The following is a 140265-nucleotide window of genomic DNA, read 5'->3' as shown; positions in this document are numbered from 1 at the left end:
AGAACAGCAGAATCTGTGCTCGCTGCTCCAGAGGTCTGCCTTCCCCGCAGCCCTGTCCAGAGTCAGGGCCGTACCCACCGTCCAGTGGTGGAGAGATATCGAGGGTCGCCTCTGGGGACCCAGAGAGGAGCAGCAGAGTGGAGCTGGGGATCAAGACTGGAAGAGAGGTACAGCTCTGACCTATCACACCTCTGCTCCATCTGCACCAGACACTGCCTCAAACTCACAGACATCCACCTCCCTCCGTCTCCTGAGTGCTGGGATTAAAGGCTGCGCCACCACCACTTGGCCCTGGCCTGTGTCTTTCAAGAGATGGCCCCTGTTCATTCCCATGTTTCTCAACACAGTTCTGCACTTTTCTCTGTGGATCCCAGTTCTCTGTGCCTTCCTGGGCTGTGTTGAATGGTCTTACAATTTACCACAGAGGACAGCTATGCAGGGGGAGGGACATGGAATAGCCTCATGGAGAGATTCCACTTCTCTGGTCCCCTCTGCCAGCCACTTCTTTCCCACAGATAAACTTCAGGGAAGATGCACCGTAGGAACTTTCTGGGGCAATGCCCATCTCTTCTCATACTCCAGTCTGTTCCCCAGGCGAGGGGCGGATGGTTCAATCAGTAGAGGGCTTGATATGCAAGCATGGGGAATTGTCTCAACACAGGCACACACACAGGCACACACACAAAGACACATAGACAGATACATACACACACACACTGACACAGACAGAGACACACACACATACAGACACATGCTTGTGCACACATACATACACAGATGATAGATAGACACAAAGAGACTCACACACAACACACCCACATGTGTACACACTACAAGTACACACACACGCCTGTATGAGTGCACGCACACACAGATACGCAGAGATCCGGATGAGTATGCAAAGGTGTTTATTGAGTAGAAAAGATCTGTTCAGTTAAATGTGAAGGGAACCGGGGACAGTTTCATAAGGACAGGTTCTGACCGCAGCAGGGGCAGAGGAACAGGCTCTTCACCACTGTGAATGTGGAGCTGGTTCTAGAGCTAAAATATCCCATCCAAGTGAACCGGAACCACTGGGTAAGTACCGTTGTCTTGTGGAGTTCTGTTGTTACAAGCAACTCTGTAGAACATTGTTGCTTGTGACGTTTGGTATCGGCATTGTGTATAATGTGTTGCTGGAGTTGTGAGGTTACAGTAAGTTAAAGATACTTGAGCGGGACTATTATGACAATTTGTGTGTGTCCTATTTCTGCAGGGAGTATTTGGTCTGCCACACACACCGACAACAGCAGCAAAAGTTGTATGAAGAAAAGTATTTTTGTCCTTGCAGCGTCCTGTATAGTTGTTAACCCCCTGCATTGCTGCAGTACATTGGAGGCCGGACCTATTATTTACATGCTGGATTTCAAACCACTGGGAAGGGGTCAAACCCCGTGGGACCCGGACTGAGGCGACCATTATGACAAGTGGCAGCAGCAGCAGGAGACAAAGTCGGGGCTCCAGCAGCTTCGCACCCATGCTCCTGTGAGAACAGAGAGAAGTAACTACTCCCCATCCCGCTGAAGGCCCTCTGCTGGCACCACGGGCTCACAGTTCCCCTGCCCCTCCCATCCCAGCCTTAGAGTCGGGGGCTTACCCAGTCTATGTTGTGGCTCCCGTGAGAACACAATGCTGGTTGTCCTGGAAATCAAGCATAAATGAGAGTTCCACCTGGACACACATATATAGAGCAGCCCTGGGGGTGGAGCCGGCAGAGCCGGGGATGGAGCCTTCGCCACGCAGGACCACAGATTGACACATTGCCTCGTTGTGCAACCAGCCTTCTGTTTCGTCTCTTGACCAACCAACGGACACCCAAAGAGCAGTGCTGCTAGCTCTGTTGTAAGGAACCTAACTCCAAGTCATCTCGCATGGGACAGACTTGGAAGTCTGAATCTGAACTCTGGACAAATACCTCTGTGTCACCTGCTGATTGACTGCAGATTTTGTGACTGTGACTGTGTTACAGAGAGATCAAGGTTCCCAAATGCCTGGCTAGGAAAGCCAGATTCACAAGAGATATGCACATTTCTGTCTCTCAGTCTTAACATCGTATGATGGTGAGGTCTGGAGAAAAGTCTCAGCGGCTAAGAGCACGTGCTGTTCTTCCAGAGGACCTAAGTTTGGTCCCAGCACCTATGTTGGGTGAGTTACGACTGTCTGTAACTTCGTTTCCAGGGGGTCGGATGTCCTCTAATAGCTTCTGTGGGCATGCAAACACCCACAGATACACATAAATAAAAATAAATCTTAGGGACTGGTGTGATGGCTCAGAGCTTAGGGGCACCTCCAGCTCTTCCAGACACCTGTTCCAAAGAACTCAGGGTTGCCACCCAGAGCTCAGAGCTGCAGAAAACGCAAGCTCCAGGGCAATCTGACACCCTTTTTTTTTTTTTTTTGGCTTCTGTTAGTACCTGCACACATGTCACACATACTCACACACACGCACACACTCACACATAAGTTAAAGTTAACAAACTTTAAAAACTGTATTCAGAAATAATAACAAAAATTGTCCTAAGGGCATGATGCATAATATTTTTCTGATTGTTTCCTGCATAAGATTACTTTGGACATTTCCAGCTTCCCACATCTGCCTCCAGACTAGTACAAATTGCCTAGTTTTACACTGAGGACCTTCAAGAGAACACCTCTTTACCTAAGATCGTCTGGTATAAGCCCATGCTAGTGCACTGACCTTCCATGTGACTTTGAATGTGCTTGTCTTTACTCTGGGATTTGGACCTGGGATCTGTGCTCTCTAGATAAACGCTCTCCACTGAACTCCATCCCCAGTGATGCACAGATGAGAGTTTTGACTTCAGCAGAGTAAATACCCCTTGTTATCAAGTCCTCCCCTGCATTCCCGTCAATGGTACATTTCAGTTGTCATGAAGCACACCCAGAATTATACTCTAGTAGTAAATAGCTTTTTTGACTTGATAAAGTGATAAGATACACCAAGAAATACTTCCTCATTTGTCATAAAAACACAGTGAGTCTTTTGCTGTCCCCTCGATAGCTATCCCTCTGTGTAGATTTCACTGATGAGAGCAGGCGTCCACGACTTGGAATTTCTTCAACCTCGGTATACTGTTGCAGTGACCGCTCTTAACCTGCTGACTGACAGTGCCCAGGCTCAGCATAGTCTTGGACACAGCCGAGTGCAGGGACTGTGCAGGAAATGACAGTGCACAGCATGTATAACAGCGCCATAACAACCTGTGTTTTAGGGACTGATCTTTTGGGAGTGCTTAGGAAGTGTTGGGACAGGGTCTCACTCTGTAACCTAGAACTTTCTTGAAAACCCAGAATGGATTCAAAATTTTCACCCTTCTGACTCAGCCTCCCGAGTGCTGGGGTTGTAGACCTGCACACCCATGCCCAGTTTGTGAGCCAGATTGTAGGTATCTCTGAAAGACTCGTGGAGGAAATGCTGGCTTATGGCCTGCGGTGATGCTGGTGGGTAGTTAGGACCCCGTGGGCATGTCCTTGAAGGGATATTGGGACCCAGGTGCCCTTTTCTGCCCTCCTTTCTCCTCCATGACCCGGAGCAGCTTTGCTTTAGCACAGGCTTCTCACCAGCCGCAGACCCCCCAAGGAAGGGAGTCACTGACTATGGATTGCTGTCTTTGAAACTAGAAAACAAGCTCAATCTTTGCTCTTTCAGGCCATTTGTCTCAGGTGTCAATCAAGGAGGGGAAAGCTGATTTACACAGTGATGCAAGTTAATTTTACTGTGATTTATTTCTGAAAGTTAAAAGAGCATTCGGTGCATGGGGCTCTAAAATTATCTTCTTTGTGTTCTGTGGCCTCCTCCATATCTCCTCGGAAGGCTCTTGAAGGAAAGCAGATCCTGAACCTTTTGATGAGGTTTCTGGAATTGCAGGGAACCCAGAGGCAGGCAGGGTTCCGGGTTGGTTGTGTCTGGGAAGGGCCTTGAGTCTTCCTTGTACACTCAGGTATCTGCAGAGTGACTCCGTGCATATAACTTCCATGAGAGCCCTGTGCCACCTGTCAGTCCATGCTTGATGTGGGTGACTGGAACCATCTTGTTGGCTGTGGTCAAGTCTTCACGCTGGGAGCCACTGAAGGTATTTTTTTTTGTTTCTTCTCTAACTCCCTCCCTCTCTCTCTCCCTCCCTCCCTCCCTCCCTCCCTCCTTCCCTCTCTCTCTCTTCCACTCTCTCTCTCTCTCTTTCTTTTTTGTTTTTTTTGTTGAGACAGGGATTTTTTTTGTGTAGCCTTGGCTGTCCTGGAACTAGTTCTGTAGACCAGGTTGGCCTCGAACTCACAGAGATCCACCTGCCTCTGCCTCCTGAGTGCTGGGACTAAAGGCGTGCGCCACCACCACCCAGCACTGAAAGTGTCCTCATGGCACTCATCGAGGGGTGCCTGTCACACCCCATGTAGTGGTTACAGATGGAATGGATGGTGGGGTACTCTGGCCCCTGCCTGGCTGTCAGCTCCTTTGATTGGGATTTTAATTGAAATTACTATGAATCATCTATAGGTTAATATGAAAAAAATGTATATATGTTTTTACGTATCCAAGCACTTACATTCAACAGAGACAGAAGTGTTGGGGTCTAGACGGTCTGCAGCTGGTTTCTCAAGCACCGACCCAGAGGTCCCCTACTGAGGGAAAGCTGCAGGTGACAAGATCTAGATCCCAGGAGGACTGTCCTCCAAGGGCAGGGAAGTGCAGGAGGAACTCTGATGAGGGGAACACAGAGACTTTATGTTCAAGCTCTGTTTGTAGTGCAGTATCTCGTCGCTAGCTCAACAATATACAAACAGCAGTGGGGAAAAACAATTGCTGACTGTTGGGGAGACCCCAGAGCTTTGTGTCTCTGTCCACCAGTCCTTCTGATGCCCACAGCTGTGCCACTGAGGGCTAAAATGATGCAGAACTTTGTGTTCCTAGCACTCTTGTTTTCTAAACATCATGATTCTCCTCATAAACCCACCTTACAATTTCATTTACTGAGAGTATAGAGGACTCCATCCCTTAGCATAACTAACCCCATGATGGAAGTACCACCATTCAGGCCATAAAAGTCAGCATATAGATGTCACTACCTGCCAAAAATGAGGACAAAGACCTAATCCAATAAAGTCCATGCCTCTGGGAAAGTCTCTAAAAGTGTTGACCTGGCTTTTAGGCACTGTGGTTCTGTTTTTGGCTCACTGCTCTTGTTAACTGAAATATGTCAACATGGTTTTTGAGTTTGAAAGTTCAACCTGAGAAAGGCTCAGGGCTACAGTGGGATCCTGGCCGCTCAGTGTAGTCACCAGCCAGCTAAGAAAGATTTTCTTTGGCTTAAACCCATGTCTGGGCAATCTTCTTTGGTGAATACCCCACTAGAGCAAGCCCTTATATTTTGTTTTGTTTTTGTTTTTTTAACAAATGACGCTCTTTGAGTAACATTAAGAAGAACGCTCTGTTGGTCGTCACTTTCAGGGATCGGCACTGAAAAGCCGCTGCGGTCTCATGTCCTGGTCCTAAGGAAGCTCTGCTTTTCTGCTTTTCTCACTCTCGGAGAACATGTCTTTCTTTCCCTCATTTTTTTCTGAGACAGCATTTCCCTGTGTAGCACGCTGAGTGTCCTGAAACTCACTCTGTACACCAGGCTGGCCTCCAACTCAGAGATCCTCCTGCCCCCTCCTCCCAAGTGCTGGAATTGAAGCGTGTGTCACCGCTGCCTGGCTTGAGAATCTTTCTTTCTACTGGCAATAGATACCATGTGCTTTGCTCTGAAACTCATTTCTTTTTTGAAGTTACGGATCCTGGTTTCGCCTGGTGGAGGGTTCTGAGAAGTCCCCAGGGAGCTACTGGTGTGGACCTGTGTTCCTATTGCTGATAACACATCAGTTCAGTGGACACAGCAAAATGGAGACACCTCTGCTATAGACCTTGGATACTATCTGAAGACTTAGCTTTGGGTTGGCAGAAGCTAAGTGTCTGCTCATGTATTACAGAGGATTTACATAACAGTTACAAAAAACCATTAGGTCACACTGAGGTGTGAAAGAGAAGCTGTTAAGGGGGCTAAGGCTGGACCTGCAACTTCCTAACTCTGAAGTTCTAATCGGTCAGTCAGATTCTGTAGGTATTTTTCTTTCTGGGGAATTTCATTCACATGTAATTGTAAGAGCAAAAGTTAATCTGTAGGCCCCACCTGCCCAAAGACAAGGTAACTTCCTGGAATGCTGGGAGTTGTAGTTCTTGAGAAATAACAGCCACATATTTCATGCTCCTAAACAAATTTATTTGCCCCAACTACTCCAGATATACTTGATCACATGCAGGCAAGAAGTACGCAGGCAGGAAATACATCAAGATGTATGCTTGCTGTTGTGCCCAAATCCACGAAGTCCCCCAAAAGCCAACAAGGAAGCCGAGTCCTGTATGTAAAAGCAAAGAGCCTTTATTTTACACAAGTTTGCAAACTCGGTCTCTTCACATGTCCAATGTATTGGAATAAACAGAGAGCCCCGAGCTCAGTTAGAATGGGATTTTATAGTAGTAAAGTTGGGGGTGAGGGGTTTCTGAGGTTCAGGACCCCTGATTGGCTGACATTTGTCTAGAGGTGTTCTGGTGAGTGTATGCTGGCAGGTGATCCAACAGTTGGAATGTTAGGCATTCCTTTGGATGGTCTGTTTTTGGGTGGTTCCATGCTAGGTAATCTCAGTTTGTGGTTCTTCCGGCAACCAGGTATTGCTTCAGAGTAAACTACTGAGACTCAGGCCTCTGTTAAATTTATTAGTGGCTGAGTCCAACTCTGGCAGGTGATAATGGTTGGAAGTAAAGAGCTTCCTTTGGGTGATCTGTTCATATTTAGCTTATCATGGCTGGCTCCTACAGTTGCCCCTGATTGGACCTGATGGCAAATGCAATGAATTATGGATTTTCTGAATTTTTTTTTGTTGTTGTTGTTTTAGATAGGGTTTGCCTGTGTAACCCTGGCACTGATCAGATTGGCCTCAAACTCAGAGATCCGCCTTCCTCTGCTTCCTGAGTGCTGGGATTAAAGGCGTGCGTCGCTGCCACAGCCTCCACCACCACCACCTCCACCACCTCCTCCACCACCTCCACCTCCACCTCCACCTCCACCTCCACCACCACCTCCACCTCCACCTCCTCCACCACCACCTCCACCACCACCTCCACCACCTCCACCTCCACCTCCACCTCCACCTCCACCACCACCTCCACCTCCACCACCACCTCCACCACCTCCACCACCTCCTCCACCACCACCTCCACCTCCACCACCACCTCCACCACCTCCACCTCCACCTCCACCACCACCTCCACCACCACCTCCACCACCACCTCCACCACCACCTCCACCTCCACCACCACCTCCACCTCCTCCACCACCACCTCCACCACCACCTCCACTACCACCTCCACCTCCACCTCCACCTCCACCACCACCTCCACCACCACCTCCACCTCCACCTCCACCACCACCACCACCACCACCTCCACCACCACCTCCACCACCTCCACCACCACCTCCACCTCCACCACCTCCACCACCACCACCTCCACCTCCACCACCTCTACCTCCACCTCCACCACCACCTCCACCACCACCTCCTCCACCTCCACCACCACCTCCACCACCACCTCCACCTCCACCTCCACCACCACCTCCACCACCACCTCCACCTCCACCTCCACCACCACCACCACCACCTCCTCCACCTCCACCACCACCTCCACCACCACCTCCACCACCACCTCCACTACCACCTCCACCTCCACCTCCACCACCTCCACCACCACCACCACCACCTCCACCACCTCTACCTCCACCTCCACCACCACCTCCACCACCACCTCCACCACCACCACCACCTCCACCACCACCACCACCACCACCACCATCACCATCACCACCATCACTACCACCACCGCTACCACCACCACTGCTACCACCACCACCACCACCACCACCACCACCACCACCACCATGCCCCATACGAAAGTAATTTGTGGCCACTCACTAGGATCCCAGAGTGGACCTGAACAGAGTCTACCATGGTCAGGATTTAATTAAAGCTTGCTTTAAATTTGGCTCATAATTGTGGAACTGATCTTTCTGTAGAGAACCTCAGGATTAACAATAATTATTTTTTTTTCTCCTAGAAGTGTTTTATGTTGAGTGGAGAAAAGTGGGAGGAGTCCTGACTAGAACAGGACTATATTGCCTCCGGCGAGTGAACAATCGTTTAGGAAGCAGGATGCTAGGCAGCCACTCTGAGCTAGCTGGTGACTTCCAGGTTCCTTGCTTCATGAAGAACGAGGTTAATGGAGGGGAGTTTCAGATAGAAATGTTACTATAGGTGAGAACTTTAGAGATAAAAAAGCCAGCCAAGCTACCAAGTAGCAGGAGATTGTCCACAGAAAGGGTATTTTGCAGGAGGCCCTGGGCTCAATCCCTAGCACTTCAAATAAATAGATAAACAAACAAATAAATGTTTTATGCTGGTTTCGGGAACAAAATCATTCACCTAAATAATTCACCAACATATCCTCTTAGAATTTTCAAAATGCATAATTGTTAAAATCAAGCTAAGTTTGGCCTGAAGGGGCACCTGATACAAGTCCTTGCTTGGAGAGCAGAATCATGAGTTGACAGAAAGATTAACAACTGGTAGTGGGTGTGAACAAAAAAGCAAAATTGTAGCCAGTCCCAGGAACCAAAGGTTAAAGACAGATGGCCAACTGTGAAACTGTGTTCTAACTGGCAAACGAGCGCAGCCAGCTTTCTGCTCCCGCTTCTGCTTTCTGCACCTGATTCGCTGTCTGTGTGCCGACCACACGGCAGAACGGAGCTCTCCGTTGTCTTCCTAAGGATTCTAGACTAATAATAGTAGAAGCTGACAGAGAGGACAAAGCTACATTACTGTAAGTCTGTCTGTCAGCACAAGTATGTCCACGAGCGATGAAACTTTGCTGCTGCTTCTCCAGTTTCAGCTTCCTTTGTTGGCAGAGAGACCCGCTCTTGCCTACCCTCCCCCCGTCCCCACCCCATGTGGGCCACTGACTTCCTCAGCAACACTGAACAGATAATTCAGTATTTTCCTCCAGTTGGAAATGCCAACATTGTTGAAGATGGACAGAAAGTGGGAACATCCTGAACTGATGGGAGGGAAAGAGAAAGGTTGTTTTGTTGTGGCGGATAGAGACTAGCAAGCTAGGAAGGAAGCCTGCTTGAAATGAGCGCTTGAAATGAGCGGGAGAGCAACTCCTCACCATGGGGGCCGTGACAGGTCTTGAAGTCAGAGAGGACTCAGGAGCAAGAGAATGTCTTGTCAGAAACAGTATGGTTTTCCTGCTGGGTGCAGTAGTGTAACCTGCAATCCCAGCACTGGGGGTGGGGTGAAGGCAGGAGGATCAGGAGTTGAAGGGTAATCTCAGCAAGCCTGAGGTCTGAGCTCCATGAGATCTGCCCCACTCTCAAATCCTCTGGCTTCGTTCAGAGAAACAAGAGCACTGCACAGACCCACAACAGCACAAAACCTCAGAGGAACTTCACAACAAAGTGGGAAGCTGACCTTTTCAATTTTAGGAGACCTCCCTAATTTAAATGGCAAGTTTCACACCTAATTTGAGGCAGGCCACCCGCCTAGGAGCCAAGTACTGCGAAATACCACACATTTCTGTTTGAGATTGGAGGTGATGAACCACCATACATCAGGGTTCTCCTTAACTTTCTGTATTGGTTGTGTATGTGTGTGGGGGTAGGGGAGGAGGGGAGAGGGAGAGAGAAGGAAGAGGGAGGAGGGGAGGAAGAGAGGGAGAGCCAGTACACAGCTGTTTGCCCGGATGATGTCTCCAGGCTGCTAGATCTGTGCCTAAGAGTGGGCAGCGTCTTAACCCCACAGGCTTCTGACCTAACACATCTGGCTGGCTTATTCTGTTGACAAGAGTCAGAAAGCTTCCGGCACCCTCTATAGGGCCAAACTGCCCACAAGGACAGAGTTTCCCAAAGGACAAGTTGCCAAGGATGGTGATAAACTTACTTAGGACCTAAAGGATGCACAGCTCTAAGTTCTCAGCACTCCCCTGGTTCTCCTCAATCTCATTGGTTCCCATAAGAAGTGAAAAGTTTCTGTACCTAAACAAGCCCCTCCACCGACACAACAATACAAATCAGACCAAATTGAACCGAGTTAGAATTAGAAAAAGCCCAGATTTAATGGATACAGCGCTACTAGATACAGCCCTCCAGAGAGGGAACAGGACAGGAAGACTGGAAAACCACACGTCTGTTCTCTGGGGGGCAGTTTAAATACCCTGTGGGAGTGGCCTTAAGCATCTCTGGGGGTGGGGTCATCATTTGGCGGATTTTCTCAGGGGCAGAGTCTGAATTTAGGCAACTTCCAGGGGAGGGAGCTTCGGATGGAGGTTCCACCGGAACATTCCAGACTCTTTGAATATATGGATACCAGGGGCTGGGGAGAGGCTGCCACCCAAACAAGAAGCCCATCTCACAACTTTATTCATGGAGGAGAATTCTTGGACGTTTAACCCTATAAGATACTCTTTGAGAAACATTAAAAAGGGAAGCGGAATTTCTTAGTGACTTTCAGACAAGTGTCCTGCGAGCCACCGGGTCTTATCTGTTCCCACTGTAAAGACACCTCCTTGTGACTCTGTTAGAAGCCCACACTGTCTGGATGTGTTTCTCTCTCGGGAAGCACCTTCTAGTTTATACAGCCAACTTTGCTCCACGCGGACCGTTCCTGGAACCCTTAGCCCGCGGTGAAGCCCCAGCTCTTGGCCAGGTCTGAGTGGATTCCCAAGGGGAAGAGATCTCTTTAGGCTGTTGCGGGGGATGGTGCTGTGTCTCTGTCTCCATCTGCTGGTGACGTCACGTCACGTTTATGAAGCTATGGCTAAGTTAGTGTCCCTCTCCCATATTGAGTTTTCTGACAGCTGCCCTTCTCAAGTGTCAGGGGAAAAGAGCCGCAAAGGGTGACAAAGAAAGGAACCCACCTGGCCACCCTGCTGAGTGAAAGTACCCAGACGGAGGAAACAAGGGGAACCTTGTGAAAGTCACCTGGCAACTAGAACAGACAGTAACTTAAAAATAAGTCTGTGTGTGTGCGCGTGTGTGCGTGTGTGTGTATGCTCTCTCTCGCGCGCGTGAGTGGGTGGGTGTGTGGGGTGCGGGTGTTTTACTGCAAAAACGGCTGTGTGCCACCTGTGTGGTGCCCATAGAGGACAGAAGAGGGCGATAGATCCACCTGGAACTGGAGTTACTGTTAACTGTCACGTGGATGCGAATACTCAAATCTGGTTCCCGTGGAAGAGCAATCAGTGCTTTTGGGCGCTGAGCCATCTCTTCAACCTGAACAGATACTTTCTTACAAAGGCCCTGCCTCTGCAGAGACAGAGGCCCCCACACCATACAAATCCTTCTGCATCCAGCCTGGCGCAGCAAGAGAGCCAGACACTCCACCTCCCAGAACTTGCTGCGTTGGCCGGCAGGGGGCGCTCCGTCACTTGGCGCCAGCCGGCAGGGCGCCCAGAACTCGCCCTTGACACAGGTAGCGGTTTCCTGGTTATTGACAGAGGTCTGGAAGGTAATAGGTGGATAATGAACAACAACAACAACAACAACAACAAAATCTGAGAAGCATAAACATGGTCTAACTCCCGGAGAACAGATTTTTGAGCCTGTTCGAGCCACAGTGCGCTCAGACGCTTTAGTACTGAACTTTCTCCCTTCAAAATGTACAAAGGCAGTTGCAAGTGGAGTGTTTGTTGGGGTCACAAGCTTTATAGTTTGACTGCACCGAAAAGAGCTTTTCTGGAATCCAGCCTAAAGAAGATCCTCCCTGGAATGAAGCGGAACAGTCGGGAATGGGATGAACTGTTTCTACTCCTTCGTTCCCAGGTCAATTTATTCTCCCTATTGGGACATCGCATTGGGCAAACAGCCTACTAGGAAGTACGGTACCTTCTCTTCAGAGCATTGACCTAAGCTGCTGCTTCAGCTTCGGCTGTGCTTTGGAAGCCTCTTGCCATCTCCCTCTGCCGAAGTGATTTGCTCATTTTTCTATTCTGATATAATCTAGAACTTGGTTATTTCCTGTTTTAGCCTTCTGGTTTCTACCACAGATGGGTGGAGTAGTCACAGTAGAAGTTAGGGAAGCCCTTCTGAACTGTGATTGGTGGAGTGTTAGTTTGCCTAATTTTCCTGGTGATATGCCGCGGTGGTCTTCAGTTTTCAGTAGACCAGCAGGGCTGTTTGGCGACCTGCCCTGCGTTTGCATCTTACGTGTGCCGTTTATCTTTCCCGGACTAAGAGGTTTGTCTTCGTGCTATCTACAGATAAACCCACACGCGACTAAGGTTTGTCTTCGTGCTATCTACAGATACATGCACATGTGGGAGTCCCACTCTTTTGGTGCCGAAGATAAGATGATTCATTCCTTTAGTGTCCTTAGTGATTTTGGCGAGGAAAGTGGGCTTTCCTGGGCTACCTGGCAGTTGCAAGAGGAAGGGCTTTCTTAGTGAAAAAATACAGCTCAGAACCAATTTGGGAGGCACCCACTCGTTGGTTCTCTCTCACTTCAAGGTAGCCCAGGCTGGCCTGGAAGTCGCTGTGTAACCAAGGACAGCTGAGAATGACCTGGAACTTCAGAGTTTCTGGGGTTCGCCTCCTGAATCCTGGGGTGGCAGGCGTGGAGCATCAGAGCCAGGCCCGCATGATGCTGGAGAGCTAAGGAGGGGCCAGTGGAGCTGCATCCCTGAGCCGTGCTCCCGGTTATAGGATCCATAGTGTAGCCACACCATTATCATGGTCCCTGCTGGTGGCTAACAGGTGACATCCTCAGTCAAGAATTGCTTTGTAGATTTAGTCCCCAGTGTTTGAAACAATGTACTCCACCAATGTCCCTGGGGCAAGGTGTGTAACAGCAGAATATCCTACAATGTATACACGGCAGCACAGTGCTGGTCATGTTAAAGGTAACCGGAATGTAAGTTAAACATGTTAGTGATCTAAGATGATTTTTTCTTGTTGTTGTCTTCACACAGGATGAAAGGTTCACTATGTAACAGGCTCTCAAAACTTGGTAGCCCCCAGAACTTAGCACAACAGACTCCATGATGGAAGTGCCATCAGGCCAAGTCAGCATGAAGACAACACCTCTTCCCAAAACTAAAGCAAAGGCCTAATCCATCAAAGTTCATAGTTCTGGGAAAGTCTCTAAATGTTCCAACCTTGTTTTTTGGCTTCTGTTGTTTCTTTCACTTCTAACTAACTGTTCTTGTTAACTAAAGTAAGTCAAACCAGGACATGGTTTTAATGCTTAAAACCTGACCCTGAGAGAGGCTCAGGACTACACTGGGCTCCTGAACACCCAGTGTGGTCACAGGTGGGCTAACAAAGGCGTGACAAAAACGTTGTCCTAGTAGCCTTCTCTGGGGGATACCAGACAAAACAGCCTTCATTGCTGTGCCTGGGAAGTGACACCATGGGCAAGTGTGTACCCCCTTATTAATGGGAAAGTCGTGGATTGTGAGTGCGTATTCATTTGTTACCCCTTTCTATTTGGAAACTTTCAAATTGCCTTGCTTTATTACATCGTAGATGTCTGTTAGTGGGCTGTGTTTGTGTGATGTTTCCACTTCTTCTGGAACCCCGTGCTCTCCACCTGTTTCTAAACCCTGGCCTACTTCTTACCAAAGAATCTTTCTTCAGTTTGGACTTTATGTCTTTTAAATGTTTTGGAATCTCAGTATCTCTTAGGTTGCGTCTCTGAAAGTCATGTGAGATGTATGGTCAGTTTAAAATGAATTAATAAGCAATTCTATTTTTCCCTAGGGATTGAACACAGGCTTGAGACAATGTTTTCGCCACAGGGAGACAAATGCGATGCTGTACTTAATGGATTTCCATGTTTCTGAAGTGGTTCATTCTCAAGTTGGGCGTCCAGAAAAAGCACGAGGCTAGGAAAATCACTCCTCAGGGTTGAAGACTTGCTTGGATTGGCTGAAGTGCTGAAGAAAGGGTTGCCACAGATCTCAAACCACTTTCAAGGACTTGGGAGGACATTCTGGCCAAGACCTGTCTGAGAGACAGCTCAGAGGTTAAGAGCACTTGCTGCTCTTGCACAAACCCAGGTTCCCTTCCCAGCATTCCCACAGAGGTTCACACGCAGCTGGACCTCCAGCTCCAGAGCCTCTAACACCCTTTTCTGGACTCCAGGGCAACAGTCAGTCATGCACACAAGGCAGACATACAGGCAGGCATCACACTCATATGCAGAAAATGTGAAAACAATAAATACACCTTTTTTAAAAAAAGAAACTCTAAAGTTCAAGATTTCAAAATACAGGCAATACTGAGAGAAATATTTATTGTACACAATTAATGCAACATTTAATCAGTGGCTCAGTGCCAGGCTATTGCTGCAGATCAGCTACTGCTTTTTAAACAGATTAATTTTCATGCGTGTCTCTGTGTGTGTGTGTGTTTTGGCATGCAAGTGTTTGTAGTTGTTTGCCTGCCCTTCTGAAGTAAGTTTTCTTGAACCTGAGATACATATTCTCTCCACTCGACTGGAAACCAGCAAACCCAAGGGTCCTCCTGTCTCCCGGCTGCTCGGTGCAGAGACTACAGGTGTGCAGGAGACACCTGACTTGTTATTCGGGTGCTGGATGTGAACTCTGAACTCTGAACTCATGATTATGTACAGCAAGTGCTTTTGTTTGCTCCTTTTCAAGACAGGGTTTTTCTGTAGCTTTGGAGCCTGTCCTGGAACTTGCTCTGTAGACCAGAGCTGGCCTCAAACTCACAGAGATCCACCTGCCTCTGCCTTCCGAGTGCTGGGATTAAAGGTGTGCACCACCGCCCGGCTGCAGCAAGTGCCCTTAAATGCCTCCTGCCCAGCTAGGGCTTTAACAATTTCCATCTGCAAGTTTTTCTTCCTCATTTCTGTATGAGGAGGCTGCAGTCAGTGCAGAGACTGAGAGTCTCAAACTGAGAAAACGCATTCCAACGTCGCACTTTGGAGATGCTGGGATATGGGTGCATCAGTCCACTGATGGTGCAGCTGCCCAGGGTTTTCTGCTGGACTCCCGCTAGGCATTGTGCGTTACCACAGTGACCTGGGTCGTCAACAATTCTTCTCTTTCTCTCGGGGCTCAAAGAAACAGTGTAATTATGCTTCGCAGTGTTCACTTTGAAGACATCGTCCCAAAAACATTGTGCAAAAATACTCATTGTGTGAGTGTGTTTACAAAACTTAAGACCAGCACGCTCTTGAAGAAATGATCAAGAAACTCAACTGGTTTATTTCAAAGATGTGCTGACCTCACAATGGAAACCAGGATGTGCTGCATTGGGGAAGGGGTTTTGCTCTTGTTTCCACAGGAGAAGAAAAATTATGGATACCATCAAAATTAATAAAGATTCATTTTGAAAAGGAGAAACCTACAGAAACAGAGAAATGACAGCCCATCCACAGTGGTGACAGCCATGCAGGTGGTAAGGAAAGCCATATAGGGTTGGGACAGGATTCTGCTCTTATCTTTGTGGGAAAATTACACGTCATCAAAAATTCAAGAGACCCTGGATGTTTGAATGCTGACAGAATGAAAAAAAACTATCCACTAAGGAGCATCTAGACAATGGAATATGGATTATATATGAAGGTACTGGATACACTTACATTTAACACTCACACACACACACGTGTGCACACACATCTATCTATCTATCTATCTATCTATCTATCTATCTATCTATCTATCTATCTATTAATATATTATATATTTAGCTGGTTTTGGAGTTGGACAATGGCTCTGTACTTCTCTAAATCCAAGCTTGTGGTTAAAAAGAACATTCAGAGTTTCTGTCTCATATCAGGGGCTATATGGTATGGGACAGAAGGAAGACTTTAGGAAAAAATTTACTTTCTTCATTCCTATTTTGTCTATATCATATTCTTCATTGTACGTATGTTTATATGAATGATATTTAAGTTTTCCATGATGAACAATAGATTTTCCTACAGATCCTTTTTCTGCAGTAATCTTTGAAGTTTCCAGGAAGAAGATGGGGCCCCACAGCAAACACTCTACCTAGTTGAGATGACATCGTGATGCAGACAGTGCTACTATAAGACCGTTTTGGGTACCAGCTGCTGAAATGGTGCACCTTCTCATGTTCTGGCCAGAACTCCAAATGAGAACTTTGAAAAAAAAAAAAAAACCTATTGACTGATTGGAAATTGTTTGCAACTGTACTAGACAGTGATTTTGAAACTTAACCACCACTTAATTTTTGCAGGATCTCATCAAGAGAACATCGCCCCCATGACAGGGGGAAGCAATTCTAGAAGACGAGACCCCCCATCCCAAAAAAGTTTGTCCATAGGGTTGGGAACACTGTTTAGGGGCTGTTGAATATTACCTGACCTAGATAGAGGGTTGGGGTGAAAACTATGTTCAAAGAAAAGGGCGCGATAGTAATAGTGGGTAATAGAGTGAATACTTGTGAGCTATTATTCATGGATAATTTACATTGGTATAGTTTTTTTTATTCTTTTTTAATTAAAATTTCCACCTGCTCCCTGTTTCCCATTTCCCTCTCCCTCCTCCCACACATTGCCCCCTCCCCCCACTCCCCTCCCCCATCCCCACTCCTCTTCTCCTCCCCCCAGTCCATTCCCCCTCCCTCTCGATACTGAAGAGCAGTCCAAATTCCCTGCCCTACAGGAAGACCAAGGTCCTCCCACTTCCATCCAGGCCCAGGAAGGTGAGCATCCAAACAGGCTAAGCTCCCACAAAGCCAGTTCATGTATTAGGATCGAAACCTAGTGCCATTGTCCCTGGCTTCTCATCAGCCTTCATTGTCCGCCATGTTCAGAGAGTCCAGTTTCAACCCATGCTTATTCAGTCCCAGTCCAGCTGGCCTTGGAGAGCTCCCAATAGATCAGTTCCACTGTCACAGTGGGTGGGTGCACGCCTCATGGTCCTGATTTCCTTGCTCATGTTCTCCCTCCCTCTGCTCCTCATTTGGACCTTAAGAGCTCAGACCGTTGCTCCAAATTGGGTCTCTGTCTCTCTCTCGATCTATCGCCAGATGAAAGTTCCTGTGCCATTATCCTTGGCCTTTCGTCAGCTCTCATTGTCCGCCACATTCAGAGAGTCCGGTTTTATCCCATGTTTTTTCAGTAGCAGTCCAGCTGGCCTTGGTGAGCTCCCAATAGATTGGCCCCACTGTCTCAGTGGTTGGGTGCACCCCTCATGGTCCTGACTTCCTTGTTCATGTTCTCTCTCCTCCTGCTCCTCATTATAACCTTGGGAGCTCAGTCCGGTGCTCCAGTGTGGGTCTCTGGCTCTATCTCCATCCATCGCTAGATGAAGGTTCTATGGCGATATGCAAGATATTCATCAGTATGATTATAGGATAGGTTCATTTCAGGTTCCCTATCCTCAGGTGCCCCAATGAACTAACTGGGGACATTGCCCTGGGCATCTGGTAGCCATTCCAAGTTCAAGTCTCTTGCCAACCCTTAGGTGGCTCCCTTACCTAAGGAGGTATGAGTTTCCCTGCTCCCCTATCCAACCTTCCTTTATCCCCAATCACCCCGATTCCCCCAGTTCCCCTCATCTTCTCCTTCACACTTTTCTCTCCCCATCACCCCTCATCCCCATCCCACCCCACCCCCAAGATTCCAATTTTTTGCCCATCAGTCATGTCTATTTCCCATAGCTGGGAGGATATCTATATGTTTTTCCTTGGGTTTACCCTCTTGTTTAGCTTCTTTAGGATCACAAATTATAGACTCAGTGGCCCCTATCCATGGCTAGAAACCAATTATGAGTGAGTACATCCCGTGTTCTTCTTTTTGGGTCTGGGTTACCTCACTCAGGATCGTATTTTCTATTTCCATCCATTTGCATGCAAAATTCGAGAAGTCATTGTTTTTTACCGCAGAGTAGTACTCTAATGTGTATATATTCCACACTTTCTTCATCCATTCTTCCATTGAAGGGCATCTAGGTTGCTTCCAGGTTCTGGCTATTACAAACAATGCTGCTATGAACATAGTTGGACAAATGCTTTTGTCATATGATAGACATTGGTATAGTTTTTATATATTGATACAAGTTCAAATTATATTTGTTACTTTTGTTTACATTATTTGTACATATATGCGAAGTTATTTTGTCAGATTGTATAGATGCATGTTTCTACCTCGGTTTAGGACATTTTGTATATTGGTACAACTTTTAGGCTATATTTTCATATTACATTATATAGTACTCCTACCTCTGATCAAGATACAGGTATTAAGGTCAAGATACAGGTATTAGGTCAATAGCTGTTCATGTTTGTTGTAATACAGTCAGATCAATTAGGTTCTTTAGATACATAGAGATTGTATTCTGTCTAGATTGGTATTCTTCAACCACTTCATGACATTTAAATAATTTAGGTTCTGTTGACAAGAGACATGACTGCTTCTGACAGCACCAACCTATTCCCAAGAGAATGTGGAGCACCAAAGACACTACACTTGGAGCTTGTTTTCTTCTTGGCAAAACTGGCCTTTGGGCAAGGAACTCACAATGCCTCAACCACTAACAAGGTACATGGTATCCAGAAATGGATAAACAGAACTGTCAAATCTTGCCAAGACAGGGTAAAATGGTTTTGAAAAATTTCCTGCCTCTGAAAATGGTCTGTCAGTTACACTAGGTCTTAGCCAAAGTTGGTTGCTTCAACATTGCAAAATGAGACTTTGGGTGATTGCTCAGGTAGCTAATTGTCTGTCATATATTGCTCGCTTTGGAAGCTACTTGATTAGACTTCCTGTCTGCTCAAGTAATATTACCTTCCTTCTCAGGCCTTCGATAGGGTTGAAGATTAGATAGTCACAGTTACCGTCCTCTTATGATCTAGCCAAGCCTTTTCCTATACAAGACTTAGTCTCCTTAGGATAGAATGTTTATTAAAACATTTAGCATGTATTCCTTGCTTAATATTGTTTTTGCTGGTTGTAATTCTAATTATACTTGATATCTGTTGAGAGTGTATATAGTGTTTTTTTTTTTCCTCAATATCAGTCTGAACACACTGAACCTGATAGAAGAGAAAGTGGGAAGTACTCTACAACACATGGGCACAGGAGATCACTTCCTATGTATAACCCCAGCAACACAGACATTAAGGGCAACATTGAATAAATGGGACCTCCTGAGACTGAGAAGCTTCTATAAAGCAAAGGACACTGTCACTAAGACAAAAAGGGATCCCACTGACTGGGAGAAGATCTTCACCAACCCCGCAACTAACAAAGGTCTGATCTCCAAAATATATAAAGAACTCAAGAAACTAGACCGTAAAAGGCTAATCAACCCAATTATAAAATGGGGCACTGAAGTGAACAGAGAATTCTCAACAGAAGAAGTTCAAATGGCCAAAAGACACTTATGGTCATGCTCAACTTCCTTAGCGATCAGGGAAATGCAAATCGAGTGTATATAGTTTTGTATTGGGTTTGGAACTCTCTTATTTAAACAAAAAGGGGAAGTGCTGTGGGAGCACATTCTGCTCCTTCAGCCAATAGCCTTTAAGATGCCAGCCCACTGGGGTGTGGTCTCTTATACTTTAAAAAGCAGTGGGAACCGTGTGCTCTCTCTCTTGTTTCCTGCTCCCGTTCCGGCTGCTAGACTCTCTGTTTCCTGTTTGCAACAAGAGGACTGTTGTTTGAGATGGTGATCTGTAAGTTTTTCCCCTTAAATAAATAACCCTTTTTATTATCCCTAATTCTTAACTGGTGTGGGATTGTTTTGTGACTTCATCTGTGCATTTTCAAAATTAAAAATGTTTATTTAGGCTGCAGAGATGTATCAGTAGTTACAAATAGCTATGGCTCGTACAGAAGACCTGAGTTTGGTTGCCAGTACCCACACCACTAGCTAACAGCTGCCTGTTATTCCAGCTCTAGGGGATCTGACATCCTCTTCTGGCCTTGAGGGAAGCATGCGGTGCACAGACATGCAAGTAAAATACTCATACATACAAAACAAATAAGTGAGATTAAAAATGTGATTTACTTTTTGATTTTCCAATGTGTCTACACTGAATGTGTGTTGTTTCTCTAATTAAAAAATTAATACTCTCTAAACTGTGAACTTCTTAAGCCAGACATCCCGTGGTCTTTTATAGCTCTACGTGCCCCTTCTTCCTGAAACAATATCATATAGAATTTTGGGCTCCTCCAGTACTATTAGGAATTCCAAGGTTTTCTCAGAGGATTTTTTGCTTGTTTAATTGATGAAATCTACTTCTTTCTCCCCAGACTCTACCTTTAAATAGCAGCAATTTTCTCTTCATTGCTTTTGGATGGCTTCCTGGTAAATCCAACATCTAGGGAGCCTCTATTTTAGAATCAATATTTTCTACAAGAGCCAATATCATTAGCTCTTCCTTGGGTTTCTATTATTTCTTCTTGGGAAGAACAGTGAGCTGGAGAGACAGCTCAGTGGTTAAGAGCTCTGGTTGCTCTTCTGGGGACCCGAGCTCCATCCCCAGCACCCATGTGTGTGTGTTTTTTTTAAATATTTATTTATTTATTATGTATACAATATTCTGTCTGTGTGTATGCCCGAAGGCCAGAAGAGGGCACCAGACCTCTTTACAGATGGTTGTGAGCCACCATGTGGTTGATGGGAATTGAACTCAGGACCTTTGGAAGAGCAGGCAATGCTCTTAACCACTGAGCCATCTCTCCAGCCCCCCATGTGTGGTTTGAAATCATCTATACTTCAGTTCCGGAGTATCTGTTGCCTTTTTCTAGCCCCCGAGGGCACTGCATGTACTTGGTACACAGATATACATAGGTCACAACACCTACATGCATATAATAAAATCTTTAAAAAAAAAGAAAAGACACAGGCTGGCATTACTATCATGAGCTGTGTGTGATAATAGTGCTGGTGTCATGGAGAAACGTTTTAAGCTATGGGATTCATGGTGAACCACCAACGGGCAACTCAGGAAAGTAGGTACAGTAGTACCTAGGGACAAGGCAGTTTGTTAAGCAATTATGAACAAGTGAAAGACTGGAGGTTTTTCCCAAAATGCCTTGCTCCACCAGCTTCCTGACTGAATGATAAAGCCACACTTCTCCAAAAATTGGATGACGATTCCATTGTGGCTGTGAAAACGTGGGTGTGAGATGAGTCGCTTTTAAGCAAGGAGCTAAGCTGGCTTCCAGATACACACACTTTCACGGTGTGGGATGATGTGGGAGTGTCATATCAATCTGTTGATTTCATTGGTTAAGTAATAAAGAAACTGCTTGGCCCTCATAGGTTAAAACATAGGTGGGTGGAGTAAACAGAATAGAATGCTGGGAGGAAGAGGAAGTGAGCTCAGACTCAGCTCTGCTCTCTGGAGCAGACGCTATGCTCCCCTCGCCCCAGCAGACGCGATAAAGCTCCGACCCAGGATGGACGTAGGCTAGAATCTTCCCGGTAAGCACATCTTGGGGTGCTACACACATGAATAGAAATGGGCCAAGCAGTGTTTAAAAGAATACAATGCGTGTGTTGTTATTTTGGGTATAAAGCTAACCATGCGGGAGCCGGGCTGTGGGAAGAGGCCCGCAGCTCCCTACTACAGATGGCGCCCAGACATGGGGCACTGAATCTACAGAAAGCTTGAGAAAGCTTGGGAAAGAATAGAGTAAAACATATTTTCTTGGTAGCAACAATTTCTCGGGTCTGCTCTGCTTGCTAGAGGCAAGCAAGTGCTCTCATCTAAGAGAGGCTTCCTGACTCAGCTTCAGCTGCAAAATCCTGCAGCTCATTTAAGAGGTCCTGCCATGAAATACTTAAAACAGTGTTGGTGAAAAGCTGAAGGCATGCTTTTCGGTTTTCAGCCGTAGCAGGAAAAAAGTTGTGCTGTTTTAAAATGCTGGCTTTGTGGGCCATCCTACCAGGGCAAACTCTGACTCTGAGGCAGGAGGTCAGCTACAGAGAGAGCATTTGAGTGTTATAGCTTGTTTGCTGGCAAGGACCTTGAAACGCCATAGAGTTGTGGTGATAAACATGGCTACAGCCGGTACCTCAGCCATGAGGCTAGAAAGCTAAGGAATGGCTGGATCCAGCTGTCAAAGCCACGGCTTTCATCCTACTGATACTGCTTGGTAAATTAAAGACTCATGTGGTCAGAAAAAGAGAGATATACAGTAAAGAGAGATTCAAAGACAAAGAAAACTTTAAATGATTTACAGTGTGTTTAAAAATATATACAGGCTGAAAATTAAAGTTCTTAAAAGTAAAATAAGGAAGAAAGAGAGTAGTTGGGTGTGGTAGTACACACCTTTAATACCAACACTTTGGAGGCAGAGGGAGATTGACCTCTGAGACTTCAAGGTGTGGTAGCACACGCCTTTAATCCCACTGCCTGGGAGGCAGAGACAGACAGATCTCTGAGAGTTCAAGGACAGCCTGGTCTAAAGAGTTATTCCAGGACGAAGATATACAGAAAAAATAAAAGTAAAAGTAAAAGTAAACAAAATAGAGTTAAAATAAAGCTGCACAAAGATGGAAAATACACAGAGAATCTTGATACTATATGCTATTATGCTCTCTTTGAATTGTTTGAATGCTGAGGAAGGAGCAACAGATGCTAAAAGATATTTGTTTATAAATGCTGCTGAACTAATCCAAGATAAATATTTTCAAAATACCTTGACTTTAAAATTTGAATCTAAGGACATGATGCTTTGGAAAGGAGTTTCTTCTTTTGTTTTCACAGAGGATGAGATGCTGTGGATTTCTTCTATCACAATATGGTATGATGGACCACGTCCTCCTGAAGGGTTGCTGTGAACACCTTCAAAAAATTACTTCACTCAACTGCTGACTGAGAGGAACCTAGCAGACAGGTTATACCATGAAAGACTTGATTAACAGCGCCCCCATTCAGCAGGAAGCAGTTTGGAGAGAAAAAACTGCGCCCATGTTCCCATATATTGTTTATAAATGTTCTTTTACATTTAAAGGGGGTTATGATATAGGTATGAATAATTTGCATTGATATGGATTTTGCTTTAGTGATTTAGATTTAAGGTCAATTTTGTTATATGTATATGTATTTCTGATCTTGATTAAGGTATTGTGATTGTGTAGTTCATTTAAAAATGTAATATATGTAGGTTGTTAATGGATAATTATTAATAATAGTCAAGCTTGTAGTTATGTTAGATTTTCTAGATGTACATAGATATATTTTAGATAGGCATTCTTCATATCTTTCAAAGATTATAGAATATGGCATTTTAAATGTTTTAATAACTTAAGGTTTTTCATGACAATGAGACACGTCTGCTCCTGCCAGCACCAATCTACTTCAAGAAGAAAGAAGATGGGCATCGAAGAGGCACCTTATGGAGTTTGATAGCCATTTGGGCAAGAAACTGCTCTTGCCTGGACTATTGCATAAACTGGACACAAAGAACCCGCAGAGAGAGGACTGCTGAACTTGCCTAAAGGTGAGATGGTCTTTCGGGGTTTCTGATTTATGAAAGAGTCTGCGAGACATTCTGCAGGACACAGCAGATAGTGACTGAACTACCTTTGAAATTTCCTGCTTCATGGAAATGTCTGCTGGATACCATGGACCTGTAGGCCGAAGATGGATGCCCCATCGGTACAGAGAAACTTTGGGTGACTGTCCAGGCAGCGAGATGTCTCTGTCATTTCTAGAGTTTTGAAAATTGCTTACTTTTTGTTTGCTTAGGTAATATTGTATTCTTCTGGAGTCTTTGATGGAGTTGAAGAATAGATAGATAGTTATAGTTATAGTTTTCCATTGTTATGATAAAAGATAAAATAGATAAACTGTTTTGTCATATGTAATTTTGCTATGTTAAAGTTAAAGCCTTCCTTTTTTTGTTTAAACAGAAAAAGGGGAAGTGATGTGGGAGTGTCATATCAGTCTGTTGATTTCATTGGTTAAGTAATAAAGAAACTGCTTGGCCCTCATAGGTTAAAACATAGGTGGGTGGAGTAAACAGAATAGAATGCTGGGAGGAAGAGGAAGTGAGCTCAGACTCAGCTCTGCTCTCTGGAGCAGACGCTATGCTCCCCTCGCCCCAGCAAACGCGATAAAGCTCCGACCCAGGATGGACGTAGGCTAGAATCTTCCCGGTAAGCACATCTTTGGGTGCTACACACATGAATAGAAATGGGTCAAGCAGTGTTTAAAAGAATACAATGCGTGTGTTGTTATTTTGGGTATAAAGCTAACCATGCGGGAGCTGGGCTGTGGGAAGAGGCCCACAGCTCCCTACTACAGTGGGATAGTTGCACACTATGCGAAGGTGGATTGCTGTGATTGGTGCAATCAAAAGCTGAACAGCCAATAGCTAGGCAGAAGGTCTAGGCAGGACTTCCAGGCAGAGAGAGGAAGTAGGAGGGGGAATCTAGTGTGCAAGAGAAAGACTTGAGGAGACAGAGGAAGCAGGATGGGTGGTATGTGATAGTATGCAGATGAATAGAAATTAGTTAATTTATGAGCTAGTTAAAAACAAGCCTAAACTAAAGCCAAGCTTTCATAGTTAATAAGTCTTCATGTCATTATTTAGGAGCTGTTGGCAGGACAGAAAAGGACTCGCTACAGCTTTACCCCATGACACATAAAGAGTTGAGCTTTAAGAAGGTTAAAGGGCAGAAATACATAAGCTGTAGGGTATGCTTGTTATCCTAGAAGTTTCTCTAGTTTCCTTTGCTGAGTGGCAGCTTCAGTTTAATTAAGAAGTCCTCAGGAGAACGGTCTGTGTATATTCTCCTGTGTCCCCCAGTTTAATTGAGAGGTCCTCAGGAGAACGGTCTGTGTATATTCTCCTGTGTCCCCCAGTTTAATTGAGAGGTCCTCAGGAGAACGGTCCGTGTATATCTCCTGTATCTCCCAGAACTGGCCTTGTTTAGGACATGAGGTTGGGAAGGGGCTGGTTTCATGGTGATGAATGAATGTCTCTCCTTCAGTTTCAAAGAAGTGGGGAGTAGGGGTGGGGGTTTGGGGTTTGGAGTAAGGGCCATGCCTTCTGAGTAGTAACATTCCAGAGAGCCAGCCCTCTACCCATTGCTAAAGGCGGGAGTTGGGAATATGAAAATATGGGATGTTTCTATTTAATTTGGACAGATGCTGAAAGACCCTCACCCCGGGTATATCACCCAAACTGTTAGCATTTCCCACAGCGAGTTGGGTACCCGTACACCAATCACCGATTAAGAAAATGCCCCACAACTTACTTACATGTCATTGGATGAAGGCATTCTCACAACCAAGGTTTTTCTTCTGAAATAACTCTAATTTGTGTGAAACTGACAAAAGAACTAAGTAGAGCAGTTGGCTCTTCCAGAATTCCCCACATCAGCCTGCATCAGTCGGCATTTCGCCTTGGACTGGTCTCCAGGAGAGCCTCTCTTTGGTCAACCCAGTTAGTCCTGCCTTTCCTTTTTTCTGTTATTCTGTGCCTGGTCTCTGCATTTAACGCTCTACCCTAATTCGCGGGGGAGGACACAACAGGAGTCCGAAGTGAGTGAGGCATCCTGGGAAGGCGTTCCCAGGTGAGTGAGGCATCCTGGGAACCGGGTTCCGAAGTGAGCGAGGCATCCTGGGAACCCGTTCCGAAGTGAGTGAGGCATCCTGGGAATGCGTTTCCAAGTGAGTGAGGCATCCTGGGAATGCATTCCCAGGTGAGTGAGGCATCCTGGTAAGTCCTGCAGCCCTGAGGCATGATGGAGCATTTGATGCTGATTCACTCGGGTGTACAGCCGCTGTGGTTAGGGAAGCTTTAGGACGGCAATTTCAAAAGCCTTGAGAACCAGTTAGAATGTGGCGAGAATCCTCTCTCTCTCTCTCTCTCTCTCTCTCTCTCTCTCTCTCTCTCTCTCTCTCTCTCTCTCTCTCTCTCTCTCTCTCTCGTTAGGTTCACATCCCCCTCCTTTTAAGTAGGAATTTCCAAGTTCTTTGTGTTTTTAATTTTAATTATTTTCCAAGACAAGCTCTCATCTAACCCAGGCTGACCTGTAGACTGAGGGTGGCCTTGAACTCTTGATCCTGTATCCATCTCCTAAATGCAGGCATGCTGTCACACCCAAAGAGAGAGAACAGGAGAAGACAATTGAGGTGCGGAGGAGATGCCAACTAGACATGGAGAAAGTCACACATACAGAAAGAAAGAAAGGTAAAAAAAAAAAAACTACATGGCAAAACATAGATTAATAGCAGGTTAATTAAAATTATAAGCGCTAGTGGGACAAGCCTAAGCTAAGGCCGAACTTTCATAATTAATAGTACATTTCCATGCCACTATTTGGGAGCTGGCTGGTGGGACAGCAAAGACTCGCTGCAACCCTTGATGCCACCAGGTGCTTTAGAGCGGTCGTCTTAAACATATGGGTTGCAAGCCCTTTGAGGGTCACATACAGATATTATCATTATGATTCACAGGAAGGGAAGGAAGAAAAGAAAGGAGGAGGGGGGGGAGGGAGGACGCAGGGTCCGCTGAAATGCTCTGGTGAGGAGAAGGAATGGTTGCTGTGAGCTCAGTGTTAGGAAATCCATCCGCTGTACTGTTCCCAGATATCTGTGACACATCATGCAGGAGCGTGCACACCCCCTCAGGAAATTCTGCCTACTTCATTCCTCACTCCAGATGCTGGGGCCTTGGGACTGTTTCCCCCATAACCTCACGCACTTGAGAACTGCTCTTGAACCATTTATAACTTGCTCTGAGGCTGAGTATTCCGTACCTTTTCATACCTTCCCTCTGGCGTGGGTGTAACCCTTGTGACACACTGGGTAGGGCACTCAGTTTCAAGCAGAGTTTGTGAGGCCTGCAGGTCACAAGCTCCTTGCTAGATGCCAAGGGAGAGGTGGTATCATTTGCCTTCACAGCACAGCGACCTGGAGAAAGTTCTTCTTCAATTTGTTTCCCCAGGCTAAGCACAAAAACTTAGTTTCTCTTCACGGACTAAAGGCCTCTGTGCGTCTTTTGAAGTGATCATTGAAGCATTGGAAAGTGGCTGGGTCAAGCCCTCTCCAGAACTGATTGGAGAGCACACAACCCACACTCTGGCTCTGTGACCCTTCGATGACCTTCCCAGGCTTGTGACAGCTTGTTCCAGTCTCACAGACGGTGCACATACCCCTAATCATATCAAAGTATCCTTCTTAGTTCTCTGCTCTTGGCAAACACTGAAACCACTCCAACTAGTACCGTCTATTTTCAGCAAAGCCTTGAATCTCCTGAGATCACCCCTCACTTCCTCCCTTTCTGGGGACATTCCAGATGAAGGAACAGGAAAAAGTGAGGAGCATGGTTGTCACACAAAAGACCCACAGGAGGGTCTGCAGCAGCCTTCTGTGTGATCTGCTCTCGGATGAGTATCATAGGGAGTCTCCACCCAGGGTTCCTCCCTGTATGCTCGTATTTCAGGCCTCCATTTAAAAGCCAGCAACTCAGCTTTGGAACAGGTCCTGTGCCCTCTTGTTCCTGCATATTTAAAATCTTCTTTTTTTTTTATAGCCAGACTCTCTACAATAAAACCATAATTCTCTTGAAGGATGAAGTCATGATTTCTTTATCTTTGTACTACTACACCGTAGTTGATCTGTGATACCTTGTATAGAGGGCCTGTGAGTGCAAAGCTGGGAAGCAGACAGACACCTGGAGGCAGGCTCTGCCCGTTCAGAGGAGGATTAGGTCATGAGGCTGAAATGCCTGGGCAGCTGTTCTGGAAGGTTCTAAGTGTGTTGGTAATACCAGCAGTGGCCAGGGATTGGATGGCAGGGGAAAAACACTCTACACTGTGGGAACAGCGAAAAGTCACTCAGAAGAGCAGTCAAAAGGCAAATTCAGCTGCAACACCGATGCAATATTGTTCTGAATTTATTGTTTTGTTCTAATTTGTCAGTTGGCCCAACAAGGGTATATTATGGTATATTTCCCCTCTAAGTCAGGTCAGTGTCTCTTTAACCGGGACTATTTCCATAGTCTTTCGGTAAAGAAGGTTTTGTTTGTTTGTTTGTTTAAGACTTATTTTTATTTCATGTGTCTAGTTGTTTGGGCTGCATGTCCGGCAATGCTCACAGAAGACGGTGTTGGATACCCTGGAACCGGGGTCCTCTGGAAGAGTGGGCAGTGACCTTAACTGATGAGCCATCTTTGTATCCCATTGGCAAAGAAGTTTTAAAAAGGGAGACTTAGTTATTTATGGTGGGATATGCTCATAACCTCAGCACTTGGGAAGCAGAGGCTGGAGGATTGCTGTGAGTTTGAGACCAGCCTTAAGTTGGTTCACAGAGCAAGTTCTAGGTAAACCAGGACTACACAGTTGTTGCAAACCAAAGCAAACCAACAACCCCTCAGCCCTAAATGGGGCTTCTACATCTTCACCTCCAGTGCTGTGGAAAGTATAAGAACTGGAGGTGAGAAGAGACTGGGGAGCGGGAGAAGGTCACGGGGATAAACTTGGTCGCGAGCAATAAAAACGAAATGGAGAAACAAAACCACCCACCTATCTCACCAAAAGACGCTCCCCTCCCCTTTTAAGTAGCCTTTAAAAAAAGATTTATTGATTTTTATTTTATGTATATGAATATTTTACCTGCATGTACCTGGTACCCACACAGGCCAGACGAGGGCATCAGATCCCCTGGGACTGGAGTTACAGATGATTCTGAACTGCCGCGTGGATGCTGGAAACCGAACGTGGGTCGCTGCTTAACCTCCGTGCCCCCTCTCCAGCCTGGGCTCTTTGTTTTATTCAGTGGTTTTAGATTCAGTGCTAAACTGAGAAGAAAGTGCCGATACAGCTTTCCCCATATCAGCACACCCCACCGGAGTGGGACATTTGTTACAACTGATGGGCTTTTGGTGCCTTTGCCATCTAAGGCAGGGCTCACTCTCGGTGTGCCATGTGATTCTGGTGAATGTGTGACGCTGTCAATCATTGTATTGTTTGCAGCCAGCTCGCGGCTTTAGAAATCCTCCCTGTTTTCCTCCTTCTCCACAAGCTGATGTGTTTAATATTGCCTTAGTATTGCCTTTCCCCAGAACATCATAGAGTTGAAATTATACATCACTTTGCTTTTTCAGATGGGCTTTTTTTTCACTCAGTGATGTGCATTTAAAAATTCCATGTTTTCATAACTTGGTGGATCATTTTCATAACTTGGTGGGTCATTTTCATAACTTGATGGATCATTTTCATAACTTGGTGAATCATATCGTTTTATGCTGATGTCCCACAGTTAATTTCTTAAGAATATCTTGATTTCTTGCAAATGTCGACTGTTATAAATAAAGTAGCTTGTGTTGGCTAATCTTGACTGTCAACTTAATCAGATTGAGGAATACTGAAGAGATTAGTAAAAGGTGTCTGTGAGGGCATTTCCAGAAACTCTTAGGCTGAGGCTCTGACCTACTGGATGGAATACTCCCTGATGGACTCATAATCTGGTGGTGGGAAGGCAGAAGTGGAGGAGAAGGTGTGCTCTTGGGTCCTATAGCTTTTCCGACCCCATTCTGCTGTGATCTGCTTCCTGTCATTCATGAAGTCCTAGCCACCTCATCTACCTGCTCCTACTACTGTCTTTTGTTGACTGTGGGCCTAGAACCAACAGGGGCAAAGACTGTGGAGAGAGTCTCTGAAATCATGGGCAAAATAACTCTCCTCCCTTAGGGGTTGGCGTGGGCACTTTGGCCACTTGTGCAGACTGCAGCAAACACTTCCGTGCAGGTCCTATGCAGACGTAAGCCTGTAGACACACCTTCCACTTACCTGAGTGAACACCAAAGAGTTCCACTGCTTCATCACAGGGCAATGTGCTTGGTTTTGTAGGACACCTTTCTTTATTTTGTTTTTGTGGCAGGGTCTTGCTAAAAACCTCAGACTGGCCAGGAATGTGACATCCTTCTGCTGGGATTATAAACATGCACCATTATTCCCAGCATTTTTCATTCTCATTAACATACAGTAATAACCTGCCATGGTTACGGTGTGCTAATGTAACATGTGAGAACAGCATGCCCTGATCATGGGGGTGGGGGCACCATTTTCTGGAGCCTTTGAACTCTTCACTTCTAGTTCATCATATAATATTTTGTAGGTAATGTGAGCTGAGATCAGCTAACACTGGCCTGGAAGAGATGGCAGGGGCTTTCAAAGATTTTTTTTTTATCCTCTTTCCACTAAAAGGCTTCATTACATGGATGATTTAATGGTAACTTCTGAGGGTCTTACATATTTGGAAAGATATCCGAAAGCCATGTAGTTTTTAATTGATCATCTCAGTGTTAGGGGTGGGTTAACTCCTTATGAATTGCTGGCCAGAGATGCCCCAGATGCCTCCCCGCTAAACAATAAAAGCTATTACTCCTGCCTTGGTTGCATGCCAGAACCAGATGGTAAGATCTCATTGCTGAAGAGGCCACAGACTTTGGTTATAGGACATGGAGAAAGAAAAACTGGGACTGAGCTAGAAACTCCTTCCTGGCTGTTATTCACAGTGCCAGAGATGCTGTCTCTGCAGGCTGCCAATAGCCCCGCCCCCCGCTTAGCGTGGACGCTGAGTTCCACACTATCAGCCTAGCAGGTAAAAGGTGCCAACTGGTACAATACAGGCATGGACTGTTCCTGGAACGGCCAATAACTTTAGAAAAGCTTTTTATTTATTCTCTGTGACTTTTACATCATGCATCTTGATCCTATTCATCTTCCTGTCCCTTGGTATCTGCCCTCTGCCCTTGGAAGCTCCCCTGCAAAATAAAATCAAATTTAAGAAGAAAAAAAGAAAAGAAAAAGAAAAATCTCATGGTGGAGCTGTAGTGTGACACAGGGAGTCACTCTGTTTTCTTTTAGCCCATACTTAGTTTTTTGTCCCCAAGGGGAAAACATTTATCCCTGTGATAAACGGTCATGATAAAGGTCATGATAAAGGTCATGATAAAGGTTATTCTACCAAGGAAGAGGAAGAAGTAGCCTTAGATATAGCCATAGCATTTGCATCCTAGACTTGGGGAAGTTATAGTGGGGCATGGTCCCTGGAGAGACAATGTTGGCAATTGTTTTAAACCCTGGCTTGGAATGAGTAAGCCCAGAAGTGTTGGGCACTTGAGCGAGTATAACCCTGGGGCAGGCTGTGCTTAGTTGACCAGGGACAGCTGCCCAGAATATAGACTCCTTCAGATCAGAAACCATTGTTCAGGGCTATAATACCTCAACAGGAACCCACAGGCAGGCTATGATGACAGAAGCCCTTCTTGTATAGTGAGACAGTATTTAAAAACCAACAGCTGTGCTACAAACCTTTGAGGTGAAAATCCTGTCCCTTGTCAACAAGCTAGCTGAGGCCTTCAGGACATTTACTAATGCGGACCCTCTTTCCCTCAGGGCAAACACTTCTGAGGCAGCAAACCCCACGGACACAGCTTTTGAACACTGCAGTATTCCACAGCTGGCATCTGGAGAAGGACTAAGAGCAAAGCAAAGTAGACAGAGGGGTCAACCCCATGTCACGCGCACCTTCAGAACCGAGCGCCCAGAGGACTAGGCTGTCTGCTGCAGCTCCCGACTTCCAAATCTCTGCCAGTGAAGTTTTGATTCCCTGTCATGTGGAGGTTAAGAAAACCAATCTGCTTCTAGATACTGAGCCTCTGACTCAAACCTTACCTCCCTTTTCAGAAATCTTTCTGAAGAAGCAGAACAAACTCCATTTTGAGAAAGAACTCCATTTTACACAGGATCTAACTAGGGGGTGAACGCAGCCCAGCAAAGTCATAAACATTCTCAGGAAACTGTCTGCCCTGGCCAAAGTGACCCACCAGGGTGTCCAGACAATAGCTGCTTGCTTCAAACGTCCTTGTAGGTATCTGATTAGCTGCCCTTTTGAAATTCTTATCTGCTGACAGTCACTGTTTTGAAATCCCCCTATACCCCAACCAATGATTTTGAAAGTGGTATGCTTTTACCCAATCCCCAGATGCCAAGGCTTGTGCCACCCTGCTTGAAGTCTCCCTCACCCTAAGGCTGTTTCCCCCATGGGCCGCAGCGGTATGTTGGATTGCTGTTCAAGCTAGCTAGAATAAACAGATACACTCTGTGGTGATTCTGTTTGGGGATTCCACGTGAGGCAGGCATAACACTTTCCTCTTGATCCAGAATTACAGTGGAAGATGATCAGTCAGCTTGAGAAGTAGTTTGTTTGTTTATTTGTTTGCTTCCTTCCTTGCTTGCTTGCTGCCCTGGCCTGGAGCTCACTGGATAGACTAGACTGACCTTGAACTCAGAGATCTGCCTGCCTCTGCCTCCTGGGTGCTGGGATTAAAGACGAAGCCTGGTGAGGAGCCATCTTTTAATCAGGTGTTCTTTGATGCGCTTGTTTGTTGTTGGGAAGGACACTTACTGAGTTGCCTGTGCATATTAATCTTAAAAAGATGCCACTTCTGCCTGTTCTCCTTGAACTCCTGTTTCCAGTACTTCCCTTTGAGGGTCTCAAACACAAGACCAGAGTGCTGTCCATCCAGTTCCTTTTATATTTAACCTTGGAATTGCTGCTGATGCTGTACCTCTTCAGTAATCTATCGCACTGACCGAGAGCCCAGACACCTCGGCAAAGGCTATAACTGACATTCGTTGACAATTTCTTTGGTAGCAATTGCTTTTCAAAACACAAGGGCATTAGCTATGCAGCCCAAGGTGTCTGCTTGATGCTCAAAGCAAGTTGATGGGTCAACATGTCAGAAAAAATTCAAAACTGTTTAAATACGTTTAACCGATAGTCTCATCTCCAGAAGCAAGCTACACAATAGTGGCTGTCTTGGGTAATGCGTCATCATGTCTTTTCAGAGTCTTTCCCTGTCTGGGCCACTGGTTGGTGAAATCATGTTACTCTTGCTTGGACCTTGTTTATAAGCCTCCAGGTAGAATTTCTATCTTGGAGACTATAGCAGTTTCAGAAAAAACCTTGGCGCCAATATCTCAGCTAGTGCTGACAACACAGGAGATCCAGATTGCCCTCAACCAACAATTCACAGAACAGGAGGGTTTTCAGGTCCTTCAAATGGAAGTAGTCTTAGAAACCTGGCTGGATTTTTTGAGGCAGGGTCTCTCACGTAGCCCAAACTGGCCTTGAAATTGCTGCAGATCAGAGAATGACTTGAACTTTTGATCCCCCTGGCTTTACCTCCCAATACTGTGATTACAAGCATGTGCCACCACGCCCAGTTCAAGTGGTGCTAGGGATTGGACCCAGGGTCTGTGTATGCTGGGTGAGCACCCTATCAACTGAGTTACAGCTCCAGTCCAAAACCCGGGTTTTGTCAACTGCTTTGCTGCAGTAGGAATGGAAAATATTCCCTCCTTTTCCTAATTGTTCCTTGTCACGGCAGGAGATAGGATCAATCCAGCACGATTCACGCAGAGTCTGTGCTGACTGTGGTTTGTTATCGATTTCAGTTTATGTCTAAATAGTCAGTGTTGCCCTGGGACGGTGGCACACGGTTTTAATCCCAGCACTCACTCTGTGAGTTCCAGGCCAGCCTGGTCTACACAGTGAGACTGTCTCAAGCAAACAAGACTGAGCAGGAGTTAGTGTTAATGCTTATCCTGGAACTAGTGTGTTACTTCTCTTCTGCTTTCATTTGCTATAGCCCTCAGAGAGGCAAGCACCAGGTATCACCCCAGTTGTGTTACAGGCATCAAGTTCTTCTTGCTCACGCCCCTTTGTTCTGGACTGTCCTGATGATGCATTACCCAAGAGAGAAGGCTACTCACCTTCACAGTGAGTTTAAGACCTCTAGGGCTTCCTGTGACCTGTCTCAAAGGAAAAATCGTTCTCTGTTTACACTTCTCAACTGAGATATTTATAAATATGACTTTTCTATTTTTGCAAAATATTGTATGTTTATATACATTTGTAACTTCTAAGAGTTTTCATTTTTTTCGAGACAGTTGAAGCAAACTGCAGACACAATATCCTCCTACACACCACAGCCAGTATGCCTGACTCAAAATTTCATTCTCTTACTTTAGTGACCATTAGCCATCAAAATCAAGAAATTCAAGAGGGAAGATGATGGAGGACACGCAGGCCCTTTCTACGTCAATCTCTAGGGAATAAAGCAGGGGACACTGGGTGACGGTTATCAGGTAGGTAGTTGATGCCTCATAGCCAAGTAATACGGGGAAATCTGCAAAGCAGGAAATTCCAGCGCCCATTGGATCGGTGTGGGGAGCTCTCTGCTTCCAGGAAAGGGAAGCCATAGCTTACGACAGGGAAATCTGCACTGAACTTAGAGTAATGAACATTTTACACGATAGAGAGGCAGAGAGGAGATACCAGGGTGCCGTGGCAACACGGGCGGGAGTAGGAAAGACGCTGGGAGAACCCTCTCTGTCCAGCACCTACTTGAGTGTAGCAGGTGTTCTTGGGCCGCCAGCTCCCAAGTCATGACATGGAGACTTAGTGCTAATTACGGATGCCTGGCCTTCGCTTAGGCTTATCTCTAGCTAGCTGTTTAGACTTAAGTTAGCCCACTTCTATTAACCCAAGTGCTGCCCTAGGGCTCGTTGACCTCGGCTACGTACCGTCCATCCTGCTCGCTTCATGTCTGGCTGCCCGTGTCCTGGTTGGCTGTACCTCCCCGAGCTGTCTGGCTCCCCTTTTATCTTTGCCTGCCAGCCCTGCCTGTCTCTTTTCTGCCAGTCTATTGGTCATTCAGCTTTTTATTAGACCAATCAGCTGCCTTAGGTAGGCAAGGTGAAATAGCAACCATCTTTACATAGTTAAACAAATGCGTCATGAACAAAAACAATATACCTTTATATAATTAAACAAATATTTATTCCACAACATTGGAGTTCTTGTGAGAAACCATTTTAAAAGACCCCTGTTGAACTGGAATTAGACGTGAGCTCAGTTTCTCCACACACAGCACCTGGGGACCTGGACCAAGTGTCGGTCGCAGTATCAGACACCGAAGCCTCGCCAGTAGAGCCCCAAGGCTGTGAGGACGAGCCCTTGAGTCAAAAGTGTGCAGCAAGCAGTCACATGGATGAGTCAACCGGAATCCAAGGGAACTAAACACAAGTGACTGCAGGGACTGCACAGGGCTGGGGCCTGGGTCACGACCCGACCCGTGGTGGCAGGGCACACCTCACACAGGACCTCCATCCTGGAGCTGTAACACGCAACAGGGGTCTCCAGAAGCCCTGTGCAGAATGTGAAGACCATCAGTGATTTGACCTCAGCTCAGAGCCCAGGAGACACCCAGCCCAGGGAGCACGCTCGGCACCCTGCTCCAGCCAGCACTCTCTCCTCGTACATCCTCTGTCCTTTACTAACAAGGTCAGTAAACACACATTCACTCAGGTCAAATGTTCCCAACAGTGCCTGGAGGCCTGCTCAAAGGCTAGCCCTTACTAACGTGTCTTTGTCTGTTATTTCCTTGCCTTCTCACGACTTGCCCCCTTCCTTTGTCTTCTCACTTCAGGCTACCGCTGAAGTACAAGCACCATAGCTGAGAGGAAGAGCGGTGGAGGAAAACCTTGGGGCTGGCAGTGTAGCTCTGTGATAGGGGCTCACCTAGTATGCCCCAAACAGCAAACAGACACCCAAACAAACAAGAATAACTCCAAACCTAACACAAAAGTGACACCAAACATCTTCCTTTCAAACAATGTTTGAGAATAATCTTAGAGGTTGTCTCTGTTCGGTTTGTCTCTGAAGACAGCATAGCGTGGGGTAGCTGAAGGGTTGCACGGGCTTGCAGAAGACAATACTCAGGTACAGAGAGAACACGTGGCTTGCAGGTCACTACAGGACCCTCTGACAAAGGCCACATGAGCCAGTTTGGTCTATGTGGGACACCCTGTTCTGCTCTGCTGAGAAACCCAGAACCCTGCTGAGCTCTGCTTTCCTGCCTGGGGGATTAGAAATAAACACAGGAAGAAGAAAGAGACAGGGAAGGAAGGAAGGAGGGGCAGAGGGAGGGAGTGTGAGAGACATCAACCATTCGTCTTTCCACCAAACACTGTAAAATGTGTTGATGACAAGAAATTAAAAAAGAAAAAATGTTTTTGAATCTCCCTCAGCTTTAAAGACGTTAATGCAGATGTTCCCCATCCTCAAATCCAGTAAAACCTTTGTTTACCCAAAGGCCCAGCTGCATTCTCAGAACTTAAACAACAAAAGTTGCTGGCTCCTTCCTCTACCCTTCATTTCCTCTGTGCAGACGATGCTTTGAAAACCAGCGACAGGAGGATGATCTGCAGCTGCCTTCCTGTCCTGACAGTCACCACCTGGCTTAGAATAAAAATCAAGCGCACCCCTCAGCAAGAGCACAGTTCCCCCCTCAGCAAGAGCAGAGCTTCCCTCAGCAAGAGCAGAGTTCTGCCCCGTCCAGAAACTCCATTCAGAATGGTGGTTGGTCTCTCTTATTGTGACTGAAAATCTGTTTTGTTTTGTTTTTGCCTTTGGTTTTTCAAGACAGGGTTTGTCTGTGTAGCTTTGGAGCCTATCCTGGAACTTGCTCTGTAGACCAAGCTGGCCTTGAACTCACTTGAGTGCTGGAACTTGAGTCGTGTGCCACCACTGCCCGGCTCAAACCTATATTTTAACAGGAGGTGGGGGAGAGAGAGAAAGGTTTTGAGATTTGACTCAGACAGAAGAAGTAGATCACATAGCAGCAGCAAGGACTGGCCTTTTTAAAGAGGTGAGAATCACCATCAGGGAGGAAATGAGAAAATGAGTCCAACCGAGGTCCCACAGTAGGCCAAGTTAGTGGTTGATACGTGGGTTGCCGTGAGACCCGTCCTCCAAACTAGACAGGTTGAACTCTGCATAGACTCCCTCACGTCATGGTTTCTCCCTTGACGGTGTCTTCCATTCCTTTTGCAAGAAAAGAAGCCCCACTGAGTTCCCTGTCAACGCCCTAGTGCTGAATCCAAGGCCAGCAGGACTCGGAAGGTGTGGGCCTCAAGGTCGGCCAACCATCCTCACAGCCCAGCTTCCTGATGGAGCCACCACGTGGAGGCTCTTGGAAGCAAAGTGATATGCGGGCAGAAGCTGTCTTCCCAGGGGCTGTTTGCCTCCCTCCCTCCCTCCCTCCCTCCCTCCCTCCCTCCCTCCCTCCCTCCCTCCCCCCTCCCTCTCTTCCTACTTCCTTCTTTCTTTCCTTCCCCCTTCTGTGTTTTGCCTGCATGTATGTTTTCTGTGAAAGAGAGAGAAGCATTTCTTTATCTCCCAAAGCTCTCTGAGGAGACATGATGAGTCTGAGTGAGGCAGGAGGAATGAGGGGGACAGCACACTTGTAGGCAGGTCAGAAGCAAGGGGTGGATCCCAGAGGTCCTGACAGAAGCAGACAACCTACTTCAGCAACATGGAGGTTGTCATTCTTCTCGATTACTCCCATTTTAAAGGACTTCCCACGTCTCCTCTTGCCCCTCTCCACCCCTGCATGAGCTATGAGAAAAGGTGGTTGAGATGGCCAAGTCCTTGGCTGAGGTCAAGCAGGCACAGCCTACTTTCCAGATGGTTGCCCTGTGCCTGTGAGTCCAGCAGGTGCGGACAGCAGCCTGGTCTCCAGAACACACAGGACCTATCTCCTAGCCCCGCCTCTCACATGTCAGCTTTCTTCAGTCCCAAGGACAAGGCGCATTCACCACTTGTCCTTTCCCACTTTTATGGGTCCTAAGTTTTCCTAAATCGAGAACATATTATCCAGCATGCCAGAAGAAAAAGACGTGGCTCTCTGTTTCAACCTGGTTGTTCCCAGGTCTCTTTCACTCACCGTAGGGAAATTTTCCCCATCTACGCCCACATTTCCATCCAGAAAAGGTGGCAGTGATTCTGTCCCAAGCTGCACAGCCACCTCCAAAGATTTCCGTGTGAAAGAAGCCGTCTCTGAGAAAGCAGGATGGGGAGGTGCCGGCAGCCTGGAGCCACCTCGTATCTCTCCTGAGAAGCAACTAAATTCAAAATGTTAGACTCACTAAGGTTGAGAATTCCATGCACTGTACAACTAGACCTCCATGGAAACTAGAGATAAACCCAGGTTTCCTAAGGAAACAAACGCAGACGGGGGGAAGCTGGGGACTTTCCTGGAAATAACACCCATGCAACTAGATTGAATTTTAGTGACAAAGACAGGGGAATTTGGACAGAAAAGGGTTAAAAGGACAAGCACTGATCCTGGGCACTGCACATTTAAAAATATCAAGTTTCTGCATGAGACTGGATGGATGCTGCTGACAAATAGAAAATGTAACCCAGTCTAGAAATGTCGTGACTGTCTTACAAAACAAGCGCAGCACGCTAAAGACAAACATTGACCTCTGAACTCAAGTGATGAAATGTCTTCCCGCTGCACAGGAGGAGACTGGTGACCAAGGCAGCCCCAGAGCTAGACAGGCCTGGCAGCAGAGCAGAAACCAGCCTTTCACAGCCCTTGGAGCCTCCAGCCTGGGACTGAAGAAAGCTGACATGTGAGAGGCGGGGCTAAGAGATAGGTCCTGTGTGTTCTGGAGACCAGGCTGCTGTCCGCACCTGCTGGACTCACAGGCACAGGGCAACCATCTGGAAAGTAGGCTGTGCCTGCTTGACCTCAGCCAAGGACTTGGCCATCTCAACCACCTTTTCTTATAGCTCATGCAGGGGTGGAGAGGGGCAAGAGGAGACGTGGGAAGTCCTTTAAAACGGGAGTAATCGAGAAGAATGACAACCTCCATGTTGCTGAAGTAGGTTGTCTGCTTGTCAGAACCACTGGGATCCACCCCTTGCTTCTGACCTGCCTACAAGTGTGCTGTCCCCCTCATTCCTCCTGCCTCACTCAGACTCATCATGTCTCCTCGGAGAGCTTTGGGAGATACAGAAATGCTTCTCTCTTTCACAGAAAATGGCCAATCTATATTCTTCTCAGTGGATCAAGTCTGTCAATAGGACATAAGCATGCTATTCTACTCTTGGAAGGAAGAGTCAGAATGAAGATTCAGGTTGACTGTGCTGTAAACCATCTGAATTTTTGCAAAGAGAGAGTGAGAGAGGAGAGAGAAAAGGGGAGAGGGGAGGGTGTAGGGAGGGTACAGCAGACATGGGAAAGAACCTCAGAAAGGAGAAGCTGAGTCCTCAAGAGAAAGCCCAGCTTTGCTGAAGTTGTTGCCTTACCCCTCACATCCCTGCAATCCCCTCCCTTACTCCTCACACCCCTGTAATCCCCTCCCTTACCCCTCACACCCCAGCAATCCCTCCCTTACTCCTCACACCCCTGCAATCCCTCCCTTACTCCTCACACCCCTGCAATCCCTCCCTTACTCCTCACACCCCTGCAATCTCTCCCTTACTCCTCACACCCCTGCATTCCCTCCCTTACTCCTCACACCCCTGCATCCCCTCCCTTACTCCTCACACCCCTAGATGCCTTCCCTTTCTTTCTCCTTATACAACCCTAGATGCTTTAGACTCGTCAGTTCTTACACATAACTGGGAATCAGCTCTTGTATGTACCCCAAATTCTTTCACTGTTAGGACAGTGAGGGATGGAGGAGGAGCAGTGATTCTCAGTGCAGAGGGACTTTAAGATGGAGACGCCCCTCAACTCCTTGTGCCGTTGCTCAGGTTGTTCGGTCATCCTGATAGCGAACCGTATCGAAAAGTCTTCATCTTCCTGTGGTGTCATTCTCATCACAGGACAGTGTTTGCATAGACATATTTGGATTCTAGATAATGACTGCCGTCACCCAAACAAGACGAACCAATAGTCTTTCCGAGATGCTTCAGAATCAAAAGCCCCAGCCTCACTGGCCATCATGACCAGCACTAGAGATACAAATGGCTTTTTTTTTTTTAATTTGAGACAGGTTACATGTTGTTTGTTGCCATTGTTGGTCTCAAATTCATGATGTAACTAAAGTTGGCAAGTCTTCTCCTCCTGTCTCCCAATGCTAGTTATGGGCAAGCACCCCCTGCCTGGACAAACAGCTCTTCCTTTAAGGTTTGTTTATTATTCACCCATTTTTATGTGTCTGGGTGTTTTACCTGCATTTATGTTTGTACACCACATGTGTGCAGGGTCTTCAAGGCCACAAGAAGGTGCTGGATTTTGTGGGGCTGGCTACGGGCAGTGTGAGCTGCCATGAAGGTTTCGGGACTAGAACCCCAGCCTGGCCCTCTTGAGACCAGCAGTGTTACTGACTTCTGAGCACCCTTGTTTGTTTGTTTTTATCTGAGTACCACAAACAGTATCAGCAATGGCAAAGCCATGGCCCTCCAACCACGTGGAATTCTGAATCACTTCTTTGCTGTGAAACATGAATCTAAGGGTTGAGTGCTTGGAGAATTCACCTCCGTGTTTGTTCGTAATAAATCTGATCAAGGCTGTTCCAGTGACATTCAAGAGCAGTTTTTCTCTGATTTTTCTCAGACAAAATCTCCCAGGCTGAAAATCATGATGAGGATGTTTAGAACGATGTCATGGCAAAGGTGGCCTTAACCGTTAGTGACAGGATAGGTGTATTACATGTAGTATTTTGACATGTCTGCATGCCATAAGGTAGAGTCCAGTATTAGAGGTGAAATTTCTAAATGTATGCCCCCAAGAGGGAATAGCATGTTGTCTCCAAGCATTGTTGTGACTTGTTTGAGAAAAAAAAAAAGGAACCGTCTTTGTACAAAGGAGCTTATGGGTTCCTGCAGGCCTTGCAGAGTTTTGTCTGGACATTTATGCATAGTAAAGACAGTATAATTTTCTTTTAGGGGCTGTAAAAGTTGTAGCTTTTTGGAAAGAGAATTCTTCAAATTGTCCTGAAATAAACATACCACACTTAAAACATATTTGTGTTTCTCTGGAAGGCAGGAGCTGCAGTGGTGTCAGAAGGTGTCCAAAGGATGAATTCTTGGCCATGTTCCTCCTGTGCAGACTATGACAAAAAGTGCTTTGTCTGTTTGCACCAGTGTTGATTTAAGATTGTTCTATCAAGCCCATCTGAGTTTCATGGAGACATTTGCGTAACACAGAAGAGGAAACAGTTTTGTTTCTCAGTTGCTGCAGTAAATGTCAGATAAGCATACACAGAGAGAGAAAGAGAGAGAGAGAAAGAGAGGGGAGAGGGAGGGGAGAGAAGGAGAGAGAGAGAGTTCTACTTGACAGAGAGTTTGAGTATGGACCAGATCATCTTTGAGCACCAGGGACCTGAGTGAAGGGTTATGCACACACTGTCTGTGGCACAGTGTCCTGCTGGCCTGGCACAGAGGGAGAGCAAGCTACACCTGCTAGCCATGAACCCCCGCTGGACCACACCAGGCCTGGCTCAGGAGATGACACCCTAATCCATCTTTTGTGTTACAGGTACCTTTTGTTGCCCTGTGTGAATCTTGTCTGAGAGTTTCCCATGGATACAAAGCCTATGCAAAACTTGGTTGAGGAAACCAGAAAATTGTGGTACCTCATGAATCAGGTATTTGCACTTGACATTGTATTTTCTGGAGTTTCATTCAGTTGTTTTGTGATATGGAAATCTACTAGCGAAAGTGTAAACATAGGGAAAAATAAAAATGCCAAAGGGCTAAGGGAAAGTTCTTCAGTCCACCCCACTGAGGTAAGGACCCCTGTGGCTGCAAAGGCTAAATCCATTCTCCACAAGTGTCTATGAGTCTTCATTCCACCGACCTGCGTGAACCCACACACCCGAGGTGCATCACACACAACATTTTCCTTGCTTTTCAAAATCAGGGACTAAATGTGGCTATTTTATAGTGGCTTCTGATTATCTTCAGAGATTTATCCTCTCAAGGGCACATACACACAAACAGTAAAGATCATCATCGTTAGTCTCAGCAAGAGCAAGCACAGGTACACTGTGAGAAGCAAACAAAGGGGTTGGAGCTGAGTCAGCTACGTGGGAAAGGGGATGAGAAGATAAGAGCTGCCTTAACAGGGTTGGCCTTGTAGACTTTTCTCATCCTCAGCTGGCATCTCTGACTGTAAGAATTTCTCCTTCTATCCCAACACAGAATTTCCCGCCTGCTCTTGGGGAAGGTCAGATGCCTTTCTTTACTTGCTGGTTTTCAGGTGCCTTTAATTCACAGTAATGATGAGCATGACAGAGTGGTTTATTTGAGATGGTGTGTTCGAACTCCTTCAGAAATACCCACTTGATTCAGCTTGATAGCTGAACAGCTGCCTTTGAGCACCGGGGAGGATTTTAAGTGAAGGGTCTTATGTACTTTGTTCATCCTTGTCTCTTCAAACCAGGGCTAAATGTGGGTATTTTATAGTGACTTCTGATCACCTTCAGAGATTTACCCTCTGGAGTGCACAGACACACAAACAGTAAAGATCATCATTGCTAGACCTCAGGCAGTGCGTATATCCAGAAATGAGTTCAAGCTGGGCTATAGAAGGAGATAAAAGCCAACACTCTGAAGGCACTTGTGAAATAAGTTCTGTGTGCCGAAAGGAGTCACTTCCCTTGCCCCTGGCAGAAGGGCCATGTGGTTTTCCATTGACAAATACTTATGGCTGCACATCACAGCCCATGCTCCAGCAGAGGGGTTTCCCTCCACCCAGCCACTCTTCCTCCCTTTAGCACACTGTTCTCTACTGTTCTTTCTTGTGCTGATCGCTGCTGTCTCACTTCCCTAGTCCCAGCCATATCCTGTGTGTTTTGGGATTCTTCCAGATGTCTCTGTATATTTTCTCTGTCTTATCCATAAAAAAGAAACTTCCCCCAATAGAGTGACCATTACAGTGCTCTCTTTACTGTACCCTTTTAATACAATCATCATCATCATCATCATCATCAAAGCAGGCCAGATATGGTTGTGCATGGTTTAGTCTCAGCACTCAGAAACAGGCAGATGAATCTCTGGTCTACATAGTGAAATTCTATCTCAATGAACAAAACACACAAAGTCAGATAGATGTCAGGTTTTCACCCTCTTGTAGCTGGAGAAGTCACTCAGCACTTACGAACACTTTCTACTACAAAGGAGCCTAGTTTCCGGCATCTTCTCTCGTGCCCTCATGCACACTCACACATCACACGCGCACACAAACACACACTTTTAAAAAATGGGTATGGCTCAAAATCCAGAATGTCAGGTTCAATGGAAGCTCTACTCCCCCAGTTCTGGGACCCATTTCCCTCTACCAAAGAAGTAATTTCCTCATCACTGTCAGAAGGGACAAATGGCTATCTGTGTGCTTATTAGCGTATCAAAGTGCAAATTGACCTCCAGGGTCACTCAAGTGTATCAGTGCAAGCTGACCTCCAGGGTCACTCAAGTGTATCAGTGCAAGCTGACCTCCAGGGTCACTCAAGTGTATCAGTGCAAGCTGACCTCCAGGTCACTCGGCATCACAGCCACCTGTTCCCCTCGCCCCCCCACTACCCTACGTCTCCAGTTCGTGGCTCCACTTCCTTCTCATGTAACTGTGCCACTCTCTCTCTTCTGCCCTTTTTCTCAGTTGTCTCTGTCTCTTCCTCTCTCACCCACTCCTTCTGGCCCAGTTTGGTCTACTACTTCTTCTGGACTCTTGCTGATGCCTTTGGCTGTTCTCTCTCACACAGCTACCACCAAAACCTCCCCTCAACCAGACCTCGGAGCAGCCACGTCCTCAGTTTATAATACGGTGCTGAAATCCTCGGTTTATACATCTGGTGCCAAAAGAAGCCTGCTACCTGTGGAGAGTGACGATGCTCTCTGCCCTGGGACAAAAGTTCTTCCCCTTGGCTATCCCATCACCGAGCATCTTCCCCGCTCTCATTCCCCACCCACCAATGGGGAGGCAGATCTGAGTACTGGCCTAATTTGATTTTCTAATTTGAAAAATCTACTTTGCAACCAAATTAAGTCGTGTGTACTTCACTTTAGTCTGGTGATCCCTTGGCTTATGTAGGCAGAAGTGCATAAGCTACCAGAACACGAAAACCAGGCTCGTGCCTCATCAGATCTTCGTCATTCCCACTACAGCGGCTCCTAGAGCCTCATCAGATCTTCATCATTCCCACTACAGCGGCCCCTAGATCCTAGGGATGCTGACTTATTTGGGCAACACATGAAAAACAATCTTAAGTTTCTTTATTGAAGAAATTTTTCTTCTGGGACTGGGAGTGTAGTTGATAGTGTTTGCCTTGCACGCATGAAGCCCTGGTCTCCAGCTTTAGCCCCACGTGAATGAGGTGTGGTAGGGTCACTCAGAGGCTGAAGCAGGCATGCAAAAGTCCAAGGTCAGAATAGAAAGCAGGCTGCTTCCCTGCCCCAAAGAACTCAGTCCCAAAGTGAGGCTGGGTAGGGCTTTTAAAGCGTCCCATCGCACGACACCAGGTCCAGGCGAAGGGAATCATCTCCCACGCCTTGGTACTCCGAACTCTTTGATCTGTACACCTTAGAAGCCTTCGAAGAAACCTTTTGTTTACAGGCAGAACACGCCCGCCTAGGAGAGGAGGGGAGCTTGGTTAGCTTTATTTCTGCTCTGTAGGAACGGAATATTGAATATCCCAGATCATGGTGGAAGACAGCGGGAAGTGGCCAGAAGTGACAGAGCTTGCCCCCGGAAGTCTCTCCCTGCTCAGACAGTCTTCCCTCTCTTTTCCAAACCTCCTGTAACTATCTGGAAGATATTCCAAAGAAAGACAGTTGTGACCCTCTCATCGGCCACCAGACTGGTGAGACAATGGACCCTGTCTCAGTGAGGGCTCCTGCTGCTTCGGTGAAACACCAGGTCCACATCACAGTTCATCATGACAAGAAGTCAGGTCCGGAACTTAAGCAGGGCAGGGACCAGGAGACAGGAGCTGATGTGGAGGCCATGGAGGGGAGCTGCTTATTGGCTTGTGCATTGTTGGATCTGGGAGGGTCATGCAAACGATGGGGCCACAATCCAAAAAATCTATTAAACCAGAAGCAAACAGAAAAAGAAAAGAAATTACCGTGGGCACACAAAGCTTCTCAGCTATAGCTGTGACCACAGCCAGAGATCAGGCTTCCGTAGCTGTGGCCATGGGGGCTGGTTTGGGGCCTCGTCTTATCGCAAAACCAAGCGCCAGGTGTGGGTCAAAGAGCTTTTGTAGCCTTGAGGTCAGGCTTAAAGTCACATTACTTTGTAAGTTGTACAACTTCCGGTTATAGGACATTAGAGTGTTAACTTAGGATGTTTGCCGAAGCCTGTGGCTGACACAGATGCTTTTCATTGTCCCTGAAAGAATTCAAAGCAAAGAGTAGAGTCACGCAGGGGGATAGTGAAAGAAGCAGAGGGTCCCACAGAGGCAAAAGTAGAAGCTCACCTTTGTCCCCAGGGACTGCCTAGCTGCGAAGCTGGGAGGCAGGAGAGGCTGCCAGGGTGTCTACCCTCGAGGCTAACAGTGGCTGCCAGCTTATTTTTTTTCCTCCCAAAATGTATTTGGGCTTACAATTTTCTATATTCCTACATTCCTATTTCTAAAACCTTTATTTCTATGTTCTTATTCTTGGACTCTTCATTCACCATGGCTTGCTCAGCCTTCTTTCTTATAGAACCCGGACCGCCAGTTCAGGGGCTGGATCATTATAAACAAAATGCCCTCCAGTCTTCTCAACTGAGGTTCCCTCCTTTCAGATAACTCTAGCTATCTGTACAAACCCCAACAAATTAGAACTTTCCCAAGTTTTCCTCAGCTGCTGCCAAGGTGATTGGCTTTGAGGAAGCTAAAGCAGCTTTGGAGTGAGGCTCTCGTTCTTCCGGTGACTAGCACCATGCTGGCAGTCTGCACTGTTGTCGACATCTGGGAGCCGAGGTGATGGACGGGGAACAGCTGTGTCAACGTTGAACCTTTCTGGCCCAGATTGTTCGCAAAGGCCCTGTCCAGGATCAACATTGGAAGACTTACCTGCGGCATGGGGGCTGCTCGGCCCCTTCTACTGTTGCTGCCGTTGCTGAGAAGAAAGTGGAAGCAGAGAAGGAAGGAAGGAAGGAAGGAAGAAGAAGCGTGGGCTTTGGTCTTTTTAACTATGCCTCTTTTGTTAGCATGTTTAATAAAAAACTGAACCTGTTCAAACAAATGATGACAAGAAAAATAATCTCCCCAGCAGTCTCATGCTGGCAAAAGAGAATGTCGGGTGGGGTCGTGTGGTAGCCAGAGCGAGCGAGCGTTGTCTCCTTGAGAGAGATAACTTGTCAGGCCACCTTGCAGGACAGTGATAAGTCAGGGATGAGAGGGGCCGCACTTTGATCTGGACTGCTTATCTGTGGATACCTCTCGTCTTCCATGTAAGCCTAAAAAGTTTGTGTGAAGACCCTGTAGATGGACTTGGGGTCACCGGACTCCATTTATTCCTTTTCCCAATATGCCACATTGGCCACATTACCTTTCTCTGCTTTTTGCTATTGTTTGTCTCTTTGACTGATCTACTGAGGATGAGTGTCTGAGCCTGGCTTGGTGAGATTGCCACAACCTCCACCAACACCAGCCTCCTTACAGCTCTACCAACACCAGAACCCTTCACCTGCAGACAGCTTATTCCTTCTTTCTCCCCCAAGAAAAGCACTGTTGGGAGGCCTGGAATCCTGGCTACCATCAATCTGGCTCCATTCAGTATGGCGAGGGGCTTCCCTCTCGGTGATTCCCAGGATGGCTATGTGGCCTTTCAAATCTCCAGGTTGAAATTGGCACAAACACATGCTCACAGGTTACAAGGGCTCTGTGAAGGACTGCAAAGCGTGCGTGCCATTGTCCCAGTGGCTTGCCCTGCTGCCCCTTGGGAATCAGCACCTGAGGTTCAAACTGCGTTCTCTATTTCCTTGGCAGCCCTGGGGCTTTTCCCATCCAAGCTTACAATGCCCTTGTTTTTATCAGTCAGGTAAAATTAGCCAAGATTTACTTCTCCTGTTTTTCTTGGAAGCCAACCCCTTTGTAACCCATTTAAGCTCCACACCACAGGGACTGAGTGGCTGCAGAAACTAGCTTCCAATTTGTCCCGAACTTCAAACTCAAAGTTTAGGTAAGTGGCCCAGAGACTATTTCTGCGTTAACAGTTAGAACTGAGAGAGTTGAGGCCAGTCACTTTTGACTGATACCAATTCAGAAAAGCTGGACCAGGCAAAAAACTAGAGGGAATCAGGGGGAAGGCAGGGCATAGATAGGTGTAAGAACTAACTCATGGGGTGGGAAGGACAGAGTACCCAGGGTGGGGAAGGAAGTATGTGTCTCTAAAATACAACTCAATCCCTCAGGCCCTGGACCAAGTTCTCCTGTACTGTAAGGCTATCAACCACAGTCCTGGGTGTCAGGGTGACTCGGGAATACAATTTAGCTCACTACATATTCAGAAAGACCTTCTGACCAGCCATTTGAACACGTGTACAAATGTGTTCTATTTCAAATGTGTTTTATACAAAAGAAACTCCAGTATTCAGAATACTGCCAAGAATTTAGGTGACACAGCCCACCACCTAGAGAAAAGAATGACTTTTCTTCAGTAAGTAATGAAATAAAACAGTGTTGGTATTTGCATGATCTCTCAGAAAGGGTAATCTTCCAGGCTCACCCAAAGTGGCTGAGGTGAGGGGAGTGTCCTGGGGAGGCCAAGGTGGAGGCTGCAACTCTTCTGAGAGTGTTCTTTTCTCTCTTCCTTTTCTTGTCAAGGTCCTCAGAGCAGCAACGCTACAATGGCTCTGCAGAAGTCCCTCATCCTGCTCCCATTGCTTGTCCTGGTGTTTGGATGGGTCCAGTCTTCGCTGGGCAAGGAAACTTCTGCCCAGAAGTTTGAGCGGCAGCACATGGACTCAACCGGCTCCTCCAGCAGTGCCACCTACTGCAACCAGATGATGAAGCGCCGGAATATGACCCAGGGATACTGCAAGCCTGTAAACACCTTTGTGCACGAACCCCAGGCAGCTGTCCACGCTGTCTGCTCCCAGGAAAATGTCACCTGCAAGAACGGGAATTCTAACTGCTACAAGAGCCACTCCGCCCTGCACATCACTGACTGCCGTCTGAAGGGCAACTCCAAGTACCCCAATTGCGACTACCAGACCAATCAGCTGCAGAAGCACATCATCATAGCCTGCGAAGGGAACCCCTTTGTGCCGGTCCACTTCGATGCTTCTGTGTAGGGCTTCACCTAGGCCAAAGCAGTCAGATGTCCCTGTCTCCCCACCTCATCAAGCCAGTACCTGCCCCTCCCGTTCTCATTTTTTCCCAGAAAGAAATAGTCCCTGTTAGGGCTTCCACATGACCAAACGTGCTTTCCTCTGCTGCGCTGTGCTCCTGCATGGAACCAAGAAAGCAAGGTAGCCCTCGCCAGAATGTGTCCCTTCAACCTGGCACTTCCTTGACTTCAGAATCATGAAGCAAATAAAATTCTGCTCATTATATATTGCTCAGCCAGAGGTGGTTTTTTTTTTTTTTTTTGGGCAGTTCACAATGGACTAAGGACAGCAGGCAAGCCATCCCATGGGTCCAGACCTTCCCCACTCCTGGAAGCTTTAATCATATTACCAAAACTAGAATGTTCTGCCTCTCCTACGGAGTGTTCATCCTTCTCCTACTTTTCTATATAGTAGGTCTAACATCTGTCTCGGTACCCAGTAGCCAAGTCTGTTAGCCCCATGCCAATACAGTCTTGCCACATCTAGCTGAAGGAGGCCTTCTGCTAAGAGAGTAAAAAGAACATCGCTTTTGCTTCTGCCTTTTTGTGAACTTCCTCTAGTCATGGTTCACTCCACACTTTCTTTCTCGGTGTGAAGGAAAGGCAGCTCCTGCTCTTGCCTTTTCTCCTGCTTCCTTGGACTGATGCAGTCCTGATGGGGCGAGCGGAAGACGTGGGGGCTTCAGCCTCAGCAACTACTCTGGGAGTCAGAGTCCAATGATGCTTTTGGGAAACACTCGTGAAGGTGACACCGTCTTGGCCATGTGGGATTCTGAGTGGAAGCAGGGTGAAGGGTATTTCTGTAGTGCTGGCCACTTCTGGAACAAATGGAACAGTTGCTTTGCAGATCAGTCAACGATTTTAAACATATTTGTGTTTTCTTTTCTTTTCTTTTCTTTTTTTTAACCAATGATGGTTTTAAGCTTTTTTTGTTTTTGTTTTTTGTTTGTTTGTTTTTTGAGGCAGGGTTTCTCTGTGTATCACTGCCTGTCCTGGAGCTCACTCTGTAGACCAGGCTGGTCTTGAACTCAGAGATCCACCTGCCTGTGCCTCCCCAGTGCCAGGGTTGAAGATGTGTGCCACTGCTGACCCCCTGGTGGCTTTGAACTCTTGATCCTCCTTCTTCCACCTTGAGCCGTGTTGCCCTAGCTATTGCTGGAAGGAACTTCTTCTGTGATTATCTTCCCAATTCTTTTTCATTCCTGTGGGGGAGGGGCAATTTGGGACAGGGTTTCTTTGTGAAATGGTCCTGGCTGTCCTGGAACTCACTCTGTAGACCAGTCTGGCCTCAAACTCTCAGGAATAAGCCTGTCTCTGCCTCCTGAGTGCTGGGCTTAAAGGTTTGTGCCACCACCCCCAGCTCCTTGTCTTAAAGGAGAAAAAGCAGGGCTAGACAGAGTGATGGGTGAGTGGTTGAGAGCACTTACTGCCCTCCCAGAGGCCCCCAGTTTATTTCTCATCACCCACATGGCAGCTCACAACCACCTGTAACACCATTCCCAGGGGCTCTGGGGCTCTCTCCCGGCCTCTGAAGATATTTGCATGTATGTGGTACACATAAACTCATGTAGACACATACACATAATTAGACATATAAGAATTAAAGAGGTAGGCTTTATCTTTTAGAACAGTTTTATGTCACATGCTAATCTAGCCACGATCGTCTTCATAACTGAACAGAGAGCTTGCTCCTCTGAATGCATGGGGCACACTCTACTAGTGTGGAGGCTGTGTAGTGGCTGCGTGGGGGCTGTGTGGAGGCTGCGTGGGGGCTGCGTGGCGGCTGCGTGGCATATGTGTGGCAGATGTGTGGTGGTTGTGTGGCGGCTCGTGTCTCACTTCCTAGGGTTTCCTTACAAGTTGGGAAGGGCTTATTCTGAAAAGTCAGTTTCCTTCCTTTCATACCTGCCCTGCGTCTACAGTGTTAGAAAGTTTGAGCTGGCCCCAACTCAGCCAACTAAAGCTCCCTGTGCTCATGGTTCCCCGTGTGTACCACAGCTTCCTAACACAAGGGGATAGGTCTGTACAGTGGAGCATGGCCGTGTGCAGGCAGACATCCAGATCAGAAGGCAACCGGAAGTGGCTGTGACAGTGAGTGACCTTGTAGGCTGGCACAGTGGCACACCTACGCCCGACAGTGCCACTCCCTGTGAGTGTGGGGGCCAGTTAGATTCACTCTTCCACAACACCCTTTATTGTAGGCTAAATCGCGCTCTCTGAAAACTCACAGGCTGAAACCTTAGCCCGCAGAACCTCAGAATATGACTGAGTTTGGATAGAGCCTTTTAAAAAGGTGACTAGGTTACCCTCTCTGAGGAGTGCATGGGGGGTGGTGTGGGGATAGGTGGAGGGCTTGGGAGGAGGGGAGGGAGTGGGAATGGGGATTGGTATGTATAATGAAGAAAGGTAGTTTGTTTTCTTTTAAAATAATAAAAGAAATTAAATAAAAAAGTGATTAGGTTAGAAATAGTTGATGAACATAGATACAACCTGAAGGTTAGACACACAGCCAGGCACCTATCACATGCATGCAGGAAGGATAGATAGAAGTTGATCATTTGAAAGCCAAGGTGAGACCCCCCAGAAGAAATTAACCCTGCCAGCACTGTGACCTTGGATTTCCAGATTCTAGAATTGTGGAGCAACAATGTTATGATTCCCACTGCCTTGTTTTTGGAGCCCACAAGACTCTACAGTGAATGCACAGTGGACAGATTCATAAAGGGAGAGCCACGAGTATACACTTATTGGGTACCCATTTTGCAGAGCTGTGGGAAGACTTGTCTTTTCGAAAAGTCACTGTCCTATCTATAAAAACCTTGTGAAGCCATGATTCTTCCCTTCCCCAAACACCTCAGCAGTGTAACTTCTGCAGGGGCCATGGGATGACCTTGCTTCACTCCCCTACACCATGAGGCCTTGGAGCAATTACATTCCCTCTTTGTTCTAACAGTCAAATTTGCATAGAGACTATCCCACAAAACTACCTGCTAACAGGCCACATAGAACTATCTGTAGAAGACAGGCATGGAGAAGGAGGGTAGCCTGCCCCACCTTTGCTAACAAACAAATCCGTGCGTCCCCAAAACTAGTTATCACCAAAGAGATTGGATGAGGAGGATGGGGGATTCCAGGACTCAGCGATGGTTAGTAACTTTATCTGAGGGTTTGGGAACCTATGACCCTCCAGAGGTTCCACACGATGTTGCTGACCCTCCTTTACCCCAGAACATTAGCTCAGAAGACTGTATCTGGTAACTATTCCTCTCCCACATCAGATGGATGAATAGAAGATAAATCCAGAGAATTTTTTATTTAAATGTCCATGAAAACAAAAGTATTGGGGGGGGGGGAGACCTCTGCTTCATCTAACAGACTTATTTTATCTAGTTTTTTAAATTGAAAATAGATTTTAGCCGGGCGGTGGTGGCGCACGCCTTTAATCCCAGCACTTGGGAGGCAGAGGCAGGTGGATCTCTGTGAGTTCAAGACCAGCCTGGTCTACAAGAGTTAGTTCCAGGACAGGCTCCAAAGCTACAGAGAAACCCTGTCTCGAAAAACCAAAAAAAAAAAAAAAAAAAAAAAAAAAAAAAAAAAAAAAGATTTTAAATATATATTCTGATCATGGTTTTCCTTCCCCTATATATTCTCTAGGGAAAAAAAAAACAAATTAAAACAAAAACAAACAAACCACCTCATATTATCTAAGTTGGAAAAATCACTGTTGTCAAAATAGAAAAAAAATCAAAATCCAAGACACCAAAAAGACAGTGACAGTCAATAGTCATTGTCAACCTGGCAGGGCCTGGGCTCATCCCAAAAGGCCCTGGGCGTGTTTCTAGTTTGTGTTAGGTGAGGTGAGAGGCGTCCCACTGATGGCCAGTGACATCCACAGTCTGACCAGAAAGGTGAAGGCCAATGGTGCCCAGCGTTCTCCACCCTGCTTCCTGACTGCACACCCTGCACACCCAGTGTGGTCTCCTGCACTCGCTGCCATGCCTTCCTTGCGCCATAGGCTGTGCCCTCTGGAACTCTCCTGCATTCATTGCTTCTTATTAGGTACTGGGTCACAGCCACCAGAAAAGTGACGAGCACAGTAGGCGTACCTGTCGGCCATATTTGTAACCCCTATGCACAGGGACTCCTGACAAGGCTTGGCTGTGTTCTTCCCAGAGCTGGGAAAACAGAAGAGTGAGCAACGAGGCACCTGCAACCCCAGCACTTGCCAAGTGGATCACAAATTCAAGCCCAGTTCTAGCTCTATAGTGAGTTCTAGGCCACCCTGAGGTACAAGGAGGGGTACTGGGGAATGGGATCAAATTTAATCCAAAACAAACAGAAGAAATTAATAAAAATCAGCATCTAAATCAATGAAAGAAAACAAAACCCTATTTTTAAATGTATTTTATGATGTGCATAGGTGTGTTGCCTGCATGTGTGTATTTTATGTGCATAGGTGTGTTGCCTGCATGTGTGTTTGTGCACCATGGACACATCTGGCACACTTGGAGACCAGAAAGGGTGACAGATCCCTGGAGCTGGAGTTGCGGATGATTGCCATGCTTGTGCTGGGAATTAAACCTGGGTCCTCCAGAGCAGCCAGGGCTCTTCACCACTGAGCTGTCTCTCCGGCTCCAAACAATACGTTTAATAAAACTAAAGGCTCAGGGCTAGGAAGGAAGCTTAGTTGGGGGGCTGCTCTGCCCATTGAGGCCCATTGTTTCCAGCACAAGATGCCCTGCTTCCCACCTCCAGAGCCTGGCGGCGTCTACTTTAGGATTGCCTGCATTCCTAGGAGGGCCTTTACTCAAATCTTTCCCAGCACAACCAGTCCAGTCCAGATGTGTTTTCCCTACCACACAGCATGCTGGGGCTGTCCAGGGTCACCACAGAGGCTCAGAGGCACTGATTTCTCACACCAAGGGCTCTAGGGGGCCAGTCTGTATATAGACACCACGAAGCTGATATGGAAATCTGGAATAAACCAGCTAAACCAAGGCAGACAATGGATATCTGGGGGCTATAAAGCAATGCAAAACAGGGTGTGGTGATATTTTGTCTGTGCTCTAACAAATAAAGCTTGTCTGAAGATCGGAGGGTGAGGCTAGCCACTAGTTAACCATAGAGGCCAGGCAGTGGTGGTCCCAGAGCTTGGGATGTCATGCCTTCGACCCCAGCACTTGGGAGGTGGAGACAGAAATATAAGGTGGCTGAGGACAGGATCTCGGACCCATTCAGCCTGAGGACGACAGGATCTTGCCTGTTCGGTCTGAGGATTCGGTAGACTTAAGAAGTTTCTCTAGTGACTGGCTCCTTTTCTTCTCTGATCTTTCAGCATTTACCCTGATATCTGATTCTGGGCTTTTATTATTAAGACGAATTGGTATACATGGGTGTCTGGAGAACCTCAGAGTAAACAATGATGCTCTGTTACATAACTGTTTTTGACGGTGTGCCACCTTTGTGTGGTTGCAATGATAAAAAACACTATGATCAAATGCAATTTGGGAAGGAGAGGGTTTATTTTATTTATAGCTTGTAGTCACTTATCCAGGGAAGTCAGGGTAGGAACCTGCGGGCAGAAACTGATATGGCGCTCATGGATGGTGTTGTACACTGGCTTTCTCCTCACAGCTTACTCAGCCTGCCTGCTGATAACATCCAGGAAACCCAGCCAGGGGTGGCCTTGCCCACGGGGAGCTCAGCTCGTCCACATCAATTTTCAATCAAGCAAAAGCTTCAGGTCCATATAGTGCCACACAGCTTTGATGCCAGCATTTGGAAGGGAGAGGCAGGTAGATCTCTGTGGGACTGAGGCCAGCCTGGTTTACATAGAGAATTCCAGGGCAGACAGGACCACATAGAGACCCTATCTCAAAAAAAAAAAAAGTAGCATAAAATAAAGTAAAACAAAATAAAATTAAATCAAAAAACTCCACAGGCTTCCCATAGACTAGCCCGGTGGAGAGATGGCTCAGAGGTTAGGAGCACTGGCTGTTGGCTGCTCCTCCAGAGGTCCTGAGTTCAATGCCCGGAAACAACATGGTGGCTCACAACCATCTACAATGAAAGTTGGTGCCCTCTTCTGGTGTGTAGACATACATGCAGGCAGAACACTGTATACATAATAAATAAATTGATACATGATAAATAACACCTTTAAAAAAGTTTTACCCATTCTACAGAAAATAATTATTTTAAAAAAATTGCCAAGGTCCTGGTGTCTCTTCACAGCAACAGAACTAAGACTATGGTATAAATACGGCCTTCAGGTCAAAGGTCTGCATCTAGAGCGTCCACCTTCACCCGCGTGGCTGTGTGCATCTTTAGGTCTGCGTGCCTCCTGCCACGTGGCTTGTGAGCAGCCCGTGTGTGCCTGCGACCTCTAGCGCCTGCCTCCCTGGCGTTTCCTGACTTCAGGCTCCTGGTGTGGGAACACAACCCTCACAGGGAGGAAGGAAGAAGGGACTGAGTGAGCGTGGGACCACAGGAGTGGGATTGACTGTAATTGTTGAAGTTATTTTTAAATTTAATAAAAGGGTTGATAACCATCCCTGACTACAGAGTGGTGATGGATCCAGCCTGACCAAATCAGACCCTGTTAAACAAACAAATAAACCCCAAACCACCACCACCAAAACAAAACAAACAACAAACCAGCAAAATTTATTACATGAAAAAGAAAATGACTTTATTTCTATAAGCACAGCACAATGAAGCTTGACCCAAACAATTGCAGGATAAATTGTTCAGCTGCTCAGACCTTCTTTATCTATTTTCTATATTCCTCCCCAACAGAGGCAACCCCAGTGCAAAAAATAATCCTGTCTCTCCTTTTTGGGTGGGGGGCTGGTGAACTGCTCAATTCCTGAACCCCATCTTAACCCACGCTCCCTATTTCTTTTTGTCTTGACTCTGCTCTGACAGCTGAGGCTTTCTAATTCTCCAAGGCCTTCCTTTTTTCATAGGAACAAAAGAAACAGTGGAATGAAGCGTAAGAGAACCTGTGTCTAACAGAAGGAAAGTGTCCCGAGCCTTAGACAATGGCATCTAAGTGCACAGGGACCAGCTGGTAGGGGGGGTTCTTGGGGAGTTCACAGGCCACAATGAAGAACTTGAACTTCACAGCACCGCTGTAGCGGCAGTTGGGGAAGGTCCCTCCAGTGAGCGCGCAGTCCGTCATGTTGACAGGCCCCGCGCTCTGGTGGCAGTTATTCTGACTGTTCTTGCAGGTGATGTTGGGAGAGCCACAGGCGACAGTCACGTTCTGGAAGGAGTCGTGCAGAAAGGTGTTTTTCGGCTTACAGTGCCTGGTGTAATTGTTGACGACAGACATGGCTGTGTGACACTGCTGAGGACTTGTCTGGATGTGCTGAATCTCAAACCAGCGGGCCTTGGTGAGACCCTTAGGGTGAGCGCCGCTGAGGAGACACATGGGCTCCCACAGCCCCAGCAGCAACAGGAGAGAAAAGCTCCTGCGAAGATCTACCACCATGTTTTTCTGTGTAGGAAGAAGAAAGTTTGTGGTAAGAGAAGAAACAGTAAGAGCAAACCAGTTTGCTGTATTTTCTCTTCTTTTTAAGATTTCATAACTCTTAAAAACTAAAGAAAACCAGTTTCATAATTCTATGAAAACTCTGAAACCCAGTGAGGAAGACAGAAGACGAGTGTGCTCCCTAAGTGGCAGGCACATCTCCTCCTCCTCTCTGGCCTGTGTTCATACACACAGTACTTCCCTCCTTTCATGTTTAGCTTCCCTCTGCAAGCAGCAATTTCCCGGCCAGCTCCCCGCCTGACAGGGCCAGGAAGCATGAAGAGCCTCTCTTACCAGGTGGTTTTGCTGGGTTCCTCCTGAGAACACGGGTAGTTGATCGGTCCAAGGTTGCGAGCTTTTTTGCTTCAAGTCAGTCACAGCTGCAAAGGTGGGGCAAGAAGGGTTCTTAAGACCATGAAAGAGGAAGTTTAGATTTTGCAGAAGTCCTGTAGGACTTGGGCTCCACCTCCGAGTAAGCACTTCAGAGTTTTGATGTCAGTGAAGAGGAAGAATAAACTCAGCTCAATAAACAAGTCTGCTCAAAACTCAGTTTTAAGGACCTGATCATTTGGTAAGGGTTAGGACTTCCTTTTTGACTGGAGCTACACTGATTCTGAAGCTCTTTAATTTCAGTTTCTTAACAAAAAATATACTTTGTATATTTATAATAGTTGCCGTATACTTGGCAACATGAGTTCCTGCAAGTACATGAAAAATCACTTGTTTGTATATACGTCTCTAGGGCCAGATGCTAGGCCACTCACGTGTAGGAGCTTACAGTCTCCAAAGACAGGTAAATAAACAACCATGCATGAACCAATAGATGGCTACTCACACCCAAGGGAACAAGAGACACTCAACTGTCCAAGTTGAGCTGCGTTTTGAGTCAGGTGAACAGAGCGGGAAGGACCTTTAAAAGCAGAATTGTGTGTGAGGAGACCCGAAAGCGTGAAGAAGAGGAAGTGTAGGGCACTTGGATTTGAATCTCTTTCCTCTCACCCCTGACGTGAACGACAGGATCACTGCACCTCATCGTCTCAGGGAAGCCTTCCACTGGGACTCCCTGCCTCTGCCCTTATTTCTTTCTAATCAATTCTGCATTTTCCCAGATAAGTATTGTTACACTAGTACACTTTTATTCAGAGAAGTGTTTTTTGTTTGTTTGCCTGGGATTCAGCATCTTCCTGCTTCCCCCTCCTAAGTGCTGAGATGCAGGTGTGTGGATCTCTCTTTGATAACCACAGAGGGCTGTGGTTTGAGCGCTTCCCCACAGACCCGAGTGTCTGAACACTTCGGCCCCAGCCGGTGGGAGAGGTACGGAGCCCTTAGGAGGTAGAGATTTGCTAGAGGACGTGGGGCTGGAGGTTTTATACACAGCTCCACTTCTTGTTGGCTCTACGCCTCCTGACTGAAGAGTCCAAGAATAAGAATATAAAAACATAGAAATAAGAATATAGAGATACAATCGGCAGCAGCCTCTGAGCAGATCGGACTCCCTTTGTTCGCGCTCCTCGCTCGGCTCCTTCCGGCAACCATGTCTGACAAACCCGATATGGCTGAGATCGAGAAATTCGGTAAGTCGAAATTGAAGAAGACAGAAACGCAAGAGAAAAATCCTCTGCCTTCAAAAGAAACGATTGAACAGGAGAAGCAAGCTGGCGAATCGTAATGAGACGAGCGCCGCCAATCTGTACTGTACATTCCACAAGCATTGCCTTCTTATTTTACTTCTTTTAGCTGTTTAACTTTGTAAGATGCAAAGAGGTTGGATCAAGTTTAAATGACTGTGCTGCCCCTTTCACATCAGATTCAGAACTACTGACCAGGAAGGCCTCCCCTGCTTCTCCCACCCATCTGGCTGGCTGGCAGGGAGGGAAAAGAACTTGCATGTTGGCGAAGGAAAAAGTTGGGTGGGAGGCGGTGAAATATAGAGTAAAATTCAAGATGGTCCAAGGTGTCCTACAGGATGTAAACTGCAGTTTAATCAGAGTGCCATTTTTTTTGTTCAAATGATTTTAATTATTGGAATGCACAATTTTTTAATATGCAAATAAAAAGTTTTAAAACCTGAAAAAAAATAATATAGAGATAAAGAAATATAAGTTGTAAGCCCAGGAGAATGAGAGCTGTCAGCAGCTTTCTCAGCAGCTTAAGGACTAACTATTAACAGTGGGTTACTCCTCTTTGCAACCCATAGCTCTGTCTGCAAGACTGAAGCTGCCCTCTGCAAACTGAGGATCAGCTTTTAGATACCCCATCCCCAGCCACTCAAGGCCAGAAATTGACGTGAGCTAACTTTTAAATGATGGATATAGGTGACGTCTGACTTTGTGGTTTTCTATTGTCCCACACCCTTCCCTGCTGTGCGAAACTGGCCGTGTCAGGGGAGGTGCAGAGCCCTGGCAAACACTGTCAGGGAAGGCCAGGGAAGAACAGTGGACTAAATACAAACACTAGTTTAACTGAAAAACTCTGTTAATGGAAATTGCAAAGAAGGGCAATTTTTATCTGAGTTTTACCTTGAGATTGTAAAAAATCTTTTGTTATTGCCTAACGCTTGCTATAAAGGAGGAGTTCAGAAAGCGGCCTTTGCCACAGCCTTACAGATCCATCTCAGGCCGTGGTCTCAGCTAGCTGATAAGCTTTTTGTGCCCCATGGAGATTTATTTGGTTTATTAGACTTCGGTGATCTGTCCCCATCTTTGTGCGACCCCCGTGGACCCAACACTGACTGAGACGGTTGTAACTAGCCTGCTCCTGACCTTATGCCTCCCTGGCATACTGACTCAAGCTGTGGTGGACTTAAACTGCGAGCTACGGTAAACCATTCCTCCATTAAATGGATTCTCCCTGGGTAACCAATGACATCCGCAGCTGTAATTAATTCAAAGGTTGCTGTACAGCTAGGCATGGTGGCTCACTCCTGCCAATCTAGCGCTATGGATACTGACAAGAGCCAGCCCTGGTTACCTGGAACAGTGACTCAAAACAAAACAAACAAACAAGCAAACAAACAACAGTAACAGAAAGCGTGTTTTAAAATGCTTTAAAGAGACTGGAGATATGGCTCAGAGGTCAGGAGTGTGGACCTGCTCTGCTGAAGATGAGCTCAGTTCTTAACACCGAATCAGGAAGCTTCCAACCTCCTGTAACTCCCTCTCCAGGGAGAGCCTGACATCCTTGGCCTCTTTGGTCACCTGCAATCACATTCATGTATCTCCCAACCTCACACACACCTTTAAAAATAGCTTTGAAAATTAGCTTCTTCTTTGACAATGTCATAAACACACATACACACACACTACATTCTGATCACACGCATGCCCCCACCCCCTCTTTTTTAAACTTATAATTTATTTAATATCTAAATATGTGCAGTCAGACACACATGAACTTGTGCCGTGGTGAATGTGTGGAGATCAGGGATTGATTTGCAAGAGTTGGTTTCCCCTTCTACTTTGTAGCCCCCTGGAATTAACTCAGATAATCCTGGCTTGTTGGCAGGCTCCTTTATCTGTGGAACCACCTCACTAGTGTGTGTGCGTGTGTGTGTGTGCGCGCGTGTGTGTGTGCGCGTGTGTGTGCGTGCGTGCGTGCGTGTGTGCATGTGTGCGTGTGTGTGCATGTGTGCGTGCGTGTGTGCGTGTGTGTGTGCGTGTGTGCGTGCGTGTGTGCGTGCGTGTGTGTGCGTGTGTGTGCGTGTGTGTGTGTGTGCGTGTGTGCGTGCGTCTTATTCTCCTCACTCTCCCACCATTTTCTCCTTCCTACCACCATGCACCTTCATGTATTCAGGGCTGCTCATGTGGGCATGGCTATAAAGCTCTTTCTGCTGGAGTACAGCAACTCAAAAAGGCTGCATCACTGAAGACAGTGACTTCTCCAGAAAACCATCAATACAACGAACTCCCCTTGGAGGGGTCTCATGAGCCTCTCCCCTACCTATGACTGAAGTTTATGGTCTTAGTCTTGTGCAGTCCCTAGCAAGCAGCCATGGGTGTTGTGAACGTCTATAAGACAGCATTATAGGGCCGTCACCATCGTCATCGTCCAGCGGTTACATTCTTTCCTCCGCACTCTGTCTTGATGGTTTCTGAGCCCTGGAGAGGATGATACAGGCGGCCCTTCAAAGCTGAGCACTTAATATCCACCTGTTCTTCGCCCCTTGACCAACCATGAGTCCCCATAGATTGCCATTAGATAGGATTTTGTCTTTCTACAATTTATAAAATACTCTTTGCTCTGAGCATTCAGTGTCTCAGCTATGATATAACATGAAATGATACAATATGGGAATTGTGTTTTCTGGTTCTAGCTGGTGTTCTGTGTGTTTCTTCTATGTGGATGGGTATGCCTTTCCCCCTTGCTTTGGGAAATTTTCTTCTATGCATTATGGAAAGCATTTTCTACACCTTTGGTGCGAAAATCTTTCCCTTCTAGTCCCACTGTTCACGCTGCCCCAGAGGCTCCGTGTGTCCCTTCATACATGTCAGAAGCGGTGTGGTCGTGGAGAAGAGGTGAGAACAGGAGGTCTGTCTGAACTACATTGCTGTTCTTTAAATGTGTGGCATTTAGTTTGACTAAATGACCCAATTCTTTTACTCTGTCTTAAGCCTTGCTGTACTGTCTTCCCTATGATTCACTGAGTTGCTAACAGTTTGTTGTTCTTTTCTTAAATTGTTGCTGCTTTTTAAGCCACTGCGGTCCTCTCAGGAACTGAAGCTCACCTGCTCAGGTTGTGCAACAAGAGCCAGAGGCAGGAAGGGACTTCTGTTCCCTCAGGCACCGATATTTTCAAAGCTTCAAAGGGAACTTATCTAAATCTCTGTCCCTCTCAGAAATGCAAGATTCAAAGGCTGAGGTGAAATTCTGCTCCTCAGAGAGGCTGAATAGCAAGCGCTCACCTCCTCTCCTTGGTCTCTTCAGAACCATTCTGCTTCTCCTCATCCCTCCTTAAAAACCCTTCTCCACCTGACCTCCCTACCACTTCCTGTCAGCTGGTGCAGCTCATGACTGCAGGTGAATTTTATTTAATCAAACACATCTTTACATTATGAAACAAATGTTCCAGAGCATAAACAAGTAACACACCTTGAAATAATATCCTACAACAGAGTTTCCTGTCCCAGGGGTGCTGGAGATCATCAAGCTCGGTCTATGAGGCAGACGAAGAATTGAACATGAGGGAACGGCAAAAGGTTCATCCTCAGATAAAGTAATGGTAATAGCTTTACTGCAAACAGCTCCTTCAGGATGGAAGAGGCCTAGAGCCGGGAGTCCTCTAACTGGACTGTGAGTTGGGTGTTTCACAGGCTGTTTCCCCTAGGAGTCCTGTTTAGATACAGACCACACACCTCATCTTGTCTCCTCACAGACATCTAGGAACAGGGAGCCTGCTCTCACCTTCCCTGTCCTTGCTAGGACAGAGCGAGAGGGTCTAAAGATGGGGAACTGAGAGACTTGCCCTGAGAAGGGCTGGCTAGGACAGTTTACCCCAAAGTTGCATTCCCTTCAGCTACCTTGTCTTTATTCAAACTGACCAACTCCTAGATTAGGGAAGGAAGGGCCCTCAAAAGCTGATTTCAGATTCCTAAATCCTCCCTCTGCTTTGCCATGGGTCTCTGCCTCCATGTGCTTGTTGTGTGCTCCCCCGAGTTTCCTCACCCTGGTAAAAGCGTCTTCTCTGTTTGAGAATTCCTCTGCTCTTACTTGTTGCTCCAGAGATTCCCTCTCCCGCCTTTCCACTCTTCAAGTGTCAGAGAAAATGAACGTCATCAAGACAGTGGCAGGCCTGTGCTCCCGTCTCTCATCCACCGAAGCTCTCTTTGACTTAGTATTTTCATTTCATAATCATTTCTGTTTGGATTTTGTTCAGTGTTTTTGTCTCTTTACTGAATTATATTGTCATATCCCAAATGTGACTTCTTTATGTCATTCAGATAATCTGTCTTCTCTTAGAATTCGTTCAGGGGAAAGGAGCATGTTCTTGCAGAGGAGAGCCAGTCCTCAGTGAACAGTCCAAGAAGAAGAAAAAAATGTAGATTCCAAAAGTAAGACTTTAGAAATAAAGAAATATAAAGTTATAAGTCTAGGAGAAGGAGAACAGACTGTCGGCAGCTTTCTCAGCAGATCAAGGATCAGTCATCCACAGTGAGCTATTTTCTCAGATGCTTGGGAAGAAGCCTCCATCAGCTTAGGTCACTTCATTTTACAACTGGCTGTTCTATTTACAAGGCCAGTGCTTCTCCCTGCAATTGAGAGTAGTGTCCTGGCCATCCCTGATAAAAACGGATGTGAACTGAGTTAACCTTTAGGAGACAGAGATGCTGACCTCTGGGTTAGGCACTGTCTCTGTTATGGGAAACAGGCACCATCAAAGGGGAGACATGGGGCTCCAGTAAACACTGCCTGTAGGAACCAGGAGAGACAGTGGACAAGGTAGAAACACGGATTTGACTAATGAGCTCTGGTAATGGAGGTTGTAAAGTATGGCGGTCTGTGTCTGAGTTTTACCTTGAGATAGTGTGAAGAACTTTCTGCTGTCCTCTAAGTTCTCAGTCTAAGAACCAATTAATTCTAATTTATTAACCTTCTAGTATTAATAGCAGTCCCTTTTCTGACTAACTGCTAAAGACATCTGTTTTCTTGCAATTAGTGACTTTCGCTGTAATCTCCTCTAAAACATATTTTATGATAGCTGCCTAGTTTCCCATTGATGTTAAAACACATCCCTCCTTAGGCTCTATGTTGACTGACCCACGGGTCAGGGCAAGTTCATAAAAATTCCTTTGTTCAGAGCTAATGCTTGGTGCCCCTACTATAAAAAGTGGGTTCATTTCACCAATCTTTCATACAAAATGAGGGTCTGTATTTATTGCAGTTATCTCCTGATCTGGTGCCATCTTGAGGAAGAAACCTGGTCAGTGGTTCTCATCAACTTAGACCATGAAACCTAATATGAACAAGTTCAACAGAACCGCCATATACAGGCTGCCTATGCGTGCTTCAGCATTGCCAGGGCATAAAATTTCATTTTTTTTCATTAAAGACAGCTTTCTCATGTTGTTCCTTCTTTGGGGCAAGCTCGTCACACCACTGCCAATGGGGTTCCTCTATTGTGCTGCTCTTTACGGGAAAACTCTGTATTGAAGACTGTCAGTTTCCTGGATTTTGCTATTTGTATATTTCTGTGTTATGTAATTAAATTCCTTACTCGATAAAAAAAAAAAAAAAGTGGATTCAGAAACCGGCCTTTTGCCACAGCCTAACAAACACTATCTCTGGCTGTGGTCTCAGCTCGCTGATAAGCTTCTGTGCCCAGTGGTGTTTTTTTTTTTTTTAAGTTTGTTTCTGATTTATTAAACTTGGTGGTGTTCTCATCTTTGTGCGACCCCCCTAGACACAACACTCAGACAGCCAGGAGGCTCGGGCCACCACGGGCCTACCTCACTCTGTGGGCTCCTGCTAGGACAGCAGACTGGCCCATGCATGAAGCTGTCACTACTGCAGGCGCCAAGGGCAGGATGGTGTACAGAGCCTGGATCTTTCCCAGGTCCTGCCCCTGGGCACACTGCTCAACCACAAGATCCTGACTCTGAACAGCAACAAGATATCCAAGACAAAGAAAGGTTCATTTTCCGGGCTAAGTCGTCTCAAAAGACTTCCGTGATCCATGCTGCAGCCAGCCAGAGACATGTTGATGTTGGTGATCTGTGTTGCCACCGGAAACCACACTGATGTCTAATGATCTGTACAGCTGCCAGACACCATGTTGATGTCTGTGAGCCATGCTCCCGCCAGGTTCTATGGGTAAGGAAGCATCTTGTACAGTGGTATTGATGACTGCAGACTCACAACTGAAAATGAATGATATTGGATGGGTATTGATATCACAATACCCATCCAAAAGAAGCAGTCCAGACACGAAGCTACTGAAGAGAGTCCTTAAAATCTGTGGTAAAGATGCTGAAGTGTGGCTCTTCACAGCTGATGGATTCTGCACACACACACACACACACACACACACACACACACACAATTCTCTTTAAGGGCTGGTCACTGGAGGTTGAGCATGCTCCAGTGAGTATATGGATAACATAGATTGGACTTGGTTTTTCTTTTGTGGGGCACAATTTTGGGAAGGTGAACCTCCTAGGAATGGGAAACAAGTGTGATTGAAGTGAATTGTATGAAATTCCCAATAATTAATAAAAGCATGATGTTGGAGAACAAAAGAATTCCCTCAGGAGTTTGTGTCTTCTATGAGCATATTTTAAATTGTTCTTTTGTTTTTTTGGTTTGGATTTTCACTTAAGTTGTTCTTCTTAAAGGTTACTGGGTGTTAGAGATTTTTTGGAGGAAATATGTTGTCATGGATTTTCATGTTGCTCGTGTTTTGTGCTGGGTTCTTCCCACCTGGGGTTAGAGCATTGGTTACGTTTTTGCTGTTGGAACTCAGACAACCTTCCTCAAGTCCAGGAGCGTCTAGTTGTGGGAGTGTCGAGGTAAGTCTCTTTCCCCAGACCTCCCCAAAGCGTGAGAGCTGTTTCCACGGGGGTCACTCTGCTGCAGTAAACCCACCTTGACACTCCACAGTCAGCTCCTTCAATACCGAGTGTTCTCAGTATGCAAGGAACATTAAATATTAGTCTTTCTGTTAAACACTGTAAAGGTTTTGTTTCTGTCCCCTACCTGGTAAAACTTTTGTTTACACAGAGGCCAGGCTGCATTCTTGGATCTTGAGATGCCCGCCCATTCTTCCTTTCGCTTCCTTTGTGCCAGTTCTTTTCAAACTGAGAAACCGTGAAAGGCTGAGGTTGGGCTCAGCCAGGGGAAAGGACACGGTTCTCCTGCATTAAGATGAAAGCTCCCGAGTTTCTTACTCTGTGGGTTTGTTCTGCTCCTGTGAGCTGCTTGCCCTTATACTTCAAGCTTTGCCTTGTCAAGATGCTTTTGTTGGATTGGTAGTGCCATCCTCTGGACCCTGCGCTGACTTCTAACAGGTGGAAAAGGGAAACCTGCTACTGTCTTTGCTAATCTCTCAGTTCGTGGATCCGACTGGGGAGAATGAACCACCAGCAGCGGGAAACCACAGTGGGCTCAATGGTCAGTGCTAGATTGTTAGACAGGAAGGAGCAAAGGGGATGCTCCGAGAAGAAAGGGATGCCGATGTGCCCTCGGATACTGTGGAGCCAGTTTCATTCCTCAGAAGTTGGGGCATCAAGGCTCTACGTACCAGGAGGTGAAAGGAAAGGAAAGGACGAAGGACAAAGGGAAAGAAAAAATGAAGAAAGAAAAGAAAGGAAAACCAGAAAAAATACGAACCATATGACAGAGTAGGGGCTGGGCAGATAGATCCTTGTAAGACAGATAAGGAAATATACCCCTGATAGATAGCAAAGATGGCAAGTGTCCAACTTCGTCCTCACTTCTCTGTAAAGTCCCCCAAACGACCTTTTCCTCCCACAAGCTGGGACCTTGTGTCTGACTGGGCCAGATGGGACAGATCCATTCAAGGTGGGCCCTAAGAATGCCCCTGAAGTTGTTAGTAACAGTTCTCTAGAGGAACAGAAGCAGCGGGACACACACACACACACACACACACACACACACACACACGAGAGCTGAGAACCCAGCCATTACTCAGTCCTCAGGCATGCAGAGCAGTCCATGGCGGTGTCTCTCACTGAGATGGGAAAGAGTAACAACCAACAATCTCTCAGTCCACAAGACCTCAGCAATCCCAATCTGGTGCTGAAAGTTCAGAAGATTCCTGGGGAGCAGCTGGTCCCTAGGCCACTAGGAAAGCCTGGAAAATCTGATTCCTATAGCCGTGAAGGAAGCAACAGCCACAGCTACTGGGCAAATTAACCCAGGGGGGAGAGGACAGGCCAGTCAAGCAGATAGCAAGAGCTGCTTTTGGCCACTTCTCTTTTATCTCAGCTGCTACCAAAAGGTGCCACACCCAATTGGGAAGAGTCTTCCACGTCCATCAGGGCGGTCAGCACACTTCCTCCAGACAGGCTCTGTGTTCAGGTGATTCTAATTCCTGGCAAGTCGACATTAAATAGAACCATAATGGAGGATGAGCCTTAGAAGGTCACCAAAGCCACTTAGAATCCCAGACCTCCATAGGAAAATGGACCGGTCCCTTCTCTGCTCTTCAGGAAACTTTTCTTTTTGTGCCCCTCCCCTTTTAATAAAGTTTGTTTTTGCCTATGGTTGTCTGCTGTGTCTGGGATTTTTATGTCAACATAACACAAATTTTCAGATCCTGGAGATCTGAATTTGAGCCTTCACACTTGGGCACCAAGTACTCCCGAGTCCCTTCTCCCCAGGCCCTAAAGACAAACATTCTAAAGAAAGAATCAGCAGATGCTATCTGTCTGTGGTTGACGGAGGAAGAGTTTTGAGTGTTTGTTTTGTTTTGTTATTTTTCTCTGGGACTAGAGAGATGCATCAGTGGTTAAGACGCTTCTCTCGCAGAAGACCTGAGTCTGGTTTACAACATCTACATCCAGTGCCTTACCACCACCAGAAACTCCAGCTTCTGGGGATCCAGCACCTTCTGGCCTCCACAGGCACCCCACACACATACATCATAAAAATTTAAGTCATTAAAATGTATTATTATTCTTGTGTGTGTATGTGACATGTATGTGTGAGTGTGTTGTATGCATGGCGTGACATGATGTGTGCAAAAACCGGAGGACAGTGTTGTATCATGAGTTCCTTCCATCTTTGGGATAGTTTCCAGGGATCAGTCAGGTCACTAGGCCTGAGGGCACTGTTTCTTCCTTACCTGCTGGATTAGCCATTTTTCTGTGGCTGTGATAATAGACCACAGCCAGAAACAACTTACGGAGGAGGGACTTTATTGTGACTGTGTTCTAGAGAGAGAGTCCATAAAGGTGGGGAAGTATGGCTGCAGGTAGCTAGAGAAGGAAGCCGAGAGACCGCAAGTCCGACCACATTCGGAAGGCAGAATGATCAAATTGGAATTTGGACGAGGTTATCAGCTCTCTGAGGACTGCTCCAGCGTGTGCTTCCTCCTGCAAAACTCCATTATCTGGAGGTTTTCCGCCTCACCAAGCAGTACCACAACTGGGGACTAAACGTTCAAATGTGTGAACTGAAGGGACTCTCTCACTCAAAACTCCACACCCACTACCGAGCCACACCCACTGCCAAGCCACACCCACTGCTGAGCTGCACCCACTGCTGAACCACACCCACTGCCAAGCCACACCCACTGCTGAGCTGCACCCACTGCTGAACCACACCCACTGCAGAGCCACACACTGCTGAGCCACATCCACTGCTGAGCCACACCCACCGCTGAACCACACCCACTGCTGGACCACACCCACTTCTGGACAACACCTGCTGCTGAGCCACACCCACCGTTGAGCCACACCCACCGCCGAGTCTCACCCACCGCTGTGCCACACCCACCGCTGAGTCACACCCACTGCTGAGCCACACCCACTGCTGAGTCACACCCACCGCTGAGCCACACCCACCGCTGAGTCACACCCACCGCTGAGCCACAGGGACTTCTGTTTTAGTCAGGGTTGCTCGTTGGAACACTCTGAGGCTTCATTTGGTTTACACTTCCACACCACTGTTCATCGTTACTGAAGGAAGTCAGGACAGGAACTAGAACAGGCCAGGAACCTGGAGGCAGGAGCTGATGCAGAGGCCATGGAGCTGTGTTGCTTACTGGCTTGCTCAACTTATTTTCTTATAGAACCCAAGACCACCAGCCCAGGGGTGGCCCTTCCCACAATGCACTAAGTCCTCCCACATCAATCTAATCACTAATTAAGAAGATGAGCTAAAGGCTTGCCTGCAGCCTGGTCTTACGTAGGGATTTCTCAATTGAGGCTCCCTCTTCTCTGGTGACTCTAGCCTGTGTCAGCTTGACATGAAACCAGCCACTGCAACATCCCAGGAAAGATTAGTTTTGATCAGGCTGTGTTTATGGCTTGTGCACAAACAACAGCCTAATATCTGCCTTGTTTTTTTTATAACAGATTTATTATTATTATTATATTTGACTATGTGTAGGTATGTGTCTGCATGTGGTTATGTCACAAAGTGCGGGTGCCCTTGGAGGCGAAGGGTGTTGGATGACCTAGAGTCGGTCATAGACGGTTGTAAACCCCCTGATATGGGTTCTGGAAACAGCTTGGGTACTCTGAGGAGTGGCAAGTGTCCTTACCTACAGAGCCTTTTCTCTGGTGCCCCTACTATTTGTTTTGTGTTAGGAATCTTCTACAGTCAGGGAGAACAAACGACTGGAATACTTTTCATGTATGTTTTATCAAAGTCAAAATAAAAATCCTAAACCAAAGGATAAGAAAGAAAAAAAAACAATAAAAAAACCATACAAACTTCCTGGACCAGCTGTTATGAGCCAGAGACATTGCAATATTATTTGAGCCAACTTGGTAGTTTTCTGCTCCCCTCTGCCCTGATTTTCGTTCACTAGCCAAATCAAGACTTGTCTTTACCCTAGCACACAGGCCTATCCACATGCATGTAGGTGCACACAGGTAATGAGCCCAAGTGTAAGGTTCTAGTCATACTTCAGACAGCAGGTCACTACACTGCTCATGCTAGCACACAATACAAACTCTGCATGCATACTGTGCATATCTATGACACACAGTGGAATAACGATTTATTTGTGGAGGATCATTCAGTTTGGATAGGCATAAAGATGATAACATCAGAAAAAATAAAAAGAAAAACCTGCATGAGTCCAAAGAAGATGCATTTGACTTGGCTGTCCCGTGTCCGACCACAGGCGCCTGTGCTGACGGCTTCTTTGCTGGGCCATGAAGGTTGTAGCTTACTTTGGCGGTGCACCCATCCATTGATGAACTCATAGCTGAGTGGGTCTGAGGGTCCAGCTGGAGCGGCGACTGTCACCTGTCCCTATACCCTCCCCCTCCTTCTCTTTCTACTTCCCGGGCTCCTCCACATTTTCCCACCATGATGCTCTGCCTCCCTCTTCCCCAAGGACAACAGAACAGCAGACTGCACACCGAAAGCCCTGAGACTCGGAGGTAAATAGTTCCTCCTGAATGATTTCTCTTTGTCCCAGCGACAGAAGCCGTGCGAGCCGAGCCAGGGCAATGTGAATGGAGTAGGTAGACAAGGGAGGAACGGTGTTGTGGGCAGAGAGCAGCATAGCATGATCGTAAAATGAGAATCAGCATGGTGGGGAGACACTCAGCAGGGGCTGACTGGTGGAGCAGCAGCGGGTGCTGTCAGCAGGGGCTGACTGGTGGAGCAGCAGCGGGTGCTGTCAGCAGGGGCTGACTGGAGAAAGCTAACTGCTCCCCCAGAGAGCTGGGAGACTTTCTAGGCTAAGATGGGCTCCATCAACATCATGTCCTCTATGCTATCGACATACCCATCTGCATTACAATGGAACTGAACATAGTTGTAGTTTCTTATCTCTGTATATTTCTTTTTGAATTTCTCCCAATAGCAATAGAGTACCTTAACGGGAGTCTGAGTCCAGACATAAGAGTTTTTGTAGCGATATTTCCAATTGCCGCTAATGCATGTGTGCTCAACTTTGTACCATGGCATGTAAACAAATATGTGTAAGCTCTTGGGTTTCAGACCTTTCTCTGTCATGAGGGCATCGCAGCTGTATAAAAAGAATCCTTTGTCTGTATTTAGGTGATGTTGATCCAAGAACTCCCGCCTGGAGGAGCTCTGTGCACATGGGCTGAGCTGCAGGCACAGCAGGAGAGCAAGCACACCCCAGGCCTTCAGAGAGGACGCCATAGCAGGCACCTGGGCCACCTACGTGGGCACAGGGAAGAGAGAAGAAAATACTGAATACTAACCTGTAGGCTGTGTTCATGTAACACGATTTTGTTTTCCAGAGATATCCCTCATTAGATAGTAAAGTTAATTGCAAATTTAAAAAGTATGTTGCAGACTGAGTGAGCCAAGAATAAAACTGCAAAAGAAGATGGAATTTATTCTAAAAACTCGAAGTTCCTCTTAAATGCCCTCGCTCCTCCGCAACGGGCTCTTGCTAACTCCTCAGCACGCACACGGCAGTCTAAAGACCAACCCCCGCGTGAAGGCACAAGGAGAGTCTCTGCCAAGCAGGAAAGTTCTGTGTCCCTGCAGTTATAGCCCAGGTTGCCTGTCACATCGATGGCACCCCGATGCTTCTCCTATCTTGACCCCCTTACAGCACTTCCCCCCAAACCTAATGGAAACCCAGCCCCATTACAAACTCTCATCTTTTCTCAGGAACTTGATGCCTTTGTTTCTTCCAAACCCCAAGATTTGTCAGAGGTACCTGCTGAGCATGTCTAAAGAAACAGAGTGTCTGAGAGTGTTGTTTCAATTCTCCAAATGCCAAGACTAGCTTCACGGAAGTGACTCTGGACAGAAGACAGGCTCCCGTGTGTGGAAAGACTGCCCTCATTATGTGAATGTACCTAACTGAATCTTTCGTCTGATCCACAGCCTTGGCCACATATGGGCCTGTGAGCCAACAGAAACGCTTTGGTAGACTGTATGAGGATGGGGCAGGGTAGGAGGCACATCTGTGGGGTGAATGCGGAGCTGAATTTGAGGTCTTGTGCTCTCTGATTTGGGTCAGTTTTCATCCTTAACCCTAAAATGTCAGTCAATCTCTTTCCTGTGATGCCTGGCCTTTCAATCAAGTTTCCTATACACCAGTCCTTCTCACTCACCTCGTCAGCACACACGTTGCTGATTGTGGTGGGTACAGAGAGATGGGGATCTGAAGAGCAGAATCTCCGTCCTTTCTGGAGATCCCAAGAAGTCTACAGTGGTAGAAAAAAAGGAATGGCAATAGAAAGTATAGCTGAATTTGCGGAGGTGGTGGCATCTGGTAGGGCCAGGAACATCTTTTTATGCAAGCCTGTCCATGTGTCTTCTCATGTGGAACACTTGGGTTCGCCCTGAGAATAGCCGTAAGCATGGTCTGCAAACATCAAAGAAGGATGCCCAGGCGGAAAGGAATTTCAAAGTGTTGGAGAGCGATGACTCCAGACGGGGGCTGTGGGTAGACAACCAGAAAACTGGCCCTGAAACTTGTTTCCCAACAGACTTTCTAGGGAAAGCCTACGAATGGCTAGACCATATTGTGTAGGGAGTTTGGCCATGTCACATAGCCAAAAGTGCGATCTGTAGGCAGGTGGAGATAAAAGAACATGCTTTCTATCAACGCAAGGACAGCTAGTAGCTCAGCTGCACTGATGGATTCTTTCCAGTTTGTCCTGGCATGAAAATGTCTGCCTATCAAAGCCAGGTGTGGGGAGGATGTGGGGGAGCTTAGGAGGCCCAGTTGTTTCAGGCCAGCCTGTGTACCAACAAGGAAACCTGGTCACGAGACAAAGGAAATCCTGGAATCTGCAGGATTCTGCACCGACAGGCTGGGGCAGGGGATTGGCTCGAACTACATCCCACACATCCTCCTCTTCTCCAGCTATTCGAGTGACCCCAGGGAGAAACTGAGAGCACCTGAGTTTAGATAACTTAGAGATAAACGTGAGGAAAAACAAAGTGGCAATCATGTGCACAGCTGTCTGGAGCCCTTTCTAGCAAGTTTCCACAAACTATCCAAAACTTAAATGCAAGTAGTGACTTAATGGATACAGAGAAGAGGAAGGACCTGCTGAGAGGTGGCAGAAGAAGGAAGGAAGGAAAGAGGGAGGGAGTGAGGGAGGAGGGAAGGAGGGAGGGAGAGAGGGAGGGAGGGAGGAAGGAAGGAGGGAGAGAGGGAGGGAGGAAGGAGAGAGGGTGGGAGGAAGGAGAGAGGGAGGGAGGAAGGAAGGAGGGAGAGAGGGAAGAAGGAAGGAAGGAGGGAAGGAGGGAGTGAGAGAGGGAGGGAGGGAAGGAGGAAGGAAGGAAAAAAGGAAAGAAGGAAGGAGGGAGGGGGAGGGAGGGGGAAGGAGGGAGGGAGGGGGGAAAGAGGGAGGGAGGAAGGAAGAATTCTTCTTTTTGGTGGTGCTGGGAGTTGCACCTAAGACCTCGAGCACGCTGGGGTGATGCTTCCCCAGCCCAAGGCATAAGTCTTTGAAGGCATCTGTCTTAGAGTATAGCACAGGCTTCAGCAAGTTGCTCTGTGAATTCTAAGAATGTGTGAGCATGAAATGAAGGCCTGTTCCAGTGCGTGTCCTCCGTATCAGGATCACACGCCTTCTGCCTCCTAGTCAATGCAATGTTCATCAAATAAAGAATAACCCGCTTTAAATGTAGAAAATATCTTCTACACATAAACCCACAAATCCTACTCTGATGTGAAGCTGGTGTTACAAGGGCCACTTGGATACACAGCCGTGTTAGCAAGCAAAGCAAGCCAGACTGGAGAGCGGTACCCCTGTCTAAATGTGAAACTACTGCTGTGGCTCAGAAGTTACGGCGACCCTTAGTTCTGGAAACTTCTTATAGGGTCTCTCTCTCTCTCTCTCTCTCTCTCTCTCTCTCTCTCTCTCTCTCTCTCTCTCTCTCAACAGGGTTTCTCTGTGCAGCCCTGACTGTCCTGGAACTCACTGAGATCCAAAGAACAGGCAGGCTGTTCAGGAGGGCATGCATGAGCGCTTCTTTACTGGACTCCATCCTCCTGAGGCTTAGACAAGAGGCTCCATTTAGTCTGATTGACCATATCCACTTTGATAAGCCCTTTCTCTGGTGCCCTCCTCAGTCAGGCCATGGTGGACATGGTCTAGTTTAACTAATCCCACAGTCAAAGAGAAAGTCTTCAATAACTATGATTCGAATTCAAAAACAGAAAATGGAAACAAACTAACAAAAGTAGCTTCCGGTCACATCTGAGTATTGGGGGCTAGAACAGGAAACCCATGGATAAGACAGGATGGAGTTTATTACTAAATTCTGCTCTCTGAACAGTGGCGATGCACCGACTGTACCAGCGATCCTGAAATTTGGTTCACGATGCCTGGCATAATAAACTTGTTCAAACCTTCCAGTCTGTAAACCCTGTTGCATTTGGAGAGTCGGTTGTCAGGAAAGTCAGAGGGAAATCTGTCTGGCTCATAAGTGTATTTCCTGGCAAACCAGAGTAAAACCATTCCAAAGTCTGGTCCTCTCCTTCCATCCAGGTCATCGGGCTTGTCTCTGAGACTCACCTCTGATTTCATCGCTTCTTCGTGAGTATGGGAGGTAAACACACACACACACCAAGGCCCCCCGAGTCTTGCCTTCTTCCTGACCACTGTGGATAATGTGTTAACTGAAAGGCTAGCGGGTGTACAGCTGAACTACTTAGGTTTGTGGGAAGTTTCCTCTGCAGGATGAAGAACAATGGTACAGACAAAGAATGAGGGGGAATTGGGCTAGCTGATCTCGGTAGAGGGTCTCTGGAGGGGGCGTGGTCTCAGGCTGCAGGCAGGCGGAAGGAGCTGTGGGTTGATCTGTTCTCAGCATTGGAGCTCCAACCACGGAAAGCCGTAGTTATTCCTCTGAGCCTGGCTCAGGGAAGTCATTGCCGTGACTCCGCACGCATTAGGGTCCGTGCTCACAGCAACAAGACACTTCACTTGGGACTGCGTCAGATCCTCATAATAGTGTATCTGTGTTGTGTGGCAAACAACAGGCAAAGCTTGAGTAGTACAAGATCGGGGGTTGGAGAGCTGGCGTAAGGGTTAAGTGCACTTGTTGATCCTGGAGAGCAGTGTTTCTCAGCCTCCTGACGCTGGGACCCTTTAATACAACTCCCAACCATTAAATTATTGTCCCTACTTCTAACTGTAATTTTGCTACTGTTATGAATCATAACGTAAATATCTGTGTTTTCTGATGATCTTAGGCGACATGTGGAAGAGTCTCTGTCGTGATGGCTCTGATGAGCATTTGCCTCTAACCAGATGTGTGGTGACACCCAGGACATGAGAGTTCACAGACTCAACAGGAACTTAAAGAGATCAGGGGAACACAAGGCCATGACACAGTACTTCAGCTGACACCTCTTTATTATAATGAAAATGCAGAAAATCTTTCAATTAAGGAGAGTAAAAAAATCTTGGTGATCTACTGTCTTTTTTGATATAGCATTTTAAAAATCTTAGTAGCCACAAACCATAATTAATATCAAACAACTCATATCTTTTAATTTGTTGGCATGTTATTTTCAAATTCTTTTTTAAATTTTTTTATTTATTATGTATACAATACTCTGTCTGCATGTACGCCTGTGGGTCAGAAGAAGAAGGCACCAGATTTCATTACAGATGGTTGTGAGCCACCATGTGGTTGCTGGGAATTAAACTCAGGACCTCTGGAAGAGCAGCCAGTGCTCTTAACCTCTGAGTCATCTCTCCAGCCCTCAGTTAGATTTTTATCTGAGAATTTCCAATGTTTTCATGGTCTTCAAAGTCTTTAACTCTAAAAGTCTGAATAAAGTAGCAGAATAGGTATGGGGTGGGGGTTAGGGCACTGCAATGAGACAGCTTAAACTAAGAAGGCACTTTGTGATCATTGCAATACTGTCTAAATACGCGTGATGCAAGCGTCAGAGGATACTCTGGGAGTCAGGCTGTGAGGAGAGGTTTCCCTCTTCTCCGTTCAATACAATGGGTTATATAGGGTATACATGGGTATATGGCATGAGCAGTGGGAACAAAGCCCAAGGCCTTCGATGCATCCCTCATTGCTATTGTCACTTCCTCCGAGGCCAACTGCAGTTAACAGCTGTAGCAGCCGCAGGATGGCATCTATCTATCTGTCAAAGTGCACCGGGACCTCTGGGTTACCCTCGCAGGCAATGACAACCCGCCTGGTGCTGGCACTGGCCCTGTATCTGCAGTTGGGAGCCCTAGAGCTCCCTGTCTCTCTGCAGTCTGTGACCTTCAGTACACCCTCGTGACAGTTCATCTGGCCATTCTTGCACTGGATACTGGTGGTACTGCAGATGCTACGAATGTTCCAGATGTCTTCGTGGATGAAGGTGTTGAAGCGTTTGCACTGGTGAGAAGTCATCTTCCGTCTCTGCATCATCAGGTTGCAGTAGCTGTCACTGCCTCCGGTCTGCTGAGAGTCAACATGCTGCCGCAGGAACCGCTGGTACATTCGGTCCTGGCCGTAGGAGGGCTGCACGAGCCCTAGCCCCAGCAAGGCCAGTACCAAGAGCAGAAGCAAGGACTGGGTCCTGGGCAGAGCCATCACGACCTAGAAAGGGCCTGAGAAGAAAGCAAAGACAGAAGGAAAGAGGGTAAAGACTGGGCACTGGACTACTGAGAACGGCAAAGCAAAATCTCTGAGCATCTGGACAGAACAAGCTTGGCTTAATGAGTTAAAAAAAACGGAGGCTGTGAAGTTGGGTGGGAAGGATGATGGGGGGACCTGGGAGAGCTCAGAGAGGACAGTGAAAATGACCAAAAACACCTGTGTGAAATTCTAAAGACTTAAAAATAGACAGGAATGGCTTAAGGAATGGCTATCGGATGCTGCCATCTGGTGGTCAGTCCTCAGATTGACTTGCAGGTTGACTCAAGAGCAAACTAAGTGGACACCCCAAAGTAACAGGGACAGTCTTTTTCCAGAGTCAAGCAGACTTAACAATGCAGGTACAGACCAAGAGCTGTGTCTCAGAGCTGGTTTGAGGTACACAGATACACGTGTGGACTTCATCCTACCTGAAGCCTCTGCTTTGCTACGTGATAATTACTGGTATGAAATGCAAGTATTACTTTTTAACACCCCCCACGTTCACAGCCATGCCTGTGCCCTGCTTCCGTGCCTCCAGGTATAGATTTGAGATAGTGTTGCTACAGTTATTAGTAGTCCTGGAGGTCATTGAAGATGGCCCCCTCCCTCATGTTTGGCTTGGCACCCTACCTCCTGTTTCCCTGATTACACTAGAAAAGTGAACCTCTCCTTGGCACTCACTGGGCCTCCCAGTCAAAACAGTGAACTATCTCCTCTGGGTAGAATAGATATTCTGCTCCAAAGATTAGAACACAGCACGTGTTCTCTCCCCTTCAGGGTTAGTTAATCCAGCCTTCAGAGACCATCCTTCAGAAAGGGTGATTCACCTAAAAGCACACCCAGGAGATGAGCGGGCTGATGATTCCTTCAATGAGACAGAACAGTTAACCTTTCCAGGAGGTTAACTGCTTCACACAGGCTGATTCTGAAATTCTACTCTGTGTGAAACCATGATTCTGGTTCGGTTAGAGCCGAGGTTTCTAAGAGAATTAAGGGACGTCATTAGGTGGCTGAGGACAAGAGCATGAGGTTTGTCTGCCCCTCAGTGCTGACGGTCTCACAGTGATTTGTCCTTGGGTATGTGTGTGAGAAGGGAGGAGGGGTGGGGAGCTTGCCTTCCCCCAAGGGCTCGTGTAGTGACCTATTAGTTAACAGACAACTCTTTTGAGAACTCCCATCTGCCTTGTCTGTAAACAATTATCATCCCCACTGCCACAGAAAGATGAAGTCCCTCCTCCCACTGATTGGCAGATAAAGAAGAACATCTCTGTTTCTGTCCCTCCCATCAAGAGCAGCTGAGTAGAAAAATTAGGAAACACTAAATTTCCTAGGAACTAGTGACTCTTCCAGACAGATTCTTAATGGCTTTAGAGACATCTTTATTTCTGTGCGTCACAAATCAGGAGACACAAGTTTCAGATAGTTTGTGTTCTGACAGTGACCGTTGCCATCAGTGTTCTGGGGTAAAGAGGGAATCAAAAGAACGTAGAACCAACTCTGTGCCAGGGGCCTGCTGGCTATTGTCTGATGACAGACTCGTCTAAGTGGACAGGCAAGCCATTTTCACAGGCAACAACAATGCGTCTGGACCCTCTGGAGGCTCGGTACCGGCATGGAGGCCGGGTATTCCCTCCTCTATGCTTGCAGTTGGTGACCTGGAATTCAGAGGTGCTTATTCTTAAGTTATTTCCAAAGGGCTCTCCATCTTTTCCGCAGACAGCCTTGATGCTGTCCTTGCTGCCATGAACAAAAGTGTTGAACTCCTTGCAGGGAGAGGTCAGGCCTCGGTTCCTCATGGTGCTTTTACAGTATCTGTCGTCACGGCCACTTGGATTGGCATCATAGTGCTGAGTAAGGAACTTTTTATACCTGGGGTCATTCTGAGCCAGAGCTGGTGGGGTCACAACCAGACCCAGCATGAAGACCAACAACAGGGGGCCCAGACTCACTGTCATCTCTTCCAACAGAGATTCCTGCCAAGAACAAAAAGTAGCAATGGTGGGGTCATGGCACCACATGCCAATTTAGACTAAAAGGGTGGAGACATTTCTCTGCGAGAGGACATTACAAATCAGTTGTCCCCAGGCTTCAAATTCCATCTTTGTTTTCCCCTTCCTAGTTGGCTCCATGATCTACATCCTCCTCTTTCTTTTAGGATCACCGTCAGTCATAGCATAATTTAAAACTATTTATATCCTTAGCCACTCATTACTTAACTTGATAACAAACATCACTCGGCTCCCTGTTGGGCCCAGAAACATGCTAGATCCTGGGACACAAAGACCTTAAGATATACCAAGGACAGGGCAGCGGTGTAGTCCCAGCTACTTAGGAGACCGAGGCAGGAGGATTGCTCAAGCCCTGGAGTTCCGTGCTAGCTTGGCCAACACAGATGACTCTGCTGGGGTTGGGGGGTGGCGGAAAGAAAGAAAAGAATAGAGATGTGGCACCCAGGGGACGCAACGGGACCTCCTGAGGTGAGGTAGACGGTAACACAGGAGCTGAGAGCCATGAGGAATGACTTCTGGGGGATGTGAGCACAGGGGCAGCCAATGCCCCACAGACACTGAGATGGCTCCGGGCATTCAGGTGTGAGGAAAGCTGTTGAGAGCAGATGCCTTGGTGTGAGGGGGCAGGTCTACTTCTCCCAAAGGGCAGAGTTACTGTACAATGCGCAGGAAGAAGGGACAAAGCGTGCAGCCCTTGTAGAGAATCTGGGAGGAATGTCTGCAGAGAGGAAACAATGCAAGCTTGTGTTCCAGAGTGTCTCACTTCAGAGTCGTTTGGAAGATTCGAGAGAATAGGTGCTAGTCCCCCGTGTCTGGAATAGGGTCACACGGGCACATGATCTTACAGTGTGGCAAAATAAAACATAAAAAAACAAACTGAGATCTCTTCATGAAGCCAAAGGGCTCACAGTCTGCTGTAAGATCTCTCTGAAAAGGACAAAGGAGAGCGCTGCCATGGTCTCTGGAGAGCTCTCGGCTCACCCCGTACCACATACACCATCACAAACCACACACCTTAGAGCCAAAGGCGCCTTCTGCTGGAGCTTGGCTCCCTTATGGACTTTTAAAAGATGTTATTTCTAATGTAATTTGAAATTCTGAGAACCAAGAGGTATTAGGTGTTTGTGGCAAGCAGTTTTTGATAATACCCGTAAGTCTTTGAAGAAGAATGTAAAGATAATCCTGAGACCTAACAACCCTCCTCACAGTGGGGCTGCAGAGATGGCTCAGCAGTGAAGAGTGCATCCTGCTCTCTCAGACGACCTGAGCTCGGTTCCCAACACTCACAGGCAGATCACGCCTGCCTGCAACTCCAGCTCCCAGGGATCTAATGTTTCTGGCCTCTGTGGGAACATACACTCTCTTACTGATACCTGCCCACAGACACGCATGCATACACTTAAAACAATAAAAATAAATCTTTTAAAAAAGCACTGTAAGAGCTGGACAGTGTGGTGCATGCCTTTAATCCCAGCACTCAGGAGGCAGGGGCAGATGGATCTCTGTGAGTTTGAGGCTAGCCTGGTCTACAGAGTGAGTTCCAGGACAGCCAGGGTTGTTTAACAGAGAAACCCTGTCTCGAAAAAACAAAAAACAAAAAATGAAAACAGCACTATAAGGAGAAAGTAGTTCAGTCGTAAATGCTGGGCTTGAGGATGCTGTGACAGAAAACTTAAGGATCCTCGAGACCCAGCCCCGTGACTGCTGAGCTTCAGGGCCCAGCAAACATGATAGATGACTTCTGAGGAACATGGGCACAGATGTGCACCTCACCACAGAACCACGATAGACAGCCGTGAGTACCCCCACATTTAACAACAACAACAAAAGTTTTGAGGTTTTTTTCTTGGATACAGGGTCTTGCCATGTAGTCCAGGTTGACCTCAAACTCTCGATTAAAAACTGCCATGCCCAGTTAATGTAGTTCTGGGAAGATGGAGGCAGGAGAATTGGAAGTTCAAGGTCATCTTTGGCCCTATAGCCAGCTCGAGGACAGCCTGGGATAGTCAAGACCTTGACTGTAAATAAATGTAAAGAATGTTGCATCTTTAGGCCTGAAGAAATGTATTGTTGAAGGAGAAGATCAGCCCCAGGTAAAAGGGGTTTTTTGTTTTGTTTTGTTTTGTTTTTTCTTTTCCCGAAAGTGTGGTACATTTTCAGCGGCATTAAGTTAATCATTAGCTTTATTTTGTGTTTCTCTCATGTGTAAGCCTGAACACTTTTACTTTTACCTCGTGTGTGCGTGTGCGTGCGTGTGTGTGTGCGTGTGTGCGCGTGTGTGTGCGTGCGTGTGTGCGCGTGTGTGTGTGTGTGTAAGGCGACAGTCCTGGCACTCAGCTTGTATGTAGTCTGTTCCTGGGGGGGGGGAGTGTGTGTGAGTGTGGTGGTGGTGGTGGTGAACTGTCTTTCTAATTAGCACCTGACGCTAACCCACCCTGTGCGTTTCATGATGACCACAGCTAAAGAACACCACACTTCACAGTATAGAAATAACAAACTTCCATTAGGCACGCACATTATAATGTGTAACAGAATCAAACGCAAGTGGGTTTTGTTGTTCACTGAGGAAAGTGCTCGAGTGCCGAAGGGACAGCCACCCTGAAGAATAACCAGCGTTCACTCGCTGCCTCTGCTCTAGCGGAGCTACCAGCTGCGGGACAAGCACTTACTGAGCTCTTCGCATTGGTCTTGGGGTTATCTTGCCTGGGTGCGGGTTGTTTTTCCCCCAGAAATTAGGAAGAGCTGCGTGTGGTGCTGCATGCATGCCTGTAGGCACGGGGACTCGTTTGGCTGCCTAGTGAGATCCGTGCAGACCCGAACACACCTAATAACAAGAGCTGCAATACTTGAATGACTCAGCAGGTGGCAGTCGTGGACAGGGATGCTGCCATTCGGCAACCACGGTCAGCCTGTACTGAAAACCTTATAAGAGTACAGACTGGGGAATGTGAATCGGCAAGCAATCTTGCCGGGCTTTGGGTAGTTAGGACACCAAAGCAAAGTCCACAATGTGGAGGATCCAAACGCCGAGGATATCACAAAGCAGATGTTGACCAGCTCTCGGGTTTCATGGCGGCTGTCTCCAAAGCACATCGGTACTCATGAGATCCTGTCCATATTTCCCGATGCTGTATAACCTATGATTGAGCAGGATCCGTATTCTTTGCCTTGAATCATAGTGCACTGAGAGCACGGCAGGCTCTCAGTATGGCCCGTGATTAATTTCTCTTCCCTCTCCAGGCCTATGGTACCAACGGAAGAAAGAGGTGAAGGGGTAACCTTGGCCCAATCTCTGAAACACATCTCCATGAAGGTCGTCTGTGTAAGCCCAGTCACCTCCTAAAAAGACACTTCCTTCAAGACTTTGAAACCACGCAGGCCTGTGTGGCCAGGTAAAGGACTTGCTTGTTTCTAACTTGCAGAAATCGCGCATTAATATTTACCAACTCACCTAACAGTTCTCGGGCTTACTATGTACAACTTCATTTCTCTAATGAAGAGACAGAACCTGGAGCACCGCTGTGCACTGTCCACTCCCTTGCAACTGCCTCACTCGCGTATTTAACTCTGAACTTCCTCATGCCAGGTGAAACTGCGTGAAAACAACGACCTCTGGATGATCTGGGGTGCGGGTGTAAACCGGCAAGGCCAAAGGGCCGAGCCGAGTTAGTACCCAGCACGTGACGTCATTCGGACTTCTTCAGACTCATTTTACCCTCTCTTAAGTTGATCCTGCAGTCCTCACAAGCACCGATGTTCTCTTTTCTCCCCACTGGCAGGGCTTTGTACCAAGAGAGGGAGCAGGGCTGACCTTATGGGGCAACCCTTTCACAGCTGGGCCCTCACTACCTGTGTCTCCCTAGCAAAGCTTGCAGAGGAAGCCATAGCAACAATGCCTCACCTTCCTTTGAATCCTCCCTCCCTCCTTCCCCCATTTACTGTCTTTTGATCTTAGCACGCATTACACTTGTTTCCAAAGAGCATCCATATTATTTTTTTAAAGGAACTGCCAGAAGCAGTTTGGGGCTCTTCTCTTTATTCCTGCCAAGCCACATGCTTGCCCTGGAAGGTCAGCACACTCCCATGCCTTGGGTGATTTTGTCACAGCTGAGCATCCGATTGATCGATCTCCGCCCTCACCTCCCACACCTCCATCTCCTGGCTCTCAGTCTCATTCATTACCTTCGCCCAGAAACAAACTATCCCAAAAGAAAGCTGCTTTCATTTTAAATTTAGACTCCGGCTTATTTTCTTTTTAAAGCATGAGGTTGGGCCTAGAAGTCCTAGGGAGGGATAACTGGTTTCTTTATAGATGAATGGCTAGAGTGCAGGGGAGGAGAAACAGAGCAGAAGGAGGCAGAATCTTACAAAAGTTGGCCAGCTTTCCTCCAACTGGAGATGAGTCCAGATGTTTGCTCCTGGAGACCAGGTCCAGCGGTGTGAAGCAAAGGTGCTCTCGGTCTGGTTATATACAGGGCTGTGTGAGGGGGCGGGGAGATCGTTCCTAAGGACACGCTTTGTCAGACAGATGTAAACAAGGACACCACTAGGGAACAAACAAGGAGTCATTCACCTTTTCCTGGGCATGACCGGGTCAAACAGTAACCGCCTGGCAAGGCCAATGTTTGCTCAGAGACAACAATGTTTGCTCGGCATGGCCTTTGTCCCAAAGCCACCTCTTTCCTGATGCCCATGGTCCTTACCCTTCCCATGGTAGGACTGAGGTCTCATTCTTCATATGCCGTGGAATGATGCAAAAACATGTTATCTCTGACCTTAAGGTCAACTTTGGAAGGAGTCCAGAGGAGGAGTGAGGCAGCTGTGCCCCCCTCCTCCATCCCAGCATTTCCTGGGCTCGTCTTCCCGTCATCCATCCACAGGAGACAGAACCTGACTTCCAACCTGATCCTAACCATGTAAAGAAGGCAGTGTGTCCCTCTGCTCCGCTTCTGAGGAAGACCATGACTAAGCAGTAGTAGATAACCCACGCGACAGCTTTCCTCCGCCCACAAAGCACACAGGGAGGGAGCAGAGAGCTTTCTGGAATTGTTATGTATTCATCTTCAGGACTGGACAGAGGGCTCGGCTACAGGCACAGACGGCTCTTCAGAGGACCCAGGCCCAGTTCTCAGCATCCATGTGGCAGTTCACAGCCATCTATAATGATACATTTTTCTGGTCTCCCTAGGTATGGCATATGCCTTGTACACAGACATACGTGCAGACAAAATACCCCCACAGAAAATAAATAAGTATATAAAATGTAAAGAATTGCTGTACACTTATCTTCCGTGTAGGGCAGGATTGAAACAGTTTAGGTTTGTCAGTTTCTATATTTTGCTCAGTCATTTTGTATAGATATTTGTGTGTAATTTAAGCTGCATTTATTTCTAAATAAGTAGGGAAAAAACACCTACAGGTTGACGATGAGGGAGGAGAGGTGCAGGCAAGCAGCAAAACACCTTTCCCCACATGAGAACCCTGTTGGAGATATTTTGAGTGAGTCTGGGCACAAGAGCTAGAGCCATGAGCTGACTAACTCGCTCTAGCAGGAGGAAGATGCATGTCTTCATCATCTCCAGACTCCCTCAGCGGGGCTATTCCTCTGCGTAGCAGGAACAGAACCCCCTCAGGAAGCTCAGATGGGAAAGAGACACGCGGGCAGCTTCAGGACCCAACTTGCAGGCATGCTCACACCTGGCCTTGGGTGGGATGATTCTGGCTTTACTTCAGGTTGGTGTGACTGAGAAAACAGGCAGTCAGTTTTCCTTTGAGGGTTAATCTCATTGTCTCTTCATTAGGTAGAACCTTCCCAGAAAAGAATATTTGCTTACTCATTTCTGTATTCTTCGTGACTCGACACCTAAGTCCCCATCAACTGACCTAGAGCCTCTAGCTGTGCAAACTCCCTGCGCTTCTGTTTAAAGGTTCAGAGATGCGAGATTTCGTAGCAGTTATTAAATAAAGCTTGATCGCTAAGTAGAGCGATGTCTGGCTAGGGAAGCTGACTGATGCTCACCCTGGGGGCTGATGAGGCCACCCGGGTGTGGTCATTGATCTGGGAGTGCTCTGTTGTTGCCTGCAAAAAGTTGCTGAAATCGCCTGATTTGCCTTTGCCAATGAAGTATTGTTCCCAACTACAGTGTAAAATCTTTCTTTAAAAGCTCATGCTTTTAATCCTAGCACTCTGTGAGTTCGAGACCAGCCTCATCTACAGCACCACTAGATCCAGGACAACCAGGGTTACACAGAGAAACCCTGCCTCAAACAAACAAACATAAAGAAGCTGCCCAGAATGCGCTCAGCCCGAGGGACACGCAGCCCACGACAGCTTGAGAAGGTGGCATGAGGACCTGGAAGGTTTGTGTTCCCCTTCCCTTCCCCCCACACTCCTAACCCAACTGTGGCTGTGATCAGATGACCCAGCTAGCTATGCAGCCTGCCCTCTCTCTGCCCTGGTGACTTGAGGGTGCTAGAGTCTCTGGAAAGGAAGGCTCAAGCACACTTCTGACCACAAGCACACTGCCCTGCCCATGGACAAGTGCCAGACTTTGCCAAAACGTGAAGTGTTTCCAAAGTAGAGACGCAACAGCCCGGGGAACTTCAGGGCTAGACCAGTGCTGCTATCGGGCGGGGGCGGGGGGGGGGCGGTGGAACACGGGGACGGGGGACGGGAGGGACGGGGGGGGGGAGGGGACGGAGGAGGGGCCAAAGAGAAAGTATCATTTTGGTTTAATGTGTGGTGGAGTGTTGAGTGGATTTGCAGGAGTGTAATTATCGGGGTCTCCGAGAATATCTGGGAAAAATAAAACCAAAATTATGAAAGCTATTAATAGAATGACCAACACGCTCTGTGTGCAAACATACTGTGTATGGCGGTGCCTGTTTTAAATTAATCCCACATCACTCTTTCAACAGATGTGGAAGAACTGAGTTCTGGGGTCATCAACCACCCATTTGTTCAGAGAGAACAGCCAAGCGCATTGCAACACCCTGATGGCCTCATTGTCCCTCGGGGATGGGAGGAGTACCAGCCAACCCCCACAGCCAGGGATGACCATCTGCGAGGCCCTTTCCTGCGAACAGTCACAAAAGCAGACTCCCGACCCTAACCCGCAACACACACACACACACACACACACACACACACACACACACCGCCTTGCCCTACAGACAGACCAAAAGGGAGCTTTTGGGAGCCGTGTTAGTGTGCTGAGCAGCCAAATGCCTTCTCTGAAGTCACAAGCCCTTCACCTGACCACTCAAAGGATTGAGAACCTGCTCAATTCCCTGACAAAAGCCAGGCCAATTTTTTTTTTCCAACTTGGCACATATTGAAACAGAAATGGGTATTTTAAAAAGTTTTGTATTTTATTAAGATGCAAGGTATTATAGCCTAGGAATGATAAAGTGTGTGTGTGTGTGTGTGTGTGTGTGTGTGTTGCTAGGGCTCAGACCCAGGGCCTTGCACGTGCTATGGTAGACTACCAACTGAGCCACATCCCTGGGCCTGAATATTTTATCTTTGTCAGTAATTTTAACCCACATGAAACAACTGACAATTTTAAAAAGTATTTATTAAAAAAGTTTTAACCAACCAGGTAGTGGTGGTGCATGCCTATAATCTTAGCACTTAGAAGACAGAGGCAGAGGCAGGCGGATCTCTGTGAGTTCGAGGCCAGCCTGGTCTACAGATCGAGTTCCAGGGCAGGCTACAAAGTTTCAACCTCCTGAAAACCATACTCCTTTCCTGGAATTTTTGACTCTCTTCTCCAAGCCAGTAGTATCCATGGATGCGTGCGGCATGAAATTCTCCCTCCAAGACATTTCCCCCTTTAGATAGAGTGCATGTTCAATTCTGTTCTTCGGGCTCATTGTAGGACCAGGTGGGGAAGGTATGAGAAAATTGTGTCGATTCCTGTACAACGCTAACTTAACACAATCAACGACAGAAGTAGCTGAAAAGAGAAAAGCTCACAGGACTAGGGCTTGAGGAAGTGGGGGCTCCACTGGTTGAGGGAGAACGGGAACAAAGTCCTGAAGACTTCCCTGAATCTCCAAACAAGACACAAATTAAACATTTACTTCCCCATAGCACTGGGCTTTGGCCTATTCCCGACTTCCAGTTATTCTCAGAATACCCTACAGAGATTGCACTCTGGTCAAATAAAGATATGATGGGAAATCCCAGCCTGTGTCAGTTCACTTTTTAATCCATGTTTGGGTCACAACTAACAATGCCACCACTGGACGGCTCCACAAACTTTCCGTGGGATGCAGAGAGAACCGGATGAGAGGGAGGCTTGTGGGGAGCTCTGTACCCCACAAAGCTGAGACCCTGAAGAACTGATGACTTTTGCAGGCCCATCTCTGACCCTGGCCATAGCTAGTCCGCTTCTTCTAAACACCCCCCTCCCGCCGCGTTAAACTACAGATCAAGTCCACAGTATCCGAACCCGTGTTACGACACCGCACACCCCACCCAATCAAGACGGGAACAGAGGGAAGCCTGGGATGCTCCCAACTTTCGTTTTACAGATGTGGAAATTAAGAACAGAGAAAGGGACGTTAATTGACCAAGAGACCTTTTACATTCCTGTGACGGAATGATTTGTAGAAAAGTCAAAACTAACTTTTAAAATATTACTAAAAATTAGTTAAAGGAAACCAACACTGATTATTTCCATAAATCTCCCAAACGTTTGAATTCCCTTTCATCAAGGGGAGTTTCTTGAACTAAAGCCGCTGGCTCAGCTCGGAGTGGTGCACACTTTGAATAGTTGCAGGGAGTTGGCCAGGGCCTGTTGAGACTGAGCTTTACAGCGAGCGTGAACGAACAGTAAAATTGCTGTCGCCACAGAGGGAAGACCCTGGCCTACTGGAGAAGTCCCAGTTAAGGACAAAGATATTGCACAGCCACGGTTTGATGTGCTGTATCAGAGCGAGAGAATCCCAGCCGTTCAGTGAGAAGGCACGGACGGAGGAGGCTGTTGACACTCATCTCCAAAAGTTTCGCAACACTCTTCAGGGTGAGTTACCGGAGGGAGACAGGAAATAGAAAATGAAAAACACCAGTCCTCAAATGTTAAGTTCTGCGTGCACAACCTTGACAGCTTTTCCCACAAATCTGATTCCAACCTAGGAACCCTCAGGTCTTCCTTATCCGAGCGAACGCGCGATCAGTAAGATAAGGGTTCCTGGCACTCATTCCTCGCTCCGCAGATTCTGTGGTCCCTTCTCAGCCTGGGTTCTACACTCTGCCAAGCTGGAAAGGGAGCCGTGCAAAGGGGATCGCCAACTCTGGCGAGAGCTGATGCCCGCCACATCTCAGCTCCGCAATCAGACCCGAGAAGGGGCCTCCCAGGACCCCCACACCGCCCCTGGATGGACGGGGTTTCCTTAGACAAACCGCTCCTGGAAAAACTGTCTCCATAGTTTGGAGTAGAAACCCACACGGGCGTGGAACTGTGGAGGCGGCGGCTTTGTTTCTCACCTTTTTTTCCTAGTGGGATGCAGAATAGGAGAACTGCAATTTCCCCTGTAATCTCGTCCCGGATATGGGTGAGGTCGGTGTAGCCCGGCCACGCAAACAGATTGGAGCCGGGTGCAGAGGAGCGGAGGGTGGGCGTTCCAGGCTCGGTGGCTGGGACCGCACCCCATCTCTGTAAGGACGCCCCTCCCCGCTGGGCAGAGGAACCAGACAGGCAGGCGTCCCGAGAACCGATCGAGGGGGACCGCACCCCGGGAAGTTGGAGGGGACGGCGCTGCAGAACCCAGAAATCTAGAGCTGCCGGCGGTCTGGTCATTTTTGGCGGGATGGTCAGAGAAAGTCAACTACAGGGGAATTATTTCCAGGATGTAAAGAAAGGCGGTGTAAAATTGGGCTCGTCCGGGATTTGAACCCGGGACCTCTCGCACCCAAAGCGAGAATCATACCCCTAGACCAACGAGCCGCGGTGCTCCGGAGCACTTTGCACTCTGTCCATCCTTCGGCGCTGAACTGCAGGACGAGCCAGCGTTTCTCTTCTTTTTTTCCTTCTTACGGGAACATTTTCTTTCGTGCTGTTTAATTTCCACCCCGTCTGTCTCAACCCCCACCTATGAATTCTGGATCTATCCCCTCTTGTTCTCTATCCACGTCCCCGACAACTCCAGGCTCAGTATGGGATCAGATTTCAAGTCACACGCCTGTTTTCCCGGGCGCCCGAAGCGAGCCGAGGTGGAGCTGCCCGCTCCGGGTGGAGCTCAGCGTCCGACTGGCGCAGGACGTGTTCTGCAGGCTTGCGACCACCGCTGCCTGCAGCCGCAAACGCTGCGGGCGGCCAGCGAGGCCGGAGGAGAATCGGAGAGAATCCTGCCGACCCTCACAGGAACTGCGTTTTCAATCTCATTTCCTTTGCTGAACTTTATACTCTTCCAGTCTCATCTCCGACAAATACCTAAATGAATAAAAGCGCTTCTCTGCCAGTTATGGGGGCAATCACCGCGGTCAGTTATGGGTTTTGTTCCTCAAATCAGAGTCCTTGCGGGCCAGCAGAGCACTGAAAACGTGCACACAAGCGGGTCCGTAGGTTTTGAACTTAGGACATAGGGCAGCAAATTAGGCTCAGCTAGAAACCAAAAGTAAACAATAAAACGCGAGCCAGGAGCCAAAAGTCCACTCTCACGGGGTCCCCAAGCAGCGATCGCTGCCAGTTCTGACGATTGTTAGGAAGGAGCGGGAACAGAGGACTAGAATTAACTAGGGGGTGGGAAGCCCAAAATACAGGCTACTCCTTCGAGCCGGAATCGAACCAGCGACCTAAGGATGGCTGTTACAGACACTACAGTCCTCCGCTCTACCAGCTGAGCTATCGAAGGGAAGCACGTAGATCCATGTTCAGAAAGCAGTTTTCAGTCGGCAGGCAGCCACCTCGCCGCGGGGACGACTCAGCGACAGTTTTCGGTGTCTGGGGACTGCAGGGAGTCCAGACACCTTGCCGGGTCCCGCGTCCGGCCACACCGCGGCTTTCCAGACGCAGCCAGCGCTCCGTGGGTGTCCGCTTACGGGGTGGGCGCATGCATGCGTGAGGTGAAAGAGCGTGCATACTCGCATGCGGTGAGAGGTGGGCGCATGCATGCACGAGGTGAGAGAGGATGCATGCATGCACGCGGTGAGAGGGGGTACATGCCTGCATGCGGTGCGCGGACGCCAGAGAGCTGAGAACGTGCTCCCGGCACCCGGACCCCGCGGCATCCCGCGCACCCAGTCTGCGAGGCGGGACGGCGTGGGATGCCACGACAGCTAGGAATTCCACCCAGGGACTGGAGGCGTGGCTTGGTAGCGCGGTTACCCAACGTGAGATTTTCCAAGTTCAACCTCAGCTCCTAAATGTAAAAAAAAAAACCAAACCAAACCAAAACAACAAAAAACAAAAAACAAAAAAACAAAACAAAACAAAACAAAACAAAAAAACCCTCTCCTTGGAGAGGAAGCATCTTTTAAAAGGAAGCCATAACCACAGCCTCTGAGTTTTTATCATGGTTTGGTGACCAACGTCTCACCTCCAAACGGCGGCGCTTTATTTGCTGCGCGAGTCAGTGAAGTACGGAGATCCCGCGGCCTCCCCGCACAAACCCCTTCCTCCCTACTCCCTCTTTCCCTCCCCCTCGCACAGCCCGCCCGGGGTCAGGCCTCCCATCTCCCCGTTCCACACCCGCGTGTCTCGCGTGGCGGACTGTCCACGGAGCGCCTCAGGGAGAATCAAAATAAGCAAAGATTCTTCAAAATGTTTCGTGAGTACAGGCCCCAGCGAGATTTGAACTCGCGACCCCTGGTTTACAAGACCAGTGCTCTAACCCCTGAGCTATAGGGCCACACGGAACGTCTCCTCATTCTTTCCTAGAAAAGGATAACTTTGCTGGCTCCTGGGCCGCCCGACTGCCTGAAGGAAGACCATTGCCATACACGGTATATTCCCGTATACACCCCAATCCCATATACAGTATGGGAATTTAGTCTACAGACTCTGGGCTTGTTGGAACTGGCACAGTAGTGGATTCTGATGGGATTCACTACTCTGATAAATTTGAAGAAATGTCACCACCACCACCACCGCAGCAACAGAGTCCTCCTCTCGGGCTTCCTTCTTCTGACGGTGAAATTCAAAACAGAAATCCAGCGCAAAGAAACAAGTCTGCCACAAGTCTGGGCTGAAACGGACGCTTCCATATCTGAATTTTCCCCTCTGCCTCTTAAGAGATCCTTCCCCTCAGCGTCAGCACAAGCAAGCGCCAGGTCGCCTTTTAACTCATTCCTGCATTCAAGAAGCTCCCAATTCCTATTCTGTGCTACATTCTACACTAGAAACTAGACAGGGTTCAGACTCTATCATTAGTAATTTTACTTCACTGATAATTATTTTATTTCTCATACTTCTTTGTGCACCACGTGGGTGCCTAGTGTCCGTGGGAATTTTTATGAAACCAAAATTAAAAGCAAGTGTACCAAGTGTAACTTGCAAGTAAGCCATTTGGAGGCCTTAGAGGGGGGACGAAGTCTCAGGACAGGGAGAGGCTGAGATTTGTGCGGTCGGGGGTGTGGGGTATCAGACGGTTCCGGGCAAAAGAAAATTATAAATAAAGTTCAAGAAAGACCAGAATATTTAAGGATACATTGTTAGAACATGGTTGGTCCACCTTCCTCGAAGGTACAAGAGCTGAGGTGGTGAGGAGACAGGAAAGACGTTAGACCCTTTGGAAAGAGAAAACAGAAATTCACCAAGCATGGAATGCAAAGTAAAGGGAAGGGAGGAGAAACCAGAGAGCCGGGACACCAGGGTCGGCGAGCACAGGGCAGTGGCAGCTGCGGACTCAGAGGAAAGAAAAGACACAGACAGGGAAGCGAGAGTCTGCTGCTTTAAATACGGTGGACAGAGTGCAGAGGAGACACTCAATCATACCTTGATAAACAGGAGGTGCAGGCGCTCTTCACCGGACACGCCTGTGTTTAGAGTCCACCAACTAAGGCCGTGCTGAGGCTAAATTTATGTCTGGGAGTAGAGCTGAACAGTGGAGCTCGTTCCTGAACTGCAGCGTCTTGGGTTCAATGTCCAGGATCACAAAAATAAGTAAAATAAAATAATAAAAGTTAAACGGAATAGTAGTTTCCACCTGTAAACCTGACTGTAGGGACGGGGACCTGAGACTCCTGAGGTCAGGGCAAGCAAGCCAAGGACAAACACAGAGCAAGACGCTGCCCTGATCAATCAATAAGTAGAAATTAACTGTCCTGGCTGGCCTGGAGCTCGCAGAAATCAACCTGCCTTTGCGTCTGCCTCTATTACACCTGACTCTACAATCAATGTGCTTCTCTTTAGAACATTGATCTGGGTTTGCATCTTAATGGGGTCTTTGAGTGCCCCAGCTGGAGAGTGGAGTCAAGACCAACCTTTCACCAAGTAAATTCCAGGGATTAAAAACCTTAGTCTACAACCCATCTTGCCAGCCCCACCTCGAATTTTTACTATTATTATTGCTGTTGTGTTTGTGTCTGATACGTTTGAGGGAGTCAGAACAGCTGAGTAGAATCAGTTTTCCTTACATCTTTATTTACAAGAATTCTGGGGTTCAAAACTCAGCTTGCTGGGTAAGCAAGCCAAGTATAGACTCACCAAGCCATCACAAATGCCCGAAATTTAAAATAAAATAAAGAAGTTTGAATCCCGCAGGTCATCCACTAAGTTAGCACTTCTAAGAAGTCTATGGGGCTGGAGAAGCTCATCCGTTAAGAGCACTTGATACTCTCGCTGAGAACCCAGGTGCAGTTCCCAGCACACACACGGTGGCTCACAACTGCTCTAACTCCAACTTCAGGGAACCAGCGATCTCTTTTGGCCTCTGTGCACACTTCATGCACATATTCTTGCAGGCTCGCACATGTATCCATAAATGAAAAGATAAATATGTTTTTTTTTCTGTTATGTACTCTTGAAGGAAGATGGTAAAAGTGCCACTGGTAGAATCTCTGAACTGGGTGTTTCCATGTTCTTGGCGTCTTTCAGAAGAACAAGACACCTGTGCACACAGCAACAGTAAATTCCTTTGCCTGAGTAGAAAAAGAGATTCAGACACAGTAACAGTTTTCTAGTCTTAAGAACCTGAGCGACTGGAAGCCAGACAGATCTCTGATAGCTAGACAGGGAAGAGGGCACAGACAGAGAGTAAAGATGGCAAGCTTCTAGTTTCTTAGTCATCTTCTGCCCACCATGTCTCCCCTTCTGTTTGACCAATCCAAGCCAGTCAGTCAGATATGTCCAAGACCAGTCTTGATACGGAAGTTCCGGGTCTATCAGCAGTACCACCCCTTGTTTAGGAAGATCAATATAAAACAAGAGGAAGGGTCCCATCCCATGCCACCAAAACAACTTAAAATTCCTAGCCTTCCAGGGGAAAACAGACCAGTTTCTGGATCCCCTTCCCATTTTGTGGGAAATGTCTCCTGTATATATATGTGTGTGTGTGTGTGTGTGTGTGTGTGTGTGTGTCCCTCTGTTCCCCCCCATCCGTCTGTGTGCACAATGCCCTCGATCTCGTCTTCACCTTTAGTACAGTCTGTTACCTGTTGCTGCCTGCTGCGTCTGAGATTTTCCTACCTTTTAATTCTTTAATAGGTGGAGAAAAAGAACCGGATCCTGACCCCTAGACAATCTCAACTTTAAGTGCACTGTTTGCCACAGAGAGGTAAGCAAGGATCAGGGACATACACAGCCTCCAGACTTACTGCCTCTTTGTGGAAATTTGCCTCCAAGTATAGTTTAGTCAAACGGAAGATGTAATTTGAATATCACCAGGGAGCCACAATTTCCTTTTAAAGAGACAGAATTCGTTCAAACATTCCCCAATCCCAAACCCGGCGTTTTGCTGGGACAGTCACCTGTTTTTGTAGTGGGTTCAACTCTCAGGTACTGCCACACACAAACAAATGGGTCAGATCAACAAAGCGATGTTCTGTGATTTGCACCAGCTCCGATTAGGAGGCGGGGAACTTCTTCCCCGTTCAGGGAGTATGGAGGCCCATGTTTGGTACATCCTATGCCAGAAGCTAACGGGTGACAACTGCGGTGTGACCACTCTTGCCAAAGTCGGAGGACTCATTTGGTCCTGCGACCTGTGAGCTTGAGGAGAAAGGGGAGTGATGGGAGGGGGTGTGTGGCGAGAGGACACCGACGTCTCAGAACCCAGGAGGCCTGGAGCCCAGTCCTGGTTCACACGGTCTGGGCTGGGTCATCTCCTCCTGCAGCCAGCAACCAGCACAGCTTCCACGCAGTGCACATCTGCAGCCGCCCTTCAGGCTGCTTCCTCTGGGAGGGACGCACAGAGGAGACGCAGTCTGCAAGCAGGGGCTCTGGCTGCTTCTGCGCGCGGGTTTCCTGAGCACCCGGGAACTGCGCTGGCCTCCCTCTTTCTAGATGAATTCATCTCCGGCCTTCCAAACCGAAAAACTCAAATTCCCAGACCAGAAAAACCCTTGGAGTCGCCCAGGCAATGAGGGGTCGCGGGGTCTGCGTGGGTCGGGAAGCCACCTCGGCCCTGCTCCGGTGCAGGCAGCAGGGTTGCGAGACTGCACACCGGAGGATAGCTTGTTCAGTCGGCTCACTCCGGAACCGAACAAACAGGGTGGGCGAGCAACACAACAGGAAGATCCTACAACTCCGGTTTCGGAGCGCGGGCTAAAGAGCGTGGAATGATATAATAGTTAGTGTCCGCGAAAGGAAGCAAGCAGATTGGTAGTGTGGCCGAGCGGTCTAAGGCGCTGGATTTAGGCTCCAGTCTCTTCGGAGGCGTGGGTTCGAATCCCACCGCTGCCAGTGTTTTCTTTGCAGCTAGACCGGGTATGTGTACGGCTTAAAGACTAAAAACAGTTTTTCTCATCTGCACCTCTTCTGTCCTCTCTTTCCTACACAACCCCCTAGGAAGTGATGTCAGCAAAGACCTGAACCAAAAGTCCTAGGTTGGGTTTGAAGTAAGGGGCTTGCTTTGTTTTGCTTTCTTTTCAGGCTGTTCTGGAGCTTGCTATGTAATTTAACATGGCCTTTGAGCGCTGAGACAAGAGGCCTGGTTTACCTGGTTTACCATTGCTAGAATTTGAAGTTTCTTACGGTGCCCTTCTAATCAAATGTGGCAAAACTGTCTCCAAATATTGTCGAACGGGACCTTGAAAAGCCATTTTGCTCTTTCTAGATCCAAAGGTGGCATGGTAGTCACTGAAGAGTTTAGCCAGACTGACCCAGACTGTCATGTGCTGGTTTGAAGAAGAAACGCCCAGAAGAGGCTCCAGGATTCGAACACGAGGCTGCCAGTTGGTGGCACTGTTTGGGGAGGGGGTACAGCCTCGCTGGGGAAGCGTGCCCCTGGAGCAGGTTTTGAGTGTTTGTAGTCGTGCCCACTTCCAGCTCGCAGTCTCTGGACGTGATCAGCCACTTTCCTGTTCCTGCCACCATGCCAAGTGTCCCCTCCTTAAGGGACTCCCATCCCTCTGGAGCCGTAAGCCCACATACATTCTACTTTTGCCTTGGTGATGGTGTTTTCCCACAGCAAAAGAAAGGAAAGTAACACAGGATTAAGACCCGCACGTCCTTTTCTCTCTAAGTAGACCCGTGTGTGCGTCTCTCTCCATCTCCTCCCCAAAATACTCTGAGTTTCTCTTGATTATTCTCCTCTTCATCTTTGGGTGCCTCTGTTTTGACCTCCCCCTCTCATTCCATCAGTTGACTTCCCTCCTGCCCCCTCACTCACCCTCCGTGGGAGTTTGAATGAAAATGGCCCTCATAAGCTCACAGGGAGCGGTACTATTAGGAGATGGGGCTTTGTTGGAGTGGGTGTGACCTTGTTGGACGGAGTGTGTCACTGTGGGGATGGGCTGTGAGGTTCCAGGGCTTGGGATCGGTGTCACAGTTCACTTCCTGCTGACCAAGATGTAGCCAGCACCATGTCTGCCTGCAACAGAAACCCTGACTGAGACACCCTCCTTCCTCTCTCCTTTCCATCAAACTGTCTCTCTGTTCTCTCTTACGGTCCACCTCTCCTCTCTGTCCCTTCCTCCACCCCACCCTTTCTCCTTTCCCCCATTTCTACTCTCTTCATCCCCATCTTTCTTCCAACCATTATTCTTTCCTTGTCTGTGTCTGACTCCTTCACTTTTCCTTCCTCTCTCCTGCAGTATGAATTCTAATTGTTCTTAATAACAAAAACGCAGAGTCACCTATCAGGGGTTGAAAGCTGAAGGATCAGAGAAGCAGAGAGGCCAGCCACTAGGGTTCTTACCTCTACCAGTGTTCAAACCAAAAGGATGATCCTGTCCTCAGACTGCACTGAGCTCCTGTCTCCTCCTGCCTTATATTCCTCTCTCCGCCCAGCCAAATCACTCCTGTCTCCACCCCCCTAGTGCTGGGATTGAAGGCATGTGATTTCAAGTGTTGGGATCACCTTTGTGTGAGCTTTGTTTTTCTTTTAGACTGGATCAATTTTGTACAGCCTAGGGTGGCCTTGAACTCACAGAGATCAGTCTGCCTCTGTTTCCTAAATCCTGGGATTAAAGGTGTGTACCACCACTGCTTGCCCCCGGCTCAGCTCTGCAGGCAGATCTTCAGGCTTTCTTTGTTAAAACACAAATGAACATCACCACAGTCTCCTGCTTCTTTTTTTTCCAAGACAGGGTTTCTCTGTGGTTTTGGAGCCTGTCCTGGAACTAGCTCTTGTAGACCAGACTGGTCTCGAACTCTCAGAGATCCGCCTGCCTCTGCCTCCCAAGTCTCCCTTTCAGTCTTGGAAAAGGGATAGATGTTAGTGGTTGTCAAGGGGATGGATGGCTGAGCTTATCCTGTGGAATGGACAAAAATGTTGAATATCTAGGGAATTCAGAAGATAGAGCCGTGGAGAAAGCAAAATCAATGGCTTTATTGTAAACAACTCCCTTCGGGATAGGTGGGACCCTAAGCTGGAAGTCCACTCAATGGATTCTGAGTTGAGTGTTTTATGTGGCCCCTAGGTCCTCCCTTTTTCTCTCTTGGTTCTGTTTAGATACTTCCTTCCTTCTCCCCTTGTTTCCCACCTGCCCTTTCCTGGGTGGAGACAGAAGAGGAGGAGGTTGGGGAGTGTGGAGGGGAAATGGGGGAGAGGGCCAGGATGTAAAATAAATAGATGAATTTTTAAAACCTTAGTTAAAGAAAGAAAGCAGGCTGCGCAAGCCATGGGGAGCAAGTCAGTAAGCAACTCCCCTCCATGGCCTCTGCATCCGCTCCTGCCTCCAGGATCCTGCCCCATGTGAGTTCCTGTCCTGACTCCCTTTGGGGAACAGTAAATCTGAAGTGTGTGCCAAATAAACCCTTTCCTCCCTGACTTGCATTTTGTTCGTGGTGTTTCACTGCACCAATATAACCTTGAGACAGGTGAGGAGATACCGTCCTGCTTGGGGCCAGGCCCAGGACTCTCCTAAGGCACCTAAAATAGGAGCCTGGATTTCAGACAGTCTGGGAGCCTCAGCCCCAGCCTCCTTGCCCTCTGAAGATGGTGTCACTCAGGCCTTCTGTTTTTTAGGTTCGTTGGTTTTTTTTTTTAAAAAAAAAATATTTATTTTGTATACCATATTCTGTCTGTCTATATGCCTGCAGGCCAGAAGAGGGCACCAGACCCCATTACAGATGGTTGTGAGCCACCATGTGGTTGCTGGGAATTGGACTCAGGACCTTTGGAAGAGCAGGCGATGCTCTCAACCTCTGAGCCATCTCTCCAGCCCCTGGTTTGGGTTTTTTGAAATAGAATCTATGTAGCTCTGAAAGTCATTGCCTAGAACAGGCAGGTCCAACCTCACAGAGATCCACCTGCCGCTGCCTCCTGAGTGCTGGAATTAAAGGTGGGTACCAGCCACACCTGGTCCGGTTGACCTTCCAGTGACCTTCCAGTGACACTGCTTTCCGTCAGTAGTAGGATTCTTGGCTTGATGTAGAGACCACTGAGAGCTGCTGCCTGAGAAGAAATGAAGGCTCCTGGGTATTCTACCCCAAAAGGAAATGACCCCTCTTTTCCCACGAACATCAGAGAACTGAGCTCCTCCTGAAGAGACTCCCTTTAGAGTTCCATTTGGATCCCTGACATTCCTGTTAGGTAGCCACTCCATCTTCTCAGAGGCCACCCCCGTCCTGATCCTGGCATGGCCCTTGTCCTCCTGCAAACTCTCTGATTGGGCCTCTGCATCTTTCAACTGGGGTTCACTTCCACCTAGGCGCAAAAGCCAGCAAGAGCGCCCACCAGTGGCGACCTGTGAGAAGGCTGTGAATCTGGGTGCTTCTACAAGGACTCAGTTGCTGTCCCATCTAGCGTGGCTCCCTGCTTTTCACTCAACAGCTCCCAGTTTCCTGGGCCCCCTGACCGCTTCCCAAGTCCCTGCTTTAACTCTAGGACAGCCGCTGACTGAGAGCCGGTCATCCTTGCTCTTCCGTCAAGTGTAGTAAAACCACCGGTACCAACATGGCGAAGTTGGTACAGGGAGGCACCATGCACCAGACCAGTACTACCTCCTCTGCCTCTCACCTACCCCTGCCTTCTTAGCACCAAGAATTAGCCTTCTCCACTACCAGGAGAAAGAGGTTGCAGCTAGACAAGAACCTTGCTGAGGGCACCCAGCATGGGCAGCAAACCTGCCCAGAGAATTTGTTGCCACCTACCCCAAGGATCTGAGGCGTAGGAGGCTGGGAAGGCTCTTATTCCTTGCCAGGGGTCAAGTTTTCAAGGGTCCTTAAGGCTTTTTAAAATTTCCTTATGAGCCAGTGAGTTTCACTAGGAATGCTCACAGCAGTGTGGGCGAAGTGTCCTTCCCTACCTGCATCAGTGCTGAGTGAGGCAACCCATTGTGGGGAATAGGTTCCCAAAAACCAGCTCAAGTGCCAGGAACAGGTCCTGATCCACTGCGAAGAGCCCCACAAACAGACCAAGCTACAGAGCTGTCAAACACATTCAGAGGGCCTAGTTTTGTCCCATGCAGGCTTCCTTGCTGTCGGTCCAGTGTTCACGAGCTCCTGCTAGCTCAGGTCAGCTGTCTCTGCGGGTTCCCCTGTCATGACCTTGCCCCCACCCCAGTCATACAATTCTTCCTCCCAGAGCTCGGCAGTGTGTGGCTATGAATCTCTGCATCTGATTCCAGCAGATACTGGATGAAGGCTCTCTGGCGACAATTACAGGAGAAGGTCAGATCCGGCACCCTCCCCACTATTGGTAGGAGTCTTGGTTGGAGTCATCCTTGTGGATTCCTGGGTGTTTCCCTGGCACAAGGTTTTTCCCTAACCCCAAATGGCTCCCCATCAAGACATCTCTTTTATTACTACCTCTTGTTTCCATTCCCCTATCCCCCCATCCCTCTCCCCATCCCCACCCCCAGTTTACCCATAAGCTCTCTTTTGTTTCCCCTTCCCAGGGAAATCCATGTGTCCCTCTTTGGGTTCTCCTTGTTACCTAACCTCTCTGGGCTGTGGATTTTAGTCTAGTTGTCTTTTACTTTACAACTAATATCCTCTTTTTTTAAATCGATTTTTATTAAGCTCTACATTTTTCTCTGCTTCCCTCCTTGCCTCTTCCCTCCCCTTCAACCCTCTCACATGGTCCCCATGCTCCCAATTTACTCAGGAGATCTTGTCTTTTTCTACTTCCCATGCGTGTCTCTCTTAGGGTCCTCTTTGTTGTCTAGGTTCTCTGGGATTGTGATTTGTGGGCTGGTTTTCTTTGCTTTGCATTTAACAACCATGTATGAGTGAGTACATATGATAATTGTCTTTCTGGGTCTGGGTTACCTCACTCAAAATGATGTTTTCTAGATCGATCCATTTGCCTGCAAATTTCAAGATGTCACTATTTTTTTCTGCTGTGTAGTACTCCATTGTGTAAATGTACCACATTTTTTCTTATCTATTCTTCGGTCAAAGGGCATTTAGATTGTTTCCAGGTTCTGGCAATGGCAAACAAAGCTTCTATGAACATAGTTGAGCACATGTCCTTGTGGCACAGTTGAGCATCCTTTAGATATATACCCAAAAGTGGTATTGCTGGGTATTGCAGAAGGTTGTTTCCTAATTTTCTCAGAAATCACCATACTGATATCCAAAGGGGCTGTATCAGCTTGCATTCCCACCAACAATGCAGAAGTGTTCCCTTTTCCCCACAACCTCTCCAGCATAAGTTGTCATCAGTGTTTTTGATCTTGGCCATTCTTACAGGTGTAGGGTGGAATCTCAGAGTTGTTTTGATTTGCATTTCTCTGATGACTAAGGATGTTGAACATTTCCTTAAGTGTCTTTCAGCCATTTTAGATTTTTCTGTTGAAAGTTCTCTGTTTAGGTCTGTATTCCATTTTTTATTATTGGATTATTTATTCTTTTGATTGGCCATTCTGTAGAAGGAGCTGTGGGCTGCATTCCTGCCACCTAGCTCCCGGCCGCCTGGCTAGCTTATGCCCCCAAATAACAACAAACAAACTGTATTCATATAAACACTGTTTGACCTGATAGGTTAGAGCATATGTGGGTGGAGTAAACAGAACAGAATGCTGGGAAGAAGGGAAGTGAGCTCAGACGCCATGCCTCTCCTCTCCAGGGCAGACGCGATGAAGCAAGCCGCCAGGTCAGACATGCTGAATCTTTCCCAGTAAGACTGGTGCTACACAGATTATTAGAGATGGGTTGATTGGGATATGAGAATTAGCCAGTAAGGGCTAGAGCTAATGGGCCAAGCAGTGTTTAAAAGAATACAGTTTGTGTGTTGTTATTTCGGGTAAAGCTAGCCGGTGGCTGGGAGCCAGGCAGCAGGAACACAGCCCACAGCTCCTTCAACATTTGATGACCAATTTCTTGAGTTCTTTGAAGATCAGACCTCTGTCTGATGTGGGGTTAGTGAAGAACTCTTCCCATTCTGTAGGATGTCATTTTGTCTTGTTGACCGTGTCCTTTGCTTTACAGAAGCTTTTCAGTTTCAGGAGGTCCAATTTATTAATTGTTTCTCTCAGTGTCTGTGCTGCTAGGGTTATATTTAGGAAGTGGTTCCCTGTGCCAATGTGTTCAAGTGTACTTCCCACTTTCTCTTCTATAAGGTTCAGTGTGGCTGGCTTTATGTTGAGGTCTTTGATCCATTTGGACTTGAGTTTTGTGCATGGTGATAGATATGGGTCTATTTTCATTCTTCTACATATTGATATCCAGTTATGCCAACACCATTTGTCAAGTATGCTTTCTTTTTTCCATTTAATATTTTTTACTTCTTTGTCAAAAATCAGGTGTTCAAAGGTGTGTAGATTAATATCCGGGTCTTTGATTTGGTTCCATTGGTCCTCCTGTCCATTTTTATGCCAATACCAGGCTGTTTTCAGTACTGTAGCTCTGTAGTAGAGTTTGAAGTCAGAGATTGTGATGCCTCCAGAAGTTCTTTTATTGTACAGGATTGTTTTGGCTATCCTGGGTTTTTTGCTTTTCCATATGAAGTTGAGTACCATTCTTTTGAGGTCTGTAAAGACTTTTGCTGGGATTTTGATGGGCACAACTAATATCCTCTTATGAGTGAGTACATCCCATGTTTGTCTTGCTTGGTCTGGGTTACCTCACTGAAGAAGATTTTTTCTAGTTCCATTCATTTACTTGCAGATTTCATGAGGTCATCTTTTCCCATTCTGTAGGGTGCTGTTTTTGCTTAGGTTCATTCTTGAGAAGAGAAAAAGGGGGAGGTCTGTGTTAGAACGAGCTAGGATGTGGTGGTGAAGGAGAGAGATAGAGGGTGAGGGAGAAGGGGACAAGGGAAAGGGGGCAGGGGTATTCGTCCTGGAAGGACTGCCTCAGAATAGAGAAGAGGCTGACGTGGCTGGTAGGAAAATGTCGGTTTATAAAGGTAAAGGGGGAACCATGTGTTACAATGAGGTGTTTAATTTTAATCGGGCATGTTAATTAGGGGAACCAAAGGGGGCTGACTTCTGATTGCTTGACTCTGATAGTCAGCCTCAGGAGAAGGAAGTGGCCAAATAAGGAATAACTACATTGGTAGCTAGCTTTAGAAAAGTAATCTAATGGTTTTTTAGCAAGGCAGAGGGAATGGGGAAGAGGGGCAAGGCCTGCCAGAGCCACATACTTGAGAGGGCTAGCTTCCCTTCACCCAGGACTTATCGAGGCTTAGGTTCTCAGTGACTTGAGCAGTGACTTGGTGTCAGGCATGGGCTCCATTTTATGGAGTGGTCCTTAAATTCAATCAGATCGTGAATGGTTACTCCACAGTGTTTGAGCCACTGATACACCAATATGTCATGTAGGCAGGTCTCTGTTGTAAATCATAGGGTTTATAGGTGGGCTGGTGTTTTCTCCTTGCAGAGAACCTTCCAGTACTGAGAACACTCGTTTGTAGGGTTCAGTGAGATAGGTAAGTGTTGTCTTCACCATCAGGTTGTGGGGAGAATTTGCCTTGGCAATAGCCTGAGATGTACATAGATTTCAGTAGGCCCATTTGTCTAACAACTCGACTAGTTGTAACCAGTTCCTGACACTGGAAGTTTTACTTGATTATGAAAGGTGTCTAGTTGGGGCATTGTCTCCCTATAGTTTGGTGATTCCATTTAGATTCCATATAACCCCTCAAGTGGTCCTTACTGTTGGCTATCCCTCCCCATATTCTCTCCCTCACCCCTCCCCATTTAATCCTTTGTTCTAGTCTTTCCCAGTCTCTGCATAACTATATATTATTTCTCTCCCTCTTTGGGAGTTCCCCTCCATTTCTTTGCTCTATACCTAATCCCTGTGGTTATATATACTATAGTGTTCCTATCTAATGCTACATCCACATACAAAACAATACATACCATATTTGTCTCTTTTGAATCTGGGTATCCCACTCCAGATGATTTTTTTCCTAGCCCTATGCATCTACCTGTGAGTTTCAAGATTGTTTTAATTAGGGGCCGGAGAGATGGCTTAGTGGTTAAGAGCATTGCCTGCTCTTCCAAAGGTCCTGAGTTCAATTCCCGGCAACCACATGGTGGCTCACAACCATCTGTAATGAGGTCTGGTGCCCTCTTCTGGCCTGCAGACATACGCACAGACAGAATATTGTATAAATAATAAATAAATAAAAAAAAAGATTGTTTTAATTATCAGCCAAATACTATTCTATTGTGTAAAATGCCATATTTCCCCTTAGCCGTTCACTGTTGATGCTCAGCTAGGCCGTTTCCAATTTCTGGCTGTTATGAATAGAGCAGCAATAAACATGGATGAAAGAGTGTCTCTGAGGTAGGATGAGGCACCCTCTGGATTCATGCCCCAGAGTGTATCTCTTCCCAGCTTCCTAAGGGACTGCCATATGGTTTCCACAGTGGCTGTACAAGTCTGCGCTCCCATCTCCAATGGATGGGTGTCCCCTTTCCCACATCCTTACCAGCATAAGCTGTCCCTGTTTTTTTTAATTGATCTTAGCTATTCAGACAGGTGTAAAATGAAATCTCAAAGTGATTTGATTTGCATATTCTTGATGATTGAGCACATCGAGCATTTCTTTAAGTCTTCCTCGGTTTCACCTTTGAGAACTCTGTTTAGTTCTTAGCCCATTTTTAAGCTGGGTTACTTGTTTTCTTGGAGTCCAGGTTTTGTTGTTCTCTTTACAGTTTAGATGTTAACCCTCTGTTGGATGTATAACTGGTAAAGATATTTCCCCCTTCTGTAGCCTGCTGCTTTGTACAGTCGATGGTATCCTTTGCCATATAGAAGCTTTTCAGTTTCATGAAGTCCCACTTATTAATTGTTGGTCTTAGTGCCTGAGCTATTGGTGTCCTGCTCAGAAGTCCTCTCCTGTGCCAATGAGTTCAAGACTATTCCCACTTTCTCCTGTATCAGATTCAGGATATCTGGCCTTATGTTGAAGTCCTTCAACATGAGTTTCATGCGGGGTAAAAACAGCCATCTGTTTGCTTTCTTCGGCTTTCAGCCATCCAGTTTGACCAGCTCCATTTGCAGAAGGTGCTGACTTTTTTTTTTTTTTTTTTTTTTTTTTCTGTTTTTGGTTTTTCGAGACAGGGTTTCTCTGTGGTTTTGGAGCCTGTCCTGGAACTAGCTCTTGTAGACCAGGCTGGTCTCGAACTCACAGAGATCCGCCTGCCTCTGCCTCCCAAGTGCTGGGATTAAAGGCGTGCGCCACCACCACCGGCTTGGTGCTGACTTTTCTAGTGTGTAGTTTCGGCTTTCTCAAGGCTCACGTGTTCATAGATGTACGAACTTATGCCTTGGTCTTCAGTTCCACCAATCAGTGCATCTGTGTTTATGTCAACACCATGCTTATTATTATTTTATTTTATTATTACTATAGCTCTGAAGTACAACTTGAAATTAGGAATGGTGACACCTCCAGAAATTCTTTTATTATTCAGGATTGTTTTAGCTATCCTGATTTTTCTGTATTTCCATATGAAGTTAAACATTTTCTTTTCAATTTCTGTGAAGAACTTTGTAGGAATTTTGATGTAGATTGCGTTGAATCTGTAGATTGGTCTGCTAGGATGACCATTTTTGCTATATTCAGTCACAATGGCAATTGGTAATTCAGATGTCAACCTACCAGATAAATTATTCTCTGATAGGGGAGAACCCCATTCAAACAAGGCTTACAGGACCACAGACTCTGGAAACTGACTGCTTCTGTCTGTAAATTCCTATGTACAAAAACAGCTGGGCAATCTTCCCACTACCAAACGTTTTCGTGTAATTTGTACGTGTAATCTCGTGGTTACCTTTCAATCACATGTATTTGTGGATAGTCAGGAAGATGACTTCTCATTAGTTTGTATAATTTTGATGAACAGCAATATACTAGGATATGCTTCATAACTAGATCCACAACCAATTCCACGAGGACTGTTAGACTCTTAGAATCCGGTTCTGTTTCTTTACCCAGACTAACATAAGAAAACAGCAATTTCTTCCCAGTCTAAGACAAACTACATACATTTAGCTGATTTTAAAACCCAGAGCAATTTCAAACTAGACTGGGTATCTCTCTAAAGGGATCATAAGTTTAAAATCTCACAGATATGCACAAGGACATGGTTTCAGGGTCTAGACCAAGGTTATTAGTACAAACCAACCTAAAATACTATATGAGTTTCTCTTCCCAAGTGTTTGGTTGGAAGTGTCAGCCCAGCCCCCTGGCACCCCTATATCCAAGGAGTCTGGGATGTTTAATTGGAGGCTTCACCCCAGCCATTGGCATCCATAAGCCCTGGGAGTGTGGAGTGTCTGGAATGTTTGGGTGGAACTGTCCACCCCAAGCCCCCTCCCTTGGGAGGTGCTGCAGTCCATACTCCACCTCCGAGAAAGCCCACCAAACGGTCAAGACCACTCCCCCAGGCTAAACTACCCCCCAGAACGAACACATGGTCATTCTGGTTCACCTTTTTCCTCTCTGCGTTTTCCCCTGAGGAGCGCTGGCACCCATTAAACCTAGGCTTTTTCTTTTTTAATTCAGTTTGATTCAGTCTGATTTGGAGTATTGCATTGGCAGAGAGGCTTATCGGGACGAAAAAACTTTACACCAAGTATGTTTGATAAAGACCCACTTCCTGCACAAAGTCCTCAGCATCTTGTCTCCCTGGGCACCATGTGCTCTGGCCGCAGGTCTCAGCTCGTACACCGGGAACATTGAAGCCGGGCGTTGCCATGGTTACTCAGCCCCCTCAGATGTAGGTTTGGTAATCTTTTTCATTGCCAAAAGTTTACTGTTGGGTGTGTATGTAAACTACTGTTGGGTGTGTATGTAAACTATGTGAACAAAGGAGCCCATGAAAATTGGAGCGAGAGAATTAGAACGAGAGAGTTAGAACGAGAGAATTAGAACGAGAGAGTTAGAACGAGAGAATTAGAATGAGAGAATTAGGGCTGGTGAATTGGAACTGGAGAACAAGAGCTGGAAATCCACGACCCTCAGAATGTGTGCGTGAGTCTTTTCCCCTCAGATAGGAAATTTCTCCCAAGACCCCGCTGCTCTGAAGCGTTCTTTGCTGTAACCCTGGGTGCAGATCTGGGAGCTGATTTTACAGGCTGTGGTAATATTCTACCAATGCATGAGTAGGGAAGCTTTTTCCACCTTGTGGTATGTGTTTCAGTTTCTTTCTTCAGTGTCTTGAAGTTGTTATTACGTAAGCCTTTCATTTGCCTGGCTAGAGTTTTCTCAGGGTATTATTTTTGAGGCTGTTGTGGTCTCCACGCTTTTCTTCTCAGCCTCTTTGTCATTTGTAGATAGAAAGGGTATTGATTTTCATGTATTAATTTTGTATCCTGCTGCTTTATTGAAAGTGGCAATCAGATGTAGACATTCCTAGTGGTGATTTTAGGGTCTTTTAAATATAAAAATAATATTTATGCAAATAAAGATACTTTATCTTCTTCCTTCCGATTTGTATCCCCATTGCTAGGGTTCGAGAGAAGCCCCTAAGAAGACCAACAGCCACATATGCAATAACAAGAGCACTTTATTAATTCCAGTGTTGGGGTGGCAATTGGTGACCCCCAAAGAAAGTCACAAGGTCCTTTTAAGTGGAGTTAGGGGAATCCCAGAGAGGAGGGATTAATCTGAGACTGATTGGTGGAGGAAAGATTAGTCTGGGGGCTGATTGGTGGAAGGTCCTAGTCGTTATGGTCCTTCCAGTAGCAGGGTAGGGAAAGCTATCTTTAGTTATCAGGAGACTGCTGAGTCAGCAGAAGGCTGTGGGGTACCCGCCGAGCCAGCAGAAGGCCTGTGGGGTACCCGCTGAGCCAGCAGAAGGCTGCGGGGTACCCGCCGAGTCAGCAGAAAGCTGTGGAGTACCCGCCGAGCCAGCAGAAGGCTGCGGGGTACCCGCCGAGCCAGCAGAAAACTGTGGGGTACCCGCTGAGCCAGCAGAAGGCTGCGGCGTACCCGCTGAGCCCCCAGAAGGCTGTGGGGTACCCAGCAGAAGGCTGTGGGGTACCCGCTGAGCCGGCAGAAGGCTGTGGCTTTTCTGAGGACTATCTGTTTAGCTCTGTCCATTTTAGTGAACCGAAACTAAGGTTTAGGTTTCTGCCAGGCTACTAGGAGAATCTGGTCTGCCCCCGCCCCCTCCCCAGCTCTCTCACTTTGATCTCCTTTAGTTTTCTTGATTTTTAAGTTTTATGGGTGGGTATTTTGCCTGCATATATAGCTGTACACCACATGTGTGCCTGACGCCTTCAGAGGCCAGAAGAGGGTGTCTGTAGATTTCCTGTGGTGAGAGAGGGTTACAGGTGGTTGTGAGCTGTCAAGTGGGTTCTGGGAATAGAGCCTGGGTCCTCTGCAAGAGCAGCCATCTCTCTAGTCCCTACAGTTGTCTTATTGCTCCAGCTAAGACTTAAGCACTATGTTGAGTAGGTATGGAAAGAGTGGGCATCCTTGTTTCTGATTTCATGAAATCGTTTTGAGTTTTCTCTGTTTAGATTGATCTTGGCTGTGCACTTGCTATGACTCAAGCGCTCTCTCTCTCCTCCCTCTCTCTTTCTCTCTCTCTCTCCTCCCTCTCTCTTTCTCTCTCTCTCTCTCTCTCTCTCTCTCTCTCCTTTCCTGAAACCTGCCCTTTCATAAAAACTACCCAAAGCGCTGGTGGTTCCTCCCCTGAAGCTGCCAACTCCCCAATCTCAGTTCCAAGCGTATTCTACTTGGGCACAAACCTGGCTTGTGGAGGAGCATCCTCCCCACCCCCGCACGCCTACAGGGTATTTAAGCCCCGCCTCCTCTAGAATGGCCATATGATTTCTTCCCTACCTTCTTACTTATTGATCCCTGTTATTTGGTTGTTATGATGTGTGCCCCCCTTTTGATTTTCAGGCCTGGGATTATTTATTCCTCTGTTTTCTTGGGTGTGGTTAATCTCTTCAGATTGAGGTTTTCTTCTGCAGAGCTGGATCAGTGGATAGATGCTGTTTAGTTTGGTTTTATTGTGGATTTTCCCCCTTCTGTTTATTGTGATTGGTAGTTTTGTGGGATATAGTAGTCTGGACTGGCATCTATGTTCTCATGTCCCTGCTGGCTTTTTAGAGTCTCCATTGTGAAGCTGGGTGTTATTCTAGTGGATTCTCCTTTCTAAAAGCAGCTTTTAACATTTTGTTCTATACATTTAGTGTTTTGATTTTTTTAATTTTTTTTAAATATTTATTTATTTATTTATTATGCATACAATATTCTGTCTGTGTGTATGTCTGCAGGCCAGAAGAGGGCATCAGACCTCATTACAGATGGTTGAGAGCCACCATGTGGTTGCTGGGAATTGAACTCAGGACCTTTGGAAGAGGAGGCAATGCTCTTAACCACTGAGCCATCTCTCCAGCCCTAGTGTTTTGATTTTTGTGTGTTGAGAAATTTTCTTTTCTGGTTCTGTCTGCTTGGTGTTCCTATGTGTCTTGTACCTCGTTAGGCATCTCCTCTAGGTTAGGGAAGTTTTCTTCTGTTTTCTGTGCCTTTAGCCTGTGTTTCTTTTTCCTCTATTCCTATTATTCCTAGATTTTGCCTTTTCATAGTGTCCCATATTTCTTGGCTATTTTGTGCCTGAAGTTTTTTAGGTTTTACATTCGTTTTGGCTCAGGTATCCGTTTCTTCTACCTTGTCATCAGCATCTGTGATTCTTCCATCTCTTGTATTCTGTTGGTGAGGCTTACCCGAGGTTTTTGTTTGACTTCTTAAATTTTCTGTTTCCAATTTTATCTCAGTTTGGGTTTTCTTTAGTGAGCCTATTTCTGTTTTCATGTCTTGAACTGTTTTCATTATTTCATTCTATTCTCGTAGACTTGATTAACAGATTTATTCATTGTCTCTTTAAGGTCCTTGAACATACTCAGACTTGCTATTCGGAAGTCTTGTGCTTTGGCTATATTAAATTTCTCAGGTCTTCTGTAGGAGGATTTCTGGGTTCTGGTGGTGTCTAGGTGTCTGGGGTTGGGATGGGACAGGTGGTTGGAGGGCTGATATCAGTTATTGATTTTGGGTGGACGGGTAGTATCCGTTCTTATTGCTGACGAGTGGGTGCTCTGGTTCCTGCCTCCTTTTTCTCCATCTGTAGACCTCTGCATCTTAGGGAAGCTTGTAGGTCTCCTGGTGTTTGAAAGAGAGGAATAGAGCTGGGTCAACAGGAGAGGCTGAAAGAGGCTGAGGGAAAGAGGTAAAGGGATCCTGTCCATACCAAGAAGCACGGTCCCTAGGAGGTTTAGTGGGAGGATGCCAGGCCAGCGCGAGCTGGAACCAAGAGTCTCTGCGGAGGGTGTCCAGGTTGAGGGGGAACAGCTTCTCCTATTGTCTTGTTGGGGCTGGCTTTATACCATGGCACCAAATGAGGAGGGGGCTGAGAAGGGACTGTAACCTGACCCTGGCAGGGATCAAGGAACGGTCACCATGCACTCAAAATTCCTTCCTTCCCCGCTCCAGGAGCAGAGGGAATTTATTATGTTTTCCTTGCAGATCAGCACCTCAATGGGGGCAAGGGTATCAACTTGGGGCTATAGTTCCCACAGGAGGAGGGGCTCCTGTAGGGCCTGACTGGGATGGGGAACTAGGGACACTTCTAAGGGACACCCTCCAGAAGGCTGGCAAACAGGTAAGTAACAAAGAGAAGATGAGAGGGTAAATTGTAAGAATGGGGGCAGATTCTTCCAACTCTGCTCATGTAAAGGAATTGCAGGTATTACTGAAAAAAAAAAAACAGGATACAGGAATTAAAAGAAAAAATGTGCACAGGCTTGGGAGAGAGAAGAAAAAGAGTAAAAGAATACAGAAAAACAAGCCACATGAAGATGGAAAGTAAACAGAAAGTCTGGATTATGTATATTGTTATGTTTTCTTTCAATTTTTTTGACTGTGAAGGAACTAAGTACAGAGAGACATTTTATTGTATGGGCTGCTAAGATAAACCAGCATAAAGGTATCTTGACTTCAGAATTTGGGTCTAAGGATTTGTTGCTTTAGAAAAGAGGTTCTTCATTTGTTTCCACAGAAGATGAGAACCTGTGGATTAATTCCAGACTAATGTTGTTTGATGGATCAAGATCCCCCGAAAGGTTGCTGTGAATACCCCCCAAAAATTACTTCCCCCAACAAAGAGCAGAAAGCAGTTTGGAGAGAACTACACCATATTCCCAAATGTTGTCTATAAATGTTTGTTTACATTTAAAGGGGGATATGCTACAGAGATTTACAGTTGCTCCCCTTCCTTCCATCATATTTGTGCCAGCCCCGGCCAGTCAGAAACCTGAGTGCTACCATCAGCTCCTTGAATGCTAACAAGACTTGTGTTCCTCCAACTTCCACAGATTCGCTAACTAAGGGCGTTCTTTATGGCCGAGGCTTGCTGAAGAGCTGGTTTGGGACTGTCGCCCTAGGGACTCTCGTAGCTGGAGGGTTTTTTATTGCTCTGCCTTTATAACAGGTGTCAACAGCAACAACAGATAGTGATTTAATATCACTGCTAAGCAGCTAATGCTTGTCCAAGTGAGCAGGCTTACTCTGAGCACAGTCTGGGTCAACATGCTATAGGAAGGCCAGTGAGCCAGAGATGGGTAAGACAGGAGCCTGTCACAGTCAACCTAAGACAGAGGCCTTGTGTGCTAAGGCAAGTGTTCTTGATGACAGGTAAGATGTGAATTTGCGCTTCTGCAACCTAAGACAGGCCTGGTCTAATTATATAGAAAAGAGGGAGCTGTTGGGAGCTGCAGACCCTCAGACCCAGAACTTCCTGTGACCTCTTGCCTGCTGGAGTAAACAATTTGTTTTTCTATGCTATGGTCTGAGCACGGGACCCTCATGAGTTCCTGATAACAAGGAAGTGTTTTCTGGTGAGTTAGCAGTGGAAAATCCTGAGAGCTAGGGCATGGCCACCAGTCAAGGAGAGCCCTATATAAGCTGTCCTGGAATACATTAAATTGGCATTCTTGCTTAAAGAGTGACCATGTCTCTGTGTGTTCTTTACTCCCCAGACCCTTGCCTGACCGCGGTTCCAGGTGGTGCAGGTCCACAGGCTCCCTCAGATAGGCCGCAGTAGGACAAAGAATAATCTAGAGTTGGGGACGCTGGGTCTGTGCCAAGAATTGGAGTCTCTGGTGAATGGAGTGGGGGTGGAGGAAGGGCATCTGTAAGCAGCCTCAAAGTGAGAATCCCCTACAGAGTCCTGGCCAGTGGGGGTCTGGGGCCCTGGAAAGGCACACAAGCAGACAGTGGGTGGGCTCAGCAGGTTGCATTTCTGTGTTGGTTCTCTTATGTGTGTCTATAGCAATGGTGAAAGAAGAAGAGGCTGTGGATTTGGGAGGGGCTAATAGGAAAGGCAGAGATGGGGGTAGGAGGAAAGAGAGGAAGGAGAAAATGATGTGACTATATTTTAATTAAATTAAAAAAATAATCGTGAGGTATTCAATATCCCTTAAAAAATAAGAGTTATTTGACCATGAACTGAAAACCTCTGAAACCAAGAACCAAAATAAACTTTTTAAAAACGTTTGTTTCAGTTATTTTGTGGCGGCACCTGAAAGCTTGTTAACACAACAATGAACTTAAAAATCAGGATGATTTATTTGGGTTATAATTGGAGGTTCTACCCCTTGTTAGCGAGATCTCTAACTTGGAGGCTTGCTGTGAGATCACACATCTCTGGTGAACAGGAGAATATATCAGAACAGCAGTTGTATCACGATAGCCTAGCATGTACAAGTTCCTCGCTTTAATCCTTAACACCATGGAGATGCTCACCTTGAACGGCAGCACTCAGGAGGCAGAGGCTGTGAACTTGAAGCCAGACTGGTCTAAAACCAAACAAATAAACAAAAAACTTGTGAGCTAAATTAAGTTTTTTTTTTTTGTTTTTTTTTATTTTGGTTTTTTTTTTCTGCTATGGGACTTCCTGCAGATTTCTGAAGCTGGCTTGATCTGGAAATGTTAGCACCTAGCTTTGGTCTGCCTGATGTGACTGCTACTTTTGTATCCGTTACCTTCTATTTGAAATTTATAAATCTTGAATGGGTTTCCTTTAAAGGTGCCAAGGCTGTGCAAAACTCGGTTGGGGAAGAACTCAGCAAACCAAGCTGTCTCCTAACTGAGAATTTGTTTGTGACATCGTCCCTTTGGAGACCTTAGATTAGAGGTCTTGGTGTACAGAAACTGGCTTGCTAAAAGTGTGAGTTGAGTAACAATAAAAAAGCCCTTTACTAAGCTACAGTGAATCAGTTCCCAGAGGCTGGTCCCCTGCAGCTGGAGAAGGCTAAGACCACCCTCAGAGTGCCTCCCGCACCTTCGATCCACAAACCCCGTGAACCCACACCGGATATAACGGAAGTTGCTTATCTTAGGTTTCTGTCGCAGAGACGGAAAGCTGACTAGCACAGGGTAGAACACTCATCAATGGAATTAGCGCCTGTGTAAGGTGGCAGCTGAGACAGCAGGCTCTCCTCGGATGAGGGCAAGAAAACCAGAAAAAAATCCTCTAAACGCTGAGGACCTCACTGCTACGACCGTGGCTCCCAGCTTCTGTCTTCAATACTGAGAAAATAGATGTTTGTTTGTTTTCACAGTGCTGTGGGCCAAGACTGGAGTCATCTTTGCTAGTCAAGTGCCCTGCCACCGGCTTCTACCTCCAGCCTGCCTGGTTCCTGGCAGCTTGCTACAGCAGCCTGCACAGCGCTAAACTTCTGTCCTATCGTTTTGTGGAAACATTTTTTTCTAGCTTTCTATGTTGTTAAAACTTTAATGGAACAAAAGAAATTTTAATTTTAAGGAATCTGTCATAATGAAAAGGAGACTTCTGTGTTCCCACCATTATTCTAATGTAGTCTCTGCTTCCTAACCGAGATTCTGTCTTCTTCAATTTCTACCTTGCCTCCACACTGTTTGGACCCAGAAGCAGGTTACTTCTGATAAACCTGAATTCCCTCAGGAATTCATTATCAGTTTGCATTTCCTGGGATCTGTGAAACCCGCACGGTATTTGACATTCCCCAGAGACTGATTGGTTAATTCTGCAGAATTAGTTTCTATCTTTAGGGAGGTATTTCTGACATTAGTTTTTAACCAAGGAAATACTTTATTTCTCCAAACTCAGTCATCTCTCGGATTGCCACTATTATGTGCTTACTCATCCTCATCCCCCTCTCTGCATTTAGAGCCCATGATGGTCTCTGTGAGAAGTTTCCCCGTGAGCCTGGGTATTTCAACACTCCAGGTGGTGGCTCTGTTGCAGGGGCGGGGGAGGGGCATACGAAGGGAAGATACGTGGTGAACCTTACTGGAGAAAGTACGTCACTGGAGGACAGGCTTTGAGATTAAAAGCTTCATGCCATTTCCAGTTCCCTCTCTCTGGTTCCTCCTTACCATTGGAATTTTTGGCTTCCTGATCCTGAAGCTACGCTGGCCATGTTGCCGTGCCTCCCCCCATGACAGACTCTTGTCACCCCGTCAGCCCAAACAACTCCCTCTGAAGTTGCTTTGGTCACAGTTTTATCACAGCCCCAGAGAGGTAACTAGAGCAGAGCAGGTGGGAAAAGCTCAAACTGAGGTAATCCGTACGTGGAACACACCTTAGTTACTTCCTGCCATCTCTGGAGCAACTTAAGGAATGAAGGTTTATTATTTTGGCTCACAGTCTGAAGGTGCAGCCCTTCATGGTGGGGAAGGCGTGATGTCAGGACTGTGAGGAGCTCATGTATGATTTTGGCAGTCAGAGGCTTGTTGGCAGCCTCCAGGATCTCCCCTATCCTTTCCTTCCCACACGAGGCAAATGCCACCACACTCAGCTTTTATGTAGGTCTAGGGGATCTAAGCTCAGGTCTCATGCTTGCAAAACAAGCATTTCACCAAGTGTGCTGCCTGCCTGCCTCTACTACCTCACATTCTAAAGGCTTCTTATTGTGAAATTTTGGAGCATACTAAAAATAGCTAGACTAGTATAATGAATCATGGTATTACCAACATGTAGTTCTACAGATCACTAATTCATGGTCAAGCCAGTTTTATTTATATTCCCATTTAATTTTGAAGGAAAGTCCAGATATGTGAATTTTCATAACTGATTTTTATGTAGTTTATAGCAATAGTTGTTACAAATGAGGAAAACTGAAGGGAAAAAACCCAATAAGCAATGATTAGAACCTAAGTTTATTTCAAGAAGATTGCAGCTCATTTAGCACAATAGATTCATTATGATGGCTAAACTTGATTGTCAACTGGATGGGGCTTGATCATCTGGAAAACCAATCTCTAGACATATTTTCAAAGAAGTTTCTAGGTTGAGTTAATTGATGTGGGAAGGACCACCCTAAATGTGGGTGGCATCATTCCTTGGTCTAGGGTCCTAAACCGGTGGGGGGGGGGGGGGGGGCGGAGCCAGGTGTGGTGGCGCAGGCCTTTAGTCCCAACACTTGGTAAGTAGAGGCAGCAGAGTTCTAAGATAGTAAGTTCAGGCCAGGGCTACACAGTGAGACCTTGCATACGTAACCACCATGCTGTCCTGACCGTGACGGGAGCCACAATCCTTTTCTTCCTTCAGTTGCTTTGGTTAGATATTTTGTTCCAGAAAGGCATAAACTAATAGATTTTTCACATTAATAATCTGAGTTAAAATATTCCCTGCCTCTTTTCAGTGTCCAGAGAAGGGAGATTTTGCAGGATATCTTAAAAGCAAAGAAACAGCACAGACTCTGAAAATCATGAGTAAACACAGGAACATTTTGCCTTTTGCTGTCATGTATCAAAAAAATAGAAGAATCCACACAAAAATAGTGAAAATGGCTAATTAGATGATGGGGAGTGAGTGGGTGTGGACACAGGAGGGAGCAGAAATAGTTTCTACACGGTGGGTTTGTACACGTCATTAGCACAGTGAGCTATACCTTGCGCTGTTAGCCTATACATTGTTGTAGCTTTGTTTTTGGACTATGTGCATGTACCTTAAAGATAAGATCTAAAATATCATAAGCATATAAACATCACAATAATAAGAAAGCATTTTTTAGTATGTTCTACTCTTATATGATCAGCTAGGTTTGACTGTATTATTACCTGAGTACCAAAGCCATTTTCATGCAAGTAGCTCAGTAATTTTAATACTTAATCATTAACAAAGGCATCATAAACATGTTCTGGTACGAAAAGTCTCTTCAGCAAATAGTTCTAGAAAAATCGCATGTCTGCATGCATGTCTGCATGCATGTGTCTGTATGCATGTCTGCATGTAGAAGAATGAAGCCACCCTCCTAACCCTGAAGAAAAACTCATTGAAAATGGATCAAATGCCTTAAGATTAGACTTGAAACTTTGAGATTGCTAGAGAAAACAACAAAAAAAAAAACTCTTCAAGAATAGACAAGGACTTCCTGGGAAAGATTCTAATTGTACAGGAAATAATCTTAAGAACTGACAAACAAGATTGCATAAGATCTTCAGTGCCGCGAAGGATGCAGGCACTGGAGAGAGGACCCAGCCTGCTGAATGGAAAAAATAAAATCTTTACTATGGAGATCAGTGTTTGCAAACTATACAGAACCCAAAAGTTAAATACCAAAAAATCAAATAATTAATACATGGATTGAATAGGTAGCTCTCCAAGGAAATGAAATACAAATGGCCAATAAAGATTTCAAAGTGTGTTTAATATCCCTATCCATCATGAAAAAAATTAAAATTGCTTCAAGATTCTATGTCACCCCAGTTGGAATCACCAACCAGATAAAGGACAACAAATGCTAGCCAGGATATAGGAAGAAAGGAATCTTCATTTACTCTTTGTGAGACTATAAACTGATACAGCCTATATGAAAATAAATATGGAGACTCTCCAAAGTACTAATGACCTCCATATAATCCAGCCATACCCAAGGAGTCTAAGTCAGCAGGCCACAGAGATCCTTGCACACCTGTGCTCATTGCTTCTGCATTCATAACAGCTAAGAAATGGGGTCAAACAGCAATCAACAGACAAACAGAAAAGGGACACTTGGGTAAATACACACAATGGAGTCATCTTCAGCTGTAAAATTTGAATGAAATTATGACATTAATAGAAAAAGATGGAAAGATGTCAAACTCAGAAGACAAATAAGTTTTATTTCATATGTGTGTTCTAGATTTAAACTTTTTTTTTTTTTTTTTTTTTTTTTGGTTTTTCGAGACAGGGTTTCTCTGTGGCTTTGGAGCCTGTCCTGGAACTAGCTCTGTAGACCAGGCTGGTCTCGAACTCACAGAGATCCGCCTGCCTCTGCCTCCCGAGTGCTGGGATTAAAGGCGTGCGCCACCATCGCCCGGCCTAGATTTAAATTTATACACACATTGTACAATACGTATTGTTTATGTATGTATGTAGGCTAGGGAGATAGGAGGCGACTATAGAAAGAGCTAAAGAGAGGGAACAAGAGAGGATAATAGGATGTGTGTGCCATGAAATCGGAACGTGGAAGGGGATTCACTCACAAGAAACTGAGAAGGGACATGAGGAAGGGAAGGAGGGCAAATTAACATCATCATCATCATCATCATCATCATCATCAGTATTGGGGGCTGTAGGAGAGATGGTTCAGCTGTTAAAAGTACTGGCTGCTCTTCCAGAAGTCTTGAGTTCAATCTCCAGCAACCACATGGTGGCTCACTACCACTTGTAATGAGGTCTGGTGCCCTCTTCTGACCTGTAGGCAGAACACTGTATACATAATGAATAAATAAATTTTTTAAAATAATAATAATATGTATTATGAAAGCATCTCAAAGAAACCAATTTTTCTGTATGCTAGCCAAAAATTTAAATTTTGAAAAACTAGTTCTGTAATTAAAAAAATATTTCACAAGCCGGGCGGTGGTGGCGCACGCCTTTAATCCCAGCACTCGGGAGGCAGAGGCAGGCGGATCTCTGGGAGTTCGAGGCCAGCCTGGTCTACAAGAGCTAGTTCCAGGACAGGCACCAAAGCTACAGAGAAACCCTGTCTCGAAAAACAAACCTATATATATATTTCACCTCATTCTTTTTTCTTTTTTTCAGTAACTTTAAGTATTATAGTTCAACCAAGAAGTTTTCTTTTGAGGTAGGATCTTATTATATATCCCAAGCTGGCCTCAGATTTATGGCAGTCCTCCCAAGTGAGCACTAGGTTCTGTTTCAGCGAAGAGTTAAAGTTTTGTACAGAGTTCTCTAGACGGCTCTCACCCTATTTGGGTCGTCTATTCAGATGTGTCCTTCCCTGTAGCTTTCTCTGACCTGGTGTGGCAGCTCTCCAGTCCTCCAGCCCGCTCCAGCTCCTTCCCTCACAGTCTACTGATGGCTGCTCCCTTCCTCCAGGCTGGCTCAGTTACGGTTGTCTAACATGCTCTCAGAAGCGTTATGTCCAGAAAGGATGCATTCAGTCAAAACAACCCTAGAAAGCTGAATCAAAACCCAAATCACATTTATTTCAGAAGAGCAGCTACTCTTCCAGTCTGGGGTTCAGAGCAGCTTAGCACACTTGCTGGGTTTAAGCATTGAGGCTCGTGCCAGAATGCAAAGGCAAACTCTTGGCACACTAAGGGAGTAGAAGATAGGCCAAGACAAAGAAGTCACGATTTAGCAGGCTGGAGGGAAGGCATGAGAACTGGTCAGGAAGATGGGAAGGAGAGGAAAGGGCAGGACAACTGAGGGAACTGAGGTTTGAACCTGAGTCGAATCTCCAGTAAGGAGCATATGATGGAAACACAGAGATGTCTGAGATCCTTGGCAGTGTTTAGGGTGTGTGGGGTTACATGTGATATGTTTGGTAGGGATATAAAGATATGGCAGGGAGAAGCAAAGGAGAGAGACGGTACAGAGTCTTACTATCTTTTCACACCCTTGGGTCTCCCATTATTTTCTGCCATAGAACCCAAGGGAAAGATTCTCACTATCATTTTAAGTCCTGAGGGTAAAGAGATGATGTCTGTGTTACTGGGGTTACACGTTTGTTTCCGAGTTTCATGAAGAGAGAGGCAGTTGATGCGGGCCAGATGCCGTGATTCCCCTCACGTCCACAGTTAATGATGCTTTCACAGCTGCTGGCAGGACAGTTGACGGCTTTCATTGAGAAAGCATTTCTCGTCTCCTTTCCAGATTTACCAGGTGGTGTCTAGGAAGTTGCCTCAAAAGTACAAACTTCTCCTGAGCCCCTTGGGCTGTGTTTGCACCCTCACCCTCTTCCCTTTCCTTTGGTAAGCTCCTCACGTCTGGATCAAGTCTTGTTTCCTGAGGAAACGGTTCATAGAGGATCCTACCTTTCAGTACAGAGATCTATCAGAGGGTTCTAGGGCTCTTCCCTGCGCTCAGTCTAAAACCAGGAGCCAGGAAGAATGGGATCTAACAGCAGAAAATGGAGACTCTCTACCTGAAATCCATCAGCAAGACAAGGAAAGATAGTGCTTTTCAACCACTAGAGATGAAACCAGCTATTGGTAAGTGTGTTGTATTCTCAGTGTAGAAGTGACCCTCTGCGTTCACCCCTTGCCGTCCAGCCACTGCCCCAGAGTGACACTTTAGAGCGCGGAGACAGCTGTTGTTCTCATGCCTTGAGCCAGTCGGGCGATAGCATTGGTCGTGCTGTAGAAGTATACCCAGGAATGGTGGTTTACGCCTTTAACCACATCACTCAGGAGACAGAGGCAGACACATCTCTGAATTCAAGGCCAGCCTGGTTTACACAGCAAGTGCAGGCCTGTTTAGTGAGATCCTGTCTCAAAAAACAAGCAATCAAACAAAGAAAGCCTGTGAAGGAACAGTGTAGCACCTCCTCGGGGTCAGAAAGCCCTGTGCTCACCAGACAGCAGATCAGCACCGGAGGTTACCCAGGGCGGAAGCGCAAGGCGAGAGGCGGTACCCAATTCCCTTTGTTTTCCAAGAGCAGCATCCATCCCTTGGAACTCCGAGGATACCAGGTTACTGTCAGTATCACAGTGAATGCTGAAGTACCAAAGGATGGAGGGGATATTGACTCATAAACTGGGAAAGATCAATATTTCAGGGTCCTACGCTTATGAAGATATCAATGGCATTTGGGAGCGGGGGAGTCACTTCAGATACAGACTGGCTTAGGTCAGAAAGTGACTTCACAGGGAATGACAGAGGGCCCGAGAATAGGTCTGCTTTAGATACCCACTGCCATCCTTACTTTCTGTTCTTAGGTCAAATGCATTGCTTCTGTGGAAATGCCTCTCTCCCTCAAGTCTCCTTCGAGACTGTTGATTTCTGGTGTGTCTTTCTTGAGAATACTGCGTCCCCCACTGAGGCTCAGTTTTGATGTCCTTCTCTAGCATTCTGCACACAGCAGCAGCATCTCTTCCTGTCACAAGCCCCAGCTTTGCTGTTTTATCACCAGCAATGTGGCCTGTCTCTGAGTCACCGAGTACAGGACAGGGCACGCGATGAAAACAGAGGCAACGCTGGAGCCCTAACCCACACAATGTGATTTCTGTAAAAGCTGGAGGGAGGACTGACCCTGGGTGGGCCCCTAAGGTCACGAAGCTGCTCTGTCCTAGACAGAAGGTACCCGCGTTTCCCACGCACACAGAGGTGAGGAAGGAGGAGAGAGTCGAGGGTTAGGAGTCTGAGGTATGGCTGGGCATTGGATGGTTGGGGTGTGTTCAGAACGGCACGGCTGGAGAAGAATCAATGTCTTTAAAATTAATTCTGATGTTTTGCTACTGAGAGTTTTTAATTAGTTTTTTCTTTCCTGTTTTCCTTATCTTTTTTAATGGAGACTTCAGAACACTACCATGTTGGCTATTTTTATTTATTTTTTAGTTGGCGGGACTGGAAGGACTTAAATCAACTCGGTTTCCAATTTAATTGATTATAGCCAGGAATTTGTAGCTCTGTTTCTGACAGTCCAATGGAGCTGGTTTTGGAAATGCTTTGGACTGTGGTTCAGAAGGGAAAGGAGCCTTCATGAATTTATATTCATATTAACAAGCACTGAGCTTGAAGGCAGCAGACTAACTGCATGAATTAATGTGCTTTACTATTGTATCCTCTCTTCACATATTACAACCTACTTCAGAAATGCAAGCATTTTGTGGAAATCTGAGTTTGGTTAAATTCTTTGTTCATTGTGAAAATTCTCCATAAAAGGGAGAATTGGTGTATAAAATGGCCCAGCTTCTACTGCTAATCGTTTAGTTAGGTAATTGAAATGCAAACAAGGGCTCCATTCCTTGATCATCTTTCCAACGTGGTGGCAAGCCAGGCCTAGATTTTGACTCTCATCCACTTCATTTGTTAGGTTGTCATGGGAAACTCTTTTGAATCCTGTGTCCTGTTATTTACTTGCTTCTTACAAAAAATAAATAAATGAATGAATGCAGCTGAGGAGCCGAGTGTACTCAGCCCAGTGAGTAGAGACAGAAGACTTCAAAGGCTGCGTCAGGCGCAGCTCTGTTTCTTTCCAGAATCATGCCCTCATATTTTCACCCAATGCAGACGTTCAGAGAGAGTTTTCTCTTCACCACAGAGAACCATCCGTCAAGATTTGAGAATGAGACTTGTGGAGGTACCGGTTCCTGACAGTTTCTTAAGAGCGAGCTTCCTTTTAGGGGAAATTTTCCTGCTTTGTAATCAGATAATGACCTTGGGTTTCAGGATGCGTGCCTCCACCACGACCACGTTCATTTTGTCTTACAGGTGAGAGAGATCACAATGGCTCTATGTGGGAACCACAGCGATGGGACTACAGAGTTTGTCCTGGCCGGCTTCCCGAACCTGAACAGCACAGGCGTGGAACTGTTCTCTGTGTTCTTTCTAATTTACCTGCTGACTCTAACAGGCAACGTGCTGATTGTGGGGGCAGTGGGTGCCGACCAGCGTCTGCAGACGCCCATGTATTTCTTCCTGGGTAACTTGTCCTGCCTAGAGATTCTGATCACATCTGTCATCATTCCTAAGATGCTGAGCAATTTCCTCTCGAAACAACACACCATTTCCTTTGCCGCGTGCATCGCTCAGTTTTATTTTTACTTCTTTCTTGGGGCATCCGAGTTCCTGCTGTTAGCGGTCATGTCTGTGGACCGCTACCTGGCCATCTGCCGTCCTCTTCACTACCCCTTGCTCATGAGTGGAGCCGTGTGCGTTCGTGTAGCCCTGGCCTGCTGGGTAGGGGGACTCCTCCCCGTGCTCGGCCCCACGGTGGTCGTGGCCTTGCTTCCTTTTTGCAGACAGGATGCTGTGGTGCAGCATTTCTTCTGCGACAGTGGCCCATTGCTACACCTGGCGTGCGCCAACACCACGAAATTGGAGGAGGCCGACTTTGCTCTGGCCTTTCTGGTCATTGTGTCCTCCCTCGCCATCACCGCAGCGTCCTACGGCCAAATAGTCCTGGCTGTCCTGCGGATTCCTTCCACTTCGGGCCGTCAGAAGGCCTTCTCCACCTGCAGCTCGCATCTGATGGTGGTCACCCTCTTCTACGGCAGTGCAATTTTTCTCTATGTGCGGCCGTCCCAGAGCGGCTCCGTGGACACTAACTGGTCAGTGACTGTGATAACCACGTTTGTGACGCCCCTGATGAACCCGGTGATCTATGCCTTGCGCAACGATCGAGTCAAGGAAGCTTTGACAGACATGTTCAGGAAGGTCAGAGCAGAGCTCTCGGAAAATTCCTTCCTTTCAGAAAGTTTGAGGAAGAAGACAGTGAGCTGAGATAGAGGGACTCGGATCCCTGCATCCCCTCTGCCTTGGAAGGAGCCGCAGAGAGCGTCAAAGACGCCCACTCTAAAGTTCCTTCTCAGGTAAAACTCTACCTTATGCCCAGGAATACCAGCGCACGCTATTTTTAATATTTTATTTTTATTTTAGTTATGTGTCTGTGTGGGGGAATGGGGCGTGCACTGAGAGAGCAGGAATTAGATTCTCTGGTGGGCAGATGCAGCGGGGGCCGTGCTAGGCAAGAGGTGGCCGACTCCCAAGTCACGGGCCAGCTGACTGTTCTGTTTTTCATCTTCGAACTGATCAGCCCATTAGGGGAGGGACACTCTTTAGAGATTTCAGAGACCCTAGCCCTGTAGAAGAGACTGGGTTTTTGTTTGTTTGTTTTTTGTTTTTTGCTCCTTGGGTGTCCTCTCTATTTTGCAGAAGGTCTTTTTCTTTGTGTGTCTGAAACATGTGTGTCTTCTCAACTCCCAACAAACACCTTTCTTCAACTGACACTGTCTGCTCCCATTTTCATAGTTGAGATTTCTCTACTGCTGTGTCCCACTTGAGAGATTTTTTTTCCTGCCTTATAGTTCTTTAACTGGCAGAGAAAGTGAACCCGATCAAGACCCACAGAGGCTGTGGTGGGTGCGGGGAACCAAACTGGGATTCTTTGGAAGAGACCATTGAGCCATTTCTCCAGCCCAGCTCATACTGTCTGATATATCAAGACCCAATCGATGGTTTCATCTCCCACCCATCATCATAACCCCTGGAGGGCTGACCATCTGTGCGTTTGTCTGGGGATGAAATCTGTTAAATATCCCTAAGCAGACATTTAGGAATATCTATGTATATCCTCTACTCAAAAGTTAAAGACTGACTACACTTTCAATAAAGGTTTCCAAGTATTCATGCAATGCAATAATATTAGAAAAATATCAAAAGGAGGCCTGAGGCTGTAGCTTGATTGGTAAAGAGCTTGGCTAGCATGCTTGAAGTTTTGGGTTTGAGCCCGGTTGCTTTGTAAACTAAATGTGATAATGTATCCTTAACCCTGCTACTTGGGAGGTCTCAGAAGTTCAAGGTTACTTTTACCTACATAGAGTTTGAGGTCAACCTGGGGTATAGAAGACCTCATGGATGATGATGGTGAAGAAGAAGGAGAAGAAGGAGAAGGAAGAAGGTGGCAGGGAAGATGATTCAGCAGGTTAAAGCACTTGCTCTGCTTCCACAAGGACCTGTGTTCAAATCTCTAGTACCCATGTAAAAAGCCAGGCTGCCTATGAGTGCCTGCAGTTCCAGCTTTGGGAAGAAAGAGAGGTGGATCCCAAGGTCAGCCTAGTGACAGTGGTGGATCCCAAGGTCAGCCTAGTGACAGTGGTGAGCTTCCCATCCAGTGAGAGGCCCTGTCTCACGGTGAGATATGCAGCATGCTGCTTTGTTTACTCATGGGAATGCATGTCCCCCCCCCACGCACACGGTACGTGTCATACATCACCGTACACTCCTCATGCACACAATGGCATAGAATGGCCTCCTGCCTGCATCTGCCTTTGTCAGAATTTCTTGTTTTCTTTTATTGTTCTTGTATGTATGTGTATACATGTATGTGCTTGTGTGTGTGATGTGTGCATATGTGTTTCTGAGTGTGAGAGACAGGTCTCTTTGCTTCTGAACAATGTGTGCACTAGTAGCTAAACTTCAGGTTGCAGACGTGTGCTGCTGTACCCTGCTTTGTTTGGTCTTGGTTTTTTGAGACAGTGTTTCTCTGTGTAACCTTGGCTGTCCTGGAACTCACTCTATAGAGCAGGCTGACCTCGAACTCACAGAGATCCGCCTGCCTCTTCCTCCCAAGTGCTGGGATTTAAGGCGTGCGCCACCACAGCCCAGCTTTGTACCCTGCTTTTGATCAGGTTCTAAGGATTCAAGTTCTCATACCTGCCTAGCAAGTGCTTTACCCACTAAGCAATATCTTCAACCCGTTTTTTTCCTCTCTGTCTGTTGTTAAATAATGGTGTCTCAAGGGATTTTTTTTCTCCCTGCTTTATGCTCTGTTTAGGAATTTCCACTTACATCACACCACATTGGTGGTTGAGACACTTTTTCTCTAGGCCCAGTCTCTTACCTCAGACTCACAGTTTTCCTGTCAACCTAACTCCATGGAGATTTCCCCAACTCATCCTGCTCAAGACTGAAACCTTGACATTTCCTCCCCCCTTTTCACCAACCATCAATTTCTACCTCAGTGCATGACTTGACAGCTTCAATATTGCACCCTGTCTTCCACCAAGGCTTGTCCTCACTGCCTAACCAGCCCAGCTCTGCAGCAACCTAAGTGAGAGTGTGATATTCTCTTCCTCTCTCTCTCTCTCTCTCTCTCTCTCTCTCTCTCTCTCCCTCCCTCCCTCCCTCCCTCCCTCCCTCCTTCCTTCCTTTCCTTCATTGTGTGTGTGTGTGTGTGTGTGTGTGTGTGTGTGTGTGATCTCTGTGTACCCTTGGTTGACCCAGAACTAACTGTGTAGACTAGGCTGGCCTTGAACTTACATTCACATACCTATACACACACAAACACAATCATATACACATCATTCAAAATAAATAAGTCAGAAAAAGACAAAATTATTATACCTTCTATATTCTTTTTGGTTTTGTTTGTTTTGTTTTTTGAGACAAGGTTTCTCTGTGTAGCCCTGATTGTCCTGGACCTTGTTCTGAAGACCAGATTGGCCTTGAACTCTTAGAGATATGACTGCCTCTACCTCCTAAGTGCTAGTATTAAAGGTGTGGAGCATCACTGCCTGGCTACACTTTCTTACTATTCTTACTATCTCAATTCTAAATTCCATGAAAATGGAAAGACTTTCTCATCTCACCAATGTGATCAATCATTATTTGTTTATGAAAAGAATGAGGAATGTAAAAAATTAACTTAATTCTGATTTTGGTTTAAAGAAAATTTCAAAGAGCTGTTCTCATTTGCTCTAAGTCTTTATTTTTAAATATTTATTTATTTATTATGTATACAATATTCTTTCTGCATGTATGCCTGAAGGCCAGAAGAGGGCACCAGACCTCATTACAGATGGTTGTGAGCCACCATGTGGTTGCTGGGAATTGAACTCAGGACCTTTGGAAGAACAGGCAATGCTCTTAACCACTGAGCCATCTCTCCAGCCCCCTGTTCTAAGTCTTTTAAATAAAACTATGTATATGTGTGTATGTCTACGTGAGAATATGCTGTATATGTGAAGTACTCTTGGAGACCAGAAGAGGGCGATGGATCCCTGGGAGCTGGATTTATAGGTAGTTGTGAGCTGCCAGATGTGGGTTCTGGGAGTTAAACTCAGGTCAGGTCCTCTGGAAGAACAGCAAATGCTGTTAACTGCCGAGCTGCCTCTCCACCCTTTCCCAGATCTTAAAAAGCATTTTAGAACTGGGTATACTGGTATATAGCTGTAATCCCAGGACTTAAGAGGCAGAGCTAAGAGGACTTTGAGTTTAAGGCCAGCCTGGGCCAGTGTGAGTTGAGGCTAGACCTGTCTCAAACTATTGCATATCGAGGATATAAACTCAGTAGGGGAGCTCTGGCCTTATTTGATCCCCAGGACCGGAAACAAAGAAGCATGGAAGCAAGCAAGCAAAAAGCATTTGAACAAGTGGAGATGTATACAAAGGCTGCTTACTAGAGGGGCAGAGTTGAGACACTGAAGCGTGAAAATATGCGTACCGAAGGCTGAAGAGAACATTTAGCGGTGAAGGGCACTTGCTGCTCTTGTTGCAGATATGAGCTGGGTTCTCAGCACCCATGTCAGGTAGCTCATAACCACCTCCGACTCCAGCTTCCACAGCCACCTACATGTGTGTGGCACACACGCAAACACACATATGTAGAGGTTGTAGAGATGGCTCAGTGATTAAGAGAACACACTACTTTTCCGGAGGACCCAGGTTCAATTCCTAGCACAGCCTCTTTAATTTCAGTTCTTCCGGCCTCCTCCGGTGTCTCTACACACATGGTACACGTTACAGAGAAGCAGATATTCTCACAAAACAAAGCCAATAAATCTTAACACATATACACAAATAAAAATAAAATCTCAAAAAATATTATCTTCCATATATGAAGCTGTCTGATGTGGATAAATTCCAGAAGGAACAGGGGTCAGGTCCAGTTACAAAGGACTTGGGAACTGAAAATGATGACCCTGCTCAAACATATGCTTTTAGAGTAAATCCTAACGCCAGTGTGGAGAAAGGACAGGTGTGGAGAGAAGGAAGGCAGACCAGCCAGCTCCATTGTTGCAGAAAACAACAAATTACCTTTACAGTAAATGGCACCTGAGATGCTGTGTAGAACTTTCTCTTACAAACATTAAGATGTGCTATTTTGCTTGTTGTTTGTTTGGTTTTTTTGCTAGGCGTGGCAGCATAATGGCCAGAGCATGGAGTCAATCAGGAAACAGCCTGATCTCATTTCATCCACACACAGCAAACACAGGACAGGAAGTGGGGCAAGGTTTAATAAATACCTAAATATCACCCCCAGTGACATCCTTTCCCCCAGCAAAGTTCCACTTCCTAACGGTCCCAGAACTTTCCCAAACAGCCCCACCAACGCCAGAACGAGTGCTCAAATAACTTGTCTCACTCAAATCACAGCCGCATGCAAACTTTTCCGAGAACCCCACCTTAAACACAAATAGCACAAGATGAGCCCAGATAAAGCCTTCTTAAATACAGGGGCATCTACAAAGCTCTTCGTGAAAGTTAAAGTGAGGGTGTATTAGATCGTCGATGTGAAAGAGTCTGGAATCAACCGAGGGACATGCCCCTGGGAGGAAGGATCATCTGAGGAGAAGATAGCACCTTGGGAAGGAGGAGTCCCAGATTTTGAGAGATCTGGGGAAAGGACAGATCTGCTTGTTTGCCTTCATTGCCTCTGGGTTGGTGAGTGTGACCGGTTCTGCAGCTGCTGGCTCTCCTCTCAGACTTTTAAACCCCAAGGTCCTCGTGGTCCAATGAGGGTAGAAAACCAGCAACTATCTGGGCCTCTTTCAGGCCTTTAGCACCAGACTGAGGCTGATAAGGCATCTAGTTTGCTACCAAGTTCTTACCTCCTCCAGCATGTAGACAGCCATTGTTGGATTTAGGCAGGATGTGTAGACAGGAAGAATTTGAACAGGTTTCTCCTCCTTTCCACTTTTCCATATATAATAGATTTATGAAACGTTTTGGTATCTGACAAAACAGAAAGCAAAAATCTAAGGGATCTTGGCTGCCTTTCCCAGACGCTCCTGGCAATTCCTGGTCAGTATGGATGAGCTGTCGGTTCTTGATGCATGCTTAGCTAGATTCAAAGGAATGTTTATCTGTGTTTAGTAAACTTTCTGTCTGCTTCCACAATCGTCTTTAAAAAAAAAAAAAACCTGTCAGAGGCCAGGCCAGGATGGTGCCTGTCTGTAATCTCAGCACCCAGTAACCAAAGTTATATGGTAAGCCCCTGTCTCAAATAAAACAAAGCAAAGCAATAACAACAACAACAAAAGAAAAACCTGTTTGGGGACTGAGGAGCTGCCTCTGTGTTAAGAGACTCTGCTGCTCTTCCACAGGACCCTAGTTTGCTTCCTACCACCCACAGGGTGGCTTACAGCCATGTGGAAGGACAATTCCGGGAGCTCCAACACAGCCCAACACCCTCTCATGTCCCCAAGAGCATTTCATGCTGTGGTGTAGACACAGACTGTCAAAAGACCCATACCCCTAAAATAAAATAAAGACTAGAAAACCCAAACGAAATAATCTGGCTTCATGAACAGCGAGACAACCTAAGATCATCCTCTGCCCCTTAACCCTGGCCCTTGGCTCCTGTGTGGAGTCTGGCAGGCTCTGCTTGCAGTAGTTCCAGTCAGGAAGTTCTTAAAGGCTTCCAACCACAAACTTCCAAAAGCTTGTTTTGAGGAATTTTAGCATGTTCTTCATTTCTGGTTTTCATTTGACATAAAGCGCAAAGGAAGCCAAGAGAGATGTCTGTACCAACGATGCCAAAGGGGGTCTTCTGTGCCAAAGGGGGTCTTCTGTGCCAAAGGGGGTCTTTCTTCTGTTGTTCATTAGTAGGTATGGTGCAGTTGCCTATTCCTTGGGAGTTCCACTTGGGAGGCAGTTCCGGGCCATCCAGGGCTAAGCAGTGAGACCCAGTCTCAGAAAGGAAAAGAAAAGAAAAGAAAAGAAAAACTTACTTTTTAAAGACTAAAAGGCACTTTCAAAAGTTATCCTTACCAGCTTGGTTCACATAGTGAGCTCCAGGACAGACTACGGGTGGGGGTGGGGGGGACAGACGGACGGACGGACGGACAACAATGACTCTGTCTCAAAAACCAGCAAATCAAAGTCAGCCTCACCATTCTTGCGCTAGGCAAGGCTGCCCAGATCTCAGCCTCCACAGTGTTGTTCTGGAAGATCCTGACCACACTGGTGGTTGACTTTTCCCCATGATATTTCTCTTTGGCAGTTTTAATTGTTTGGTTTTCTATTTTGTTTTGTGTGAGACAAGAAAAGTAAGAAAAATCTAGAACTTCTCAAAAAAAAATTAAGCAAGCTGTGAGTTTTATGTTAAGACTCAAGCTAGAATGATCTGGGAGCTCCAATGGAGAAAATATCCTGTGGTGTTTTGAAAGGGAGGGGCACTGTTAGGCGGCGTGGCCTTGTTGGAGGAAGTGTGTCACCGTGGGAGTGGGCTTTGAGGTATCGTGTGCTCAAGCTATGCCTGGAGTAGCACGCAGTTCACTTCCTGTCTCTCAGTTCCTTCTCCAGCACCATGTCTGCCTGCATGCTGCCATGCTTGTTGCTATGACATAAAGGATGGAATCTCTGAACTGTAAGCCAGCCCCAATTAGCTGTTTTCCTTTATGAGAGTTGCGATGGTCATGGTGTCTCTTCACAGTAATAGAAACACTAGCGAGACTGGCCTGTGAGCAAGCCTGTGGTGCTTGTTTGATGATGGATGTGGACGGGTGGTACTGTTACAGGGAGCTCACTAGACGACCATGCAGAAAGACTTTGAGCCAATTGAAAGTCTTTATTCCAGCCGGCTGGGACCCTATGCAGGAATTTGGGACTTAAGTGTAGACCCGAGTGTCCAGAGCACAGGATTTTTGAAAGCAAAAACCATGTCCTGGCATCTGGCTCAGCAACTGCAGGAGCAGGGTGGAGGGGAGTGTGGGGTGGGGTGGGTGCTTCTCAGAAGGAAGCTGTTTAACAAAAGCATCTTGACCTCAGGTTCCCAGAATAGAGCTGGGTAGTTTTCAATGGGTTTCTCCATCAAGGAGATCAAATTCTAGGTAAACCTGAGCCGGCCTCAGGACGACTGTAAGATGGAGGAAGCTCTGCACTGTGTTGCTCATTGTGGGCTGGTGGCCCTGGGTACTGTAAGGAAGCAGATGTGAAGCAAGCCAGGAAACAGAATTCCTCCTTCCCCTCCCCCCAGTCAGTTTTAATCTCAGGTTCCTGCCTCTTTTTCCACATTGACATTTTTATTAATGCCAACTGTTTTTTAAATTATTACTTTTTAAGACAATAGCAGAAAAACATTTCAAGGAAGCAGTCTCATAATCTGACGACCTTCTGAAATACATTAAACCGCACTAAATATGAATTTCAGTTAACATACAAAAATAATGATTCAGAAAAAATAAACAGGAAGAACAAGGAAGGAGGAAGGGGCTGAGGCAGTGAGAACACACGGGGTGAGGTGGCAAGGCTCACTGGCGAAGCAGCAGTGCAGCGAGCAGGCGCCTGGCCCCTCAGCAGTCCCCACCGGCGCCCGTATCTTATCCTGTCTGGAAGACACAGCATTTGGCCGGTCAGGCCTGGAGCAGCCGTTCCTGCCTCGGAATTCCTGCCCTTTCCCTCAATGGTGAGCTATAAACTTGAGATGAAATAAACCCTTTCTCCCAAGTTGCCTTGGCCATGGTGTTTTATTACGGAGGTTTTGAAAGAGAACGACACACACGGGCTCCTTTGTTTGAGTGGCTGTCCCCAACTGGTCACTTTTTTAGGAAGAAAGAGCCACTGTGGGCTTGCTGGAGGAAGTGTGTCACTGGGAGTGAGTTCTGAGATTTCAAAAGCTCACTCCAGGCCCAGTCTTGTGACTTCTCTCTGCCTGTAACTTACAGACCAGATGTGAGCTCAGTCCTCCAGCACCATGTCTGTCTGTCTGCCTGCGTGAGTGCTTCAGACACTGTAAGCAAGCACCCAGTCACCCAGTTAAGTTGCCTTGGTTATGGTGTCTCTTCAAACAACAAACAGTTAAGATACATATCACAGATACACTAACCCCACCTAAGACACAAGCTTCTCCGGCAGCCGGACCCAAAGCTACAGGCTACAGGCGGCACTTCCTGCGTGCCGGGTACCAACTGACAGCATCCTGGGCTTCCCAACGTCCCCACATCTCCTAAGTCACGTGTTGACAAACTTCTTCTTCACGGGGTAGGACCACGCTTCTCCCCTAAAAGACCCACACGACAGCCGCCTTTGCCCTTTTCCTTTGGAGCCCACCATTCTGCCTGGCAGAACGTCTATCTGGTGTTTCTCTTGAGTCCAAGACTTTACACCAACCGGCTTCAGGAAATAAACCCATTATCCACAGTGACCAACCCCAGAAAGTCACTCAATCAGTGCCAGTCTGGGAGGAGGGGTAACGATGATCACACACACACACACACACACACACACACACACACACTCAGCAGCCCGTGTGTCCATAGCCTCTGGTCCCCGCAGCCCCGGAGCCTGCAGCTGCGCCTACTAGAGATGAGTCTTGCTGGACCACATTCTGAATCATTTTTGTGTCTTCTTGTTGCTTATTTCCACACTAGAATTAAAGTACTTCATGGCATGGAAGCCAAATAAACAAGCAAAAATGTAATAAAATATTCTTTAATTCCCTGCTAGGAGTCAAATTCTCTCAGCAAGCTGAGGATGTTCACGCACACTTGAACAAAGGGAGACGGAGCCCGAAGTAAACTGAGCTCCGATAGGAGAATGTGGGCATTTGATAAAGATGCTGCCATGATCCCCAAGGATAGGAAAGGCTGAATGTTCATAGGTTCTATTGGCGAAAAGCTTGTTTGTTTTGGCAGACAAATGTAAGGTCCGTGGTTATTGCCCTGGCTTCTTTGCAAAGCTCTTTTAGTCTTTAAAAAATTCTCTTAACTGTGTTAAAGATGACCAGTAAAGGATAATAAATCAGTCCATGTGGAGAATGGATGTGTGCCCACCAAACTGTGACCAGGTGAGGGCGGGGGAACACACTCTAGGGAAAGGGGAGGAGTGGGTGGAGAATATGCCGACCAGAGGATGGTGAGAGTGGAGAAGGGAGGGCAATTTTGACCGACACTGATTTTGCCTAAAGCCGCTCTCTGAAAATTGTAATAAAGATGACGAGAAGAATGGGCACAATCTTCGAACGAGCGCACTAGGACCTTGAATAACTAAGTCATGCAGTAACCTACAGTCTTAAAGAATGAACTCTGTGGCTGTCTTGGGCTTGTGGAGGACAGGGCCACTGTGGAAAGTCCGAGGGCCGGCGGCCCGGGAGCACGGGGAGCCGCAGGTCACGAAGGCCACGCGAAAACCCTGGTTGCCCTTCACAGCCCTGGATCAGGAACATCTGCTGCAGGTTACTTATTTTTTCTCATAACGGAGCTCGTTCCTAAAATAAATAAATAATAAATAAATAAATATTAAAAATGACGTCTGAGTAGCTGTGAAGTTTTTAAAAAGTAAAAGTATGGTTTTGTTCTTGTTTACCAGGTTGTACAAACAAGGATTCGAAGAAACCTTACAACGCAGATCTTATTTTATTTTTTAACAGCGAAGATGTGACAGTGCGCCCTAATGGAAGGGATAAAGTTGTTCTCCAATGCACGGATCGCTCCTTCACTGCAGAAAAGGCGGCTAAGGGTTTGCTGCATTTGCTGCACTCAGACAGGGGGAGCGGTGCAAGCCGGGCCGTGGTCCTCCCGGGGGCGGTGGTCCTCCCGCGGGGCGGTCCCCGCATGTCCTGCAGCTCCCGCGAGCCCTGGCCGAGTCCTTTCTGTGCACTTGAGGGAGGCACCGCTTCACCTTCTGAGGGCGGCGCTGCTCGACCTGGAGCATTTCAGGAACTAACGTGGCGGGAGAATCTCCGCCCTTTCCCTCTTGCAGCCGAACAGGTTGGCAAACGTATCAATAAGGAGACGAGTAGGAAGCCGCTTCGCAGGTGAGGGCTCCATAGCTCAGGGGTTAGAGCACTGGTCTTGTAAACCAGGGGTCGCGAGTTCAAATCTCGCTGGGGCCTTCCGCTTCCGTTTTGTTTTCCCGTCTGCAGGGACGGCCCTGAGAAGCCGGTGGCTTCTCCGCCTCGCTTGTCACCGGAAGCGCCGCGGCGACCCAGCCCGGACTCGCGCGAGTCCGGCTTTTGGTTTTGCAGCGGGAACCGGCGCTCGTCCTCCCAGCAGAGGACGCTCAGGTGCCGCCGACACCATACGTAAGGCGCGCGTGAGCCTTGAGGCTGAAGTACAGTAAGAGTCAGCCAGCGGCTCGTTGGTCTAGGGGTATGATTCTCGCTTAGGGTGCGAGAGGTCCCGGGTTCAAATCCCGGACGAGCCCAGCTTTTGAGTCTGCTTGCAAACAGAATATCTATTGAGCGACGGAAGACACTCGAAGCAATGATTAAAATTGAAGAGCTTTCTTCTTTTCTGGGAAGGCAGTGCCTCTGGCCTCTCGGAAGACATCGCCATCTTCTCTAACCCGTGCTGTGGGCTCCCGTCCGGTTCTCTTGTTTCTCTATCACTCCTTTTCCGTCTTTTTCTCACAGTCGCGGCTGTCGCCATCTCCTCCGACTCCGTTCTCTGCCCTATAGAGCAGCCGTGTGTCCTCTCGGACAAGAGAAAAAGGAATTTTCTGTTTTGATCTTCACGGAAATGCAGCCCTTGCGCGGATAGTCTCAACTCCCGACACTCTCCACCCCCAGTTCCATCCTAGCTACGCGGTCTTCTATTGCTGCTTTTCAAACACAGGAACCTAAATACGTTCCTGTCCTAGGTTATAATCCCGTCAGATACTTACATGGCTTTCTCTTAACTCCTGTGTTCAGATGTCACCGTTTAGAGACACCGTTTTGTGAGCACTGCTTCCAAAGTAGCCCTGGCTGTCGCTGCGCCCTGATTTTCTTTACAACACTCATCACTATGTTACACATTGCGGTCCCTGCCCTCCGTTAGCCTCCCCCGAGCCCGTCTCGTCCTCCCCTCTCTCTTTGGATAAAGACGCAGGAGACACACATTTTATTACACCGAATGCTGTAATCCTCACACTTAGCAGTGTCCATGACAACGCAGTAGGTGATTAGTGACGATGAACACTCTGCTCCCGGCCATCTCTCCTGCATTGATCTTTGCTTTTCACATGCTCACGTTGGAGTAGGGGCCGAGGGTGGAGGTCATGCTGTGACGGGTTTGCATGAATATATCTTTCCCAACTCTGCTGTAAGGCGGTTCGTGTTTGTGTCATTCTGATAGGGGCGGTTTGCGCTATTACTGCCTTCCGGATGGGCATCGAGACCGGCGGTCTGCCCGGCACTGCCTCCCAGCCGGCGTTTGTGGTCTCACGGCCTCCGGTTGTTTAGTGTCCCCTCTGGACGGTATTGTGATTATTCACCTTTCTGTAGTTCTTACCAAACAGGACACTGCAGGTAAGGGCTCGACATGTGCTGTGTTCCTTTCAGCAGGTTGACTTTGAGAGACAAAACATTCACGGACCCCCGGGAGGGCGTCTTAATAGTTTGTATTATGAAAGACAAGATTATGGACATGAGCACAAAAAGTCGCCCCGCCTTCTCTCGGACAGGGAACATGCTAGGCCCGGGGAAACACGGGAGTGTCACAAAGAAAAAAATGATGGCAGCGGTGGGATTCGAACCCACGCCCCCGAAGAGACTGGAGCCTTAATCCAGCGCCTTAGACCGCTCGGCCACGCTACCCACGACGCTGAGCGCTGCATTCTCCCTACTTCTCCTTTCCTCCCTCCACGGCGCACAAGTTCTGTTTTGCTTTACGTTCCTCCCCCCTTTTCCTGGTTTGCTCAGGTTTTACCTTTTTTTCCTTTAAGCTAACAACCCGACAGTGTTGGAAAGATCGGGGACTCCGAGCTAGGAGCGCAGCTCTGCGGGTCCACGCCGCCCCCTTTGGGGCGTCCGCGTAGACTCCCCTCCCGCAGCGTCTCCGGCCCCATTCTGAGAACAGGCCGAGCCCGGGCTACCGCTTCTCTCCGGAAGGATTCGGATTCGGGGTTTCGGGTTCCGAGCCTCAGAATTGGGCGAGGAGGCGGCGGTGACTCATTTCGTCCTCTAGGCGGCGCCCCACGCCTATAGATAGCGAAGGAAAACCGGAACCGCAGGCCGAGGAGGTCGAATGTGAGGTCACAGTGAAATGGTTGCTGGACGGCTGACCGGTTGTTGGATGACTGACCAGTTGTTGGACGGCTGACCGGTTGCTGGATGACTGACAGGTTGCTGGTCGCCTGACCGGTTGCTGAACGGCCGACTGGTTGCTGTCCGGTTTCTGGACGGCTGTCCGGTTTCTGGACGGCTGACTGGCTGCTGGCCGGTTGCTGACTGGTTGCTGTCCGGTTGCTGACCGGTTGCTGTCCGGTGGCTGGCCAGTTGCTGACCAGCTGACCGGTTGCTGGCCTGTTGCTGACTGGTTGCTGGACGGCTGACCAGTTGCTGACCGGTTGCTGGATGACTGACCGGTTGTTAGATGACTGACCAGTTGCTGGACAGCTGACAGGTTTCTGGATGGCTGACCGGTTGCTGGCCGGTTGCTGGATGACTGACTGGTTGTTGGATGGCTGACCGGTTGCTGGACGGCTGACCAGTTGTTGGATGGCTGACCGGTTGCTGGATGGCTGTCTGGCTCAAGGTTATGACCCTCGTCAGTGTACGAGAAGTTCCAGGTCCTCCTCTCAGAGTCGATCCTTCCCCAGCAAACCAGAACGTTTATTAAAGTGAAACAAAATCACACTACCTAGAACAATCTGGTTTAGCACAACCAGGGGAGCACCATTGAGCACTCATGGATTTCATCTTTAGGTAAACTCCCTTCCTGTGAATTAATAGGGAGAGTAACTACCAGACGCTACCACCCACCGCTTATACACACTCTCAAGGGGCATCACACTACAATCAATCGCCATTTCTCCTTTGCAGTTTCCGGAAAATGTTCTCAGGACTTCCTTAGAGAAGCGAGTTTTGTATCAAGGATTTCACGAAGCCCTCTGATCTCCTCAAGTGTCATTGCTGAATTCTGGCCTGGGCTAAGAATCTCGGCAGAGTCGCTCCTCCGGAACACACTTCTCACCACTCACCGCTGGGGTTTCTGAGGCTGTGGTAGTTCTCCCTGGTGTGCTTAGGGGTGCCAGTGGAACTAAGATGCTACCAAGTTATTCTTCAGGCCAGTGGGGTGTGGTATCCAATTTACCCTCCTTGAAACTCTTCCCTGTGCTGGCCTTCCCTAGCTGACTTCTAGGTTCAGTCTTCCAGGAAGTCCCTGAAGGAGTCTGTGTCTACTTTTGGCTCATTCTGCATGTGCAGGAAATGAGGAGTGGAATTTTCCAGAAAGGAGCTATGTTGCTATGTTGCTTCCCAGGTGTGTGTGTATGTGTGTGTGTGATTGACTGTGTGAGTGAGTGTAGGTGCACATGTGTGTGTGACTGATTGTATGTGAGTGAATGTAGGTGCACATGTGTGTGTGACTGATTGTGTGTGAGTGAGTGTAGGTGCACATGTGTGTGACTGATTGTATGTGAGTGAATGTAGGTGCACATGTGTGTGTGACTGTGTGTGAGTGAGTGTAGGTGCACATGTGTGTGACTGATTGTGTGTGAGTGTAGGTGCACATGTGTGTGTGACTGTGTGTGAGTGAGTGTAGGTGCACATGTGTGTGTGACTGATTGTGTGTGAATGAGTGTAGGTGCACATGTGTGTGACTGATTGTGTGTGAGTGTAGGTGCACATGTGTGTGTGACTGATTGTGTGTGAATGAGTGTAGGTGCACATGTGTGTGACTGATTGTGTGTGAGTGTAGGTGCACATCAGTGTGTGTGTGTGCGTGCGTGCGTGTAAGTGTGTACACTACTTGCTAAGGTGGACTGCATTCCACAGACAGGAAGGGAAACAGCACTGAGCTAACAGCTATCATCAAATCTCCTAAGGGGCTGTCACCAAATAAAGTGGGAATCGATTCAGAGGCACAATAATAAACTTACAGCCTTGTGGAGTAGGAGGTCAACACGCTTCTCTCCTTTTCCTTATCTTTCTCATGTCATGAGCATACAATGCTGTAGGAGTTCATCAAAGTAATCCTCCAAAAAGGCTGTATTAAAGCCTTCGGGATGGCTCACCCGGTGAAGCTGCTGCCGCTGGGCCTGATGACCTCAGTATTGTCCTGGGACCCACACAGCGGAGAAAAGAACTTTTACATTGTTCCCTACCGCGATCACTGTGGCATGGGCACTACCCTCTCACACACTAAATAAATGGGCAGGAAAGATGATTCCGTAGTTAAGAGAGTTTGCTGCTGTTCCAAAGGGCCTGAGTTTAGTTCCCAGTACCCAATACAGGTGGCTCACAACTGCCTGTAACTCCATCTCCAGGGTATCTGACATCTCTTTGGACACACACACACACGGGCACACACACTGCATAAACCTTAAACCCTGGTATGGTGGTATATGTCTTTAACCCCAGCACTTAAGATGCAGAGGCAGGTGGATCTCTGTGAAATTGAGGCCAGCCTGGTAAATATTTCTGATGTCCTCACACCTTACAATATCAAGCTCCAGGCCAGTCAGGGATATAGAGTGTGACCCTGTGTAAAATAAAAATAAAGACAAATATCAGAAACTCTTACAAATTAAAGATAGTGCATGTCCAGTCCCATGGAACTCTCACAGTTAACGCTTACTGAGCTCAGGATCTTAGTGTCAGTTAGTGGGACAGGAATGATTCCCAAATGGCCCTAGTGGGGTGCGGATGAGCAGGGAGAGATTTTTGCTTGTTTGTTTTGTTTAAAACACATCTGGATTTCCCAGAGCCGTGATGATTATTCTAGTCGCCATTTCCAGGGATTTTTATCTTATTTCCCGGTCCAAGGAAGAAGGCAGATTTTAGGAGCACACAAAACGGAAGAATGCCCTGGGGGTACAGGGAGGGAAGGCGACTTTAATGCTCTTTCCCCACAGAGCGTGCAGAAGGCTTGGGTGAATGTCCAGGCTGCTGGTACAGATGAGAAGCCAGGCGTGCTGTGATCAAAGCAGTTGTTGGGGCTGAACACTGAAGGGAGTGTCCTAACTTCGAAGGCTGGCTTTGGGCAATTTCTCATCAGCTGGACGGGAACCGAGGAAAATCTTAAGACAAGAAATGCCTGCCCCTCCCATGGAAGGAGCTTGTGTGCACAGCCCCCGGGGCTCTAACTGCCAAATGCAGGTTGACCGCCTCCAGATCAGATCACCTTCTGGCCAGGGTCCAGAGCAGACTGCCCTTGGGTGTTTGCCGGCCTCACACTGTCTCCTTACTTGAATAAGAGGGGGAACGTGGCAGTGGAAAGGGAGTTTAAACAGAGCCCAGGAGTTGGAGTCTCTAAGGAGGTGTCCCCTCGACCACACAACCAATTCCCCAAGCTGCTTCTCAGACCCTGCTTTTGGGTCTGAAACCCCTCGCTGTTTCCATTCTTTCTCTTTGCTTGTTTCCAGGAAAGCCAGGCAGGTGCAGAACACCTGCTCTCCTTCAGTGTAGCCAGGCGAATGAGGTCAGCCTGTGCCTGCATTTAAGTTAAGCTCAGCACCTTGGTCTGTAAAAGCAGAACGGAGCCTTGCTGTTATGCTAATTTTTCCCCTACCACTCCAGTTTTAGACACAGACATGGAAACCACAGAAAGTGGCAAGACTTTCTCATCCTAACATAGGTAGTTGTGCCACAAAAGGCACAAATGTGACGTCCTTTGCCCATTTGCCCACCCCATAAACATGTTATGATCTTAGAAGCAGCGGACACTGTGCTAGAGATGAACACACGGCTCTCTTGTGTAGACGTGCAGTTTGCAGAGAGGAGGCAGACACCATGCGGCAGGGCACTCGTAGGAAGCTCCCTTCCAGCAGAGGGATGGACGAGCTGTCTCATTCCTGGCTCACCAGCTCTGTCCCGAAGCAGTGGTCAGGCCGACGACTTTCATTTCTGTGGATGAGAACCAGCTGGGGAGGTTTTCCTTGGGAGAGGGCGCTAGGGTGCAAGCAGCTTACCTCCGGAGACTGTGAGGTGCAGAGTAACTCCTCAGACTTTTGTGTCCATAATTTGCAGCCAAGACATTCTTAGACATGAATTTTGCATAAAAACTGCCTCCTCTTCTTAATAGAATATATGTTATATGAAAGTAGAAGGAGGGGCCGTTTGGTTAGAGGAAGGAGGTTAGGACGTGGGTAAGAGAGGAGACCCGTGTGTATGTGTGTATGTGTGTGTGTGTGTGTGTGTTAGATACAGGTCGAGTATATGGATATCTATGCATAAAAACGTCACAACGTAAATAGTACTTTCAAGATAATTAAAAATTAATAATACCCTTTCCCCATGCTGTTTTGAATCTAGAAAAGCCAGAAAGCCCTGGCTGTAGGAGTGGCTGAGAACTGGCGCTGAGGGAGTTGGTCTTTCTGACTACACTTTTAAGTGTCCCATGCTTTCATATGGACATCCATGCATTTCAGTTTAATGTAAATTGAGCGTGATGGGCCCTAAGCCCTTCTTATGGCGTGGTCTCCATGCCAGGGGCCGTAGCCATTGAGCCATCTCTCCAGTCCCAGACCGGGTAAACTTTTAAACAGCACTGGGATTTGTTCAGCAGAAAGAGAAGGAAACCTAGTTTTCCAGGCTGACTCTGACCGTCCTATGTAAAACTGCCCATCTTCTAAACACCAAGTCTACTTATTTTTATTTGTCAATCTGCATCTACCACATGTAAATTCCACAAGAGCAAGAATTTAAACTTTTTTTTTACATAAATATCCACAAATATATAGAAAAATGAGAAGGGATAATGGATCCCACCATACTCATTGTCAAGTTATTTTTCTGTTTCTGTGCTAAGGCACTATGACCAAGACAACTTACAGAAGAAAGAGTGTGTTGGGGACTTAGAGTTTCAGGAGATTAGAGTCAGTGATAGCGTGGTGGGGAACATAGCAGCAGGCAGGCAGGCGTGGAGCACACAGAGGCAGAGATGAGAGACACAGAGAGAGAAAGAGAGCTGGGAATGGTGCCCGCTACTAGTGATACACCTCCTAGTCCTTCCCAAACAGTTCCACCAACTGGGCGGTGTGGGAGGTCCTTCTTTCTATGTGTTGCTTGTATTGGTTAATGAATAAAGAAACTGCCTTGGCCTGATAGGGCAGAACTTAGGTAGGTGGGGAAGACAGAACTGAATTTGGGGAGGAAGAAAGCAGAGTCAGAGAGACACCAGTTGGAATCTTTCCTGGTAAGCCACTGCCACGTGGCAATATACAGATTGATAGAAATGGGTTAAATCAAGATGTGAGAGCCAATAAGAGGTTAGAGATAATGGGCCAAGCAGTGATTTAGTGAATACAATTTCTGTATGTTTATTGCCAGGCTAAGATAGTTGGGTGGCCGGGAAGAACAAGTGGCCCTCTCCCATACAACAATTGGTGTCAACGTAGGGCTAAATCCACTTAAAAACCCGAGAGAGCTTAATTTTAAACACACACAAAACAGTACTGTATTCGACCTGTTTGCATGTCCAGTTTAAAACTTTAGCTGTGCTGTTATTGTGATAAATACGGTAGTTCTTGCCCATGCGCTGCACAGTTTAGTGTGGAGGAGCCGCTTGTGCCTCTGAGCCGCATGCATTGCCCCACTTCCAGGCACACAGCGAGTCCACATTGCCATCAAGCAAGCCATAGCACTTTACTCACAAACCCCATCCAAATGCTCTGTCTCCTGCAAGAGACAGAGGTCACGCTAGCAGCATGGCCTAGAAAGACGGCATTTTAAAAATGGTGCAGCTTTTTTTTTTTTTTTTTGCCGATGAGTCAGGAAAATCTCTCTTAAAGGAGCTGCAGCAGGCCACCAGCAAACAGCAAAAAGCTGTCTCAAACTCTGTTTTTTAAAAATTAATCTCTCTCCTCCCCCTCTCTTTCTCTCCCTCTTTCACACACATATGCTTAAACATTTGCATATACACACTAACACACTCTCACACACATACACAATCTTACATAACATCACACACATTTACAGTCACACATACAGATACATACAATCACATACACATTCATACACTGACACACATACACGCTTTCACTTACGTACACACTGAACTTCACATACTTATAGTCATATGTACACATGTACACCTACACAATTACACACACACATTCTCACACTCATTCATCCACACACTCAGACACGCATATACACATATACTTACACGTGTTCATTCACACACTCAAGCTAAATAAAGGCTCAGTGTCAGAGCAAGACTAAACCAAGCGATGTTTTCTCTCCCCACATCAATTGTGCAGGCTTCCTGAGATGGGGGGTGGGCGACAGTGTTCCCTCTTGTCTCAGTATCTGAAAGCTCATGCCTTAGTGAGTTCTCATTCACTAATTTCCATGTGGAAACTGATGGGTGGTTTGTGTTTTGTTGGTTTTAACACTTTATGTGTTTTAAAAACTCAGCAGAATCTGGGAACTATTGCCACACTCTTCAGAAGTCTAGGACTGCAGCTAGCAAATGCTCAGTCAAGAGAACTGATCTTACCCAGCCTGAGATGCCATCTGGGAATAAAATGTGTGGACACAGGAGTTTGGCAGGATGAGCTATGCTTTGGTTTTATGTCTCTATCACGACCTGTCTGGAACTTACATCCCTACTAATGGAGTAAAAATATCAGCTCTTTCACAGACTATAGTGAGAACTGATTGATAACGGATGCTGGACAGTACTGTGGCTGACATACATCAGGATTAAATGCTTCCAAAGGTTCCCCCACCGTTTAACGAGAACCTCTCCAGGACTGCCTCCCTAGTCTGTCTCACGTTGAAGGCACCCAAGCACACTGTTCCGCGCATCCCTCCCTTTCTACTCCTTCCTCTTTTGCCCTGCCCACAATTGGCTCCTTACCAGTTCTTGTCTGGGGACTGAGAGACGCGAAGGATTTCCACACATAGATGATTAAAAGGGCATGTTACCTGTGAGAGCAAGAGCAAGGAGGGCAGGTGAGGGGGGCTCACTCAGACTGGAGGAGAATGCGGAGGAAGGGATCTGAAAGAGCAGATTACAGTTGGCAGTGGACCTGGGTGGAAAGGAAGCCGTTGAGCAATAGGAACAGGGCTTTCTAAGGGACAGTGGGGTGTGCGCAGCCAGTGCGATTTTAAGTAGCAGAAAGGGCTAATGCATCCCGGTCGTCTCTCATTCCCGATGCTCCTTCCTGTTCCCTTTGCTTACTAGGAGTTAAAGCCAGAGACGTGAAGGGGCTCTTGCCCTTGATGGTGCTAATGGTGATTGTCTACTTGCTGCTCCTGCTCTGGGAAAACGAGCTGACCGAGGATGTCATGCTGACATCCATCGAGCATTTGCACGTGGACTACCCTCAGAACACGGTCCCCCTGCGGTACTGCAACTATATGATCCTACAGAGAGTCATCCGGCAGCCCGACCACACGTGCAAAAAGCTGCACGTCTTCATCCACGAGAGGCCACAGAAAATTAACAGCGTCTGCACGTCCTCCAAGAAGAAGAGCTGCCCAAACTACTCGGAGATTTTCTGCTTCCAGAGTGAGACGAAATTCAGAATGACAGTCTGTCAACTCATTGACGGCACCAGATACCCCGCTTGCAGGTACCACATCTCCCCCATAGAGGGGTTCATCCTTGTCACCTGTGATGACTTAGGACCGGTTAATTTTCAGGGGTACATTGAATGACTTGCCAGTACACAGAGGGTGTGAACTTCTCTCTGGTTAAGCTGAACTGTGGATACGGTGTAAGGCTATGAGAGGAATGGCGGGGTGGGAGTGGGGGAAGGAGGGGAGTCCTTCCAGTGTGGATGAAGTGCAACCATTGCTTCTCTGTCAATAAAAACATCTTTGCTGGATTAAACCACAAACCACACACGCGTGTAGTCTCTGCTCCTTGTCTTTGAGTCATTTGCTGAGAACCAGCGGGAATCTGAGGTAGGACTGGGACTAAGACAGTGAATGAGAGTCGCTTAGCTGGGACACTCAAGGGCCCACTAACCAAACACCAAACACCCAAACCCCCATTATTAATCTACATAAGCATGTCAATATCCTGAAATAGCAAAACCAGAGCAACATCCTTTTTGTGTAAAATATCTTTATCTCAGATATCCAGTGTGAGGGGACAGGATGGGGTGGGAGGAGGGTGGAAGTGGTATCAGCATCAGATGGGAGAGTCAGATCATATTGCTTCGAATTTTAGTTTGTGCAGGAACGATTATACGCCATGACTTTTT

The 140265-nt window shown here is 47.0% G+C and overlaps 9 protein-coding genes and 7 non-coding genes across 20 annotated transcripts; 7 read left to right on the top strand and 9 right to left on the bottom strand.

Moving 5' to 3' along the window:
• Positions 1-910: 910 nt before the first annotated feature.
• On the bottom strand, positions 911-1518 carry LOC130885137 (eosinophil cationic protein-like). The gene has a single exon (XM_057786560.1). The coding sequence runs from the start codon at positions 1516-1518 to the stop codon at positions 1042-1044; it is 477 nt and encodes a 158-aa protein (XP_057642543.1). The 3' UTR covers positions 911-1041.
• A 20631-nt stretch (positions 1519-22149) lies between these two features.
• Positions 22150-48301, top strand: Rnase1 (ribonuclease A family member 1, pancreatic). 3 transcript variants are annotated; one of them, XM_057786503.1, is made up of 3 exons: positions 22150-24247; positions 41452-41560; positions 47729-48301. In XM_057786503.1, exon 3 carries the CDS (start codon positions 47752-47754, stop codon positions 48196-48198), a length of 447 nt encoding a protein of 148 aa, XP_057642486.1. In that variant the 5' UTR covers positions 22150-24247; positions 41452-41560; positions 47729-47751; the 3' UTR covers positions 48199-48301. The 3 variants fall into 3 exon arrangements, with proteins under 3 accessions (XP_057642486.1, XP_057642487.1, XP_057642488.1); XM_057786504.1 differs by lacking the exon at positions 22150-24247 and adding an exon at positions 34228-34258; XM_057786505.1 differs by lacking the exons at positions 22150-24247; positions 41452-41560 and adding an exon at positions 47040-47084.
• Positions 48302-54904: 6603 nt separating this feature from the next.
• On the bottom strand, positions 54905-56200 carry Rnase6 (ribonuclease A family member k6). Its single transcript, XM_057786252.1, has 2 exons — positions 56062-56200; positions 54905-55734 (listed from the first exon to the last, which is right to left on the bottom strand). Exon 2 carries the CDS (start codon positions 55726-55728, stop codon positions 55270-55272), a length of 459 nt encoding a protein of 152 aa, XP_057642235.1. The 5' UTR covers positions 55729-55734; positions 56062-56200; the 3' UTR covers positions 54905-55269.
• A 1034-nt stretch (positions 56201-57234) lies between these two features.
• On the top strand, positions 57235-57791 carry LOC130884931 (thymosin beta-4-like). The gene has a single exon (XM_057786251.1). The coding sequence runs from the start codon at positions 57302-57304 to the stop codon at positions 57434-57436; it is 135 nt and encodes a 44-aa protein (XP_057642234.1). The 5' UTR covers positions 57235-57301; the 3' UTR covers positions 57437-57791.
• An 11344-nt stretch (positions 57792-69135) lies between these two features.
• Positions 69136-69582, bottom strand: Eddm3b (epididymal protein 3B). The gene has a single exon (XM_057785862.1). The coding sequence runs from the start codon at positions 69568-69570 to the stop codon at positions 69136-69138; it is 435 nt and encodes a 144-aa protein (XP_057641845.1). The 5' UTR covers positions 69571-69582.
• A 4163-nt stretch (positions 69583-73745) lies between these two features.
• On the bottom strand, positions 73746-86743 carry Rnase4 (ribonuclease A family member 4). Of its 3 annotated transcripts, none has more exons than XM_057786151.1 (2): positions 86500-86743; positions 73746-74969 (listed from the first exon to the last, which is right to left on the bottom strand). In XM_057786151.1, the coding sequence occupies exon 2, from the start codon at positions 74950-74952 to the stop codon at positions 74509-74511; it is 444 nt and encodes a 147-aa protein (XP_057642134.1). In that variant the 5' UTR covers positions 74953-74969; positions 86500-86743; the 3' UTR covers positions 73746-74508. The 3 variants fall into 3 exon arrangements, with proteins under 3 accessions (XP_057642134.1, XP_057642135.1, XP_057642136.1); XM_057786152.1 differs by lacking the exon at positions 86500-86743 and adding an exon at positions 81375-81433; XM_057786153.1 differs by lacking the exon at positions 86500-86743 and adding an exon at positions 76867-76930.
• Ang (angiogenin) lies at positions 76367-81433 on the bottom strand. The gene is made up of 2 exons (XM_057786154.1): positions 81375-81433; positions 76367-76970 (listed from the first exon to the last, which is right to left on the bottom strand). The coding sequence occupies exon 2, from the start codon at positions 76950-76952 to the stop codon at positions 76515-76517; it is 438 nt and encodes a 145-aa protein (XP_057642137.1). The 5' UTR covers positions 76953-76970; positions 81375-81433; the 3' UTR covers positions 76367-76514.
• A 144-nt stretch (positions 86744-86887) lies between the features above and the next one.
• On the bottom strand, positions 86888-86959 carry Trnap-ugg (transfer RNA proline (anticodon UGG)). The gene has a single exon. It is a non-coding gene; the product is annotated as a tRNA-Pro (tRNA).
• An 820-nt stretch (positions 86960-87779) lies between these two features.
• Positions 87780-87866, bottom strand: Trnay-gua (transfer RNA tyrosine (anticodon GUA)). Its single transcript is given in 2 exon segments — positions 87780-87815; positions 87830-87866. It is a non-coding gene; the product is annotated as a tRNA-Tyr (tRNA).
• Positions 87867-88789: 923 nt separating this feature from the next.
• Trnat-ugu (transfer RNA threonine (anticodon UGU)) lies at positions 88790-88862 on the bottom strand. Its single transcript has one exon. It is a non-coding gene; the product is annotated as a tRNA-Thr (tRNA).
• Positions 88863-92772: 3910 nt separating this feature from the next.
• Trnal-uag (transfer RNA leucine (anticodon UAG)) lies at positions 92773-92854 on the top strand. Its single transcript has one exon. It is a non-coding gene; the product is annotated as a tRNA-Leu (tRNA).
• A 25561-nt stretch (positions 92855-118415) lies between these two features.
• Positions 118416-120609, top strand: LOC130885053 (olfactory receptor 6S1). Its single transcript, XM_057786433.1, has 2 exons — positions 118416-118543; positions 118675-120609. Exons 1-2 carry the CDS (start codon positions 118529-118531, stop codon positions 119683-119685), a joined length of 1026 nt encoding a protein of 341 aa, XP_057642416.1. The 5' UTR covers positions 118416-118528; the 3' UTR covers positions 119686-120609.
• A 9336-nt stretch (positions 120610-129945) lies between these two features.
• Positions 129946-130018, top strand: Trnat-ugu (transfer RNA threonine (anticodon UGU)). The gene has a single exon. It is a non-coding gene; the product is annotated as a tRNA-Thr (tRNA).
• A 239-nt stretch (positions 130019-130257) lies between these two features.
• On the top strand, positions 130258-130329 carry Trnap-agg (transfer RNA proline (anticodon AGG)). The gene has a single exon. It is a non-coding gene; the product is annotated as a tRNA-Pro (tRNA).
• Positions 130330-131619: 1290 nt separating this feature from the next.
• Trnal-aag (transfer RNA leucine (anticodon AAG)) lies at positions 131620-131701 on the bottom strand. Its single transcript has one exon. It is a non-coding gene; the product is annotated as a tRNA-Leu (tRNA).
• Positions 131702-139276: 7575 nt separating this feature from the next.
• Positions 139277-139714, top strand: Rnase12 (ribonuclease A family member 12 (inactive)). The gene has a single exon (XM_057785673.1). The coding sequence runs from the start codon at positions 139277-139279 to the stop codon at positions 139712-139714; it is 438 nt and encodes a 145-aa protein (XP_057641656.1).
• Positions 139715-140265: the final 551 nt, after the last annotated feature.

The sequence above is a fragment of the Chionomys nivalis genome, chromosome 12, assembly GCF_950005125.1.
Source record: "Chionomys nivalis chromosome 12, mChiNiv1.1, whole genome shotgun sequence".
Lineage (NCBI taxonomy): Eukaryota > Metazoa > Chordata > Mammalia > Rodentia > Cricetidae > Chionomys > Chionomys nivalis.
The sequence above is the reverse complement of the archived record's forward strand: the minus strand, read 5'-3'. Positions and strand labels throughout refer to the sequence as shown.

Excerpts from the sequence above, each read along its gene's own strand:
- Rnase4 (XM_057786151.1), bottom strand. The coding sequence starts at position 74,952 with ATGGCTCTGCCCAGGACCCAGTCCTTGCTTCTGCTCTTGGTACTGGCC.
- Rnase1 (XM_057786503.1), top strand. The coding sequence starts at position 47,752 with ATGGCTCTGCAGAAGTCCCTCATCCTGCTCCCATTGCTTGTCCTGGTG.
- Eddm3b (XM_057785862.1), bottom strand. The coding sequence starts at position 69,570 with ATGGCGTCCTCTCTGAAGGCCTGGGGTGTGCTTGCTCTCCTGCTGTGC.
- Rnase6 (XM_057786252.1), bottom strand. The coding sequence starts at position 55,728 with ATGGTGGTAGATCTTCGCAGGAGCTTTTCTCTCCTGTTGCTGCTGGGG.
- Rnase12 (XM_057785673.1), top strand. The coding sequence starts at position 139,277 with ATGGTGCTAATGGTGATTGTCTACTTGCTGCTCCTGCTCTGGGAAAAC.
- LOC130884931 (XM_057786251.1), top strand. The coding sequence starts at position 57,302 with ATGTCTGACAAACCCGATATGGCTGAGATCGAGAAATTCGGTAAGTCG.
- Ang (XM_057786154.1), bottom strand. The coding sequence starts at position 76,952 with ATGACAGTGAGTCTGGGCCCCCTGTTGTTGGTCTTCATGCTGGGTCTG.
- LOC130885137 (XM_057786560.1), bottom strand. The coding sequence starts at position 1,518 with ATGGGTGCGAAGCTGCTGGAGCCCCGACTTTGTCTCCTGCTGCTGCTG.